This window comes from Balaenoptera physalus (genome assembly GCF_965194825.1).
Source record: "Balaenoptera physalus genome assembly, chromosome: 8".
NCBI lineage: Eukaryota > Metazoa > Chordata > Mammalia > Artiodactyla > Balaenopteridae > Balaenoptera > Balaenoptera physalus.
The window spans coordinates 118,215,530-118,335,953 of NC_138887.1; the positions used below are offsets into that span (position 1 = coordinate 118,215,530).

General features: G+C 42.2%; 4 protein-coding genes and 4 pseudogenes across 20 annotated transcripts; 4 read left to right on the forward strand and 4 right to left on the reverse strand.

The window, feature by feature from the left end:
• Positions 1-4,427: 4,427 nt before the first annotated feature.
• On the reverse strand, positions 4,428-14,234 carry LOC309666176 (GTPase IMAP family member 7 pseudogene; annotated as a pseudogene). 3 transcript variants are annotated; one of them, XR_014268477.1, is made up of 3 exons: positions 14,207-14,234; positions 12,392-12,543; positions 4,428-5,886 (listed from the first exon to the last, which is right to left on the reverse strand). The product of XR_014268477.1 is annotated as a GTPase IMAP family member 7 pseudogene (transcript). The 3 variants fall into 3 exon arrangements; XR_014268479.1 differs by lacking the exon at positions 14,207-14,234 and adding an exon at positions 11,317-11,576 and having other exon boundaries at positions 12,392-12,866; XR_014268478.1 differs by lacking the exon at positions 14,207-14,234 and having other exon boundaries at positions 12,392-12,866.
• On the forward strand, positions 13,725-15,311 carry LOC309666183 (large ribosomal subunit protein eL43 pseudogene; annotated as a pseudogene). Its single transcript has one exon. The product of its transcript is annotated as a large ribosomal subunit protein eL43 pseudogene (transcript).
• A 6,223-nt stretch (positions 15,312-21,534) lies between these two features.
• Positions 21,535-33,292, reverse strand: LOC309665832 (thymidylate synthase pseudogene; annotated as a pseudogene). The gene is made up of 2 exons: positions 33,229-33,292; positions 21,535-26,123 (listed from the first exon to the last, which is right to left on the reverse strand). The product of its transcript is annotated as a thymidylate synthase pseudogene (transcript).
• On the forward strand, positions 30,308-37,876 carry LOC309666175 (GTPase IMAP family member 1-like). Of its 4 annotated transcripts, none has more exons than XM_082473370.1 (3): positions 30,308-31,386; positions 35,535-35,583; positions 36,576-37,876. In XM_082473370.1, exons 2-3 carry the CDS (start codon positions 35,541-35,543, stop codon positions 37,457-37,459), a joined length of 927 nt encoding a protein of 308 aa, XP_082329496.1. In that variant the 5' UTR covers positions 30,308-31,386; positions 35,535-35,540; the 3' UTR covers positions 37,460-37,876. The 4 variants fall into 4 exon arrangements, with proteins under 4 accessions (XP_082329496.1, XP_082329493.1, XP_082329495.1 ...); XM_082473367.1 differs by having other exon boundaries at positions 30,308-31,333; positions 33,859-35,583; XM_082473369.1 differs by having other exon boundaries at positions 30,308-31,333.
• Positions 37,877-58,766: 20,890 nt separating this feature from the next.
• Positions 58,767-61,474, reverse strand: LOC309666182 (large ribosomal subunit protein eL43 pseudogene; annotated as a pseudogene). The gene has a single exon. The product of its transcript is annotated as a large ribosomal subunit protein eL43 pseudogene (transcript).
• Positions 61,307-69,512, forward strand: LOC309666177 (GTPase IMAP family member 7-like). The gene is made up of 3 exons (XM_082473371.1): positions 61,307-61,331; positions 62,995-63,146; positions 68,562-69,512. Exon 3 carries the CDS (start codon positions 68,603-68,605, stop codon positions 69,482-69,484), a length of 882 nt encoding a protein of 293 aa, XP_082329497.1. The 5' UTR covers positions 61,307-61,331; positions 62,995-63,146; positions 68,562-68,602; the 3' UTR covers positions 69,485-69,512.
• Positions 69,513-71,147: 1,635 nt separating this feature from the next.
• LOC309666167 (GTPase IMAP family member 4-like) lies at positions 71,148-94,221 on the forward strand. Of its 8 annotated transcripts, none has more exons than XM_082473349.1 (5): positions 75,045-75,059; positions 77,874-78,021; positions 88,776-88,874; positions 89,956-90,009; positions 92,477-94,221. In XM_082473349.1, the coding sequence occupies exons 4-5, from the start codon at positions 89,970-89,972 to the stop codon at positions 93,400-93,402; spliced, it is 966 nt and encodes a 321-aa protein (XP_082329475.1). In that variant the 5' UTR covers positions 75,045-75,059; positions 77,874-78,021; positions 88,776-88,874; positions 89,956-89,969; the 3' UTR covers positions 93,403-94,221. The 8 variants fall into 8 exon arrangements, with proteins under 8 accessions (XP_082329469.1, XP_082329475.1, XP_082329474.1 ...); XM_082473348.1 differs by lacking the exon at positions 75,045-75,059 and adding an exon at positions 76,455-77,063; XM_082473343.1 differs by lacking the exon at positions 77,874-78,021 and having other exon boundaries at positions 71,148-75,059.
• Positions 94,222-106,537: 12,316 nt separating this feature from the next.
• On the reverse strand, positions 106,538-112,171 carry LOC309666172 (GTPase IMAP family member 6-like). The gene is made up of 3 exons (XM_082473357.1): positions 111,828-112,171; positions 109,668-109,755; positions 106,538-107,288 (listed from the first exon to the last, which is right to left on the reverse strand). The coding sequence occupies exons 1-3, from the start codon at positions 111,987-111,989 to the stop codon at positions 106,543-106,545; spliced, it is 996 nt and encodes a 331-aa protein (XP_082329483.1). The 5' UTR covers positions 111,990-112,171; the 3' UTR covers positions 106,538-106,542.
• Positions 112,172-120,424: the final 8,253 nt, after the last annotated feature.

The following is a 120,424-nucleotide window of genomic DNA, read 5'->3' on the forward strand; positions in this document are numbered from 1 at the left end:
TGTATGTTCCTATGACCATTTTCTTAATTGTTTTGGGTTTGTTTTTGTAGGTCCTTTTCTTCTCTTGTGTTTCCCACTTAGAGAAGTTCCTTTAGCATTTGTTGTAGAGCTGGTTTGGTGGTGCTGAATTCTCATAGCTTTTGCTTGTCTGTAAAGCTTTTGATTTCTCCATCAAATCTAAATGAGATCCTTGCCGGGTAGAGTAATCTTGGTTGTAGGTTCTTCCCTTTCATCACTTTAAGTATATCATGCCACTCCCTTCTGGCTTGCAGAGTTTCTGCTGAGAAATCAGCTGTTAACCTTATGGGAGTTCCCTTGTATGTTATTTGTCGTTTTTCCCTTGCTGCTTTCAATAATTTTTCTTTGTCTTTAATTTTTGCCACTTTGATTACTATGTGTCTCGGCGTGTTTCTCCTTGGGTTTATTCTGTATGGGACTCGCTGTGCTTCCTGGACTTGGGTGGCTATTTCCTTTCCCATGTTAGGGAAGTTTTCGACTATAATCTCTTCAAATATTTTCTCTGGTCCTTTCTCTCTCTCTTCTCCTTCTGGGACCCCTATAATGCGAATGTTGTTGCGTTTAATGTTGTCCCAGAGGTCTCTTAGGCTGTCTTCATTTCTTTTCATTCTTTTTTCTTTAGTCTGTTCCGCAGCAGTGAATTCCACCATTCTGTCTTCCAGGTCACTTATCCGTTCTTCTGCCTCAGTTATTCTGCTATTGATTCCTTCTAGTGTAGTTTTCATTTCAGTTATTGTATTGGTCATCTCTGTTTGTTTGTTCTTTAATTCTTCTAGGTCTTTGTTAATCATTTCTTGCATCTTCTCAATCTTTGCCTCCATTCTTATTCCGAGGTCCTGGATCATCTTCACTATCATTATTCTGAATTCTTTCTCTGGAAGGTTGCCTATCTCCACTTCATTTAGTTGTTTTTCTGGGGTTTTTTCTTGTTCCTTCATCTGGTACATAGCCCTCTGCCTTTTCATCTTCTCTATCTTTCTGTAACTGTGGTTTTTGGTCCACAGGCTGCAGGATTGTAGTTTTTCTTGCTTCTGTTGTCTGCCCTCTGGTGGTTGAGGCTATCTAAGAGGCTTGATGGGAGGCTCTGGTGGTGGGTAGAGCTGACTGTTGCTGTGGCGGTCAGAGCTCAGTAAAACCTTAATCCACTTGATTGTTGATGGGTGGGGCTGGGTTCCCTCCCTGTTGCTCTGGTGGACAGAGCTCAGTAAAACTTTAATCCACTTGACTGTTGATGGGTGGGGCTGGGTTCCCTCCCTGTTGGTTGTTTTGCCTGAGGCAACCCAACACTGGAGCCTACCCGTGCTCTTTGGTGGGGTTAATGGCAGACTCTGGGAGGGCTCACGCCAAGGAGCACTTCCCAGAACCCCCGCTGCCAGTGTCCTTGTCCCCACGGTGAAACAGAGCCACCACCCGCCTCTGCAGGAGACCCTCCAACACTAGCAGGTAGGTCTGGTTCAGTCTCCCCCAGGGTCACTGCTCCTTCCCCTGGGTCCCGATGCACACATTACTTTGTGTGTGCCCTCCAAGAGTGGGGTCTCTGTTTCCCCCAGCCCTGTCAAAGTCCTGCAATCAATTCCCACTAGGCTTCAAAGTCTGATTCTCTAGGAATTCCTCCTCCCGTTGCCGGACCTCCAGGTTGGGAAGCCTGACGTGGGGCTCAGAACCTTCACTCCAGTGGGTGGACTTCTGTGGTATAAGTGTTCGCCAGTCTGTGAGTCACCCACCCAGCAGTTATGGGATTTGATTTTACTCTGATTGCGCCCCTCCTACCGTCTCACTGAGGCTTCTCCTCTGTCCTTGGACATGGGGTATCCTCCTTGGTGAAGTCCAGGGTCTTCCTGTCAATGATTGTCCAGCAGCCAGTTTTGATTCTGGTGCTCTCGCAAGAGGGAGTGAGAGCACGTCCTTCTACTCCGCCATCTTGGTTAATCCTCACAGAGATCCCCCTCTTCACCAGGGAGCCAATTACTCTCGAGATGAAGCCCAAGAATGTGCCAGTCCTGAAGCTTGTTGTCCTTATGATCTGAATGTCCTCTTTTAAAAAGCCCTTTCCTCTTGACCTCTTCAAACACCTACCGAATTAGTTGAAGAGCTAAACCTCACCTAACTGGTTTCTAGCTCCTTCCTTGGCAGGTCCTGCCCAGATCTTCTAGTGTATGAGTTTGGAATGTGGGGGTGTTGGCAATACTGAGGACTCAGCTGAAATTCACATTTATGTTCATATCCTGCCACATTCACCCCAGGCCTCTCACATAATCTTCAGTCCAGAATTTCAATGTAGGACGTTGACATGGGACCTGCCCTTTGACGTCTGCTACTCAGCTTGTCACAGACCTAATTGAGTGCTGTCACTCCTGAGTCTACCCCGATGATCTTATCTGCAGACCCTAACTTTCCTGTTTCTGAAGAGAAGCGTGATTAATCATTCCAGGCACCCACATGGACACATCCTATACACCCTTCATAGGAGATTTCGAGCCCTGAATTCTCCCTCAAGTCTTCTCCTATGAATCCTACTTTCATTCCCCAATTATGGGTCATGGCTCTCACATATTTCAACAATAGGAATAATGCACACAATAAATGCTGGAATTTCCAGAGACCTCAGAACTCAGAACCACCTTCAGAGAAAACTGGGATGTAAGGATTGTGAAGATAATCGAGCGGGAAAGAATTCCTTCGACGCGGGAGAAGATAATGTCGATGATTTTTATTTGATTTACTCATTTCTCCTCTGGGCATGACTTACCTTCCAAAGTGGAATATAAGTTGCACCTTCCATAGGCCCTAACATATGCCTAGATACACACAAGTTAATTGAATTCATAATGCTTCTGCAAGTTGCTGAGAGAAAATATCATTTAAATGGTCCTTAAATGAAAGGTGTCAGGACAGTGCATGAATAGTTCGCTCTCTAGAGACAATAGTGCACTGATGAATCACTCACAAGGAAGTACCTCTAAATGTAAGAATTGTGTTATCGGGAATAGCAGTTTGGACTAGCGGTGTTATGTCACAACATATATTGTGACTGTTTTCTCACAATGGGCTTTTCTTCCATGCTGTCTTTACTCTACTCGTGATATTTGTGACGACCCTTAGCATGAGCAGGTATTTGGGATCCTATTTTCTCCAGATTTGATCTCGAATCCCTGCCTCCCTAAATTTCACCAGTGCAGTAAATACTCTCAGTCACATTCACAGGCAAAGCAAAGGACAGCTGGAAAAATTCCAACAGTTTGAGTTTGGGTTATCTGCCATCATTATAAATGATATAAAGTCATCCCTCTAACTTTGAAGTTTTGCAATTATTTTAGCCGGACGGAACCTTTTATCTGCTCACTGCCAATGTCACAGTCCATGGGGGTAAACTTGTCCCAGAGATTTCAACAGTCAGGAGAGATTTTTCTGCTGGCAGAAAACACTAGAGCGAATTGAAAAACAACAACAACAACAACAAAAGTCAGGGAATGCTCTGAAAGAGAAAAAGAAGTAGGTATCATAAGATGTATCAATCAGGATTCCAGCAGAAAACAGATGGCTTAGTATAATGAAGTAGTTGGAGGAGAGCCTAGTGAAGGGGCTTCCTACAAGCTGTGGATACAGGGGTTGGAAATGACAAGGGAGAGGGCTAGGAACAGCGAGGAAATTACATCCTTACCCTAAGGGGTGAACAAAACCTGGAACCCAGAAGGAGAGCTGGGTAGAGAGCCTCCAGGGGAGGAGTTATGAGCTTCGGCTTAGGGTTGCAGCTAGTGGGAGATGCCCCTGCAGGGAGAGAGGCAGGAAAACAGATACCCTGACCTTGCTTTTCTACCGTCAGGAGCTCTCCTGCTTGGATTTCCCATTGGCAGGAACCAAGCAGAAGTCAGAGAGCAAGAGATCCCACTGATGTAGTCCATATAGATCAGCCTCCCAGGCAAAAACTAGAGTGAAAGAAGGGTGAACTGTGGATCTGCAGAGGCAAGAAAAATATTTGGCACAGAAGAGATTTCTAAGGTACAGCAGGGACATTTTAAGTTAGGATGGTACCTTTAAAAAAAAGAGAGAGAGAAAATAACAATAAGAGGATTTATCAACCTCCACATCTCCATGAACCACCGAGTAATGGTGCCAGAGAAGCCTGATGCTTCACTAACAAAGTACTCATAGATGTGGATTGAAATAAGACACATTATCAGTGGTGCTGACACTTAACGTATGCAGGGTTTCTTCTTTGAAGTTTCCTAAATTGACTCTTTGAACTCTCTGAAATAGATCATTGCCTGCTTATGTCAATTTCATAACCTCTTACATTCACTGGCATCGTGTAGAAGGACAGCGGGGAGCTGGGAGTCGTGGGGAATGTGCTGGGAAGATATTTCATTCTGGTTAGCTCTCACTGCATAACAAACCATCCCAAAACTTAGTGGTTTAAAACAACAACAATCATTTATTTTTCTCATGAATCTGCAATTTGGGCAGGACCCCGTGGGGATGGCTCACGTTTGCTCTTTGCAGCTTCATCAGTAGGCAACTGGAGAATGCACTTTGGTGTTGCCTCGCTTTCATGGCTGGCAAGCTGCTTTTGGCGGGCAGCTGAAATATCAGCCAGGGGAGTGGGCCAGTGACTTCAAGTCCTCTTCATGCGGGTGACTTGGGCTTCCTCACAACATGGTGGCCAAATTCCAAGGGCAAGCAGCCCGAGACAGCAAGGAGGCATTTTCCTTTTCTAACCTTGGAAGTCACATGGTGTTGCTTCAAACACCCAGAATTTATCGAAGCAGTCACAAAGTCCATCCGATTTCAAGGCAGGGGACATAGACCCATAACTCAATGGAAAGAGTAACAAGGTCAGATTGTAAGAAGAAGTCAGAAAGAAGATATGGTTTTAGCCCTCTTTGGAAAATGCAAACTACCATATTAACAAGTTATAGTAAATTGAGAAGTAAAAACACAATTTACACTAGTTCCAAAACATTTGCCATACTTTTGAAAGCATATTTCTAATCCCATTGAAAACAATTTGAAATAAATTCTCCTTGGCTTCTTCCCTTATGTTTTTCATTCGTTCATCATGCTTCTTCATTAGCAATTTTATTTGTTCCTCCTTTTCTTCCTGTGGTCTATGGGCATAGTCCTTGTGAAGTAGTTTAATTTCCTTTTCTAACTGATCAGCGTAGATTTTCTTCAAGACTTCCTCCCGCTTTCTCAGCTTTTCCTCCGTGTCCTTGTATATGGCGTCGGAAAAGTAAGCCCCCTGGTTGTTCTGCACCATCTTGTCTATCAGCTCCACCAGCTCCCGCACCTGAGCTTCCTTCTCAGCCTGGTCTGTACTCCTGTTACTGAAGGCGCAGCAGCGGTCTCCACACTCCTCGAGGATGCTTCGTAGCTTTACATCCGCACCCCGCACAAAGTCGCTTAGGCTGTGGTCCTCCAACTCCTCTTTGCGGGTGAACAAGATGATCATGTGCTTCATGGCTGCTTCCCCAAACACAGCCTTGATCAACGCCACGGTTTTCTGCTCTTCCTCCGTGTAGCGGCCCAGCTGCATGACCAAGATGATGGCGTGAGGGCCGGGGCAGGAGGCGAGGACACAGTGGCTGATTTCCATGCAGGTGGTGCTCAGGCTCTCCTTGGTGTCGAAGAGCCCTGGGGTGTCAACAACGAGAAGGTCTCTCCCCTCCCATTTCCGGGATGCTTTCTGACAAGTTTTGGTAACAGCCTGGGCAGCAAGCCTAGACTTGAATACGTTTCCCCCGAGGATGGTGTTTCCTGTGGCACTTTTCCCACTTCCGGTCTTCCCGACCAGCACGACCCTCAGAGCGTTGTCCTGGGCATCAGCCATGTTTATATCAAGAGGCCTTGGGGCTTAGGTACCCACAAGATCTTAAGAAAAGGAAGGAGAGGGAAAAAGGGTCAATTTGGGCAAGTGAGAACCATTCCCAACTCTCTTTTTTTTTCTTTCTCTTCCTCCCTGAAAATGTGTAATATTCTATTATGCATAAACAGCTCAATTGCTGTGGAAGAAATAACAAAGTACTTAAAGAGTATCCCCACAAGAGTCATGTCCAGATGATTTCACATGGAATTAATTGAAACCTTTGAAGATCTGATAATCTCTGTGCTACTTAAACAATTCCTGATCACATAAAAGGAGAGGAAAACGTTCAGTTCTTTCTATGAAGCAAGTGTAATGTTGATCCTAAAAGCTAACCACGATTTCACCAACAAATAAAGCGATACACATGTCTCATGTGTGAATATTGATTCAAAAATCCTAAATAAATTATTAGACACTAAAAAGCAATACACCTTGATTAAGTATTACTGTTTCAGAAATACTAGGGTGGTTCAACATGAGGAAATTGTTGTAACACATCCCATTAATAGGTTAAGAAGAAAAGGAACTAGGTGCAAAAAAGACATTTGGCCAAATTCAACACTGATTCATGTTCTTTTTTTTTTATAAATTTATTTATGTATGTATTTATTTTTGCCTGCATTGGGTCTTCCTTGCTGCACACAGGCGTTCTCTAGTTGCGGTGACCAGAGGCTATTTTTCATTGCGGTGTGCAGGCTTCTCATTGCAGTTGCTTCTCTTGTTGCAGAGCATGGGTTCTAGGCACTCAGGCTTCAGTAGTTGTGGCTCACGGGCTCTAGAGCGCAGGCTCAGTAGTTGTGGTGCATGGGCTTAGCTGCTCCACGACATGTGCGATCTTCCCATACCAGGGCTTGAACCCGTGTTCCCTGCATTGGCAGGCGGATTCTTAACCACTGTGCCACCAGGGAAGCCCAACACTGATTCATGTTTAAATCATAAAATTTAAATGAATAGATACTTCTTTAACATGATTTTACATAAATATATATTAAAATTTTTTTTCATCGCTTTTTTTTCATGCAACTAAAATAGTTGATTATGAAGTTCATTTGGATGAAGAAAACAGAAAATTAGCCTTGGCAATCAAGAAAAGAAAAATGAGGGAAGACTAGCTCTACCAGATAGTAGAACATTATAGTTCCTATAATGAAAGCAGTATGATGTTGGTGCACGAATAGAGAGAACAGTGAAACAAAAACAGAAGATTCAGGAGTAGACCAAACTGATCACACTATATTCATTTATATTCAATTCAATTATATCATGTTATATTTATATTCAATAAGGCAGCATCTCACATCAATGGGAAAAAAGATGGACTAATAAGCAACACTGAGATAACAATACAGAAAAAGATAAAACTGCATCCACTTCCTGATGCCATTCAAATTCCAAATAGATTAGAAATTTAAATGTAAAAAAAATCCATATGATAATAGAAGAAACATGGATAAATCTTTGTAACCTGGGGGTGGGGAAAATATTTCTAAGATTTGAAATTGAGTAAGGAAAAAGACTCCTAAATTTGATTACATAAAAATCAAAAAGATAATGTGAGGCAAACAAACAAATAAACAATCCATACACAAATTAAAACACAAATGTCAAACTAGGGGAAAATTCTTTTTTCCAACTTCTATAAAAGAGGGGCAAGGGGCAATTTTCCTTTTACACAAAGAATATCTATACAGATGGCCAACAACCACATGAAAAGATGCTCAGCATCACTAAACATTGAAGAAATGCAAATCAAAGCTACAATGATGTATCACCTCAGAGCAGTCAGAATGGCCATGATCAAAAAGTCTACAAACAATAAATGCTGGAGAAAATGTGGAGAGAAGGGGACCTTCCCACACTGCTGGTAGGAATGTAATTTGGTGCAGCCGCTATGGAGAACAGTATGGGGGATCCACAAAAAACTAAAAATAGAGTCACCAGAGGATCCAGCAATCCCACTCCTGGGCACATATCTGGACAAAACTCTGATTTGAAAAGATACATGCGCCCCTATGTTCTCAGCAGCACCATTTACAATAGCCAAGACATGGAAACAACCTAAATGTCCACTGACAGATGAATGGATAAAGAAGATGTGGTACATATATACAATGGAATATTACTCAGCCATAAATAAAATGAAATAATGCCATTTGCAGCTACATGGATGGGCCTAGAGATTATCATATTGAGAGAAGTAAGTCACACAAGGAAAGACAAATATCATATGGTATCACTTACATGTGGCATCTAAAAAAAATACAAATAAACTTATTTACAAAACAGAAACAGACTCACACACATAGAAAACAAACTTCTGATTACCAAAGGGGAAAGTGGAGGAAGAGGGATAAATTAGGAGTATGGGATTTATGGATACATACCACTATATATAAAATACAAAAGCAACAAGGATTTACTGTATAGCACAGGGAACTATATTCAATATCTTTAATAACCTATAATGCAAGAGAATCAGAAAAACAAAATATGTAACTGAATTACTTTGCTGTACACCTAAAACTAACACAGTATTGTAAATCAACTATACTTGAATTACAAAATTAAAAAATAAACAAAGAATATCTAAAAGTAGAGAAACAAAAGACCAGCAACTCGATAAAAAATGGAGAAAGATATAAATAAACAGTTCAAAGAAAAAAATGTAAATATCCTTTGAATATATAAAAAGAGATTAACATTCACTCGTAATAGAGAAAAATATATCAAAACATAGAAAAATTAAATTAATTATTTAATATTACACTAAGATACTATTTCTCACCTACAGGTTTGGCAAAAATCCAAAAGTTTGCTGGCATAATATATTGGTAAAAGGTGTAGGGGAAACAGGTGCTCTCCCACATGGCTAGTGCGAATGGAAAAGCAGTCTAAAACATCTAGAGGAGAAGTTAGCAATATCTTGCAAAAGTACATGTGCATTTACCCTTTGATTATCAACCTCAATTTTGCGATTTATCCCAAAGGTACACTGACAAAAATACAGAAACAAATTATGCAGAAGGCTGTTTACTGCACCGCTATTTGAAATAGCAGAAGACCAAAAACCTATCAAATGCCCATCAGTATGGGCCTGGTTGAATAAACTAAGGTATATTCACGCAGTGCAGTACTAGCCAACTGTAAAACGGAATGAGATATATCTTTATATCCAGGTATGGAGACATCTCCAGGATATATCATTAAGCAAAAAAAGCCAAGTGAAAAAAATAATGTAGAGTTTACTATCATTTCTCTAACAAGGAGGACTGGGGCCTACATATATAAAATGTAATATGTATATTTTTTCATTCATACGTAAAAACAATGGCAGGATAATCGGAAAAGAAAGCAGACAAAAAAGTTACGTATATGGGGATGGAAGAAACAGGGTGGAGGGAAGCTGGGGATAGAAGCTGGGAACTAGACTACTTTGGATATACTTAGATTTCATAGACTTGATCTTGAAAGCATATGTTATACAGCAAAAATTATATTTCAAAATACTAGTAAAAATCCAAAGCAAATGAAACAAACTAGCCAGATTGTATTTTGTGTGGTGGATAAACCACAAAAAAATTGGTCCTAGAGACTTGACAATGCAGTAATTTCTTTGTCCATCCCCAGTAGGATATAGTTAAGCACCACCCCCCCCAAAAAACCCTGCAAAAAATTGTTTTTGGGAATCCTATTCTTAGTTGTGTGTATGTGCGTGTGTGTGTTTCTATAGTTTTGAAATCCATTGAAAAGGCATAAAAACAATGATGAGCTCAGTAACAGTGAGGACCCTTCGTGCAGATTGTAACCTTCAAATGCCATTTCCCGCCAGAAATTCAGGGCTCTCAGGAGAAAGCATGGATTCCAGGTCTGCGCCAGGCAACGTACGAGTTGAGCATAGACCATCTTGTCATACTAGACAGCAAGGATGCTATGAAAAAAATTACTAGGATCGCATCAAAAGGACTTAAGAGCCAACTTGAAGATGATCCCCCACGGGACAAAGATGAGACAGTTTGAGCATCAATAAGAATAATGATCCCAAGGGATTGAAATATATCAAATAAGTTAAAATCTATGTGTTCATAGCAATGCCATCTTCTTAGAAGAAGTCAGTTGTTCGCTTTGGAGTATGTTAGGAGTATGTCATTCTGAACGTTGACAAAGGGAAAGAACGAAGCATTTATCTTGTCTTTCTTATATAACTGTGCCTCGTGGAAATGAAAGAATTGTTGAGGGGAAGTTTCTTTTTATAGGATTATTCCATCTAATAAATGAAGAAAGAATGATAGAATTAGAATATCATAATTTGTGACCCTTAAGGAAACGTACACTCAAGGTAATCATTAATATCTGAGACAACCAAACATTAAGTGCCTTCTGATTGACGTTAACAACTGCACCTGTGAAGTACTCCCACCAAAACACCAGCCAAGCTTTAATCTGACCAAGCTTCTCCCTAAACAGAGTGCACACAAAACACTGGAACTAGAAGAGCATGACAAGTGACATTTTGGGGTGTAATCAACAAAGTGTACACTTCCAATTCTGTTGGACAAAAGACTTCCCCTTTCTTAAAGAAATTTTACAGCAAGAAACAAGGAAGGTAGAAACCTATGTGTTAAGTTAAATTTAAGAGATATCAATGAATTGCAATTTATGGACCTCATTTGGGTGCAACTTCAAACAATTTTTAAAATTATGAGACAATCAGGGCAATGTGAATATAACTGGTAATTTTCTAGAAATTCTCATTGCTTTTTGAAGTCTGATTATGGTAATTTTTTAAAATGGTCTTTATCTTTCAGACATACATACTCAAATATTTACTGATAAAGTGACACAAGGTCTGACATTTGCTTCAAAGTAATCTGGGGTGGCTGGGGAGTGGTGAGTATATAAATGAAACAGGACTGGCATAAACTGATAATTGTTGAAGCTTGGTATAGGTACACGGAAGTTCCTTATATTATTCCCTTTATCTTTCAATAAGTTAAAAAAAATTCCACAATAAAAAAAATAACCTGGGTGTAGTGTAACCGCTACTGAATGTATACTGTATACCAAGCACACTAATAAATATGTTTTGTATATTACAGTCATCCCTCCATATCAATATGGAGGGGGGATTGATTCCAAGACCCCAACATGTTCCAAAATCTGCAGATGCTCAAATATCTCATGTAAAATGGCTAGTACAGTTGGCCCTCCATATCGGGTTTTCATATTGGCAGATTCAACCTACCTTGGATGGAAATTTCCATCCTGTTTGGTTCAATCTGCCAATGTACAACCAGGGATATGGAGAGTTGAATGGGCATTTATTGAAAAAAATCCACATATAAGTGGACCCGCACAATTCAAATCTGTGTTGTTCAATGATCAGTTGTCTCTCACTTACTCACAAAACTAACCTGCAAGGAAGCTAACTTTATTACCTGAGTTTTTTAAATGAGGAGACTGATGTGGCTCAAGAATTCTGAGACACTTGCCCAAGGTCATTGTGCTAATAGGTGTTGAACAGAGAGGGGTCCAATTCAAAGGCTGTCTGACTACCACGCTCACTCTTAAGCACTGCACACTAAGGCCTCTTCTTGTTCCTTCTCGGACCCGTCGTTCTGTAGTCTACATCAGGTCAGAGGCAGATGAGGGGAAGACAGTTCACACTCTTTCCCGAATGGTGAACTGGTTAGCAAGCCTATAATTAGGGAAGGCAAGGAGGGGGGTCTCACATACATGTTTTTTTTAGAATAGCTAATCCTCTCTGCATAGCACTTGCTCCGCAACTCATATGTCACCCTATTAGGGACACAGCTTCTCTCTGTGAAGTGTCGGAAAGAATTCAAAGTGAATTCTAGATTTCCTGTGTCATTAGTGACCTGGGTAATCCCTGGAGAGTCACCATGCTCTCAGGGGTTCTGATCCTCTTTCAGGAAAATCAACAAGGGCCTACTGTATAGCACAGGGAACTCTACTCAATATTCTGTAATAACCTATATGGGAAAAGAATCTGAAAAAGAATGGATATACGTATACGTATAACAGAATCACTGAGCTGTATACCTGAAAGTTACACAACATTGCAAATCAACTCTACTCCAATATAAAATAAAAATTAAACTAAAAACAAGAAACAGGGGTTTAGACTGGGTGGCCTCTGAATTGCCTTCCAGCTCTAAAGAGCTGCCTTGCGGACACTCATTTCCTATTAAGGGAAAACTCTGGGTTATCAAGTGGTACTCAATGTCCATCACAACAGCAACTAGACAGACGGTGCAGTTTTCAGCTACGGTTTGTCCTGTTGAATATGAGGTGTATGGACATTATGCTCATAAACGTCTTTCCTCCCCTCTCTCCCCTCCACCACCAGCACTCTGGCAGCATCCTCCTTCCTGCGTTGCCTGCACACCACCTGGTCCCCTCTCGGGCCACACTCCACCCCCGCGCGGACTCCCTGTATCCTACTGCCCCTCGCAGCTCTATCCTCTGGGGCCTCTTCTCAGCCAGGCTCACCTTTTGAAGGAGTTGATGAGTTGTCAAGTTTTCTCCAAAGAAGCTGTTTGAGCCCGTGCTTTTGCTTTAACTATGAGGGGAAAATGTTTGCACCCTCTGACACCTCTGAGCCAGGAAGCAGATTGGGTGGAGCCAGTGAAGGAACTGTTTGCCTTTAAAGAGACAGAAATATTGCCCCATAATTTGGTGGGTGCTTCAGCTTTGACAAGTTGAAAGCTTTTTCTCCGTGTGCCTGTTATCACACCAACATTGCCAAAGTTATACTTGTTGTTTGCGGTTATTGTGGTGGATCCAAAAGGCCCTTAGTAAATGACCTAAATCTTGCCCAGAAAGCCAGTCACAGTGTCTGATCATCATTCCTGGGTGCACTGGGAGACTGCAGGGCTCTTCGGGGAAGAAAGAAGTCAGACACGTGGCTTGGTGTATCCTAGGGATAGCGCCAGTCTATTGCTGGGTGGAGAGTAGAACTTGTAAGTGATGAACTTGAATATTCAGCTGAAGAGATTTCTAAGTACAGTGTGGAAGGTGCAGCCTGCTTTCTCCTTGCTGCTTATAGTAAAATGCAAGAGGAAAGAGACTGGAGTGATGCAGCTACAAGCCAAGGAACGCCGAGGATTGCCAGCAACCACCAGCAGCTGGGAAAACACAAGGGAGGATGCCCCCCTGGAGCCTTCAGAGAGCATGGCTTTGCCAGCATTTTGAGTGTGAACTCCCGGAACTCTGCAGCAATAAATGTCTCTGCTTTGAAGCTTCATAGTTTGTAATAATCTGTTAGAGCAGCTCTAGGAATCTAGTCTATCACCTTTCTCTTTTCCTCTACCTTTTCCCCTGCCTGCTTTCTGTTCCTCCTAACGGCCTAAAGACTCCCCTCCTGCATTACATGGTCTGAGCGGTGCAAATTGACTAGAATGTGCTCTTCCGCATTCCCTGCCCACACGTCTGGCCCAGGTGGACCATGAAAGTCTCAGTGATGAGAGAAGTTGTGGCTTTCTCAGGAGTTTAGCTTTGAAATTGTCTGGAGACTCTAGCTTTTGTCAACAATTTACACAACACTGTCAACTGAAAAAAGTGCACAACCGAAAAGTTGAGAATTCTCTTTTATTCAGCAGACTTTCTGAGGACTTGAGGCCCCGGAGGCAGCCCCTCAGCTAGCTCTGAGGGACCACTCCCAAGACATAAGAGAGGAGCCTGGTACTGGCATCTTTACAATCGACACGGCGCTTTTCTCCAGCACAATCCAGTGTCAGTCGATCGGCTTCACTCTGTGCGCGTGAGCGGACCCAAGTTTGCTTCAGTAATAGAAATCATCTGTCACGTAAATGCTATTAAAAATGCATTTGCCTAACTGTATTTTCTTTAATTTGCTTTTCTATATCAGTGAGAAGATTTTCAACGAAACTGAAATTTAAGAGTTCTGTGTTTTAGAACTTTAGGGTTTAATTTATCATGCCTTCAAAAGCTTGCCTACGGTAGGTACTCAATAAAGACCCTCTTTTAAGTGCACAGGTTAGACCAAGAGCAAATCTCTATTGTCACTGTTATTAGCCCCCGAATATTAGTTCTTAGTTTTCCTTTATGTTGTACAGTCCCAGGTAACACTATCAGTTTCCTTTAGTTGGTTTAATAAATATTTCCTGAGGGGCAGGTCCCTAAGCCCTGTCTTATAATGCCACACAAGGGAAGTGATCCCCTGTGAAACATGTCTATCCTACAATATAACTAAACAAAAGAGATGTAACCATCTTATATAAAGCCTATTTACATATACCAATTTTTATTAACTTTCATCTCAATGTTATCATTTTATACCTTTACCTTTAGTTTCCATTAGGAGCCAATCAACAGGTCTTCTCCTCTCTGGGCTCAGACCTAGGTGGTGGCGACATGGCTAAATGCACCAAGAAGGTCAGAATGGTGGGTAAATACGGGACCCATTATGGTGCCTCCCTCCGGAAAATGGTGAAGACAATTGAAATCAGCCAGCACGCCAAGTACTCTTGCTCCTTCTGCTCAAAATCGAGATGAAGAGACGAGCTGTGGGCATTTCGCACTGTGGTTCCCGCATGAAAACCGTAGCTGGTGGTGCCTGGACCTACGACACCACTTCTGCCGTCACAGTCAAGTCAGCCATCAGAAGACGGAAGGAATTGAAGGACCAGTAGAAGCGCCACCATTTGAAACATTGCTAGCCTACAATAAATGGGTTCATTTACGTAACAACAACAACAAAAACAAAAAACAAGGCTTGTTCTTACAAGGACTCCTAGAAGTTTTTTTTTCTTTTTATCCCCAACCATTTAATCTATTTTGTATAAAAGACTCTGGGTCCCCAGGGACTTCCCTGGTGGTGCAGTGGTTAAGAATCTGCCTGCCAACGCAGGGGCACAGGTTCGAGCCCCGGTCCGGGAAGATCCCACATGCCACGGAGCAACTAAGCCCCTGCGCCACAACTACTGCCCCGCGTGCGCCTAGGGCCCGCGCTCCGCAACAAGAGAAGCCGCCGCAATGAGAAGCCTGCGCACTGCAACGAAGAGTAGCCCCCGCTCACCACAACTAGAGAAAGCCCGCGCACAGCAATGAAGAACCAATGCAACCAAAAATTAATTAATTAAAAATAAAAAGACTCTGGGTCCCCAGAGAGGAGTTGAGCCAAGGGACCCAGGCCCTGTTGTCAATCTTTAAACTTGACTAACTGGCCTAACTGCTGCCTCAGGTAATCGTTGTTCAGGTATCTCAGTGTAAGTTTCCTTCTGCCCTTTATATAGAGAGATATAGTATAGATATACATATTTATTTATTTTAAACTGGGGTAAATAGAGTGGATTTGATTGGGGCCTTTTAATGTTGGGGACCAGTTGGGGGGGGTCCTTTTGGACCATCCAACCGTAGGTCATGTTCTATCAAAACCTTTTCCTTTAATCTTATTAACATTCATTTTACTTACCCATTTTTAAATACCAGTGATAGGGATAGAGTAGGATAGTTACACAGGTAGTTTTAGAAATGCCACTAGGGGATTTTAGATGGAGAAGGAACTTTAGGCAACTTTGGGAGACCACTCTAAGTTAATGATCACTCAGGAAAGCTATTGGAACATCATGAAACAAAGCAGGCTTGCTTAACAATAAAGCCATATATAAAAGCACAAGATATTCAAGGTCAGCAAGATACTGATCCTTAGGACCAAGTGGAACAGAGCAGAACGCAGAACCCTGAAGTGCCCCCACCCCAACCAGACTGTAGCCATGACATAAGCTGCTCCATCTTGAGCAGTACTGAATCTAGGACCAGCACAATTCCAGGAACTGCCCTCAAGAGAATGCGATTAACATTATTGCTCATAATAATCTATATCTTTGTGGGCAGACAAAGAATTGTAGCTTTTCTGCTCATATATGTAAACAGGCAACTAAAATTGTCAGCAAAGAGGTGCTACAGACCCATCATGTCAACATCTTCCACTCTGAGAAGATGGCACCCTATGTCAGCATGAAGTTATAGAAGATGAATCTTTGCCCCTAACCCCATAGAAATGGAGTGATCTTTAACAGTGGGGAATTGAAAGCAGCTCTTTTGCCGCTTTCTTGTTTGCCCATTTCTATTCCCCTCTAACCTTAAAATAACCTAATTATAGGAATGAGATCACTAGGCAATTTAACCTAACTCCTGACTTGAGCTCTCCTGAATGCACGCTGTGCCTCGTCTAACCTGTTGATCCTTTTCCTAGATTAAATGAAGAATGAAGAATTAAGTAGTTAAGGAATGACCAGCTCTCTGCCCCCAGTAGCCCCCTAGGCAATCCTGCAGGCAGATCACAGAGGCAAGATAATATCTAAAGAGAGAGCCAGCCAGCCTGCACACAATGGAGAAGGATGCAGAACCCAACTTCTTGCTTTGATGATTCACTGAGATTCTTGTCCCCCATTTTTCCCTTTAAAAACTGTCATGGCTGAGCAGAGTCTTCGGAATTGGTTTCTGGACATGAGTCCACCTTCTCTCCAGATTGCCAGTTTTTCTGATTAAAACACTTTTCCTTTCTACTGACACTTGCCTTTTACATTATTGGCTCCTGAGCGGCTAGCAGCTGAACCTGGGTTTGGTAACACAAGGACAGGAATATAAGGGAAAGGTGACATTCCAAAGCAGAAGACCCTCATTATACTGAAACCTGAGATGACTTAACATATTTGAGTATATGTTGTCACACTTCTGCTGATCTGAATAGCGCCATGACATTCCTAGTTTGATCGTATAGGGTCAAAAACACCCCTGCCCAACGTGAAAGAGGAGCTAATGATGTAAGCATGACATCTACTCAAAGAATGAGGAAGAAGGTGGTCTTCTCTCCCTCCTCACTTTTCCTTTGGTTATAAAAATGTAGCCCATTTAGTTCTCGGGGCAGAGCCCTCTTGCTTGCCCACTTGTATCCTTCACGAGGGTCCTATATTAATAAATTTAGTTCTTACCTGTCACATTGTTTCTTGCTGAATTCCTGCTGCACCGAGACATGAAGAACCTGAGCTTCATTAAGTCCTGAGATGAGTTGTGCAGTTTCAGTTGGAAGATTGTGGGTTCGAGTCCCAATTGAGGTGTGCGGTTTCACCAAGAAAACATCTGTTTATAATGAGAGCTTTCTAAAAATTTACCGATTTAGAAGTTTTTCCAGTTTCAAGGATCCATCATCTGGCCATTAATGAGATACAATATTAATAGTGATTCAGACCAATAAGATGCAAGAGGCTTCCCCACAAGAGGGTGCAAAGGATGCACCTAAAAAAGATCCAGAGGGTTTATTCCCCAAAATAGTCTAAGAAAGTACAGGCTGATGCAACAAAGGTTACGATGGAAAAAAAAAAAAACAACCCTGAAAGTTGACACAGGCAAAAGACTGCTCAGAATCCAAGTCTATTTGATTGGCTGCTAAATGTGCACCTATGGGTACCTTTTGGATGGCAGAGACCATAACAGGAAAGAGCCAGTTCTGACTCCATGTTGGATCTGTTTCTTTGCCTTTAGCCTTTGCTTTTCGTTGCTTTTGTGATTATAATCATACATAATGGGCTGCTTCAGGGAATCCTACCCACCTGTGAAGGGCTGCAAGACAGAAGAAATTATTACATCCCCTCCCCGAAGCTGGCCATTCCAGGAGATGTTTTGCAAGACTGACGGCCTTTTTTCTTTATTTCCTCCCCACCTCTCCCTCTCTATTCTGCCTTTTTATTTACTTCCCTCCCTGATTCTAGAAAAGAAGATGGCATCCAGACCCCGATAAGATGCTTATTTTGAGACACTAGCCTGCCGTCTTCTCAGTCTGCCGGCTTTCCGAATAAAGCCATATTCCTGGCCTCAACACCTCGTCTCAGATTTATTGGCCTGTCATGCAGCGAGCAGAGCGGGCTTGGACTCCGTAACAAGACCAAGTCTTCAACACACAGGTGCACACACCGAAACGCCCAAAGATCAGGTAGAACATTGACATTTCAAAGGCACAGGAAGAGAAGTGCCAGTCCCCCCTTGAAGGGCTTTTGTTTCTTTAAGGTCAGAATACTGAAAAGATGTTTTTATTAAGCCGGCTTTTCTAATTTAACTTCGTAGGCAATAAAAGAGCCCCATCTTAGCCATTTTAAGGGTGAGAGTTCCTTTAATTTCCAATTCAGTAGGTACTTATAAGTATGAGCTCTGTACATACATGAATCTGGCTGGAGTTTTAGTCGGAGGCTGGTTTTCTGATGCCCCTCATTTTTGTCTGAGAGAATCTATTTCCCATTTTAAAGTTGAGCTTGTTGGGGATAAAATTTACTAGTGTGCTTTTATCCTGACAAATTCTTGTGAAGATAGCCAATTTGAGGAAAGATGTCAGGTCAGCCTCTTACCTAACCATTCGTCCTAGACCACTCAGTATCCTTCCAACTGAGCAAATCCCAGTGTTTTTCAACCGGCTGCCCTAGTATCTTTCATCCAGAAGGGGTCACTCCCCAATATCTTTGAACTGGGGAGCCAGGTAAAGACACTACCAAATAAAACTCAAGATCATCAGTCAATAATTGGGAGATCTGAGAACCAGGAGAGACTCACGCAAATTCATCTGGACCTTCCGAGGAGGCAGATGGGCACAAGAGACCTCTGCTGGTACCAAGGCTGTGGTTCCTCGTAGAGTTCAGATGGAGAGAAATTTGCTCTGGGGCGCTTTGTGATTGGTTACCAAAACTGTCAACTGAAAAAAAAAAAGCACAACCTAAAAGCTGAGAATTCTGTTTTATTCGGTTGACTTTCTGAGCACTTCAAGCCCAGGAGGCAGCCTCTTGGCTGTGAGGGACTGCTCCTGTTGAGGATGGAGTAGGATAGTTACACAGGGAGTCTTAGAAATTCCGCTAGGGGATTAAGGATAGAGAGGGAACGTTGGGAGACAACTGTAAGTTAACTATCACTCAAGAAAGCAATGAGAACATCATGAAACAAAGCAGGCTTGCTTAACAATAAAGCCATAAATAAAAGCATGAGAGAGATATGCCCCAGGCCGTTAAGTGAAAAAATGAGGCCTGCATCCTGCTGGTCGACATCAGCAAGATAATGATCCTTAGGACATGCACCTCCGCACACACCAAGGACAGAAATATACGGGAAAGGTGACATTCCAAAGGGGAAGACCCTCACCATATTGAAATCTGAGATGATTTAACGTATTTGAGTATATGTTACCACCCTTCTGCTGATTTGAATAGCGCCGTGACAGTCCCAGTTGGACCATATACGGTCAAAAACTCCCCCACCTGGTGCGAAGGAGGAGCTAATGATGTAAGCCTGCCATCTACTCAAAGAATGAGGAGGAAGGTGGTCTTCTCCCCCTCCCCACTTATCCATTGATGAGAAAAATGTAGCCCATTTAGTTCTCGGGGCAGGCCCCTCTTGCCTGACCCTTGTATCCTTCACAAGCATCCTATACTAATAAATCCACTTCTTACTCATCACTTTGTCCCTCACCGAGTTATTTCTGTGCCAAGACATAAAGAACCTGAGCTTCATTAAGTTCTGAGATGAGTTGTGTGGTTTGACTCCCAACAGGTAAGAGAGTAGCCAGGATGTATAGGAATTATGCAAAAAAGAACAGGTAGTCAGAACTTGAAAAGATTACTGTTAACTCAAAAAAAAAAAAAAATCAAGACAACAAGTCAATGAATTTAGTGCTTTTCTCTATCTGGGAAGATGCAAGAGTCTGGGCTCATGGAAGTCATTCCTTTGATATGCACCTTAGCTGTCTAGGGCCAGTATCCTGCTCTCTGCCATCCTGAGTCCCCTCAGGGGACACGGTTGGGGGTCTGCAGTGGCTGGGGGCGTGGCAGCAGGCGGCCTGTTTGTCTCCATCCTGAGTTCCCTCAGGGCTCACCATGGGGGTGGGGAGGGCGGTGGTAGGGGCTGCTCGCCTGATGGCCGTGGCATCCTTTGTTTGCTGATATGGCAAGCAACATTTTTCATTCACAGCACCAAAATAAAAACCAAAAAACTGTTGTTTTTTTTTTAAAGAGAAGCTGAAGGAGTCAAGGCCTGGGAGTGCCATTTAAGGTCTCCTAAACTCTTAAGGGGAACAGGCTGACTGCCAAGCTATTTTGAGCTCAATGAGTTATAAGACCACCTGCCTTACATCATGTCCCAGTCCCACCACCAAGAGCCCAGCCCACACTTTTACAGAATACCAAATTCACACAAAAGAATCGTTTTATCTAAAAAAATAAGAAGAGGAGGACATTATCCTTTAAAATAAGACAAAGCAAGCTTTAATGCATTGAAAGGTGTGGAGGACTTCTCCCGAGGCTACACTGGCGGTGCAGGATTTCTGTCTCTGTCTGAGTGGCTTAGCGGCATTTCGCAGCCTCCTGTGAGCCCATGACACTTGTCTCGTTCCATGAGACTCAGTCGTACACTCTCATATTAGCATATGGGCACCAGGTCTCTCAGTTAACATACGAAATGCAGACAGTGAAAACGTAGGTGGGTCTTGATTCTGTCACTAGCAAGATCTATGGTTTGGGGGAGAAAAATATTACCCCTCTGAGCTCATTATCTTTACAGATGGGAAGATAAGGAAGTATTATTGAAGTCAGATGCCTATTGTGGAATCGTATCATACTCTAATATCTGGGCCTTGCCCAACGAGAACAAATCCCCAGACTCTCCCACTGGCACGAATCATGAACCCTGGCCTGCTTACCCACACTGCTTCTCAGATATCGGTTGGTTATAGTTATAAACTTCCAGCGGTGGCGCAGAAAACAGTGCTCCTAAAAGGGAGACCACCATGTGGGGGGGAACATTCCTGAGGCTCTTGGCTTCAGGGCTTTGGGGTGAGGGACCAATATGAGTACCGGCCCTCGCCTCCCAGTGTTCTTGAGTTCCGAGGTTCATCAGAGCAATGGATGGTTAAAGACAGTTACATATATCAGCTTTATTTACCGCTTGGCTCCAACAGCCAAAAAAGCAGTCAGCAAGGAAATGGGTTTTTCACCCACAGTTTTCTATTTCTCTCAGGAAACCCACAGTTCCCTTTCTTCTTTGCCTACCTAGATTTCTTAGTCCCACACCTCCAAAGCCCACAGTTTCTGCTTAGAAATCCCCTGGATTCTTAGCCATTCCATGATCCTAATGGTGGAAGAGCCCGATTAAGAGAACAAGAACTGGGAAAGAATTTAGAGGCTGCCATAGTCACCCGATAGCATTCAATAACTTGCTTTCTTTCTGCGGTTTGTAATTTGGTTTGCATAATTTCTGCTATGATTTTCCTTTCTTCCTTTTGGTTTCAATTTGACTGCTTTTGTTGCTTCACTTCAATCCTCTTGTAAAGACAATGTTCTTCAGTGCTTTCTTACTAATGATGGGTGCTATAAATAAAACTTTAACAAGGGGTAAAGGAACAACTGCAATGTACACCTCAGCATATCACAGCAGAAACTTCTTTTTGTTTCCCATAAACCCCTAGATTTTCAAGAAGTGGGCAAGAGGATGTTCTATTGTACATTCACTTGTGCAGAGAAAAACCCACATCCTGCCTCAGCTGCAGCCATTTCCTGCTTGCGCCTCCTCACTACTCTGTCTTATCCATCACTTGAAATTGTGGTCATAGCATAGGCTAGGAAGGCTAGGTTACGGGGTCCAGGTCCCCCTCTTGGTACCTGCTGAAGTGTTCAGAAGGGATGAGAGGAGAAAGGCTAGGCCAAGGAGAAATCTCACCATGCAAATTGCACTGAACTCTCCTTAGGATCCTTTTCAGACCCCTCCTCAGGCTGCCCTGGCCTGAGGATGAAGTGAAATGGTTTTCCTGTGAGTCTCCAAACCCACAGCAGGGCCTCATTGAAAGCAGGTCCAGCAGTCAGCACTTTTGACTTCAACATGAACGAAACAAAATAAGCTCTGCTCTAAACTGGAATAGGTGTGTATGGAGGTTGCTATCTTTCAAAATCCTGGCAATGAAGTTCTCAAAGCCTAAGTAGCTAATAAACAGCTGAGCAGCCTCATTGCTTTTGACTGTTGCTTATCATGAAAAAAATATAACTTGAAAATGGTACTTAAATGACTCATTTCTAAGCTTTGAGAGGCCGCACGTGACTATTTGGAAATATAAGGAGACACTAACATTTTTCTTATCCTCTGTCAGTATAACATGTTTGCCTTTAGTGGAAAACCAAGGATTCCAGATAAAATAGCAATCTGGAAGACAATGGCAGCTGCCACTTAGGACCCTGTTAGCTATATTTCATTCAACTACAATAAAGAACAACAAGAAGGGGAAACTAAACTCTACAAAACCCATGCACTCAGCAGGAAGGAAGAAGAGGGGAGCTAGCAACGTGGCCAAAGTTTAATTTAAACTAATGACAAGGTGTCCAACTCCAGAAAGCATTCTGGGAAGCCCTGCAAGCTTTTTACTGGTGAAAAACCATAACCAGTGGAAATTCTTTTTAAAGAAAGCAAAGTCTCTAGACGTTGTCCTAAGATCATATAACAAGTGAATAGACATTTATTTTAAAAAAGTCTACTGAATCTGAGTAAGAACAGTGAGAGTCGTGCTTGAGCCATGACCCACTTTTTCCATTCCCAACCCATCCTCTGCTCAGCTTGAAGGAAACTCCATTCTAGGCAGGGGTAGCCAAGACGATGGGGCCCCCTCTCCCCTCAGCTACCCAGCAAGAATATAGTACAGTACCAACAGGGCCAGGCTGGCCACATTTCCCATCCCCTCCAACACTGAGCTGCAGAGACTAAAGTTCTGGTGAGTGCAGCCAGCAGTACCCTATTGCTCCTCTATTCATAGGGCAGACACTCTACCCTAAGCATGACAGGCCACAACTGCCCACACTCCAGCTCCCTCTTAAGATAGAGGTTTCATGCTAGGAGAGGCAAGTTGAGAAGTCCAGAGGCTACCATCCCCTGCTCTGGGTTTGGAGCTGTGGCTCAAAGATTTTGTTCAGGATGAAAAGAAGTTCATAATAACAGAAAACTCTAAAGCCCTCCCCAAAGGAAGCAATTATTTGAAATAGAGTGTAGGAAGTTCAAGTAAAAGGGTAGTTTTGAAAACGATAAAGATTTTAATGGTAAGCAATTTAAAGGAGACTGGTAACACTGTGAGAGTCATAAGAGAAACCATAGGCCAACATTTTTACCAGCAAGAACCAGAAAAATAGACAGGTAAGAAGAGTCCTTCTAGGGCCAGAGAAAACCTGAAAAACTGGCCATGAAAACTACCCCTGCAAAGGAAACCAAATTTAATTAGACCAGACTGTGGAGCAATTTATGCTCATGAACCTCGTCAAAAACTAGAGTGCAATCAAATGGCAGTTAGTAAGCCTAACAGCTGGGTGTAATACCAACAGAGACACACAGATTAGCAAAGAGATTAGGGAAACAGACATTCAGAGAGAGCACTGCCAAAACTTTTCATCCCAGGTGACTGTGTGAATGCCAAAGTCTGTACCCTCTGAGGAGCAACATCAGAGATTCCACACTGCAGGGGAAATAGTCTTCACCAGAAGAGTCTAGCTGAGTCACTAAACAAATAGGGAACAACAGCAAATCAAGCCCCAGAAAAGCAGGAGGTGAATCAATATCCAGAGTTGCTACACTATATTACCTAAAATGCCCAGTTTTTTAACAAAAACTACAAGACATACAAAGAAACAGAAAAGTATGATCCATGTACTGGAAAAAGTCAGGCAACAAGAATTGCCTGTGAGAGGGCCCAGATGTTCGATTTGAAGACAGAGCTTCAAAGCAGCAATTATACATATATTTAAAGAGCTGAAGGAATCACACTTACAGAAATAAAGGAAGCTATGATGACAATATCTCATCAAATAGAGAATGTCAATAAAGAGAAATTATTTTTTATAAAAGAACAAAATAGAAATTCTGAAGTTCAAAAGTAGGACTGAAATTTTAAAATTTACCACAAGGGCTTAATGACAGATTTGAACTGACAGTAGAAAGAATCGATGAATTTGAAAATATAACAATTATAAACATATGAACTTAGCAACTGAACCCTGAAACACATGAAGCAGAAAATGACAGCAATCAAGGCAAAATAGACTATTCAACAGTAATAGCTGTAGAGTCCAATACCTGACTAAGAATAATGCATAGATCAACTAATCAGAAAGTCAAGAAAGAAATAGAAGATATGGCCAACACTATAAATCAACTAGATCTAACACAAGATACTCCACCCAGCCACAGCAGAACACACATTCTTTTCAAGTGCACAAGGAATATTCTCCTAAATAGATCATTTACAAGGCCATAAAACAAGCCTCAATAAATTTAAGAGGCTTTAAATCATACATAGTGTTTTCTCCAACCAAAATGGAGTAAAATTAGAAATCAATAAAAAAATTGAGAAATTCAGTAATATGTGGATATTAAACAACACTATCTTAAATAACCAATGAGGCAAAGAAAAAATCAAATGGGACATTATAAATACTTTGAGATGAATGAAAATGAAGAGACAACATAGCAAAATTTACAGAGCTAAAACAATGCTTAGAGGAAATTTTATAGTTGGAAATACCTACATTAAACAAAGAAGATCTCAAAACAATAATCTAATATTTCATAATAAAGCAGTAAGAAATTAAGAACAAACTAAATGTAAAGCAGCCAGAAGAGGGATATAATAAAAGTTAGAGTGGAAATTAATGAACTAGAGAATATAAAAACAATATAAAACAATATAGAAAATCAACAAAACCAAAACTTGATTCTTTTTTTTTTTTTTTTTTATAAAACAAATATAACTTTATATGTTCATAACCACACTAGGCATTATCATGACTGGTGGTGTTATCCAGCTTGCTCTAATTTGGGGCAATAGTTATACATAATTCTTGAAATTCACTGATCATTTTCATAAAAACATTATGAAGTTTGAATTAAGAGTATATAAATTTTCTCTTTCCTGTCTTTATTCACAATCTCTACATTTACATACATCCTCAGTGAGTTACCCTAACTCCAGGTCTTTTTATTACTAAGAGAACCAGCACAGTTCTATTTGCCAGTGGCAACATCCTTAAAAGTTAATGAATAACTGATTGATAGATCACCAACAGGTTTTGACCTAGTTCCTTCTCCTTTAGAGCAAAATGAACTTTCACCTAGGTGTAAATATCCTTCAAACAACTCCTTCAAAAGCACTCTAAACAGCCATTTCCATTTTAATAGTCGGGTGAGGATTGTAGCCTTCAATCTGAAAGTCTTCAGCCTTGAAGTCATCAATTTTCTCAACTTTTCGAAGGATTCTGAGCTTGGGGAAAGGCCTTGGTTCTCACTGAAGCTGAATTTTCAGCGGCTCAATGTGATTCAGGTAAATGTGTGCATCTCCCAAAGTGTGTACAAAGTCACCTGGCTTCAGGCCCGTGATGTGTGCGATCATGTAGCAGGGCGTAGCTGGCGATGTTGAAGGGCACACCCAGGCCCATGTCTCCTGACCTCTGGTACAGCTGGCAGGGCAGCTCACCGTTCACCACGTAGAACTGGCAAAGGGCGTGGCACGGGGGTAGGGCCATGAGAGGGAGATCTTTTGGATTCCAAGCACACAGGATGATTCTTCTGTCGTCAGGGTTGGTTTTGATTGTGTCAATCACTTTTTGCAGTTGATCTACTCCTTGATCTGAATTATCTGAATCCATATCTTTGTATTCGGCCCCAAAATGCCTCCACTGAAAGCCATAAACTGGGCCTAAATCCCCTTCTGCTCTGGTGGAGAATCCCAGGCTGTCCAAGAAGTCTCGGGACCCATTGGCATCCCAGATTTTCACTCCCTTGGAAGACAGCTCCTTAGCGTTTGTGGATCCCTTGATAAACCACAGCAACTCCTCCAAAACACGCTTGCAGAAAACACGTTTGGTTGTCAGCAGAGGAAATTCATCTCTCAGGCTGTAGCGCGCCTGCATGCCGAACACCGACAGGGTGCCGGTGCCCGTGCGGTCATCCTTCCGAAAGCCGCAGCGGAGGATGTGCTCGATCTGCCCCAAGTACTGCAGCTCCCCGTGCGGCGGCGGCGGCCGCGACTCGGCGCCCTGCTCCTGCGCGGCGGGCGGCGACGTCAGGCGCGGCAGCTCGGAGCCGGCGGCGGGCGTAGCGCGGCAACGGGCGCGGCAGCTGGGACGGGACTTCAGCTGGCACAGGACTCCAAAACTTGCTTCTTTGAAAAGATCAACAAATTGACAAATCTCTAGGTAGTCTGGCCAAAAAAATATGGAGGAAAATTAAATTACTAACATCCTGAATGAAAGAGGAAACACTGGTACTGAGCTTACAGAAATAAAACAATTACAAGGAAATATTATGAACAATTTTATGCCCCCCAGATTAGGTAACTTAGATAAATGGACAAATTCATAAGCTATCACAACTGAATCAAGAAGAAATAGAAAGCCTGAATAGACCTATAACACATAAAGAGATTCAATTACTAATAAAAAATATTACTACAAAAAACAAACAAACAGGGCTTCCCTGGTGGCGCAGTGGTTGAGAATCTGCCTGCCAATGCAGGGGACACGGGTTCGAGCCCTGGTCTGGGAAGATCCCACATGCCGCGGAGCAACTGAGCCCGTGAGCCACAACTACTGAGCCTGCATGTCTGGAGCCTGTGCTCCACAACAAGAGAGGCCGCGACAGTGAGAGGCCCGTGCACCGCAATGAAGAGTGGCCCCCGCTCGCCGCAACTAGAGAAAGCCGTCGCACAGAAACGAAGACCCAACACAGCCAAAAAGTAAATAAGTAAGTAAGTAAGTAAATAAATAAATAAATAAATTTAAAACAAACAAACAAAACACCCAGGCCCAAATGGCTTTACTGATTAACTCTACCAAACATCTAGGAAGAATTAATACCAATTCTTCACAATCTCTTCCAAAAAAATAGAAGAGGACGAACACTTCTCAACTCACTCCATGATGCCAGTATTATACTGATATCAAACCGGAAAAAGACATCACAGTAAAAGAAACTATATACCAATATGTCTTATGAATATAGATGCAAAAATCCCAACAAAATACAAGCAAAGAGAATCCAGCAATATATAAAAACGCGTGTACACCATGAACAAGTGGAATTTATCCCAGAAATTCAATATTGGTTTAAGATCAATTAATGTAGTAAGCCATATCAATAGTATAAGGAAAAAATGATCATTTCAGTAGATTTAGAAAAAGCATTTGAGAAAATTGAACACAGGTTCATAGTAAAAGCACTCAACAAACTATGAAGAGAAAGAAAATTCGACAACCTTGTAAAAGACATCTGTGAAAATTCTACAGCTAGTACCGTACTTAATAATGGGACACTGAAAGCTTTCCTGCTAAGATTAGATATAAGACAAGGATATCTGCTCTTGTCACTTCATTTCAACTTGGTACCAGAGGTTCTAACTAGAGCAATTAGGTAAGAAAAGACACTGTTCAAAAACGAGGTGAAGAGGGATGCAAAGATGGTTCAACATCCACAAATCAATCAATGTGACACACCACATTAACAAAATGGAGAATAAAAACCATATGATTGGAACAGGATAGAAAGCCCAGGGATAAACCCACGCACATATGGTCACCTTATCTTTGATAAAGGAGGCAAGAATATACAGTGGAGAAAAGACAGCCTCTTCAATAAGTGGTGCTGGGAAAACTGGACAGGTACATGTAAAAGTATGAAATTAGAACACTCCCTAACACCATACACAAAAAATAAACTCAAAATGGATTAAAGACCTAAATGTAAGGCCAGACACTATAAAACTCTTAGAGGAAAACATAGGCAGAACACTCTATGACATAAATCACAGAAAGATCCTTTTTGACCCACCTCCTAGAGAAATGGAAATAAAAACAAAAATAAACAAATGGGACCTAATGAAACTTAAAAGCTTTTGCACAGCAAAGGAAACCATAAACAAAACCAAAAAACAACCCTCAGAATGGGAGAAAATATTTGCAAATGAAGCAACTGAAAAAGGATTAACCTCCAAAATTTACAAGCAGCTCATGCAGCTCAATGTCAAAAAAACAAACAACCCAATCCAAAAATGGGCAGAAGACCTAAATAAACATTTCTCCAAAGAAGATATACAGATTGCCAACAAACACATGAAAGAATGCTCAACATCACTAATCATTAGAGAAATGCAAATCAAAACTACAATGAGATATCATCTCACACCGGTCAGAATGGCCATCATCAAAAAATCTAGAAACAATAAATGCTGGAGAGGGTGTGGAGAAAAGGGAACCCTCTTGCACTGTTGGTGGGAATGTAAATTGATACAGCCACTATGGAGAACAGTATGGAGGTTCCTTAAAAAACTAAAAATAGAACTACCATACGACCCAGCAATCCCACTACTGGGCATATACCCTGAGAAAACCATAATTCAAAAAGAGTCATGTACCAAAATGTTCATTGCAGCTCTATTTACAATAGCCAGGACATGGAAGCAACCTAGTGCCCATCAACAGATGAATGGATAAAGAAGATGTGGCACATATATACAATGGAATATTACTCAGTCATAAAAAGAAACGAAATTGAGTTATTTGTAGTGAGGTGGAGGGACCTAGAGTTGGTCATACAGAGTGAAGTAAGTCAGAAAGAGAAAAACAAATACAGTATGCTAACACATATATATGGAATCTAAGAAAAAAAAAAAAAAGGTCATGAAGAACCTAGGGGCAAGACGGGAATAAAGACACAGACCTACTAGAGAATGGACTTGAGGATATGGGGAGGGGGAAGGGTAAGCTGTGACAAAGTGAGAGAGTGGCATGGACATATATACACTACCAAACGTAAAATAGATAGCTAGTGGGAAGCAGCCGCATAGCATAGGGAGATCAGCTAGGTGCTTTGTGACCACCTAGAGGGGTGGGATAGGGAGGGTGGGAGGGAGGGAGACGCAAGAGGGAAGAGATATGGGGACATATGTATATGTATAACTGATTCACTTTGTTATAAAGCAGAAACTAACACACCATTGTAAAGCAATTATACTCCAATAAAGATGTTTAAAAAAAAAACCCAAAAAAACCCCCATATGATCATCTCAATAGATACAGAAAAAGCATTTGACAAAATTCAACATCTTTTCATGATAAAATCTCTCAGCAAACTGGATACAAAGGTAACAAACCTCTAATAATAAAGGTCATATACAATAAGCCCAGAGCTATCATAATCAACAGTGAAAAGCTAGAAGCTTTTCCTATAAGATCAGGAAAAATACAAGAATGCCCACTCTCACCACATCTATTCAATATGGTACTGGAAGTCCCCTGCAGAGCAATTAGGCAAGAGAAAGAAATAAAAGACATCTACATCAGAAAGGAAGAAGTAAAATTGTCTCTATTTTCAGATGACATGATCTTATATATAGAAAATTTTAAAGACTCCACTCAAAAAATGTGATAAGTAATAGGCAAATTCAATGAAGTTGTGGGATACAAAATCATATACAAAAATCAGTTGCATTTCTAAACACTAATCATGATTTATCAGAAAGATAAATTAAGAAAATAATCCCATTTACAATAGCATCAGAAAGAATAAAACACCTAGGAATAAATTTAAGAAAGGAGGTCAAAGACCTGTACATGAAAATTATGACACTGATAAAAGAAATTAAAAGACACAAATAAATGAAAATGTATTCCATGCTCATGGATTGAAAGAATTAATATTGTTAAAATGTCCATACTACCCAAAGGTATCTACAGATTCAATGCAGTTCCTATCAAAATTCCAATGGTGTTTTTCAGAAACAGAAAAATCAATCCTAAAATTTGTATGGAAACACAAAATATTTCAAATAGCCCAAGCAGTCAGAGAATGACAAATACTGTATGATATCACTTTTTTATGTGGAATTTTAAAAAGCCAAATTCATAGAAATTGAGAGTAGAATCGTGATTACCAGGGGCTGGGAAATGGGAGAAATGGGGAGATGTTGGTCAAAGAGTACAAACTTCCACGTAGAAGATGAGTAGGTCTGGGGATCCAATGCACAGCACAGTGATTATAGTATAATTCTGTATTATCTACTTGAGAATTGCTAAGCGAGTAGATCTTAAATGTTCTCACCACCAAAAAGAAATGGTAATTATGTGTTGTGATGCAGGTGTTAGCTAATGTTATCGCAGTAATCATTTTGAAATATAAAAGTGTATCAAATCAATACATCATGCACTTTAAACACATACAATGTTATATGTCAATTATATCTCAATAAAGCTGGAGGATATGGGCAGGGGGCAGAGTTGGGGGGAGACCAGGTGGAGTTCAGTGGGAGTTGGGTTCTTCACTAAAGAGCTGGCAAGAATGGATGAACATCAGACCCCAGCCCATTAGCCCTTGGTTCTGGGTGTACTCTGATGATTTTGCAAATATGTTCCTATAAAAGGGTTTCATCTTCAAGAAATTCATGGAAAAGACTCTGACAAGTACAGGTTTCTGGTAACTGACTGTACTGCTGAACTGAATGAATAAGCATTTTCAGAACTCTGATGAAAAACTGATGAACTCATAAAAGTGCTAACAAAAGATCAAGATGAAAAAAAACAATTAATTACATGGGACTGAGTGAACTGATGAGGATGAGTATAATTTTTGTGACTTTCTGTCTGAAATTAAAAAAAAAAAATCCCACAAGGACTCAGAGGCAAAGAATATACAAATCAATTTTCACTGCAAAGTAAAGGAGCTGTTACAGTGGAGGATTACTGGACTGAATGTCAATATTATGACATAGTATGAGTGTGTTTCATGTTTGGTAATTGCAATCATTGTTGCTTTTGTTGTGGTCATCCATGTACAATGCTTGGTGTCAGTCTATTTATCTCTTGTAAAAATAAAATACAGTGTGTGTGTGTGAAAAAAAAAAATGCCTAAAAACAAAAGACAACTGGAGATAAGATTGTTGGTCAAAGGTCAGAAACAAAACGAGGCTTCAGAAACCTAAAATGCTCTTCCCCACTGAGGTTATAGACCCTGCCAGGGACAAGATGCTGGTGTCACAGGAACCTCTGGAAAACAGTACCATAGCCCAAAGCAGGGGGTGGGATTCGCAGTGACAACATTGCATACCCACCACCTCACTGGCCAATGTTTCTGTCTCTTTAAGTCATCACCACTGGGCCCTCCCTCCCTGAGCTTCCTGAGCTCTGAGGTCTGAGAGGCACAGAGACTTCCTCCATGTGTGGGGAGGAAACGGCCCACTGCACCCACAGTCCAAGGGCAGGTTGGTAGGTCAGGAGCTTCTTGGAGCCAGCGTTAGAGCCTGTGACCAGTTCTGCAGGAACGGTGAGCACAAGGGAAAAGGAGCCAGCCCGGAAGAGGACCTGTGGGGATCAGAAAGAGCTCTGCCTGGGCGAAGCTGGCTGAGTGAGCGGCTGCATTCTAGTGAGTACGAGAAAGGAGAGCAGGCTCTAGAGACGGTAACTCCACGTGCCGAGGTTTGTAAGGATGCTCTGAGTGTCAAATACAGTAAGTTCAGAAGAACCGCTAAGCATCTTCTCCCGCTCTGGAGTGCACACACTCTTCTTTGGGGCTAAATTCTCTCTCCTTCCCTACTCCCTTATTAACAAATAAGAAAGGTATTTGCTAGGACTACTGCAGAAGGCAATGAACACTCCCCAAATGCATATGCAGCAAATGCAAAAGATACTCCTGGGGACATATAAGGGAAGCCAACCTCAGAACAAGTTACAAAGTGAAAATTCTGTATATATCTGAGCTGACCCCTCCTAAAAACCTCCACTCTCCTTAGCACTATCCACAACAGTGCAAGCGACAGCTAAGGTTATGAACTTGGTCCTCACCCCTTGCTCTACATGATCACTTGAACATCTGCTACCCACCCCAAACTCGGCTCTGTGGACTGCTCCGGTGTCAATTAAGGGAGTTTGTTGATTTCTAGACACAAAATAACGAATCACATTATGTGATTTACCCCTGGGGTAAACTTTACAGAAAGCTTTGGGCGGGGTGTAACGGGAGGCAGCGGCAGAAGAGTTACTGCAGAAACACCGACAGCTTTGGCTTGAGTTCTAGGCAAACCTGCCATCTGAGTCCTTTGGCCAGAGACAGGTTATTCAGCCAACCTCTCCCTTTGCTTTTGCTTCGTTGTTGGTGTCAGTAAGGGGAGAACACAGTTACCTGTAGGAACCAGGTGGGCGACATGAAGAGGTAGAATTTGAAATGGACGTTGAAGCAGAGGACAGGACTCCGGCAGAAATGTGTGGTGGGATGAATGGTCCTAGGAATGAACGCACGAGGTGGGTTGGCAAAGGCCCTGAAATCTGCTGTCTGTGGAGGGGCTGACTGGGGAGGGGATTAGGTGGAAATGAGGCTGGAGTAGACGGAGGAGAGACTGTGCTCTCGTGTTCAGGCGCTCGTGTGATCAGGCAAACTTGACCACAGAATGTTTAATTGTATTAAATAATGTTTGAGTGGGTATTTTACTTCAAAAAGCCTCAGGTTTGAGGGCAAGGACACCAGGAGTTAGAGGGGAGTATCCCCGTCTCTCCAGCACACAGATCATATTTAGACTTATTTATTTACTTATTTTTTACTGAAGTATAACTGGCTTACAATATTATATTACTTTCGGTATACAACATAGTGATTCTACATTTTTATAGATTATGCTCCATATACAGTTAATATAAAATATTAATTAACTATATTCCCTGTGCTGTGCGTTACAGTGGTGTATCTTAGTTATTTCATACCTAGTAGTTTGTACCTCTTAATCCCCTTCCCCATCTTGCCCCTTCCCCCGCCCCTCTCCCCACTGGTAACCACTAGTTTATTCTCTGTATTAGTGAGTCTGTTTCTGTTTTGTTACATTCGTCTGTTTGCTTTATTTTTAAAATTCCACATATAAGTGGAAACATACAGCATTTGTCTTTCTCTGTCTGACTTATTTCACTAAGCATAATACCCTCCAGGTCCATCTGTGTTGTTGCAGATGGAAAGATTTCATTCTTTTTTATCCTTTTTTTATGAGTAATATTCCATTATATCTATCTATCTATCTGTATATATATGACATCTTCTTCATCCATCTGTTGATGGACCCTTAGGTTGCTTCCATATCTTGGTTATTATGAATAATGCTGCTATGAACATTGGCGTGCACACATCTTTTCGAATTAGTGTTTTCATTTTCTTTGGGTATATACCCAGGAATGAATTGCTGGATCATATGGTAGTTCTATTTTTAATTTTTTGAGGAACCTTCATACTGTTTTCCACCGTGGCTGTACCAATGGACATTCCTGCTATCAGTGTACCAGGGTCCCCTTTCTCCACATCCTCGTCATCACCGGTTGTTTCTTGTTTTCTGGTGGCAGCCATTCTGACGGGGTGCTCCGTGCTTCCTGTACCTGGATATCTGTTTCCCTTTTCAGGTTAGGAAAGTTTTCAATTACAATTTCACCAAATACATTTTCTACCCCTTTCTCTCTCTTCTCTTTCTGGGACCTCTATCATGTGAATGTTAGCACACTTGACTTTGTCCCAGAGGTCCCATAAACTAGCCTCATTTTTGTAAATGTGTTTTTGTTTTTGCTGTACTGATTGGATGATTTCCACTAGTCTGTCTTATGTGCTCTTCTACGTCGCCTAATCGGCTCTTAATTCCTTCTAGCAAAGTTTTCATTTCAGTTATCGTATTCTTCAGCTCTGACTGGTTTTTGTATTTTCTAATTCTCTGCTGAAGTTCCCACTGTGTTCATCTGTTGTTTACCCAAGTTCAGTTAGCATTTTTATTACTATTGCTTTGGACTCTTTAGCAGGTAAATTATTATCTCTGTTTCATTAGGGTTTTTTTTCCTGGGGTTTTATCTTGTTCTTTCATTTAAAACATATCCCTTTGTTTTCTCATGTTGTTTGACTTTCTCTGTTTGTCTCTATGAAATTAGGTGAAACGGTTACCTGTCCAGGTCTCAAAGGCATGTCCTTGTGGGGAGCTACCCTTTGCAGTGTGCCTGTCACCAGTGGCTTTGGTGGGAGAGCTGGACGTGAAGTGAGCGGGGACTGCTTCTCCTCCCACAGTGTGCTGGCGGCCACCGCCTTGGTGGGAAGCAAGGCTGGAGCCAGAGGGCTAGAGCCAGAGCCAGGTGCCAGACAGGGCTTCTCCTCGGCTCAGGGCTAGTTGTTAGCCTATTGTGGGAGGAGTCAAGGACCAAGGGGCTGGGCAGGAGTCCTAAGGGAGTTGGGCTTCCCCCAGATGTGATGACAGTCTTCACCTTGGTTGGGGGCATGGCCAGGGCCTGAGAGCTTGGGGCTGCACTTCTGAGCTGCTTCTACTTTTTCCGCAGTGTGTACCCCTTGGTTAGAGGCAGGATAGAGAGCCAGAGGGGTTGGAGCCGCACTCCGGAGCCCTCTCTGCTCCTTCCCGGGTGCACACATGCCCACTGGCAATGGCGGCCTCGGCCTTTGTTGGGGGCAGTGCTGGAGCAGTAGGGGCTTGAATGGGAGCCTGGAGAGGGCTGGGAGGTGCTCTGGGGCAGTCCCGGCAGGCTGGCCGGAGCACCAGGCAGTCTTCAGTGTACTGCCTCTGCACTGGGGCTGCGAGCAAGCATGTCTGTGCTCGTCAAGACCAGAGTCTCAGTGTCTTACAGCCCTCCAGCGAGCCCTACTGATTTTCAAACCAGCTAAGGGGGCTCACCTACCCAGTGTCAAGCCCAGGCCTGCAGTGCCTAATATGTGGCTCAAACCCCCCACTCCCCAGGGAGGATCCCCAAGCCTGGGATAGCCCCCTCCACTGCCAGGTCCCCACTAGGGATTCAGGTCCCAACTAGATTGCTTCTCCTCCCCCTGTACCAGACTCCATGTGGTTCTTTCTTTACAGCCTTGATCGTAGAAGAGCCATTTTGCTAGTCTTCAGGTCATTCTCAGGGAGAGTTTCTCTATACATAGTTGTAGCTTGGATGTGTTCATGGGGGCAGGTGAGCTCAGGGTCTCCTTCCTCCACCTTCTGGATCCCACCTCCTAGACATAATAGGACGAGCCAAATCTTTTGGTTTTCTGAGCACAGAGTCAGGAGCTTTCCAGAGCAGCTTGGGAAAGATGTCTGTTTTCTGATTTCCAAAAACAAAATTCCAATTTTCTTCTTGTTTCCCAGGCCAACAACCCTAAGGTAGGTCCTAAGTCAGTGAGCAAACTTTCTTGTTCTCAGGGTTTTCCAAAGCCCCCCACCCCACCCCCAGCTGCTGAATCTCCAGGGAAAACTTATTTTCTACAACTTACGTCACTGACATAGAATTACCTGGGAAAATGAACATCAAAAGCTTACTCATTGACATAGAATAAGTGTTGTCATCTCCCTTCCACTCTGTGCATTTCGAGGCCCTGAAAAGACAGCACAAGCTCACCAAGTGTTCTCACAGTATCGTCCCAACCACAGACCAAGCTCTTCCACTGTCTTCCCTAAATTCTGATGCTCAGAGAGGGCAGGAACTATGACATTTTAACTGTGGTGTCACCAGCATTTTGAACTTTGCCTGACACATAGTAGGTAGTTTTACCTATGAATGAATGAATGAATGAGTGAACGAATGAAAGACTAAATAAATTGTGTTGGGGACACTTTCAGGGAATCATGAGAGGACAGAAGACAGCAAGAGATGAAGAAAATGCCTATGGTAAGAACATGCCTCACAACGCGTGTTTGCCCCCAGGTATGAGCTCCGGGTAGTAAGGGGGACGGGCTATCTCAACACTGAACAGGGAGAAGCCCCAGAGGTTTCTCGATGCTGGGATGAAACAGCAAAGAGCCCTGGGACTGGCATTTGACCTAGATCTCTGCCCCTGACCTGCTGTGAGATATTGAGTTCTTTGACTAACCTGCACCTCCATCCCCAAGGTAAAATGAATAAACCTCCTCTGATCGCCACAGAAGGGGATGTAGAGGGAATCCAACTGTGCACTAGAGGGAACGTGCTCCACCAGGTAGAAGGTGTTAGGGAGCAAGGGTGGAGGGTTAACCAGGTATCTTACTAGGCAGCAGGTTTAAGAGAGAGGAGAGGAAGAGGAGGGCAAGAGGGAGGGAAGAAGAGATGGTCTCATCTTATCCTCCCAGCAGCCCTATGAGGACAGCGCTACATTATTGATCCCATTTGTGCAGAAGAGGTTTAGCACTTAGGTTAAGCAGCTTCCCAGGGTTACAAGGCTGGCAGGGGTTGGGCTGTGATTCACACCCAGGCTGTGGGACACCAGGCAGCCCTCACGGCCAGGCCCACGGCCCCTCCTGCCTATCTTCAGTGGCAGCGTATCTGGGAATGTATGGCAGAGGCCACTGAAGCTGTCAAATAGGGAGCAGCTCTGCGCAGTGTGCATGACAGGTCATGTCACACGAAGTAATGGCCTGTATTATACAGGGGTGTCCTCTACAGAAACGTTCACCAGGTGCTGGAGCACCTACAGGTGCACGGGTGACGTCAAAGAGGGAAGAAATAGACGGGTAGAGATCCCCCCGGAGCTCACAAATCTCCGACCAGGGCACTCAGTAAAGGTTTGGTCCGACAAGCAAAAGTCGAAGCACTCTGTTCTCCTTTGTCCAAAGGCGTCCAGGGGACCCGGGCACCAGGATAGGTGCTTTCAGGTTCGGGAGCTTACACATCATTGGTGCTCACAGGTGCAGAAGCCGACGAGTCTGCCCTGCAGGAGCCCAGGCTGCGGCTCCTCCTGGCTGGGAGGTCAGGGACTGGGAAGAGCGCCACGGGAAACAGCATCCTGGGCCAGAAGCGCTTCCTCTCCAGGCTCGGGGCGACGTCGGTGACCCGGACCTGCGCCGCGGGCAGCTGCAGGTGGGCCAAGTGGGTGGTGGAAATCATTGACACCCCGGACCTGTTCAGCTCCGAAGTCTCCCAGACAGACCCGGGCTGCACGGAGAGAGGCCGCTGCTACCTGCTCTCGGCGCCGGGGCCCCACGCCCTGCTCCTGGTGACCCAGCTGGGCCGCTTCACGGCCCAGGACCAGCAGGCCTGGAGGGGGGTGAAGGCGCTGTTCGGGGACGGCATCGTGACGCGCACCATCGTGGTCTTCACCCGCGAGGAGGACCTGGCCGGGGGCTCGCTGCAGCATTACGTGCGCGACACCGGGAACCGCGCGCTCAGGGAGCTGGTGGCCGAGTGCGGGGACCGATTCTGCGCCTTCGACAACCGAGCCGCCAGCGGGAAGCGAGAGGCGCAGGTGATGGCGCTGATGGGGCTGGTGGAGGAGCTGGTGAGGGACCACGGCGGCGCCGCCTACACCAACGACGTGTACAGCCTGGCGCAGGCCCTGGGCGGCGCGGACCCCGCGGAGAGGCTGCGCAGGGTGGCGGAGCGAGTGGCCGTCTGCGCGCAGAGGCGGCGGGAGCGCTGGCCACTGGCCTGGCTGTGGCGGTGGCCCAAGGCGCCGGGGACCTGGTGTAAGCTGGGCGTGTGCACCCTGCTGGGCGCCCTGGTCCTGCTATACATGCAGATCTCCAGGCACCAGCCTGACGCCTTTGGTGAGATCAGTCCTGACAGACTGTAAATAACACTTTGACCCGTCCACTGATAATTACCTTCATCCTTGGTGCTCTGCACCTTCAGTGCCCACATCTCTCCTTTCCTCCCTCACCTCGCCTATTCTACCAATTTCAGAGTCCTGCCAGGTCCCATCTCCCACCTGAAACCTTCCTATGAGCTCCCCCTTTCCCAAAGCCAAACAACCACAGTTAGTTTTGCCTATTTTCTACTGACCTCAGACTGCCTTTGACTCTCTCCTGTCATTGAACTGTCTTCACCCCTGAAAGCAGATGAGGAGCCTTTGCCCTCTCACCCCCTGGACTCCCGGCAGGACCAAGGTTAGAACCACCACAGAGCAGAGTCTGAGTACATACTCATTTGCTTGAATTGAACTGAATGAAAGAAATAAATGTACTGGACAATCACATTGTGCTAAATGAAATCAATATTTGTAGATGTTTGTTCATCTGCCTTTTTATATGCCCACTGAGCAAAGATCCAACTCTCTCATTCCTGACGCCACGTACAAAAACCTTGCACCCACACACACTCAGGTGTGTGATCGTAAGGAGAGAAGACATTGGTGCACGCCTGCCCCTCTGTACCTCAGCAGCTTGAATGCAGATGCTTGTGCAAGTGCAAGGAGACTATCACTGGAGACTTGATTCCCTAGGGGCCATTGAGGTCCTGCAGAAAGTCTCCTTCCAAGGACGAGTTTTCTCCCTGGCTTACACACTCACAGGGTAAGCAAGGATATGATTTTTCAATTCAGAGATAAATTAAAAATTTTAAGCAGTTTGGTGATTTTTCTTTTATATGAATCTCAAAATAAAAGGCAAACAGGTCTTTGTGGGCTGAGAACTGGTGACATGATGGTGGGGTAGAGAGTCATCTCTGTCCCATGAGTATCTGGCAGAATCAGCTCTCTGGTGCAGGTAAGTGAGACAGGTTAGCCTGTGTGGTCAGTCCTAACTGTGCCTCCTTCTCTCTTCACCCACACTTGCTTTGTCCCCGACACCACCGTCTTCACACACCAACACAAGCTCATCTCTGATACAGCTATGAAATTCCAGATCTCTCCCCTACAGTATCCTCTGCCCATTGCCTTCACAGCCAGAGATTCTCAGGTTACTGATGACCTCAGATCACTAAAGAGACATGTAAAAAGGGAAAATAATCTGCAACAGCTGAGCACATCCTGGAAAGCGGGGCCCACAACCTCTACATGGACACCATTGCAAACGTTAACAGGAACACCAGTGCCAAATGCTGAGGCTTGAAATTTCCTCAGCCAGAAAGGTCATTTTGGTTTAAGGGGTTGTGTGCAGATCTCAGCAGAGGTCCTGATAGAGGATCTTGATTTTGGTCTTGTTCACTTTTCAATATACTCTTGGAATGAATAAACAGAGAAAAATCCTGCCATTGTCACTCCACTGAGAAAAGGGATGGTCACTGGTGAAAATGAATGTGGAAAAAGAATGACAATAGAATGACAAAGTGCCCAGTGTGAGCAACGGAAAGTTTCAATCCATGACCCAAATAATGAGAAACATTTGATTCTTGCTCTTGCTTTGGGGAAGAATGAAGCCCAGGGAGTTCCTAAGTGACTGTGATTGAGTTGATGGGCATATGGGGAGGAACATGCCAGGGATCCCAGAGGGCAGGCAATCGCCTAGTTCAACCCACACCCCGCTAAGGCTGTCAGTCAGTACACACAGGGGAAGAGAGTGTATCTGCAGGCAGTGTGTTGCGGGCTGTCTGTATATATGCAGGATATACACAAAAGGATAAAGAATGCCATGAAGAATATCTGAAACAGATTAATGGATAAAAACACCATATAGTGCTGGGAAAACTGGATATTCACAAGCAAACTAATGAATTTTGATCCTTATCTTGCACAATATAAAACTATTAACTCAAAATGGATCAAAGACCTAAATGTAAGAGTTAAAACTATAAAACTCTTAAACCCAAGTGTAAATCTCCATGACCATGGATTAGGCAATAGTTTCTAATATATGACACCAAAAGCACCAAAGAAAAACAGATAAATTACATTTAATCAAAATTTAGAACATTTTCTCCATCAGAGAACACTATCAAAAAAGTGAAAAGACAACCCACGGAATGGGAGAAAATATTTGCCAACATATATCTGATAAAGATTTAATATCCAGAATATATAATATAATATATATAACGAACTCTTACAATTCCATAATAAAAAGACAACCCAATTTTTAAATTGGCAAAAGATTTGAAAACAAATTTCACACAAATGGCCAATTAACACATGAAAAGATGATGAACATCATGAGTCATTAGGGAAATATAAATCAAAACCAAATAAGATACCACTTCATACGCACTGGGATGATTATAATTTTTTTAAAAAGAAAAAATAACAAATACCGATGAGTATGTGGATAAATTTAACCCTTATACACTGCTGGTGAGCATGTAAAATGGCACAGCTGCTGTGGAAAACAGTTTGGCACTTCCTCAAAAAGTTAAACATAGATTACCATATGATACAGTAATTCCACTTCCTAGGTATATATCCAAGAAGATTGACAACACATGTTCATACAAAAAATTCTACATAACTGGTAAAGCAGCATTGTTCATAATAGTCAAAAAAAAAGTGGAAACAACCCAAATGTACATAAAAAGGAATGGAGTGCAGTTACATGCTACAATGTGAATGAGCCTTGAAAGCATTATGCTAAGTGAAAGAAGCCAGGAAAAAGATCACATAAAGATATGATAATATTTAGATGAAATGTCCAGAAACGAGAGTGGGCTCATGAGAGTGTCCTTAAGAGGGTTTTAGTTTTAGTTCCTTGTACTCTATTAATATTTATATTCAGCTTCACTTTTTAAGCCTTTCTCCCCTCTTATGGCTTGAATTGGGGGCAAAAAGATGTTGAAACCCTAACCCTACGAATCTTACCTTATTTGGAAATAAGATCTTTGTAGATTTGATTGTTAAGGTAAGGCCATTAGGATGAGCCTTAATCCATACAACTGGTATCCTTATTGGAAGAGGGAAATTGGACATGCATCGGGAAGACAGTCATGTGAAAACAGAGGCAGAGGTTGGAGTAATGCTGCCTGGGGTCACTAGAAGCTAGAAGAGGCAATGAAGGATCTTCCTCTACAGCCTTCAAAAGGAGCATGGCCCTGCCAACACCTTTATTTTGGACTTCTGGCCTCCAGAACAGTGAGAGAATAAATTTCCGTTAATTATAAGCCACTTCGTTTGTGGTATTTTATTACAGCAGTCCTGGGAAACGAATAGGTCTTCCATGTTGTGATTCTCTCTAGTTAGCCTTGGTCAACACACAATAATTACATGTTGCTGCCATTCAGGGAGATGAAATGTCAGATCTTACATAGGTGTGGGGAAGCAGAGCAGTGAAGGGGAATGCAGGCTGCGCTCACGTCAGTTTCCTCCAAGGATGGCATGGTGGTAGCAGTAATGACCTAGGGAGGACGTTGATCCTGGAGGTCAGCTGCTGACCAAAACCAAATCAAGCTGAGGTTCACTGTAGAGCTGAGTGACATTCAAGCGAAGGGTGATTATGAAGTAGCTGATATGCAAGGACAAACTCAGAAACACCAGGAGACTTTTATTCCCTAAACCTAAATACATAGTTGGATAGGGAGTGAGGTGCCTAGATCCTGCTATTCTTTAGACAAGGGAGACAGAAGTGGCAGACTCTTGAGAGGCACATCATGCTCTGCCTCCAGACTTTTCATCAGAAATCATGGAGGTCAGAAGGAAGGGACACAATATTTTTCAAGTGTTGAAAAAAAAAGTGCTGTCAACCCAGAATTCTATAGCCAGAGAAAATATCCTTCAAGAATGAAAGGACAATCAAGGCATTCTCAGATGAAGGAATGTTACTTAAGGGAATTTGCCTCCAGCATATCTACTCTAAAAGAATGACCAACAGGAGTTCTGAAACAGAAAGGAAAGAATAAAAGTACCAGGAAGGAAGAAAGTAGCAAAAATATGGGTAAGTAGACTGTCCTTCTCCTCTTGAGTTTTCTAAATTATGTTCAATGGTTGAAGAAAATATTATAACACTGACTTATGCGGTTCTAAATTTATGTAGAGGAAATAAATTTTAGAAAATTATATTGTAAACAGGGGAGGTTAAAGGGATGTAAGGGGAAGTAAAATCTGTATATTTCTCTCCAACTGGTAAAATAATAATACTGGTGGATGGTGATAAGTTATATACACATATTACAATCCCTAAAACAGCCATTTTAAAAGTTATACAGAAAGGTAAATTTTAAAAACACTATCTATAAATCAAAATAGAATACTAAAAATTGAGTAACCCACAGGAATGTAACAGGGGTAATAGAGAAATGAAAAACAGAACAAAGGAAAAAAAACAAAGTAAAATGGCAGACTTATGCCCTAACACCTCAATAATTATATTAAGTGTAAGAGCTCTAAATACACCAATTAAAAGCAGAGATTGGCAGAGTATATTAAAATACATGATCCAACTGCTTACAAGAAAATCATTTCAAATATTATGGTAGAAACAGGTTGAAAATAAAAGGATGGAAAAAGGTAAATCCTGCAAATATTAATCATGCAGAGGAAAGAAGAAATGGCTAAATTAATATCAAATAAAATAGAATTTAGATCAAAGAAAATTACTAGATACAGAGAGACATTATATAGTGATTAAAAAATGTCAATCCACCAAGAAGACAAAGCAATCCTAAATGTGTACTCCCAAAAAATAGAGATGCAAAATTTGTGAAGCAGAAACTGACAGAACTGAAAGGAGAAACAGACAAATCCAGAATTACCGTTAGAGACTTCCCACTCCTCTCTCTCTCAACAATTGATAGAACAACTACATAGAAAATGAGCAAGGATATAGAAGAGTTCAATGACACCATCAATCAACAGGATCGAACGGATATTTAGAGAACACTCTACTGCACTCTTTTCAAGTGCACATGGAACGTGCACCAAGATAGACCATATTCTGCGCTATAAAACAAAACCCAGCAAACTTAAAACCACTGTGGTTCTCTGACCACAGTGGAATCAAGCTAGAAAACGATAACAGTAGTGTCTTCTTCACTGCCCTATCAGCAGCATCATGACTCCCTAAAGGATCATCAGAACCTGAGAAAAGACCTTGCTGATGGCCCTACAACATCAAACTCTAAGTCTGAAAAGGGACTTTTCTGGGCTTGGAAAACACTCATGACACTGTCAGTGAAGGATGGGAAAGTAAGGGGTAAATGGCCATTTCCCCCCCTCCTTTTTTTTTTTAAAGTAAGCAGTACCTTATTTTAATTAATTAATTAATTTATTTATTTATAGCTGTGTTGGGTCTTCGTTTCTGTGCGAGGGCTTTCTCTAGTTGTGGCAAGCAGGGGCCACTCTTCATCGCGGTGCGCGGGCCTCTCACTATCACGGCCTCTCTTGTTGCGGAGCACAGGCTCCAGATGCGCAGGCTCAGTAGTTGTGGCTCACGGGTCTAGTTGTTCCGTGGCATGTGGGATCCTCCCAGACCAGTGCTCGAACCCGTGTCCCCTGCATTGGCAGGCAGATTCTCAACCCCTGCGCCACCAGGGAAGCCCCTCCCCTTTTTTCTACCTGTTGCTGAAGCCAATCTCCTTTGCTGTTGAAGAGAAGAGAGGAACTGCTAGAGCTAATTAATGAATATGGTAAAGTTTCAGGATACAAAATTAATGCACAGAAATCTCTTGCATTCCTATACACTAATGATGAAAAATCTGAAAGAGAAATTATGGAAACACTCCCATTTACCATTGCAACAAAAAGAATAAAATACCTAGGAATAAACCTACCTAGGGAGACAAAAGACCTGTATGCAGAAAACTATAAGACACTGATGAAAGAAATTAAAGATGATACCAACAGATGGAGAGATATACCATGTTCTTGGATTGGAAGAATCAACATTGTGAAAATGAGTATACTACCCAAAGCAATCTACAAATTCAATGCAATCCCTATCAAATTACCAATGGCATTTTTTACGGAGCTAGAACAAATCATCTTAAAATTTGTATGGAGACACAAAAGACCCCGAATAGCCAAAGCAGTCTTGAGACAAAAAAATGGAGCTGGAGGAATCAGACTCCCTGACTTCAGACTATACTACAAAGCTACAGTAATCAAGACAATATGGTACTGGCACAAAAACAGAAACATAGATCAATGGAACAAGATAGAAAGCCCAGAGATTAACCCACGCACCTATGGTCAACTAATCTATGACAAAGGAGGCAAAGATATACAATGGAGAAAAGACAGCCTCTTCAATAAGTGGTGCTGGGAAAACTGGGCAGCTACATGTAAAAGAATGAAATTAGAATACTCCCTAACACCATACACAAAAATAAACTCAAAATGGATTAGAGACCTAAATATAAGACTGGACACTATAAAACTCTTAGAGGAAAACATAGGAAGAACACTCTTTGACATAAATCACAGCAAGATGTTTTTTGATCCACCTCCTAGAGTAATGGAAATAAAAACAAAAATAAACAAGTGGGACCTAATGAAACTTCAAAGCTTTTGCACAGCAAAGGAAACCATAAACAAGACGAAAAGACAACCCTCAGAATGGGAGAAAATATTTGCAAACGAATCAACGGACAAAGGATTAATCTCCAAAATATATAAACAGCTCATTCAGCTCAATATCAAAGAAACAAACACCCCAATCCAAAAATGGGCAGAAGACCTAAATAGACATTTCTCCAAAGAAGACATACAGACGGCCACGAAGCACATGAAAAGATGCTCAACATCACTAATTATTAGAGAAATGCAAATCAAAACTACAATGAGGTATCACCTCACTCCTGTTAGAATGGGCATCATCAGAAAATCTACAAACAACAAATGCTGGAGAGGGTGTGGAGAAAAGGGAACCCTCTTGCACTGTTGGTGGGAATGTAAATTGATACAGCCACTATGGAGAACAATATGGAGGTTCCTTAAACAACTAAAAATAGAATTACCATATGACCCAGCAATCCCACTACTGGGCATATACCCAGAGAAAACCGTAATTCAAAAAGACACATGCACCCGAATGTTCATTGCAGCACTATTTACAATAGCCAGGTCATGGAAGCAACCTAAATGCCCATCAACAGACGAATGGATAAAGAAGCTGTGGTACATATATACAATGGAATATTACTCAGCCATAAAAAGGAACGAAATTGAGTCATTTGTTGAGACGTGGATGGATCTAGAGACTGTCATACAGAGTGAAGTAAGTCAGAAAGAGAAAAACAAATACTGTATATTAATGCATGTATGTGGAACCTAGAAAAATGGTACAGATGAGCCAGTTTGCAGGGCAGAAGTTGAGACACAGATGTAGAGAATGGACATATGGACACCAAGGGGGGAAAACTGCGGTGAGGTGGGGATGGTGGTGTGCTGAATTGGGCGATTGGGATTGGCATGTATACACTGATGTGTATAAAATCGATGCCTAATAAGAACCTGCAGTATAAAAAAGCAAACTAAACAACTAATACTAAACTTTCATTGGGTTATTTGTATGGAAATATGTTAATATAAATGTTTCAGACATTACATGAAATTTCTAAAAATCTTATATGTTCTGGTATAATGTTATAAGTAACAATCCTAGTTATTACTTTAAAATGTATATCTCAGAAATAACTAATTTTCTTGTCAACTGCATTATTATGAACTTTCATCAAATCTTTTACCGTGGTCATTTTTAAGTCTTTTGTCATTTACAGACAGTTCTGGGTGTACTCTGATGATTTTGCAAATATGTTCCTATAAAAGGGTTTCATCTTCAAGAAATTCATGGAAAAGACTCTGACAAGTACAGGTTTCTGGTAACTGACTGTACTGCTGAACTGAATGAATAAGCATTTTCAGAACTCTGATGAAAAACTGATGAACTCATAAAAGTGCTAACAAAAGATCAAGATGAAAAAAAACAATTAATTACATGGGACTGAGTGAACTGATGAGGATGAGTATAATTTTTGTGACTTTCTGTCTGAATTTAAAAAAAAAAAAAATCCCACAAGGACTCAGAGGCAAAGAATATACAAATCAATTTTCACTGCAAAGTAAAGGAGCTGTTACAGTGGAGGATTACTGGACTGAATGTCAATATTAGGACATAGTATGAGTGTGTTTCATGTTTGGTAATTGCAATCATTGTTGCTTTTGTTGTGGTCATCCATGTACAATGCTTGGTGTCAGTCTATCTCTTGTAAAAATAAAATACAGTGTGTGTGTGTGAAAAAAAAAAAAAAAAAAAGAGAAGAGAGGATAAGATTTTCTCTACCCTACATCTGTCTCCTGGCCCCACCACTCACCGATTCCTTTTCTACTTTGAGTGCAGGTGACTTTGATCAAGAATGAGCAAAATCAGTCTCTACTCACCAGCCTCTGCCCACCACTTACAGCATAGCTAACCCTATGGGCATCATCATCTGCAACTAATGTTGGTGAAAATTCTGAGAGCAGCTGCCTGGTCGGAGGTACACATCTAGGCTATGCCAAGAATCGGCTTCACAGAACACTGCAAACACCACGGGTCATATTTCTGAGGCACCGTGAACAGCATCCACCTCTGTCTTCTCATAGTGATCTCAGGGGATGTGGCTTTACTTTCAGGCAGAAGAGAGAAACCTATCTTTTTTTGAAAAAAGAGGAAACTGAGGCCCAGAAATCTTAGATGGCATATACCAAGCCACCCGCTGTGCAGGATCTGGAACCATAATCTAAGTGTTTGAATTCATCATCCTTCTGTTCCTTCATGCACCTCTTCAACCCCACCCCACCCGCTGAAAGATAATATTATGGGAAATGGGGAAACGAAACCACAAGTCAGAGTTTCATGGGAAGAAATCTGAATTATGAAACACAATTTCTCTTCCCTTGTCTGTGCTCAATCTTAAGGAAAAAAAGGAAATAATAAACATTATTGATAAAGGAGTGTTGAAATCTCAAACTCTAACTGTGGATTTGTCTATTTTTCCATTTATTTCTGTCAGTTTTTACTTCTTGAATTTTGAAGTTCTCTGGAGTTTTTTGAAGCTCAGTTACTTATGAGGAACATCACGCTCAGCATTATTGTGTCTTGTTGATGAATTAACCTATTTACCATGATGAAGGGTACGCCTTTATCCCTGATACAGAATGGTATTGTTCTGAAGCCACGTTGTCTGATATTATAGCCACTGTAGGTTTCATGTGCTTAATCTATGCATGATATATCTTTTTCAACCCTCTACTTTAACCTATCTGTGTCTTTATATTTAGGGTTGGATTTCCTTTAGACAGCATGCAGGTAGGACTTGTTTTTTTATCCCAACTATCATATACTTGAAGAATTCAGATAATTTATAACTGATATGATTATTGATATGGTTGTGTTTAAATTCATCATCTTGCTATTTGTTCCTATTTGTCCCATCTATTGCTTCTTTTCTGGTGAATTTTTAAATTTTCATTTTTTTTCCCGCTATTGCTTTATTAACTATACCTCATTTTATTTACTTAATGGTTGCTCCACAATTTATAATAATGCACCTTTAACTTCTCACATCCTAACTTCAGAGAATGTTATATCACTATCACTTCACATATACTGGAAGTTCTTTTTTTTTAATTAGTTTTTATTGGAGTATAGTTGCTTTACAATGTTGTGTTAGTTACTGCTGTACAGCAAAGTGAATCAGCTATACGTATACATGTATCTCCTCTTTTTTTAGGCTTCCTTCCCATTTAGGTCAACACAGAGCATTGAGTAGAGTTCCCTGTGTTATGCAGTAGATTCTCATCAGTTACCTATTTTATACACATTAGTGTATATATGTCAATCCCAATCTCCCGGTTCATCCCACCTCCCTTTCCCCCTGGTATCCATGTCTGTTCTTTACATCTGTGTCTCTATTTCTGATTTGCAGATAAGTTCATCTGTATCATTTTTCTAGATTCCACATATAAGTGATATTATATGATATTTGTTTTTCTTTCTGACTTACTTCAGTCTGTATGACAGTCTCTAGGTCTCTACACCTCTCTGCAAGTGTCATAATTTTGCTCCTTTTAATGGCTGAGTAATATTCTATAGTATATATGTACCAAATCCTCTTTATCCATTCATCTTTGATGGACATTTAGGTTGCTTCCATGTCCTGACTATTGTAAATAGTGCTGCAATGAACATTGGGGTGCATGTATCTTTTTGAATTATGGTTTTCTCTGAGAATATGCCCAGGAGTGGGATTGCTGGGTCATATGGTAGATCTATATTTAGTTTTTTAAGGAAACTCCATACTGTTCTCCATAGTGGCTGTATCAATTTACATTCCCACCAACAGTGTAAGAGGGTTCCCTTTTCTCCACACCCTCTCCAGCATTTATTGTTTATAGATTTTTAAAACAAATTTATTTATTTTATATATTTATTTTTGGCTCTGTTGGGTCTTCATTGCTGCACATGGGCTTTCTCTAGTTGCAGCAAGTGGGGTGTTAGGGAGTGTTCTAATTTCATTCTTTCACATGTAGCTGTCCAGTTTTCCCAGCACCACTTATTGAAGAGACTGTCTTTTCTCTGTTGTATATTCCTGCCTCCTTTTTCATAGATTAGTTGACCATAGGTGTGTGGGTTTATCCCTGGGCTTTCTATCCTGTTCCATTGATCTATATTTCTTTTTTTGTGCCAGTACCATACTGTCTTGATTACTGTAGCTTTGTAGTATAATCTGAAGTCAGGGAGCCTGACTCCTCCAGCTCTGTTTTTCTTTCTCAAGATTGTGTTGGCTATTTGGGGTCTTTTGTGTTTCCATACAAACTGTAAACGTTTTTTGTTCTAATTCTGTGAAAAATGCCCTTGGTAATTTGATAGGGATTGCATTGAATCTGTAGATTGCTTTGGGTAGTATAGTCATTTTCACAATATCGATTCTTCCAATCCAAGAACATGGTATATCTCTCCATCTGTTTGTGTCATCTTTGATTTCTTTCATCAGTATCTTATAGTTTTCTGAGTACAGGACTTTTGCCTCATTAGTACAGGTCTTTGCCTATTCTTAGGTATTTTATTCTTTTTGTTGCAATGGTAAATGGGATTGTATCTTTCATTTGTTTTTCTGATATTTTGCTGTTAGTGTATAGGAATGCAAGAGATTTCTGTGTATTAATTTTGTATCCTGCAACTTTACCAAATTCATTGATTAGCTCTAGTAGTTTGCTGGTGCCATCTTTAAGATTTTCTATGTATAGTATCATGTCATCAGCAAACAGTGACAGTTTTATTTCTTTTCCAATTCATATTCCGTTTATTTCTTTTTCTTCTCTGATTGCTGTGGCTAGGACTTCAAAAACTATGTTGAATAAAAGTGGTGAGGGTGGGCATCCTTGTCTTGTTCCTGATCTTAGAGGAAATGCTTTCAGTTTTTCACCATTGAGAAAGATGTTTGCTGTGGGTTTGTCATATATGGCCTTTATTATGTTGAGGTAGGTTCCCTGTATGCCCACTTTCTGGAGAGTTTTTGTCATAAATGGATGTTGAATTTTGTCAAAAGCTTCTTCTGCATCTATTGAGACGATCATATGGTTTTTATTCTTTAATTTGTTAATATGGTGTATCACATTGATTGATTTGCATAAATTGAAGGATCCTTGTATCCCTGAAATAATTCCCACTTGATCATGGTGTATGATCCTTTTAATTTGTTGTTGGATTTGGTTTGCTAGTATTTTGTTGAGGATTTTTGTGTCAAGGTTCATCAGTGATATTGGCCTGTATTTTTCTTTTTTTGTGATATCTTTGTCTGCTTTTGGTATCAGGGTGATGGTGGCCTTGTAGAATGAGCTTGGGAGTGTTCCTCCCTCAGCAATTTTTTGGAAGTGTTTGAGAAAGCTAGGTGTTAGCTCTTCTCTAAATGTTTGATAGAATTCTGTGAAGCCATCTGGTCCTGGACTTTTGTTTGCTGGAAGATTTTTAATCACAGTTTCAATTTCATTACTTGTGATTGGTCTGTTCATATTTTCTATTTCCTGCTGGTTCAGTCTTGGAAGGTTGTACCTTTCTAAGCATTTGTCCATTTCTTCCAGGTTGTCCATTTTATTGGCATAGGTTGCTTGTAGTAGTCTCTTATGATCCTTTGTATTTCTGCGGTGTCAGTTGTAACCTCTCCTTTTTCATTTCTAATTTTATTGATTTGAGTCCTCTCCCTTTTTTTCTTGATGAGTCTGACTAAAGGTTTATCAATTTTGTTTATCTTCTCAAAGAACCAGCTTTTAGTTTCATTGATCTTTGTTATTCTTTTCTTCATTTCAATTTCATTTATTTCTGCTCTGATCTGTATGATTTCTTTCCTTCTACCAACTTTGGGGTTTGTTTGTTCTTTCTCTAGTTGCTTTATGTGTAAGGTTAGGTTGTATATGTGAGGTTTTTCTTGTTTCTTGAGGTGGGATTGTATTGCTATAAACTTCCCTCTTAGACTGATTTTGCTGCATCCCACAGGTTTTGGGTTGTCGTGTTTTCATTGTCATTTGTTTCCAGGTATTTTTTGATTTCCTCTTTTATTTCTTCAGTGATCTCTTGGTTATTTAGTAGCATATTGTTTAGCCTCCATGTGTTTTTGTTTTTTACATTTTTTTTTCTGTAACTGATTTCTAGTATCATAGCATTGTGGTCAGAAAAGATGCTTCATATGATTTCAATTTTCTTAAATTTACTGAGGCTTGATTTGTGACCCAAGATGTGATCTATCCTGGAGAATCTTCTGTGTGCACTTGAGAAGAAAGTGTATTCTGCTGCTTTTGGATGGAATGTCCTATAAATATCAGTTAAGTCTATATGGTCTAATGTGTCATTTAAGGCTTGTGTTTCCTTATTAATTTTCTGTCTGGATGATCTGTCCATTAGTGTAAGTGAGGTGTTAAAGTCCCCCACTATTATTTTGTTACTGTTTATTTCCCCTTTTATACCTGTTAGTATTTGCCTTATGTATTGAGATGTTCCTATGTTGGGTGCATAAATATTTATAATTGTTATATCTTCTTCTTGGATTGATCCCTTGATCATTGTGTAGTGTCCTTCCTTGTCTCCTGTAACAGTCTTTATTTCAAAGTCTATTTTATCTGATATGAGTATTACTACTCCAGCTTTCTTTTGATTTCCATTTGCATGGAATATCTTTTTCCACCCCCTCACTTTCAGTCTGTATGTGTCCCTAGGTCTGATGTCGTTCTCTTGTAGACAGCATATATAAGGGTCTTGTTTTTGTATCCGTTCAGCCAGTCTGTGTCTTTTGGTTGGAGCATTTAATCCATTCACAGTTAAGGTAATTATCAATATGTGTGTTCCTATTACCATGTTTTTAATTGTTTTGTGTTTGTTTTCGTAGATCCTTTTCTTCTCTTGTGTTTCCCACTTAGAGACGTTCCTTTAGCATTTGTTGTAAAGCTGGTTTGGTGGTGCTGAATTCTCTTAGCTTTTGCTTGTCTGTAAAGCTTTTGATTTCTGTGTCAAGTCTGAATGATATCCTTGCTGTGTAGGATAATCTTGGTTGTAGGTTTTCCCCCTTTCATCACTTTAAGTATATCATGCCACTCTCTTCTGGCCTGCAGAGTTTCTGCTGAAAAATCAGCTAATAACCATACAGGGATTCCCTTGTGTGTTTATTTTGCTTTTCCCTTGCTGCTGTTAATATTTTTACTTTGAATTTAATTTTTGTTAGTTTCATTAATATATGTCTTGGCATGTTTCTCCTTGGGTTTATCCTGTATAGGACTCTGCGCTTCCTGGAGTTGGGTGGCTATTTCCTTTCCCATGTTAGGGAAGTTTTCAACTATAATCTCTTCAAATATTTTCTCAGACCCTTTCTCTTTCTCTTCTTCTTTTGGGACCACTATAATTCAAATGTTCATGTGTTTAATGTTGTCCCAGAGGTCTCTGAGACTGTCCTCATTTCTTTTCATTCTTTTTTCTCTGTTCTGCTCCTTGGCAGTTATTTCCACCATTCTATCTTCCAGCTCACTTATTCGTTCTTATGCTTCAGTTATTCGGCTATTGATTCCTTCTAGGGTATTTTTCATTTCAGTTACTGAGCTGTTCATCACTGTTTGTTTGTTCTTTAGTTCTTCTACATCCTTGTTGAAGATTTCTTGTATTTTCTCACTCCATGCCTCCATCCTATTTCCGAGATTTTGGATCATCTTTACTACCATTACTCTGAATTCTTCTTCAGGTAGATAGCCTATTTTCTCTTCATTTATTTTGTCCTGTAGGTTTTTCCCTTGCTCCTTCGTCTGTAACATATTTCTCTGTCATCTCATTTTTGTTGATGGCTGGGGCTGTGTTCCTGTCTTGCTGCTTGTTTGGCCTGAGCCATCCAGCACTGGAGTTTGCAGGCAGTTGGATGGAGCCAGCTCTTGGTGCCCAGATGAGGACCTCTGGGAGAGCTCACACTGATTAATATTCCCTGGGGATTGAAGTTACCTGGTAGTCCAGCAGCTTGGACTTGGTGCTCCCACCACAGGGACTCAGGCCAGAACCCCAGCCTGGGAACCAAGACCCCAAAAGCCACGTGGCAACGCAAAAAAGACAAATACAACAACAGACAAAGAAAGCCCAAGGCAAGTAATAAAAACAGAACCAAACATACAAAAATAAAACAAAACAAAAAAACACACACTCACAAAAGTAAACAGAAGAATAAAACCCAAGACAAATAACAAAAACAAATCCAAGCCAAAAAAAAAACAAGCGAACAACAGCAACAAAAGAACAAGGAAAGCAAAAAAACAAGACACCCAAATAAACAACAGAGCCCAAGACCAAAACAAGTAATAAAAACAAAACTAACCTAAACAAAAAACAAAAAATAAAATCAAAGAAAATGAACTAAAAGAAAAGCTAAGAAAATAAAAGACAAACAAGGCTTCCCTGGTGGTGCAGTGGTTAAGAATCCACCTGCCAATGCGGGGGACACAGGTTCAAGCCCTGGTCTGGGAAGATCCCACACGCGGCAGAGCAACTAAGCCCGTGCACCACAACTACTGAGCCTGCACTCTAGAGCCCGCGTGCCACAACTACTGAAGCCTGTGTACCTAGAGCCCATGCTCCGCAACAAAGAGAAGCCACCGCCATGAGAAGCCCGTGCACCACAACAAAGAGTAGCCCCCGCTCACTGCAACTAGAGAAAGCCTGAATGCAGCAACGAAGACCCAACACAGCCAAAAATAAATAAATTAAATAAATAAATTTATAAAAAAAGAAAAGACAAACACACAAAAATTACACAAACAAAAACAAAAATAAAACAAAGAATTGAACAAGAAGATAAAAACAAAACAACACAAAAATATCAAAAGAACAAACCAACAACAACAAAAACAAACAAAAAAGAGCAGAATAATAACAAAGAATAAAAAATAAAATAAAATTAGAAAAATAAAAAATATATTAGAAAAAATAAAAATGAAAATGAAACAACAAAACAACAGAAAAAATAAAAATGAAAATAAAATAAATGAAATAAATAAATAAATAAAATAAAAATTAAAGTTCCCTGGTGTCTCTTCTATCAGTGTCCTTGCCCCCATGGTGAGCTACATCTAACCCCTGCCTCCCCAGGATGCCCTCCAAGTGCTCTAGGTAGGACTCTGAACCCACTCTGTCAGCCCCACCTCTGCATGTGTTCCTTTTACCAGTGTCTGCTCCTGAAGCTGGCCCAGAGCACACATGCCCACGCAGGCCAGCTGGGGCACAGGCTTCCACAGGTTTGTCCCAAGAGACTGGAGCAGCCAGAGGAGGCTTTGTCAGGGGTGGCATGGGGGCTGCCAGGACCCGTGAGGGCATGGGTTTTGTAGAGTTTAGTTTCCCCTTCTTGTTGTTCTTTATTGTAGTTGAATGAAATATAGCTAACAGGGTCCTAAGTGGCAGCTGCCATTGTCTTCCAGATTGCTATTTTATCTGGAATCCTTGGTTTTCCACTAAAGGCAAACATGTTATACTGACAGAGGATAAGAAAAATGTTAGTGTCTCCTTATATTTCCAAATAGTCACGTGCGGCCTCTCAAAGCTTAGAAATGAGTCATTTAAGTACCATTTTCAAGTTATATTTTTTTCATGATAAGCAACAGTCAAAAGCAATGAGGCTACTCAGCTGTTTATTAGCTACTTAGGCTTTGAGAACTTCATTGCCAGGATTTTGAAAGATAGCAACCTCCATAAACACCTATTCCAGTTTAGAGCAGAGCTTATTTTGTTTCGTTCATGTTGAAGTCAAAAGTGCTGACTGCTGGACCTGCTTTCAATGAGGCCCTGCTGTGGGTTTGGAGACTCACAGGAAAACCATTTCACTTCATCCTCAGGCCAGGGCAGCCTGAGGAGGGGTCTGAAAAGGATCCTAAGGAGAGTTCAGTGCAATTTGCATGGTGAGATTTCTCCTTGGCCTAGCCTTTCTCCTCTCATCCCTTCTGAACACTTCAGCAGGTACCAAGAGGGGGACCTGGACCCCGTAACCTAGCCTTTCTAGCCTGTGCTATGACCACAATTTCAAGTGATGGATAAGACAGAGTAGTGAGGAGGCGCAAGCAGGAAATGGCTGCAGCTGAGGCAGGATGTGGGTTTTTCTCTGCACAAGTGAATGTACAATAGAACATCCTCTTGCCCACTTCTTGAAAATCTAGGGGTTTATGGGAAACAAAAAGAAGTTTCTGCTGTGATATGCTGAGGTGTACATTGCAGTTGTTCCTTTACCCCTTGTTAAAGTTTTATTTATAGCACCCATCATTAGTAAGAAAGCACTGAAGAACATTGTCTTTACAAGAGGATTGAAGTGAAGCAACAAAAGCAGTCAAATTGAAACCAAAAGGAAGAAATGAAAATCATAGCAGAGATTATGCAAACCAAATTACAAACCGCAGAAAGAAAGCAAGTTATTGAATGCTATCGGGTGACTATGGCAGCCTGTAAATTCTTTCCCAGTTCTTGTTCTCTTAATCAGCCTCTTCCACCATTAGGATCATGGAATGGCTAAGAATCCAGGGGATTTCTAAGCAGACATTGTGGGCTTTGGAGGTGTGGGACTAAGAAATCTAGGTAGGCAAAGGAGAAAGGGAACTGTGGGTTTCCTGAGAGAAATAGAAAACTGTGGGTGAAAAACCCATTTCCTTGCTGACTGCTTTTTTGGCTGTTGGAGCCAAGCGGTAAACAAAGCTGATATATGTAACTGTCTGTAACCACCCATTGCGCTGATGACCCTCAGAACTCAAGAACACTGGGAGGCGAGGGCCGGTACTAATATTGGTCCCTCACCCCAAAGCCCTGAAGCCAAGAGCCTCAGGAATGTTCCCCCCCACATGGTGGTCTCCCTTTTAGGAGCACTGTTTTCTGCGCCACTGCTGGAAGTTTATAACTATAACCAACCGATATCTGAGAAGCAGTGTGGGTAAGCAGGCCAGGGTTCATGATTCGTGCCAGTGGGAGAGTCTGGGGATTTGTTCTCGTTGGGCAAGGCCCAGATATTAGAGTATGATACGATTCCACAATAGGCATCTGACTTCAATAATACTTCCTTATCTTCCCATCTGTAAAGATAATGAGCTCAGAGGGGTAATATTTTTCTCCCCCAAACCATAGATCTTGCTAGTGACAGAATCAAGACCCACCTACGTTTTCACTGTCTGCATTTCGTATGTTAACTGAGAGACCTGGTGCCCATATGCTAATATGAGAGTGTACGACTGAGTCTCATGGAACGAGACAAGTGTCATGGGCTCACAGGAGGCTGCTAAATGCCGCTAAGCCACTCAGACAGAGACAGAAATCCTGCACCGCCAGGGAAGCCTCGGGAGAAGTCCTCCACACCTTTCAATGCATTAAAGCTTGCTTTGTCTTATTTTAAAGGATAATGTCCTCCTCTTCTTATTTTTTTAGATAAAACGATTCTTTTGTGTGAATTTGGTATTCTGTAAAAGTGTGGGCTGGGCTCTTGGTGGTGGGACTGGGACATGATGTAAGGCAGGTGGTCTTATAACTCACTGAGCTCATAATAGCCTGGCAGTCAGCCTGTTCCCCTTAAGAGTTTAGGAGACCTTAAATGGCACTCCCAGGCCTTGATTCCTTCAGCTTCTCTTTAAAAAAAAAAAACAACAGTTTTTTGGTTTTTATTTTGGTGTTGTGAATGAAAAATGTTGCTTGCCATATCAGCAAACAAAGGATGCCACGGCCATCAGGCGAGCAGCCCCTACCACCGCCCTCCCCACCCCCATGGTGAGCCCTGAGGGAACTCAGGATGGAGACAAACAGGCCGCCTGCTGCCACGCCCCCAGCCACTGCAGACCCCCAACCGTGTGCCCTGAGGGGATTCAGGATGGCAGACAGCAGGATACTGGCCCTAGACAGCTAAGGTGCATATCAAAGGAATGACTTCCATGAGCCCAGACTCTTGCATCTTCCCAGATAGAGAAAAGCACTAAATTCATTGACTTGTTGTCTTGATTTTTTTTTTTTTTTGAGTTAACAGTAATCTTTTCAAGTTCTGACTACCTGTTCTTTTTTGCAAAATTCCTATACATCCTGGCTCCTCTCTTACCTGTTGGGAGTCAAACCACACAACTCATCTCAGAACTTGATGAAGCTCAGGTTCTTTATGTCTTGGCACAGAAATAATTCAGTGAGGGACAAAGTGATGGGTGAGAAGTGGATTTATTAGTATAGGATGCTTGTGAAGGATACAAGGGTCAGGCAAGAGGGGCCTGCCCTGAGAACTAAATGGGCTACATTTTTCTCATCAATGGATAAGTGGGGAGGGGGAGAAGACCACCTTCCTCCTCATTCTTTGAGTAGATGGCAGGCTTACATCATTAGCTCCTCCTTCGCACCAGGTGGGGGAGTTTTTGACCCTATATGGTCCAACTGGGACTGTCACGGCACTATTCAAATCAGCAGAAGGGTGGTAACATATACTCAAATATGTTAAATCATCTCAGATTTCAATATGGTGAGGGTCTTCCCCTTTGGAATGTCACCTTTCCCGTATATTTCTGTCCTTGGTGTGTGCGGAGGTGCATGTCCTAAGGATCATTATCTTGCTGATGTCGACCAGCAGGATGCAGGCCTCATTTTTTCACTTAATGGCTTGGGGCATATCTCTCTCATGCTTTTATTTATGGCTTTATTGTTAAGCAAGCCTGCTTTGTTTCATGATGTTCTCATTGCTTTCTTGAGTGATAGTTAACTTACAGTTGTCTCCCAACGTTCCCTCTCTATCCTTAATCCCCTAGCGGAATTTCTAAGACTCCCTGTGTAACTCCATCCTCCTACTCCATCCTCAACAGGAGCAGTCCCTCACAGCCAAGAGGCTGCCTCCTGGGCTTGAAGTGCTCAGAAAGTCAACCGAATAAAACAGAATTCTCAGCTTTTAGGTTGTGCTTCTTTTTTTCAGTTGACAGTTTTGGTAACCAATCGCAAAGCGCCCCAGAGCAAATTTCTCTCCATCTGAACTCTACGAGGAACCACAGCCTTGGTACCAGCAGAGGTCTCTTGTGCCCATCTGCCTCCTCGGAAGGTCCGGATGAATTTGCGTGAGTCTCTCCTGGTTCTCGGATCTCCCAATTATTGACTGATGATCTTGAGTTTTATTTGGTAGTGTCTTTACCTGGCTCCCCAGTTCAAAGATATTGGGGAGTGACCCCTTCTGGATGAAAGATACTAGGGCAGCCGGTTGAAAAACACTGGGATTTGCTCAGTTGGAAGGATACTGAGTGGTCTAGGACGAATGGTTAGGTAAGAGGCTGACCTGACATCTTTCCTCAAATTGGCTATCTTCACAAGAATTTGTCAGGATAAAAGCACACTAGTAAATTTTATCCCCAACAAGCTCAACTTTAAAATGGGAAATAGATTCTCTCAGACAAAAATGAGGGGCATCAGAAAACCAGCCTCCGACTAAAACTCCAGCCAGATTCATGTATGTACAGAGCTCATACTTATAAGTACCTACTGAATTGGAAATTAAAGGAACTCTCACCCTTAAAATGGCTAAGATGGGGCTCTTTTATTGCCTACGAAGTTAAATTAGAAAAGCCGGCTTAATAAAAACATCTTTTCAGTATTCTGACCTTAAAGAAACAAAAGCCCTTCAAGGGGGGACTGGCACTTCTCTTCCTGTGCCTTTGAAATGTCAATGTTCTACCTGATCTTTGGGCGTTTCGGTGTGTGCACCTGTGTGTTGAAGACTTGGTCTTGTTACGGAGTCCAAGCCCGCTCTGCTCGCTGCATGACAGGCCAATAAATCTGAGACGAGGTGTTGAGGCCAGGAATATGGCTTTATTCGGAAAGCCGGCAGACTGAGAAGACGGCAGGCTAGTGTCTCAAAATAAGCATCTTATCGGGGTCTGGATGCCATCTTCTTTTCTAGAATCAGGGAGGGAAGTAAATAAAAAGGCAGAATAGAGAGGGAGAGGTGGGGAGGAAATAAAGAAAAAAGGCCGTCAGTCTTGCAAAACATCTCCTGGAATGGCCAGCTTCGGGGAGGGGATGTATTAATTTCTTCTGTCTTGCAGCCCTTCGCAGGTGGGTAGGATTCCCTGAAGCAGCCCATTATGTATGATTATAATCACAAAAGCAACGAAAAGCAAAGGCTAAAGGCAAAGAAACAGATCCAACATGGAGTCAGAACTGGCTCTTTCCTGTTATGGTCTCTGCCATCCAAAAGGTACCCATAGGTGCACATTTAGCAGCCAATCAAATAGACTTGGATTCTGAGCAGTCTTTTGCCTGTGTCAACTTTCAGGGTTGTTTTTTTTTTTTCCCATCGTAACCTTTGTTGCATCAGCCTGTACTTTCTTAGACTATTTTGGGGAATAAACCCTCTGAATCTTTTTTAGGTGCATCCTTTGCACCCTCTTGTGGGGAAGCCTCTTGCATCTTATTGGTCTGAATCACTATTAATATTGTATCTCATTAATGGCCAGATGATGGATCCTTGAAACTGGAAAAACTTCTAAATCGGTAAATTTTTAGAAAGCTCTCATTATAAACAGATGTTTTCTTGGTGAAACCGCACACCTCAATTGGGACTCGAACCCACAATCTTCCAACTGAAACTGCACAACTCATCTCAGGACTTAATGAAGCTCAGGTTCTTCATGTCTCGGTGCAGCAGGAATTCAGCAAGAAACAATGTGACAGGTAAGAACTAAATTTATTAATATAGGACCCTCGTGAAGGATACAAGTGGGCAAGCAAGAGGGCTCTGCCCTGAGAACTAAATGGGCTACATTTTTATAACCAAAGGAAAAGTGAGGAGGGAGAGAAGACCACCTTCTTCCTCATTCTTTGAGTAGATGTCATGCTTACATCATTAGCTCCTCTTTCACGTTGGGCGGGGGTGTTTTTGACCCCATACGATCAAACTAGGAATGTCATGGCGCTATTCAGATCAGCAGAAGTGTGGTAACATATACTCAAATATGTTAAGTCATCTCAGGTTTCAGTATAATGAGGGTCTTCTGCTTTGGAATGTCACCTTTCCCTTATATTCCTGTCCTTGTGTTACCAAACCCAGGTTCAGCTGCTAGCCGCTCAGGAGCCAATAATGTAAAAGGCAAGTGTCAGTAGAAAGGAAAAGTGTTTTAATCAGAAAAACTGGCAGTCTGGAGAGAAGGTGGACTCATGTCCAGAAACCAATTCCGAAGACTCTGCTCAGCCATGACAGTTTTTAAAGGGAAAAATGGGAGACAAGAATCTCAGTGAATCATCAAAGCAAGAAGTTGGGTTCTGCATCCTTCTCCATTGTGTGCAGGCTGGCTGGCTCTCTCTTTAGATATTATCTTGCCTCTGTGATCTGCCTGCAGGATTGCCTAGGGGGCTACTGGGGGCAGAGAGCTGGTCATTCCTTAACTACTTAATTCTTCATTCTTCATTTAATCTAGGAAAAGGATCAACAGGTTAGACGAGGCACAGCGTGCATTCAGGAGAGCTCAAGTCAGGAGTTAGGTTAAATTGCCTAGTGATCTCATTCCTATAATTAGGTTATTTTAAGGTTAGAGGGGAATAGAAATGGGCAAACAAGAAAGCGGCAAAAGAGCTGCTTTCAATTCCCCACTGTTAAAGATCACTCCATTTCTATGGGGTTAGGGGCAAAGATTCATCTTCTATAACTTCATGCTGACATAGGGTGCCATCTTCTCAGAGTGGAAGATGTTGACATGATGGGTCTGTAGCACCTCTTTGCTGACAATTTTAGTTGCCTGTTTACATATATGAGCAGAAAAGCTACAATTCTTTGTCTGCCCACAAAGATATAGATTATTATGAGCAATAATGTTAATCGCATTCTCTTGAGGGCAGTTCCTGGAATTGTGCTGGTCCTAGATTCAGTACTGCTCAAGATGGAGCAGCTTATGTCATGGCTACAGTCTGGTTGGGGGTGGGGGCACTTCAGGGTTCTGCGTTCTGCTCTGTTCCACTTGGTCCTAAGGATCAGTATCTTGCTGACCTTGAATATCTTGTGCTTTTATATATGGCTTTATTGTTAAGCAAGCCTGCTTTGTTTCATGATGTTCCAATAGCTTTCCTGAGTGATCATTAACTTAGAGTGGTCTCCCAAAGTTGCCTAAAGTTCCCTCTCCATCTAAAATCCCCTAGTGGCATTTCTAAAACTACCTGTGTAACTATCCTACTCTATCCCTATCACTGGTATTTAAAAATGGGTAAATAAAATGAATGTTAATAAGATTAAAGGAAAAGGTTTTGATAGAACATGACCTACGGTTGGATGGTCCAAAAGGACCCCCCCCAACTGGTCCCCAACATTAAAAGGCCCCAATCAAATCCACTCTATTTACCCCAGTTTAAAATAAATAAATATGTATATCTATACTATATCTCTCTATATAAAGGGCAGAAGGAAACTTACACTGAGATACCTGAACAACGATTACCTGAGGCAGCAGTTAGGCCAGTTAGTCAAGTTTAAAGATTGACAACAGGGCCTGGGTCCCTTGGCTCAACTCCTCTCTGGGGACCCAGAGTCTTTTTATTTTTAATTAATTAATTTTTGGTTGCATTGGTTCTTCATTGCTGTGCGCGGGCTTTCTCTAGTTGTGGTGAGCGGGGGCTACTCTTCGTTGCAGTGCGCAGGCTTCTCATTGCGGCGGCTTCTCTTGTTGCGGAGCGCGGGCCCTAGGCGCACGCGGGGCAGTAGTTGTGGCGCAGGGGCTTAGTTGCTCCGTGGCATGTGGGATCTTCCCGGACCGGGGCTCGAACCTGTGCCCCTGCGTTGGCAGGCAGATTCTTAACCACTGCACCACCAGGGAAGTCCCTGGGGACCCAGAGTCTTTTATACAAAATAGATTAAATGGTTGGGGATAAAAAGAAAAAAAAACTTCTAGGAGTCCTTGTAAGAACAAGCCTTGTTTTTTGTTTTTGTTGTTGTTGTTACGTAAATGAACCCATTTATTGTAGGCTAGCAATGTTTCAAATGGTGGCGCTTCTACTGGTCCTTCAATTCCTTCCGTCTTCTGATGGCTGACTTGACTGTGACGGCAGAAGTGGTGTCGTAGGTCCAGGCACCACCAGCTACGGTTTTCATGCGGGAACCACAGTGCGAAATGCCCACAGCTCGTCTCTTCATCTCGATTTTGAGCAGAAGGAGCAAGAGTACTTGGCGTGCTGGCTGATTTCAATTGTCTTCACCATTTTCCGGAGGGAGGCACCATAATGGGTCCCGTATTTACCCACCATTCTGACCTTCTTGGTGCATTTAGCCATGTCGCCACCACCTAGGTCTGAGCCCAGAGAGGAGAAGACCTGTTGATTGGCTCCTAATGGAAACTAAAGGTAAAGGTATAAAATGATAACATTGAGATGAAAGTTAATAAAAATTGGTATATGTAAATAGGCTTTATATAAGATGGTTACATCTCTTTTGTTTAGTTATATTGTAGGATAGACATGTTTCACAGGGGATCACTTCCCTTGTGTGGCATTATAAGACAGGGCTTAGGGACCGGCCCCTCAGGAAATATTTATTAAACCAACTAAAGGAAACTGATAGTGTTACCTGGGACTGTACAACATAAAGGAAAACTAAGAACTAATATTCGGGGGCTAATAACAGTGACAATAGAGATTTGCTCTTGGTCTAACCTGTGCACTTAAAAGAGGGTCTTTATTGAGTACCTACCGTAGGCAAGCTTTTGAAGGCATGATAAATTAAACCCTAAAGTTCTAAAACACAGAACTCTTAAATTTCAGTTTCGTTGAAAATCTTCTCACTGATATAGAAAAGCAAATTAAAGAAAATACAGTTAGGCAAATGCATTTTTAATAGCATTTACGTGACAGATGATTTCTATTACTGAAGCAAACTTGGGTCCGCTCACCCGCACAGAGTGAAGCCGATCGACTGACACTGGATTGTGCTGGAGAAAAGCGCCGTGTCGATTGTAAAGATGCCAGTACCAGGCTCCTCTCTTATGTCTTGGGAGTGGTCCCTCAGAGCTAGCTGAGGGGCTGCCTCCGGGGCCTCAAGTCCTCAGAAAGTCTGCTGAATAAAAGAGAATTCTCAACTTTTCGGTTGTGCACTTTTTTCAGTTGACAGTGTTGTGTAAATTGTTGACAAAAGCTAGAGTCTCCAGACAATTTCAAAGCTAAACTCCTGAGAAAGCCACAACTTCTCTCATCACTGAGACTTTCATGGTCCACCTGGGCCAGACGTGTGGGCAGGGAATGCGGAAGAGCACATTCTAGTCAATTTGCACCGCTCAGACCATGTAATGCAGGAGAGGAGTCTTTAGGCCGTTAGGAGGAACAGAAAGCAGGCAGGGGAAAAGGTAGAGGAAAAGAGAAAGGTGATAGACTAGATTCCTAGAGCTGCTCTAACAGATTATTACAAACTATGAAGCTTCAAAGCAGAGACATTTATTGCTGCAGAGTTCCGGGAGTTCACACTCAAAATGCTGGCAAAGCCATGCTCTCTGAAGGCTCCAGGGGGGCATCCTCCCTTGTGTTTTCCCAGCTGCTGGTGGTTGCTGGCAATCCTCGGCGTTCCTTGGCTTGTAGCTGCATCACTCCAGTCTCTTTCCTCTTGCATTTTACTATAAGCAGCAAGGAGAAAGCAGACTGCACCTTCCACACTGTACTTAGAAATCTCTTCAGCTAAATATTCAAGTTCATCACTTACAAGTTCTACTCTCCACCCAGCAATAGACTGGCGCTATCCCTAGGATACACCAAGCCACGTGTCTGACTTCTTTCTTCCCCGAAGAGCCCTGCAGTCTCCCAGTGCACCCAGGAATGATGATCAGACACTGTGACTGGCTTTCTGGGCAAGATTTAGGTCATTTACTAAGGGCCTTTTGGATCCACCACAATAACCACAAACAACAAGTATAACTTTGGCAATGTTGGTGTGATAACAGGCACACGGAGAAAAAGCTTTCAACTTGTCAAAGCTGAAGCACCCACCAAATTATGGGGCAATATTTCTGTCTCTTTAAAGGCAAACAGTTCCTTCACTGGCTCCACCCAATCTGCTTCCTGGCTCAGAGGTGTCAGAGGGTGCAAACATTTTCCCCTCATAGTTAAAGCAAAAGCACGGGCTCAAACAGCTTCTTTGGAGAAAACTTGACAACTCATCAACTCCTTCAAAAGGTGAGCCTGGCTGAGAAGAGGGCCCAGAGGATAGAGCTGCGAGGGGCAGTAGGATACAGGGAGTCCGCGCGGGGGTGGACTGTGGCCCGAGAAGGGACCAGGTGGTGTGCAGGCAACGCAGGAAGGAGGATGCTGCCAGAGTGCTGGTGGTGGAGGGGAGAGAGGGGAGGAAAGACGTTTATGAGCATAATGTCCATACACCTCATATTCAACAGGACAAACCTTAGCTGAAAACTGCACCGTCTGTCTAGTTGCTGTTGTGATGGACATTGAGTACCACTTGATAACCCAGAGTTTTCCCTTAATAGGAAATGAGTGTCCGCAAGGCAGCTCTTTAGAGCTGGAAGGCAATTCAGAGGCCACCCAGTCTAAACCCCTGTTTCTTGTTTTTAGTTTAATTTTTATTTTATATTGGAGTAGAGTTGATTTGCAATGTTGTGTAACTTTCAGGTATACAGCTCAGTGATTCTGTTATACGTATACGTATATCCATTCTTTTTCAGATTCTTTTCCCATATAGGTTATTACAGAATATTGAGTACCCCAGATTTCTCTGAAGCAAATGTCAGACCTTGTGTCACTTTATCAGTAAATATTTGAGTATGTATGTCTGAAAGATAAAGACCATTTTAAAAAATTACCATAATCAGACTTCAAAAAGCAATGAGAATTTCTAGAAAATTACCAGTTATATTCACATTGCCCTGATTGTCTCATAATTTTAAAAATTGTTTGAAGTTGCGCCCAAATGAGGTCCATAAATTGCAATTCATTGATATCTCTTAAATTTAACTTAACACATAGGTTTCTACCTTCCTTGTTTCTTGCTGTAAAATTTCTTTAAGAAAGGGGAAGTCTTTTGTCCAACAGAATTGGAAGTGTACACTTTGTTGATTACACCCCAAAATGTCACTTGTCATGCTCTTCTAGTTCCAGTGTTTTGTGTGCATTCTGTTTAGGGAGAAGCTTGGTCAGATTAAAGCTTGGCTGGTGTTTTGGTGGGAGTACTTCACAGGTGCAGTTGTTAACGTCAATCAGAAGGCACTTAATGTTTGGTTGTCTCAGATATTAATGATTACCTTGAGTGTACGTTTCCTTAAGGGTCACAAATTATGATATTCTAATTCTATCATTCTTTCTTCATTTATTAGATGGAATAATCCTATAAAAAGAAACTTCCCCTCAACAATTCTTTCATTTCCACGAAGCACAGTTATATAAGAAAGACAAGATAAATGCTTTGTTCTTTCCCTTTGTCAACGTTCAGAATGACATACTCCTAACATACTCCAAAGCGAACAACTGACTTCTTCTAAGAAGATGGCATTGCTATGAACACATAGATTTTAACTTATTTGATATATTTCAATCCCTTGGGATCATTATTCTTATTGATGCTCAAACTGTCTCATCTTTGTCCCGTGGGGGGTCGTCTTCAAGTTGGCTCTTAAGTCCTTTTGATGCGATCCTAGTAATTTTTTTCATAGCATCCTTGCTGTCTAGTATGACAAGACGGTCTATGCTCAACTCGTACGTTGCCTGGCGCAGACCTGGAATCCATGCTTTCTCCTCAGAGCCCTGAATTTCTGGCGGGAAATGGCATTTGAAGGTTACAATCTGCACGAAGGGTCCTCACTGTTACTGAGCTCATCATTGTTTTTATGCCTTTTCAATGGATTTCAAAACTATAGAAACACACACACGCACATACACACAACTAAGAATAGGATTCCCAAAAACAATTTTTTGCAGGTTTTTTTGGGGGGGGTGGTGGCGCTTAACTATATCCTACTGGGGATGGACAAAGAAATTACTGCATTGTCAAGTCTCTAGGACCAATTTTTTTGTGGTTCATCCACCACACAAAATACAATCTGGCTAGTTTGTTTCATTTGCTTTGGATTTTTACTAGTATTTTGAAATATAATTTTTGCTGTATAATATATGCTTTCAAGATCAAATCTATGAAATCTAAGTATATCCAAAGTAGTCTAGTTCCCAGCTTCTATCCCCAGCTTCCCTCCACCCTGTTTCTTCCATCCCCATATAAGTAACTTTTTTGTCTGCTTTCTTTTCCGATTATCCTGCCATTATTTTTACGTATGAATGAAAAAATATACATATTACATTTTATATATGTAGGCCCCAGTCCTCCTTGTTAGAGAAATGATAGTAAACTCTACATTATTTTTTTCACTTGGCTTTTTTTGCTTAATGATATATCCTGGAGATGTCTCCATACCTGGATATAAAGATATATCTCATTCCGTTTTACAGTTGGCTAGTACTGCACTGCGTGAATATACCTTAGTTTATTCAACCAGGCCCATACTGATGGGCATTTGATAGGTTTTTGGTCTTCTGCTATTTCAAATAGCGGTGCAGTAAACAGCCTTCTGCATAATTTGTTTCTGTATTTTTGTCAGTGTACCTTTGGGATAAATCGCAAAATTGAGGTTGATAATCAAAGGGTAAATGCACATGTACTTTTGCAAGATATTGCTAACTTCTCCTCTAGATGTTTTAGACTGCTTTTCCATTCGCACTAGCCATGTGGGAGAGCACCTGTTTCCCCTACACCTTTTACCAATATATTATGCCAGCAAACTTTTGGATTTTTGCCAAACCTGTAGGTGAGAAATAGTATCTTAGTGTAATATTAAATAATTAATTTAATTTTTCTATGTTTTGATATATTTTTCTCTATTACGAGTGAATGTTAATCTCTTTTTATATATTCAAAGGATATTTACATTTTTTTCTTTGAACTGTTTATTTATATCTTTCTCCATTTTTTATCGAGTTGCTGGTCTTTTGTTTCTCTACTTTTAGATATTCTTTGTTTATTTTTTAATTTTGTAATTCAAGTATAGTTGATTTACAATACTGTGTTAGTTTTAGGTGTACAGCAAAGTAATTCAGTTACATATTTTGTTTTTCTGATTCTCTTGCATTATAGGTTATTAAAGATATTGAATATAGTTCCCTGTGCTATACAGTAAATCCTTGTTGCTTTTGTATTTTATATATAGTGGTATGTATCCATAAATCCCATACTCCTAATTTATCCCTCTTCCTCCACTTTCCCCTTTGGTAATCAGAAGTTTGTTTTCTATGTGTGTGAGTCTGTTTCTGTTTTGTAAATAAGTTTATTTGTATTTTTTTTAGATGCCACATGTAAGTGATACCATATGATATTTGTCTTTCCTTGTGTGACTTACTTCTCTCAATATGATAATCTCTAGGCCCATCCATGTAGCTGCAAATGGCATTATTTCATTTTATTTATGGCTGAGTAATATTCCATTGTATATATGTACCACATCTTCTTTATCCATTCATCTGTCAGTGGACATTTAGGTTGTTTCCATGTCTTGGCTATTGTAAATGGTGCTGCTGAGAACATAGGGGCGCATGTATCTTTTCAAATCAGAGTTTTGTCCAGATATGTGCCCAGGAGTGGGATTGCTGGATCCTCTGGTGACTCTATTTTTAGTTTTTTGTGGATCCCCCATACTGTTCTCCATAGCGGCTGCACCAAATTACATTCCTACCAGCAGTGTGGGAAGGTCCCCTTCTCTCCACATTTTCTCCAGCATTTATTGTTTGTAGACTTTTTGATCATGGCCATTCTGACTGCTCTGAGGTGATACATCATTGTAGCTTTGATTTGCATTTCTTCAATGTTTAGTGATGCTGAGCATCTTTTCATGTGGTTGTTGGCCATCTGTATAGATATTCTTTGTGTAAAAGGAAAATTGCCCCTTGCCCCTCTTTTATAGAAGTTGGAAAAAAGAATTTTCCCCTAGTTTGACATTTGTGTTTTAATTTGTGTATGGATTGTTTATTTGTTTGTTTGCCTCACATTATCTTTTTGATTTTTATGTAATCAAATTTAGGAGTCTTTTTCCTTACTCAATTTCAAATCTTAGAAATATTTTCCCCACCCCCAGGTTACAAAGATTTATCCATGTTTCTTCTATTATCATATGGATTTTTTTTACATTTAAATTTCTAATCTATTTGGAATTTGAATGGCATCAGGAAGTGGATGCAGTTTTATCTTTTTCTGTATTGTTATCTCAGTGTTGCTTATTAGTCCATCTTTTTTCCCATTGATGTGAGATGCTGCCTTATTGAATATAAATATAACATGATATAATTGAATTGAATATAAATGAATATAGTGTGATCAGTTTGGTCTACTCCTGAATCTTCTGTTTTTGTTTCACTGTTCTCTCTATTCGTGCACCAACATCATACTGCTTTCATTATAGGAACTATAACGTTCTACTATCTGGTAGAGCTAGTCTTCCCTCATTTTTCTTTTCTTGATTGCCAAGGCTAATTTTCTGTTTTCTTCATCCAAATGAACTTCATAATCAACTATTTTAGTTGCATGAAAAAAAAGCGATGAAAAAAAATTTTAATATATATTTATGTAAAATCATGTTAAAGACGTATCTATTCATTTAAATTTTATGATTTAAACATGAATCAGTGTTGGGCTTCCCTGGTGGCACAGTGGTTAAGAATCCGCCTGCCAATGCAGGGAACACGGGTTCAAGCCCTGGTATGGGAAGATCCCACATGTCGTGGAGCAGCTAAGCCCATGCACCACAACTACTGAGCCTGCGCTCTAGAGCCCGTGAGCCACAACTACTGAAGCCTGAGTGCCTAGAACCCATGCTCTGCAACAAGAGAAGCAACTGCAATGAGAAGCCTGCACACCGCAATGAAAAATAGCCTCTGGTCACCGCAACTAGAGAACGCCTGTGTGCAGCAAGGAAGACCCAATGCAGCCAAAAATAAATACATACATAAATAAATTTATAAAAAAAAAAGAACATGAATCAGTGTTGAATTTGGCCAAATGTCTTTTTTGCACCTAGTTCCTTTTCTTCTTAACCTATTAATGGGATGTGTTACAACAATTTCCTCATGTTGAACCACCCTAGTATTTCTGAAACAGTAATACTTAATCAAGGTGTATTGCTTTTTAGTGTCTAATAATTTATTTAGGATTTTTGAATCAATACTCACACATGACACATGTGTAGCGCTTTATTTATTGGTGAAATCGTGGTTAGCTTTTAGGATCAACATTACACTTGCTTCATAGAAAGAGCTGAACGTTTTCCTCTCCTTTTATGTGATCAGGAATTGTTTAAGTAGCACAGAGATTATCAGATCTTCAAAGGTTTCAATTAATTCCATGTGAAATCATCTGGACATGACTCTTTTGTGGGGATACTCTTTAAGTACTTTGTTATTTCTTCCACAGCAATTGAGCTGTTTATGCATAATAGAATATTACACATTTTCAGGGAGGAAGAGAAAGAAAAAAAAAGAGAGTTGGGAATGGTTCTCACTTGCCCAAATTGACCCTTTTTCCCTCTCCTTCCTTTTCTTAAGATCTTGTGGGTACCTAAGCCCCAAGGCCTCTTGATATAAACATGGCTGATGCCCAGGACAACGCTCTGAGGGTCGTGCTGGTCGGGAAGACCGGAAGTGGGAAAAGTGCCACAGGAAACACCATCCTCGGGGGAAACGTATTCAAGTCTAGGCTTGCTGCCCAGGCTGTTACCAAAACTTGTCAGAAAGCATCCCGGAAATGGGAGGGGAGAGACCTTCTCGTTGTTGACACCCCAGGGCTCTTCGACACCAAGGAGAGCCTGAGCACCACCTGCATGGAAATCAGCCACTGTGTCCTCGCCTCCTGCCCCGGCCCTCACGCCATCGTCTTGGTCATGCAGCTGGGCCGCTACACGGAGGAAGAGCAGAAAACCGTGGCGTTGATCAAGGCTGTGTTTGGGGAAGCAGCCATGAAGCACATGATCATCTTGTTCACCCGCAAAGAGGAGTTGGAGGACCACAGCCTAAGCGACTTTGTGCGGGGTGCGGATGTAAAGCTACGAAGCATCCTCGAGGAGTGTGGAGACCGCTGCTGCGCCTTCAGTAACAGGAGTACAGACCAGGCTGAGAAGGAAGCTCAGGTGCGGGAGCTGGTGGAGCTGATAGACAAGATGGTGCAGAACAACCAGGGGGCTTACTTTTCCGACGCCATATACAAGGACACGGAGGAAAAGCTGAGAAAGCGGGAGGAAGTCTTGAAGAAAATCTACGCTGATCAGTTAGAAAAGGAAATTAAACTACTTCACAAGGACTATGCCCATAGACCACAGGAAGAAAAGGAGGAACAAATAAAATTGCTAATGAAGAAGCATGATGAACGAATGAAAAACATAAGGGAAGAAGCCAAGGAGAATTTATTTCAAATTGTTTTCAATGGGATTAGAAATATGCTTTCAAAAGTATGGCAAATGTTTTGGAACTAGTGTAAATTGTGTTTTTACTTCTCAATTTACTATAACTCGTTAATATGGTAGTTTGCATTTTCCAAAGAGGGCTAAAACCATATCTTCTTTCTGACTTCTTCTTACAATCTGACCTTGTTACTCTTTCCATTGAGTTATGGGTCTATGTCCCCTGCCTTGAAATCGGATGGACTTTGTGACTGCTTCAATAAATTCTGGGTGTTTGAAGCAACACCATGTGACTTCCAAGGTTAGAAAAGGAAAATGCCTCCTTGCTGTCTCGGGCTGCTTGCCCTTGGAATTTGGCCACCATGTTGTGAGGAAGCCCAAGTCACCCGCATGAAGAGGACTTGAAGTCACTGGCCCACTCCCCTGGCTGATATTTCAGCTGCCCGCCAAAAGCAGCTTGCCAGCCATGAAAGCGAGGCAACACCAAAGTGCATTCTCCAGTTGCCTACTGATGAAGCTGCAAAGAGCAAACGTGAGCCATCCCCACGGTGTCCTGCCCAAATTGCAGATTCATGAGAAAAATAAATGATTGTTGTTGTTTTAAACCACTAAGTTTTGGGATGGTTTGTTATGCAGTGAGAGCTAACCAGAATGAAATATCTTCCCAGCACATTCCCCAAGACTCCCGGCTCCCCACTGTCCTTCTACACGATGCCAGTGAATGTAAGAGGTTATGAAATTGACATAAGCAGGCAATGATCTATTTCAGAGAGTTCAAAGAGTCAATTTAGGAAACTTCAAATAAGAAACCCTGCATACGTTAAGTGTCAGCACCACTGATAATGTGTCTTATTTCAATCCACATCTATGAGTACTTTGTTAGTGAAGCATCAGGCTTCTCTGGCACCATTACTCGGTGGTTCATGGAGATGTGGAGGTTGATAAATCCTCTTACTGTTTTTTTCTCTCTCTCTTTTTTTTAAAGGTACCATCCTAACTTAAAATGTCCCTGCTGTACCTTAGAAATCTCTTCTGTGCCAAATATTTTTCTTGCCTCTGCAGATCCACAGTTCACCCTTCTTTCACTCTAGTTTTTGCCTGGGAGGCTGATCTATATGGACTACATCAGTGGGATCTCTTGCTCTCTGACTTCTGCTTGGTTCCTGCCAATGGGAAATCCAAGCAGGAGAGCTCTTGACGGTAGAAAAGCAAGGTCAGGGTATCTGTTTTCCTGCCTCTCTCCCTGCAGGGGCATCTCCCACTAGCTGCAACCCTAAGCCGAAGCTCATAACTCCTCCCCTGGAGGCTCTCTACCCAGCTCTCCTTCTGGGTTCCAGGTTTTGTTCACCCCTTAGGGTAAGGATGTAATTTCCTCGCTGTTCCTAGCCCTCTCCCTTGTCATTTCCAACCCCTGTATCCACAGCTTGTAGGAAGCCCCTTCACTAGGCTCTCCTCCAACTACTTCATTATACTAAGCCATCTGTTTTCTGCTGGAATCCTGATTGATACATCTTATGATACCTACTTCTTTTTCTCTTTCAGAGCATTCCCTGACTTTTGTTGTTGTTGTTGTTGTTTTTCAATTCGCTCTAGTGTTTTCTGCCAGCAGAAAAATCTCTCCTGACTGTTGAAATCTCTGGGACAAGTTTACCCCCATGGACTGTGACATTGGCAGTGAGCAGATAAAAGGTTCCGTCCGGCTAAAATAATTGCAAAACTTCAAAGTTTAGAGGGATGACTTTATATCATTTATAATGATGGCAGATAACCCAAACTCAAACTGTTGGAATTTTTCCAGCTGTCCTTTGCTTTGCCTGTGAATGTGACTGAGAGTATTCACTGCACTGGTGAAATTTAGGGAGGCAGGGATTCGAGATCAAATCTGGAGAAAATAGGATCCCAAATACCTGCTCATGCTAAGGGTCGTCACAAATATCACGAGTAGAGTAAAGACAGCATGGAAGAAAAGCCCATTGTGAGAAAACATTCACAATATATGTTGTGACATAACACCGCTAGTCCAAACTGCTATTCCCGATAACACAATTCTTACATTTAGAGGTACTTCCTTGTGAGTGATTCATCAGTGCACTATTGTCTCTAGAGAGCGAACTATTCATGCACTGTCCTGACACCTTTCATTTAAGGACCATTTAAATGATATTTTCTCTCAGCAACTTGCAGAAGCATTATGAATTCAATTAACTTGTGTGTATCTAGGCATATGTTAGGGCCTATGGAAGGTGCAACTTATATTCCACTTTGGAAGGTAAGTCATGCCCAGAGGAGAAATGAGTAAATCAAATAAAAATCATCGACATTATCTTCTCCCGCGTCGAAGGAATTCTTTCCCTCTCGATTATCTTCACGATCCTTACATCCCAGTTTTCTCTGAAGGTGGTTCTGAGTTCTGAGGTCTCTGGAAATTCCAGCATTTATTGTGTGCATTATTCCTATTGTTGAAATATGTGAGAGCCATGACCCATAATTGGGGAATGAAAGTAGGATTCATAGGAGAAGACTTGAGGGAGAATTCAGGGCTTGAAATCTCCTATGAAGGGTGTATAGGATGTGTCCATGTGGGTGCCTGGAATGATTAATCATGCTTCTCTTCAGAAACAGGAAAGTTAGGGTCTGCAGATAAGATCATCGGGGTAGACTCAGGAGTGACAGCACTCAATTAGGTCTGTGACAAGCTGAGTAGCAGACGTCAAAGGGCAGGTCCAATGTCTACGTCCTACATTGAAATTCTGGACTGAAGGTTATGTGAGAGGCCTGGGGTGAATGTGGCAGGATATGAACATAAATGTGAATTTCAGCTGAGTCCTCAGTATTGCCAACACCCCCACATTCCAAACTCATACACTAGAAGATCTGGGCAGGACCTGCCAAGGAAGGAGCTAGAAACCAGTTAGGTGAGGTTTAGCTCTTCAACTAATTCGGTAGGTGTTTGAAGTGGTCAAGAGGAAAGGGCTTTTTAAAAGAGGACATTCAGATCATAAGGACAAAAAGCTTCAGGACTGGCAAATTCTTGGGCTTCATCTCGAGAGTAATTGGCTCCCTGGTGAAGAGGGGGATCTCTGTGTAACCATGTGGTTTAATAAGGGAGGCTCCACGGGGGCTCCACTTGTGTGCCCTGCCCAATAGGACGACGGTTCCCTCTCACCTCACAGCAAGTAAGGCGGCCCCTTGGGCTTTGATGCTGCCAGAGGACATGAGTGGTGTATGGTGAGCGATTCCTGGGAGGACATGACCTGTGTCCTCTGGAGTTTAGCTTTGGAGCTGGGTGCTCCTGTGGGAAATATAATACGAAAGGACGTTGCTATGCGCCAGGGGGTAAAGACTGAGGAGGCTGATTGGAAGCAGCCAGAACTGTCACTGACTGTGCGGCAAAAGTATGCGCTCCCCATAAACCAAACGCGGGCCACACAGGAGGGAGCCAGCCGAAGCCAGCTTGAAGGGGACTTGCCCGGAAGCCCACCAGGGATCGCAACTGTGCCCGGAACTGGAGTCGAAGTGACCAGCTGGAGGGGAGACAGTGGCCATCAGCTGGACTTGTAATTGCAGATTTCCAGGGAGACTCTCTGAACAGTCATTAATGGGACCCCGTGAGGAAAAGAGCCACGAAGTGCGCCTCCATCCCCCAAAGCCAGATTACACCTGACTTGTCTTCAATGGTTTTTCCTCTTCTCCTCCAACCCACGAGGAGTCACAACCAAGACGAGTGACGGGAGGAGGAGGAGGCGAAGGGCAGGGTGGGGAGAGATGGAAGAAGCCCTGTGCACACTGCTGGTCCTTCGGCGGAAGCAGGCACAAGCCAGGGGAAGGAGAGGCTTTACCCTGCAATGAAATTCCGAGTTTGATTATTGGGTTGGATGTTGTAATTACACAAATGGGACTCACAGAGACTGGAGAGGGTTTGCGCTTAGGGCAGAAGCTATCCAAGATTTCCTTCATGAGGCACTAATGGGCCCAGTTTGATGGACCAGTAGGAGACAAGAATAAATGTCTTCCTTCTTTGCCCTCCCTTCTTTGTGAAGCCTGTCTTATTTAATCACAGGCTTAGCCATAGATCACCTTCTTTGCTATGGAGGAGATCACTCTAGAGAAGAACGCCAAGATCTTGCCAACCCTCTTCCTGTAAGAGTGGCGCTGCGTGCTTCCCGTGAGTGGTGTAGCAGGAGTCCAGGGAAGCGCTCTGCTCATGCAGATTATGGGAAGAAATTTGACATGACCACATTCCCAGAGGGGTATTTATGTGTACATCCCACAGAGTCAAAAGATTCAAAGGGGTGGAGTAGGGCCTGCAACATCTGAAGGGGGGGAAGTGTCCCTAAGAGCCCTGAGCCTTATTTTCTCACGGTCAATCAGAGCGGAGCCTCGACCAGCTAAAAGTCTGTGCCATGGAGTCTCCCCGTCCTTGTGGCCAAGGAGAGGACAGGCAGTAAAGCTCACTGCTATGAATAGGAGACTGTCACAGCAAGTTAATGGTATGACTGTGGCCAAAGTTCTGACCATTCTTAGAGATCACAACTTGACCTATGGAGAATGGATTTACTTTGTGCCAGATTCTCAATCTGGTGAACAGGGTCAATGACCAAACTTGAAAGCATGCTTCTGTTTGAAAAGAAAAGGAAGCTACAAATCAGAGACTTGTTTTCCACTGTGGCTTTTAAGTTCAAAGATGACTCCAGCAGAAGGGGTTCCAGAGATGTTGAGAAATGAGCGCCAAGGTCAAAGAAGGCATGTTTGAGACACAGCAATCATTTGTAAAGTGCTGCGTATATAATCCACGAACAACCAAAAGTTCATTGGAATGGTAATTTGTTGACTATAGAGGCAAAATTGCATCCTTTCTGGAAGGTATACAGACATAGAAGCCCTTGATAAGTTCACCCAGCAAGTCTTGAATGGTAGCCAACAAAGCCTGTCCTTACTGAACGCTGACATTTCTCTAAAGAGAAAAGCTGCCCTCCAAACTAGAATGGCCTTGGACATGATCCCTGCCTGGCAAGGAAGCACCCGTGCCATTGTCCAAACAGAATGCAGTGTGTTCCTACTGCTGAGACTGTTCATGTGTCGTCTTTATTGAGTCACATGAGGGCACAAGTGAACACCCTGAGGGATCTGACCCCTCTACCTGGGGACCTAGTAAATCAGTGGCTCGGATCATAGGGTTCTTGGTAGAAAAAGTTGGTCATTGATTTCGGGAATCATTGTCTTAACCTGCGTTTTCTCTTGCATGTGACTGTATTGTTGCTGTGACATCTGCCACCAGTGCAGCCAGGGAGCTACCAAAGGAGCCACCTCCGCGCTAGCGAAAGCCCTTGCTGACCACCAGGGCGCGGTGCGCGAGACGAGAGCCTGTGAGATCGCGAGAGAGGGTCACGGGGCTTGAGAGTTGGACCTAAGAACTGGACCCACGCAGTTGGGGGCTCCCCACCTACTCCGCTGTCCTTGGAATGTGCATTCTGCCTGGCCTCCCCACTCCCAGAAGCCTCCGCAAGGATACAGCCTTGAGTAGAAATTGACACTATCTGGATGCTATACGGGACCGAACCCACTGAAGGCCTCTGGATAAAGGTTGACGATTCTGGCAGACACGGGTGGAAAGCTATTCTCCTCGTGGCCGCTCAGGACAAGCTTTGTAAGTTCCTTGCTTATTAAACCTGCCAGCTGCCCACCCGGAGTGGTCTGCCTCACCGTCGGGTTTCAGATGACACCTGGGAAGATCCCGAGGACGTTGCAAACCAACTTATATTTTTAAACATCAGTCTCATCTATATTTATAAACAAATATAAAAAATGGAATACCCAAGGCAATTGTTCTCAAAGTTCTTTCTTCTTGTTAAAAAGCGTCTCAATTATCTAAAACTCTTCCTATGTTGGGTTGCATTCTCTAGGATTTGCAATCAACAAGTTGCCATGTTGCGGGATAGGACTTTGTAGGTATTCCCTTTCCACACTGTTGAAGTTTAGCCTGCCTTCTCACTCTTGGTCCTCTTTACCACGCTCCCTGATTTTTTTTTCTTACGTAAGTGAACGTCTCCTATAATTATTCTATAATTCACACACTATTCCTTTTTTGTTTCTTTTCTGTCCCTTCAAGGAACACTGAAAGATCCGGAGGGCAAGGATCTTTACCTGCTATCATTTGCTAATATACCCAATTGCCTAAAACAGTGCTTGGCATATAATAGGCTCGCAAGAAACACTGAATGAAAATTCTATTTTATTCGATATTTTGTTCTTGTTTGTTTAGAATTGGATTGCTGTATTTGCCTCTACTTCTGCTTTCAACCTATCTCAAGTTTCATGTTTTAGATTTGGATTTCCTTTGCAATCCACTCCAAACAATACTTATTTTTTATCGGAAATCTTTGGTGTACTTATCATAGTTGTAATTTATGATCTATTTGGATGCATTTGTATTATTTTATTTTTTGCTTTCTACTTGTCCAACCAGTTTCATAGTTTGTTTTTCTTTCTTCTTTGTGCCTTAATTTGGATTATTTGGTTCTTCTTTTCACATTCTATTTTTTTTTCTACTCAGTTGGAAATTATATACACTCTTCCTAATTTTCTTAGTGGCCACAGCACATATTCCTTTTTCAAAATTTTTAAATTTTTTATACCATTTTTAAAGGTTACATGCCATTTACAGTTAATACAAAATATTGGCTATATTCCTCATACAACACATATTCTTAACAAAGTCTAAAGGGAATCTATATTTTAATCTTCCTCTTATACAACAAATTACTATAGAACATTTAAACTCCATTCCCACCTTCCACCCCATCTATGCATTATTGTTGTGTATTTTTATTTTCTTATTTTTTTCCTTTTTAAGCCCTGGAAGTTATTACCATTATCTTCTCTCCCTTTCTTTGTCTTTCCTTCCTTCTTTCTTCCTTTCTATTTTTTCTTTCCTTCTTTCTTTCTTTTGTTCTTTCTTTCCTTCTTTCTTTCTCTCCTTCCTTCCTTCCTTCTTCCTTTCTTTTCTTTCTTCCTTTCTTTTCTTTCTTTCCCTTTCTTTCTTTCTTTCTTTCTTTCTTTCTTTCCTTATTCTTTCTTTCTTTTCAACCTCTGATTTACTATCTGTGATTACTTTCCTCTTGCCTCAAGTACATTCTTTACAAATTCTCTTAGTGAGGTTGTGCTGGTAGCAAAAACTCTCAGTCTTTTTGTCAATGTGGTTTTGAGAAGCAGACTTTAAATTCTCCAGGGCTGGTGAAATATCCTCAGGGTGACAGCTAGCTGCTGTACTCCACTTGCCCACCTTCACTTAGTTCCGTGTCTGAGAAAGGTTATCTTCTTGCCTGCTCACCTACGCTTTTAAGAAAATGTATGTAATATTTTTCAGTATTTTTAGTTGATTTCAGTGGGAGGATTAATAATCTAGATATCTGAAAGAGAAGTTTATTTTTATGTTTGGTTAGTCTTTTCCTGGTTTTGTTTCCTGCGTGTATGGCTCCCGTTGGGGTTATTTTTGCTGTTTATCTTTGTCTCTTTCATCTGTCTTTCATATTGCAGTTTTTCGTCAAACAGCAGCTCTCCCTGACTGCCTTTTCGTAGTTTGGAATAAATCATTAGAAAACCTGGAAGTTCCACGTCTGAGTGAGGGTGCCGACTGCAGGCTTCACCTGAGGTGACCGCAGGACAGGCTGTTATGTAGAGGGAACCCAAAATGCCAGAATGCAGAGGTTTTTCTCTGGAGATGCTCTAATCTTTAGGGGAGATTCCTTCAATTACCCACTCGGGAAGAGAGACCTTGAAGTGTGAGGTTCCGAATGAGGGGGAAGTGAGGAGATGACTGGATCATGTGTCTCATACTCACTTCTTCCACGAATCCCCTGCTTTCAGCCCTACAGCCGCATCCCCTTGGAGCTGAAATTTCTGAAGCCCACCTCCCCGAGGTGCTCTGTCATCATCCGCGGCCACCTCAGCCACAGCCTCTCTGGGGCCATGTTGGCTGTGGATGTCTGCTCCAATGCACCCTTCCGGAAATCTGTTGAAACCTCTTGTCTCTGATACTTATACTCCTAATTGTCTATGGCACCCTGGTTTTTATTAGGGTTTGCAGAAAGAGAACGTCTGTGGTCTATAATTGATGTCAGTCCATTTTCCAGAATGGTTGGCATATGGCCGGTTTGCTATCTGGGCACTGAAATCCCTGATTTCCCGTTAAATAGAAGTAAAATGTAATGAGAGAGAATGTGTGATATTTACATATTTATATTTACACAGAATTACTTGTGACCATTTACAACTTGGAAATAGAGAAATTCTAATACAAATTTCAAGTTGCTATTACTTCAAAACAGGCAATGATAAAAAATTGACTTGTTAAGTTTTCTATATAAAGTTTAGGCTTTTAAAGCACCACTGTCAGGATTCTAAAAGGCATAGAAAAGCAGAACAACCTGCGTCCACTGATTGCACTGGTTCTTTTTCTCAGCTCAAGACCGAGCCGTGAGGGTCCTTAATCAGGCCTCCTCTCCAGGTCTGAGTCCATTGTGAGAGCATCACGCCACGTAGAGGAGGAGAAGTGGACCTTGCATCCTAACCTTTCTGTCCTGTGAAGCGACCACAGCTATGTGTGACAGGTAAGACCAAAGGTGAAGGTGATGAGGCAGGAAAGGGTTGTGGCTGAGGCAGGGAGGAAGTGCTGTGCACAGATGAATTTGTAACAGCCTTTCCTGTTATTGTGAGAAGATTCTGAGAAATGGGTGAACCACAGACTTCCCTGGGTTGTGCTGTGATGTGTGTGAAAATCATCCCCTGGTCTCTTTACCATAGAATTTCTAGTAAAGTGGTACAGATATTTTACATGCGTAAGAAGGGAGTGCATGGGTTGAAAAAGGGCGTCAAATTATGAAGCAAAATGAGGAAATGCATAAAAGAGCAGAAACTGTTGAAAATAAAACTGCAAAGCCTTAGAGGTTTTGAGCTTCAGGAGGTGCAAAAATAGGTTCCAACTCTGCATGGGAAGAGAACCAAATTCATAGTGTTAAAGGGCCTGGAGACAAGGTAGTGTGACAACTTGGGGCCAGTTTTACAATCAGTCTACCACAACTGGCTCTCCTACTCGCATCCAATTTTACCTAAATGGCAGGAGTTTTCAGCTTTATTGAATTTTAAGTTGCATAAAATAAAATTCATGCATTTTTTTCAGTAGATTCAATAATCAATTAAACAGTATTTCTAAGCTTAGTATTGACTTATATATGTGAGCTTACATATGAGCCTGTAATGAGCTTATATATGTATATACATGTTGCAACGAGTATTCATTTAATTAATTTATTTATTTACTTATTGACTTATTTATTTATTTTTACCTTTTGATCCCTTTCACCCATTTCTCCCACTTCTACCCTCAGCCCCCGCCTCTCGCAACCACCATGCTGTTCTCTGTATCTATGAGCCTGGCTTTTGTTTTGTCTAGATTCCACATATAACTGAGTTTGTACAGTATTTGTCTTTCTGTCTGATTAATTTCACTTAGCATAATGCCCTGAGATCTATCCATGTTGTCACAAATGGCGTGATTTCCTTCTTTCTTATGGCTGAATACTATTTGTGTGTGTGTGTGTATCTCCTTTATCCTTCCATCCATCAGTGGACACCTAGGTTGTCTCCATATCTTGACTATTGTAAATAATGCTGCAATGAACATGGGGTGCAGATATCTCTATTAGTTAGTATTTTTATTTTCTTTGGATAAATACCCAGATGTGAGATGGCTGGATCATATGAAGTTCTATTTTTAATTTTTTTGAGGAAACTCCGTTCGGTTTTCCACAGTGGCTGCACCAATTTATATTCCTACCGACATGCATGAGGTTCCCTTTTCTCCACATCCTCACAACACTTGTTATTTCTTGGCTTTTTGATGTAGTCATTCCTAACAGGTGTGAGTTCATATCTCATTGTGTTTTCTTTTAATTGAAGTATAGTTAGTGGACACTATTATATAAGTTACAGGTGTACAATATAGTGATTCCCAATATGTAACGGTTATACTCCATTTATAGTTATTATAAAATATTGGCTACAGTCCCTGTTTTGTACAATATATCCTTGTAGCTCATTTTATACCTACTAGTTTGTACCTTTTAGTCCCCTACCTCTATATTGCCCCTCTCCCTTCCCTCTCCCCACTGGTAACCACTAGTTTGTTCTCTGTATCTGTGAGTCTGCTTCTTTTTTGTTCTATTCACTAGTTTGTTGTATTTTTTAGAGTCCACATATAAGTGATATTACACAGTATTTGTCTTTCTCTCTCTGACTTATTTCACTTGCATAATACCCTCCAAGTCCATCCATGTTCTTGCAAATGGCAAATTTTCTTTCTTTGTATGGCTCAGTACTATTGCATTGTGTATATATATATATACCACATTTTCTTAATCAATTCATCTGTCGATGGACACTTAGATAGCTTTCATGTCTCGACAATTGTAGATAATGCTGCCATGAACATCGGGGTGCATGCATCTTTTCGAATTAGTGTTTTTGTTTTTGTTTTGTTTTTTCAGCTATATACCCAGGAGTGGAATTGTGGGGTCACATGGTACTTCTATTTTTAGTGTTGAGGAGCCTCCATACTGTTTTCCACAATGGCTGCACCGAGTTACATTGCCACCAGCAGTGCAGGAAGGGTCCCTTTTCGCCACATCTTCACCAACTTTTGTAATTTGTGTTCTTTTTGATGACAGCCATTCTGACAGATATGAGGTGATATCTCATTGTGGTTTTGATTCGCATTTCCCTGATGATTAACGATGTTGAGCATCTTCTCATGTGCCTGTTGGCTATCTGTTTGTCTGCTTTGGGAAACTGTGTATTCAGGTCTTCTGCCTATTTTTAAATCAAGTTGTTTGTTTTTGATGTTGAGTTGTATGAGCTGCTTCTATATTTTGAATATTAACCCCTTATGTGTCATATCATTTGCAAATATTTTCTCCCATTCTCTAGGTTGTGTTTTTGTTTTGTTGATGGTTTCCTTTGCTGTGCAAAAGCTTTGAAGTTTAATTAGGTCCCATCTGCTTATTTTTGCTTTTATACTATTTCCTCTGCTTTAGGAGACAGATGCAAGAAAAATATAGCTGCGATTTCTGTCAAGAGTGTTCTGCTTATGTCTTCCTCTAGGGGTTATATGGTATCCAGTCTTACATTTAGGTCTTTAACCCAATTTGAGTTTCTTTTTGGATATGGTGTTAGAAAATGTCCTAATGTCACTCTTTTACATGTAGCTGTTTAAGTTTCCTAGCACCACTTATTGAAGAGAACGTCTTTTCCCCATTGTATATTCTTGCCTCCTTTGACCATATGTGCATGGGTTTATTTCTGGGCTCTCTGTTCTGCTTCATTAATCTATGTGTCTGTTTTAGTGCCAGTACCATATTGTTTTCATTACTGTAGCTTTTTAAATAGTATAGTTTGAAGTCAAGGAGTGTAATTCCTCCAGAACTGTCCGTCTTTCTCAAGATTGTTTTGGCTGGACTTCCCTGGTGGCGCAGTGGTTAAGAATCCGCCTGCCAAGGCAGGGGACATGGGGCGTAGACCCCGCTCGCTGCAACTAGAGAAAGCCCGCACACAGCAACAAAGACCCAACGCAGCCAAAAATAAATAAAGAGAAATAAATAAAGGAATTTTTAAAAAAGATTGTTTTCACTTCTCTGGGTGTTTTGTGTTTCCATACAGATTTTAAAATTATTTGTTCTAGTTCTGTAAAAAATGCCGTTGACATTTTGATAGGGATTGCATTGAATCTGTAGATTGCCTTGGGTAGTATGGTCATTTTAACAATCTTAATTCTTCCAATCCAAGAACACAGTATTATCTTTCATTCTGTGTGCGTCATCTTTAATTTCTTTCATCAGTGTCTTATAGTTTTCAGAGTACAGGTATTTTCCCTCCTTAGGTAGATTTATTCCTAGGTATTTCATTCTTTTTGATGCAACGGTAAATGGGATTGTGTTCTCAATTTCTCTCTTTTTTTTTTTAAACATCTTTATTGAAGTAAATTGCCTTACAATGGTGTGTTAGCTTCTGCTTTATAACAAAGTGAATCAGTTATACATATACTGAATTTCTCTTTTTGATAGTTCATTGTTAGTGTATAGAAATGCAACAGATTTCTGTGTATTAATTTTGTATCCTGCAATTTTACTGAATTCACTGATGAGCTCTAATAGTTTTCTGGTGGCGTCTTTAAGATTTTCTATGTATGGTATCATGTCATCTTCAAACAGTGACAGTTTTACTTCTTCCTGTCTGATTTGGATTCCTTTTATTTCTTTTTCTTCTCTGATTCCTGTGGCTAGGACTTCCAAAATTATGTTGAATAAAAGTGGTGAAGGTGGGCATCTTTGTCTTGTTCCTGATCATAGAGGAAAGGCTTTCAGCTTTTCACTGTTGAGTATGATGTTAGCTGTGGGTTTGTCATATATGGCCTTTATTATGTTGAAGTATGTTCCCTCTATGTCCACTTCCTGGAGAGTTTTTATTACGAATGGATGTTGAATTTTATTGAAAGCTTTTTCTGCATCTATTGAAATGATCATATGATTTGTATTCTTCCGTTTGTTAATGTGGTATATCACACTGATTGATTTGCAGATGTTGAAAAATTCTCGCATCCTTGGATAAATCCCACTTGATCATGGTGTATGATCCTTTTAATGTATTGTTAGATTTGGTTTGCTAATATTTTGTTGAGGATTTTTGCATCTATTTTCATCAGTGATATTGGCCTGTAGTTTTCTGTTTTGTGATATCTTTGTCTGGTTTTGGTATCAGAGTGATGCTGGCCTCATAGAATGAGTTTGGGGGTGTTCCTCCCTCTGCAGTTTTTTGAAACAGTTGAAAAGGAGAGCTGATAACTCTTTCATAAACGTTTGGTAGAATTCACTTGTGAAGCTGTCTGGTCCTGGACTTTTGTTTGTTGGGAGTCGTTTAATAACTCATTCAGTTCCATTACTAGTTATTGGTCTGTTCATATTTTCTATTTCTTCCTGGTTCAGTCTTTGGAGATTGTACCTTTCTAGGAATTTTTCCATTTCTTGTCTGTTGTTCATTTTATTGGCATATATTGTTGTTCATAGTAGTCTCTTATAATCCTTCGTAATCTTTTGTATTTCTGCGGTGTCTGTTGTAACTTCTCCTTTTTCATTTCTAATTTTATTGATTGAGTCCCCTCCCTCTTTTTCTTGATGAGTCCGGCTAAAGGTTTATAAATTTTGTTTATCTTCTCAAAGACCAGGTTTTAGTTTCATTGATCTTTGCTACTGTTTTCTTTCTTTCTGTTTCATTTATTTCTGCTCTGATCTTTATGATTTCCTTCCTTCTACTAACTTTGGGTTTTGTTTGTTCTTCTTTCTGTAGTTCCTTTAGGTGTAAGGTTAGATTGTTTATTTGATATTTTTCTTGTTTCTTGAAGTAGGACTGTATTGCTAGAAACTTCCCTCTTAGAACTGTTTTTGCTGAATCCCATAGGTTTTGGATTGTCATGTTTGCATTGTCATTTGTCTCTAGGTATTTTTTCATTTCCTCTTTGTTTTCTTCAGTGATCCCTTGGTTATTTAGTAGCATACTGTTTAGTCTCCATGTGTTTGGAGACTTTTACGTTTCTTTTTTTCCTGTAATTTATTTCTACTTTCATAGTGTTGTGGTCGGAAAAGATGCTTGACACAATTTCAGTTTTCTTAAATTTACTGAGACTTCATATGTGACCCAAGATGTGATCTATCCTGGAGAAGTTTCCATGTGCACTTGAGAAGAGAGTGTAATCTGCTGTTTTCGGATGGAATGTCCTAGAAATGTCAATTAAATCTATCTGGTCTATTTTGTCATTTAAAGCTTGTGTTTCCTTATTAATTTTCTGTTTGGGTCATCTGTCCATTGGTGTAAGTGGGGTGTTAAAGTCCCCCACTATTATTGTGTTACTGTCAATTATCTCTTTTATAGCTGTTAGCATTTGCCTTATGTATTGAGGTGCTCGTATATTGGGTGCATACATATTTGTAATTGTTATATCTTCTTGGATTGATGCCTTGATCATTGTGTAGTGTCCTTCCTTGTCTCTTGTAACATACTTTATTTCAAAGTCTATTTTATCTGATATGAGTATTGCTACTCCAGCTTTCTTTTGATTTCCATTCGCATGGAGTATCTTTCTCCATCCCCTCACTTTCTGTCTGTATGTGTCCCTAGGTCTGAAGTGGGTCTCTTGTAGACAGCATATATAGGGGTCTTGTTTTGTATCCATTTATCCAGTCTGTGTCTTTTGGTTGGAGCATTTAATCCATTCACATTTAAGGTAATTATCAATACGTATGTTCCTATTACCATTTTCTTAATTGTTTTTGGTTTGTTTTTGTAGGTCCTTTTCTTCTCTTGTGTTTCCCACTTAGAGAAGTTCCTTTAGCATTTGCTGTAGAGCTGCTTTGGTGGTGCTGAATTCTCTTAGCTTTTGCTTGTCTGTAAACTTTCTGATTTCTCCTTCAAATCTGAATGAGATCCTCGCTGGGTAGAGTATTCTTGGTTGTAGTTTCTTCCCATTCATCACTTTAAATATATGGTGGCACTCCTTTCTGGCTTGCAGAGTTTCTGCTGAGAAATCAGCTGTTAACCTTATGGGAGTTCCCTTGTATGTTATATGTCATTTTTCCCTTGTTGCTTTTAATAATTTTTCTTTGTCTTTAATTTTTGTCAGTTTGGTGACTATGTGTATCTGCATGTTTCTCCTTGTGTTCATCCTGCCTGGGACTCTCTGTGCTTCCTGGATTTGGCTGGCTATTTCCTTTCCCAGGTTACGGAACTTTTCCATTATAATCTCTTCAAATGTGTTCTCGGATCCTTTCTCTGTGTCTTCTCCTTCTGGGGCCCCAGTAATGCGAATGTTGGCACATTTAATATTATTCCAGAGGTCTCTTAGGCCGTCTTCATTTCTTTTCTTTCTTTTTTCTTTATTTTGTTCTGCAGCAATGATTTCCACCATTTTATCTTCCAGGTCATTTATCCGTTGTGCCTCATTTATTCTGCTATTGATTCCTTCTAGTGTATTTTTCATTTCAGTTATTGTATTATTCATCTCTGTTTGTTTGTTCTTTAGTTCTTGTAAGTCTTTGTTAAACATTTCTTGCATCTTCTCAATCCTTGCCTCCATTCTTTTTCTGAGGTCCTTGATCATCTTCACTATCATTATTCTGAATTCTTTTTCTGGAAAGTTGCCAATCTCCACTTCATTTAATTGTTTTTCTGGGGTTTTATCTTGTTCCTTCATCTGGGACATAGTCCTCTGCCTTTTCATTTTATCTGTCTTTCTGTGATTGTGGTTTTCGTTCCCAGGCTGCAGGATTATAGTTCTTCTTGCTTCTGTTGTCTGGCCTTTGGTGGATGAGGCTATCTAAGAGGCTTGTGCAAGCTTCCTGATGGGAGGGACTCCATCCCCTCACTTTCAGCTGGTGTGTGTCCTTTGATCTGACATGAGTCTCTTGTAGACAGTATATATATGGGTCTTGTTTTTGTATCCATTCAGCCACTCTGTGTCTTTTGATGGGAGCATTGAGTCCATTTACGTTTAAGGTAATTATTGATATGTATGTTCTGATTGCCATTTGGTTAATTGTTTGTGGGTTGTTTTTGTAGGTGTTTTTATAAATTTCTTTTTCTTTTGTCTCTTCTCTTGTGATTTGATTACTATCTTCAGTGTTATGTTTGGATTCCTTTTTCTTTTTTCTCTTTTCCTTTTTCCTTGTGTGTGTGTGTGTGTGTGTTTGTGTGTGTGTGTGTCTGTGTATCTATAATAGATATTTGGTTTGTGGTTGCCATGAGGTGTATATATATATGATTGTTTTAAGTTGCTGATCTCTTAATTTCAAATGCATTTTTAAATCCCTGCTTTTGTACTCTCCTCCTCTCATTACCGTTTTTGATATCATATTTTACATCTAATTGCTTTGTGTGTCCCTTAAGTGCTTATTGTGGATATAAATTATTTTACTGCTCTTCTCTTTTAACCTTCCTACTAGCTTTGTACGTAGATGATTTCTCACCTTTATGTTTGCCTTTACCAATGAGCTTTTTCTGTTTTGTAATTTTCTGGTTTCCACTGGTGGCTTTTTCTTGTTCTCCTAGAGAAGTTCCTTTAACATTTGTTATAAAGCTGGTTTGGTGGTGCTGAACTCTTTTACCTTTTACTTGTCTGTAAAGCTTTTGATCTCTCCATGAAATCTGAACGAGAGCCTTGCTGGGTAGAGTATTCTTTGTAGGTTTTTCTGGCCCAGTTGGCTGCCAGGCCCTGGCTTGTGCTCTGGCTGCTGGCCTGCTGCTGGGTGGGGCTGGGATTCGGTGCAGCTGGCTGTGGGACCTGTGGTGTTCCAGGGCTGGTGCTGGCCCACTGGTGGGTGGGTCCAGGTTTGGGGTGGCTGCCTGCAGGGTCCAGAGTGTGCAGGGCTGGTGCCAGTTTCCTGGTGAGTGGCATTGAGTGCTCTCATGGCTGGCTGTTTGGCTTGGGAGGCTCTGGGACTGGTGCCAATTGGCTGGTGAGCAGGTAAGCCCCTGGCAGGAATAGGCTAGAGGGAAGTCTCCAAGAATGGAGAAGACTCCATTCTATGACAGGTGTCCTGGTCATACAATGAACTCCCCAAAACAGCTGCTGCCAGAGTCTATGTCACTAGGCGGGTCCTCCTTGCCTCCTGCCTCTCTGGGAGGCTCTCCAGGATCAGCCAGTGAGTCTGCCCCAGGCTCCTTTCAAATCACTGCTTTTATGCTGGGTCTCAGAGCATGGAGATTTTGTCCGTGCCCTTTAAAAATGGGGTCTCTGTTTCCCAGAGCCTTCTTGCTCTCCCATGTGCAAGCCCCTCTGGCCATAAAAGTCAGATATTTTGGTGGCTTGTCTTTCTGGTGCAGGATCCCCCAGGCTGGGGAGCCTGAAGTGGGGCCCAGACCCCTTGCTCCTTGGGGAGAACCTTTGTAATTGCAATTATCTTCCCATTTATGTGTCACCTACTTAGTGGTGTGGGCCTTGACTATACCCCTTCCTATCTGTCTTGTGGTTCCTTCTTTATATCTATAGTTGTGGGGAATCTTTTCTAGTAGTTGTCAGGTCATAATTGCTTTCTAAATAGCTGTAATTTTGGTGTGCCCATAGGAAGAGGTGAGCCCAGGGTTTTCCTACTCCACCATCTTGGCCACACTCTGAGCGGCAATTCCCTGGTTTTGACCCAGTAGTTTTTTCTCAAACTTCACGGCATGACCCACATTTCGTCCCTCCCAATAGAGTCTTTGCGTGGTCTGATATGGTAGCAACTATGCAGATGTGACTATTTAACTTTAAATTAATCAAAATGGAATAAAATTAAAAATTCAGTTCTTCAATCACACTCATCACATTTCATGAGCTCAGTAGCCCTTGTGGCTCAGGGCTACCATACTGAACCACACAAAACAATCTCATCATTGCAGAAAGTTCTGGCACTGCTAGGTGATAAGGTGGGCAGGTCTCTTCCATAAGCATGTTTGGACAGCTCCTCCCCTCACTTCCTCTCTCCTCTTCCTTCTTGATAGCTTAGTGTCGCCTCCTGCTTTAGCATTGCTTTCAAAGTTAGAGAAAGGAGCAGGACCCAGATTTTTTTTAGGTAAGGGAATAGGGGTGTCTGTGGGAGTGGGAAGAGAGGGAGGGAAATGTGTGATTTGGTGGAGGGGGGACTTCTCTTCTGGATCTATATCTTAAAACTCCCTGCAAACGTGCTCTCAGAATATATTTCTCATTGGTTCCTGTTTCCTGTCTTTGCTGATTTTAGGCAGTATTCTGTTTTGAAGGTTCAGCCCTACAAATTGATAACTCTTTCAGCAGTCACTGCTCAGAGGATACTTGTAGGAATAAATGATTGTTTTCCCCATTGATAGAATTTATAAGTGAAGTTGAAGCTTTCAGGGTTTGTGTTGGCTGAACAGAATTAGAATTAGAATTAGAAGACAGAATTAGCTGTGTGGGGAGCTGGTGGTGAAAAGAGCACTAGGAGATGTAAGAGGCGCAGGTCAGCAGCCCCGTGTCACAAAGCCAGCACGCAGTCAGGATCAGAGACTCTGTTACCCAGTTAACGATCTGCTCAGAGCTGCCCCTTTGAACCTGCCTCCTCAGGAACAGTCCCGTCGTGGGCTTCACCCAGAGATGGGGAAGGGGAACTTTTAGGAGATAGGAGGAGGGAGATGCCAACCCATGTTACTGTCTACAGTTCAGGAGAAGCTGGGGATCAATGGATGCTTCTTTCTTAGGCAGTAGGAGGAGAACTCAGCCATCCAGTGTCAGTATGGAGAGAAGTTCAGTCCTCTGGTTTTACATCAGAATTAGGAGAAAGAGAACAGCATTAAAGAATGCTGAAGAGAAAGTCCACAGACTGAATGGAAACACCGTTCTTAAGAATGGTGTTTAAGAAACACCCCAAACCTTTTATTTTCCTGTTTCTGGTATCTTACTCCTTCTCCTAAAATCAATCACCAAAATCATCTTTGTGACCAACGCTGATTTTTAAAACTTCTGTGATTTCTCCTCCCAGTTTACAAGAAGCTGTTTTCTACTCCTTATTCCTAATCCACTTTCAAAAGAAGTGCCTGTCTTTCTAACAGTGTTTGAAATTTGTATTTGTTGGCTTCCTATCAGATACCCTTTCTTTAACAACTAGCATTTCAGCCTGTCCTACTTAAAATCTGATCTGCTAAGAGTTCTTCAAATGGCTTTCTCCATTGCCCAACGTTAGTAGGTAGCAATGAAAGAAAACCTTTAAAACGTATTACCGTGTTTCAAGGATGCTAGGTGTTGTTAATAAGGAAAGGATAGGGGACTTCCCTGGTGGCACAGTGGTTAAGAATCTTCCTGCCAATGCAGGGGACACAGGTTCAATCCCTGGTCCGAGAAGATCCCACAGGCCATGGGGCAACTAAACCCGTGTGCCACCACTACAAAGCCTGAGCTCTAGAGCCCATGAGCCACAACTACTGAGCCCACGTGCCACAACTACTGAAGCACACGTGCCTAGAGCCTGTGCTCTGCAACAAGCGAAGCCCCTGCAATGAGAAGCCCGCACACTGCAGTGAAGAGTAGCCCCCACTCGCCGCAACTAGAGAAAGCCCGCGCACAGCAATGAAGACCCAATGCAGCCAAAAATTAAATTAATTAATTTAAAAAAAAATAAGGAAATGATCATCTTTTTCACAAGACAGATTGGGCTGGACATAAAGCTCAATCAGAGAGGAGGCAAGAATCAGGGAGATTTTTTAAAATCAATTCATTTATTTAATAAATATTTATTGAGATCCATGCTTTGTCCAATATTGTGCTTGTCCCTAGGGAATAACGGGGCACACAAGACACAGACGGTTCACCATCACAAAGCTTACAGTCTACGAGGAGACAGTAAAAAAATCAGACGCACAACTTCCTATTGTGGTACGTATTCTATAGAAACCCTTCGAGTGTGGCTAGCACAAACTCCACACCAGAGCTAACTTGTTGGTTGGTGATGGGGGTGGAGAAGCCCTCTCTGGAGAAATAACAGAATACTGAAGCCTCAGGGCTGAGAAGAAATGAGTTGGGCATTGGAAGGGTGTGGGAGTGCTCCAGGGAGGGGGAAATATTCCCCAAGGGTCTAGGAGCTGGAGGGAGCTTAGAGGATTCAGGGGACATTGAGGAGGCCAGTATGGTTCAAGCCTTTTGAAAGAGAGAGAGAGAGTAATTGAGCATGGAGGGCCTTTTGGACCATTCCAAGGGTTTTCAACTATTTGAACAATAAAAAGCAAAAGGAATCCATTAAAGAATTTAAACAAGGGAAAAAAGTCAAATTTCAGTTTTAAAAAGGCATCTGATTATTGAGTGGAGAAGGGATTGAAGATGCAATATCAGTTGGGAGCCTATTACATTGCAATCAAATGACAGTGGGTTGGATGAACATGGAGATGGGGAGAAATGGAGAATTTTGCATTTTTTGGAAGTAAAATCAATAGGATTTGGTGACAGACTGATGAGCAAGTGAGGAAAGAAGCGCTGTGGAGGACCCCAAGATTCTGCGTGAGCCATTTGGTGGTGCCCTTTACTGAAATGGGGACCAGGGGGGGATGGAGGTCAAGGGTTCCATTTTGTCTGAGTTCTGTGTGAGATGCCCATAAAATTGCCAACTGGAGAAGTTGAATGGGAATTAAAAGTTTGGACCTCTGAGAAGGGTCTAGGCTGCAGGCTACATATAAATGGCATTCAAAGCAATCATTCACTGAATAGAGTGGGGCAGGGCACCCAGAACCAGTACCAAGGAAGACCCTGAAGCACTTACATTTGTGTAAAGAAAAATGAACAATCCGAAAATGAGACTGAAAACAGAGAATGGAGAAGTATTGGGAAATAGAGGAAGAGAAACTGAGTAGCAAGCAAGTTTATGAAAAAAAAAGAAACTGTTGGTTACATGAGGATAACATTTCCAGTTTCCAGTTACTCTCCACTTCCCTGAAATGACATAGTTATTTTTCTTTATTTCCAGGAATTCAAAGTACAATGGCGGCCCATTACCCCAGCAACTCCAGGACCAGCCACGGTGAGAAGCTGCTCGGGGCTAGGCAGGCCAGGCTTGGGGGAGGAGGGCCGGGGCTCTCCTGTCCTGTCAGTCAGTCCCCATCTGCGCAAGAGCAAAACATTTTCAACCACATTTCTTATTTTCCCTTCATTTACTCTGCTGTCTCATTTCTCTCGACCCTCTACGGCTTCTCCTTGTGATGTAGCTTAACAGCTAAGAGGAAGAGAGTTAGAATCTCCTGATTGATACGGGCTTGATGAGGTTTCTTGTGTGCTACTTCCTACAGCGTGGACACACCAGAACAGCGGGTTGTAGCCTCCCTGGTTGTTTCTCTGCCCCTCTCTTCAGCCCAAGAGAGGATTGGGAAGGAGGAACATGGGCATAATTAATTCCTCATTCAGGTCCCTAATTTCCCTGTTGCTGGTGGCCTCACTATAACCAACAAATTCAACAGACTGATCACTCCGTTCCTCACATAACCCTCCCTCTACTCCCTTATCCATAGAAATTGATTATATCGTTCGAGCTTTTGCTGGTTTAGCAAACCACCACACAATTTAGGAGCCTAAAACAACAACCGTTTAGTTGGCTCTTGGTTTTGTGGGTTAGTTGGGCAGTCTTTGGGTCTGGATCAACTTGGCTAATCTCAGCCAGACTCACTCATGCATGTGTGGTAGGCTGGTGGTTCAGGATGCAACTGGATAATCTCGGCTAGCCTCATAGACATGTCTGGCAGTCAGCAAGCTCTTGGGCAGACCAGGGGGACAGGGATAACCGGCCCTTGTGTCTCTCATCCAGTAGGCTAGTCCAGGGCAGTTGTAAGGTTCCGAAAAGCAGAAAGAGAAGGCAAACTACAATAAGTCAGCACTTCTGGAGTCTCTGCTTGATCATGTTTTCACAACCTTACTGTCCAAAGCAAGTCACATGGCCCAGTCAGATTCAAGGGTTGGAGAAACGGACTCAGCATCTTGATGAGAGTAGCTGCAAATCCACATTCCCAAGAGGCATGAGTACAGAGAGGGAATAATTCATGGCTGTGTTTGCCATCTATCATAGATTGCCATCCATTTGCTGTCAACACTGGCCAATTTTTGCAGTGTTGGCACTGGCCTTTGGTGCCTTTTTATCTCGCCAGCCATGATTTTCCTACTCCCTGTCTCTAAGGTCAACCAATGCCCTCAGAATATCCTATAGTTGGCATCTTCCTTTGTGATGCTAACTAAATAATAGTCTGAACTCCCATCCACATTTTTCCTTAGGTAATCTTAGCCATCCTGTATCCAGTGTTCTCAGCTTCGGGAAATTTACTTCTTTCACCCCAGGATTCTGGTTATCAAATGTGAGAAACTCTGCCTTAGGGATCCAGAGATGAGCAAAAGCTTCACCATAAAGTGTGTGCGAGATGGGGATGAACTACAGATTTTGTGGAAGCCAGAGTGGGAGGTTCTGCAATTTCCCTCTTCTGTTTGATTGCTATTTTTAAAAGATTATTCCACTTTACAGAATAGACTGAAAGGGCCAAAGCGGAAGTAGAGAGACCAGTTAGGAGACTACTGAAGCATGGATGGGGATATAACTTGGGCTAGTATGATGATCTTCAAAATAGAGAGAAGCGAACAGATTTGGAGCCAAGAGAACCAGCTGATGGGTTGGATATAGAAAGAAGGGGAGAGAGAGGAGTCAAGGGTGACGCCTAGATTTTTAGCCTGAGAAACTAAAACATCAACCGTTTAGTTGGCTCTTGGTTTTGGGGATGATAGCCCTGAAAACTAATTGGGGTTTGTAACAGTGTCTATGAGGTTGTAAGTGGGATAATGTATGCATTGTCTCAAAGCAGAAATAGGTAGTTATAACACAGGATTCCTCATGCAGGAATCAGTCTTACATTCAAGGGCCGGCTGGCAGGGTCTGTCTTCTCGGGACAACAGCCTCTCAAACGTGATTGCCAGTTGTCTTCCCACCGGTCCCGGGTCTATGCCTAACAAACCGGGCAGACTTTGACCTTATAGGTACATTAAAGAGATACGCAGAGACTCGCTGAATACAAACACAGGAAGAGAGCTATTAGATGATTTGGTTTGTAACTTAAGGTTTCAGTTGCTGTGCTCTGCTGCTCTGATATTAACTTTGAACTTTCCTGGGAAGTAAAATATGCAACGTCAATTTTGTGTTACTTCCTATGTTATCTTATGAGGACCAGCTACCAGTAGCAGCTCAGAGTTCTCTTCTTAAGCATTTTGTTTCCTCCTCTGTGGGCTACTTACCTACGCAAGGTCACAGTAAGAAGCGCAAGGGGATGCTGAAAATTACCTGGGTGGTCCTCAAATACTGCAAGAGGAGCACGAGCCCAGAGGGCTCTCTAGAGACATCCCTTGAGTGCAGAGGACCCTAGCAGGCAACAGAGCAAGGCACCGGCGGGCGGGGGACTTGCAGGGGAGACAGTTGACGTTCCTTCTAACGCTACGACTTTTATTTCCTGTTGTGCCAGGGCTTGGAAACCAAGAGCCCAGAGAGTCACAACTGAGACTCGTCTTAGTGGGTAAGACTGGGGCAGGAAAAAGTGCAACAGGAAACAGCATCCTCGGAAAGAAAATGTTTCCTTCTGGCTTTTCCGCAGTATCCATCACCAGGTCCTGTAAGAAAGGAAACAGCACCTGGAAGGGGAGGGAAGTTGTCGTGGTGGATACACCTGGCATCTTTGACACAGAGGTACAGGATGCTGACACTAGCAAGGAGATTGCTCGCTGCATGGCCCTGACCTCGCCAGGGCCTCATGCTCTGCTCCTCGTCATCCCGCTGGGCCGTTACACGCCGGAAGACCACAGAGCCACGGAAAAGATCCTGAAAATGTTTGGAGAGAGAGCTAGGAGACACATGATCCTCTTATTCACCCGGAAAGATGACTTGGAAGGCATCGATTTCCGTGACTACTTAAAGGAAGCTCCAAAAGGCATTCAAGAGCTGATGGGCATGTTTGGAGACCGCTACTGTGTGTTCAACAACAGGGCGGCAGGAGCTGTGCAGGAGGACCAGAGGGAGCAGCTGCTGGTCCTGGTCCAGCGCGTGGTCGCAGAGTGCAAAGGCAGATGCTTCACGAACAACATGTACCAAAAGGCTGAGGAGGAGATTCAGAAACAAATCCGAGTGATGCAAGAAAATTACAGAGCAGAGCTAGAGAGACAGAAAGCGCAGATAAGACAGGAGTATGAAGAGAAAATCAGAATGCTGGAGGATGAACTAGAACAGCAAAAGCAAGTGATGCACATGAGGAGGGAATTGGCAGAAAGGGAGGCTCTCTGTGCTACAAGGCAGCAAAATGCCAGAGACGAAGTTGAGAATCAGAGCGGGATAGTTGAATTCATCTTAGGCTTGTTGAAGATCGTTTCCTTTGTTTTCTCTCTGTTTGAGGATTAGACATTAAGATTAAACTTCAGGAAAATGTGTCTATACTTCCTGCATATGTTCAGCTGGCCCTGCCCCATATAAGTCAGAGCATTCTCATCTTTCTGTCTCTCAGACTCTCAGGACTCAGGAGAGTAAAGTTCACTGTTGGCAATTGGTATATGTTTGATTGATTTAACAGGGGAGGGACAAGTTCTCAATCTGTGAAACTCCAAAGCACAATGTATTGATGCTCCCTAACTGGTGAATTCTTTCTCAGAGACACAGAGAGAAGGAATGCAGGAGACCAAAGAAGATGACCCCAAGCTTTCTCTGTTTATCCCTAGTAAATGTTTCTCCTCTAGATTCTTTCTAGATTGGTAGGTAATCTCCCCCTGTGGCTTCCTCTCACTTATTTTACCCTCAGGACCACAGTGCTCATCTTAACCTTATAGTTTATGAGAAAGATCAATTCTTTGCATTAGTTAAGCTTATAGATGGAGATGTTTATAGAATTCTTTGTAGATGATTGGAAATTTGTTTACTTACAATTTTACGGAGGACTCAAATTGTTCCTTATCTTCTGCCCACTGACGAACAAAGAGTTGTCTGGAAGACAGATCTTTCAGAACTCAACTACGTGAAATGCGAGAAAGAGTGAAAGATAGAAATTCAACAGATAAGAGAACAATGTTTGGTATATTCAGAGGTATCTGTAGAAACTCTTTGACCAACACCAACCAATTTGCTGAATAACAAGTTCTCTCCTTTTCTTGTGAAACTAACTGCTATCCCACCCAATTGAATTGTTTGCTTATTGTCATTGTAATAAAACTGTTCTGTTCTCTCATATTTGTACAAAATGGAATCTGTTTTTTTTTGTTTTTGCTTTTGTTTTTTGGAAAATACTACCACTACTTCTTCTAAGAGCACAGGGATGAATTATAGTCTTTTGTAAAAGTTCAAGATGATTTTGGAGGTAGTCTTGGTCTACCCTCTAGACTTCTCCCCTTCTCCTTTTCCCTGGAAGGTTTGAGCCACATTCTCAACACCTCTGACAGTCAAAGACTACATTGCCCTTGGATTCATTCATTATGTGTTGACAGAAATTACACGTGACCTACGTTTCTGAGACCTTTGTGGCTTTCCTGCTGCAACAATTCTTTTTAATACATGGATAAAAATAGCTAAGTCCCTATCCCTTTTATACTATTCTACTGAGTACTCTTCACCTAATAATTTCTAGCCTTCCCCAAAGCACTTTTCCATGTTCTACCAACGTGTTCTGGTGGTCATATGTGACCTACGCCAACTCTCCTTGTTCTGTCACCTTAAAATCGTCTTCTCCATGCCCTAACCCATTTTGCTCAAACTAGGGCATATGTCTCTCCATGATTTCCCCCAAACACAAAGGAGTTTAGACTGTACATTTAATAAAAGTTAACAAAGGCTCAAGGATATGAGAAGCCCCGTGCAAAGAAGCACATGACTCCTTTAGAGGTAGTCACTCTGAGTAGAGAGATTTGGTTTCACTCTGCAGAAGGTGGGCGATCTCTGTCTCTACTGTTTTCATCATTGGCGATATGAATTTAACGTGCTATTGTATTACAATCTTCTATTAACAAATATTTAACCAAAGAACCATATACACCTCCCAAGAAAAAGTAAATACAGAATTAATACAAAGAAAATTCTAACGCCAGTGGTTATTTTCTGTGTAAATGCATTCAATTATTCTTACCCTTGCCTCCGGGTTAATGCTGTAGATGAGACAAAGAAAATGGTTTTGCTCTTGAGTAGCAGTTAGGAAATGAGAAGCCCATGTGACATATCCTGAGAGCAGTTGTGCCTCTTTGCCTCCCAGGGCAGAAGGCAGACAGATTAATGATACTATGCATTGTGATTAATACAATAGAAGAATGAAGCATGTTCTCTTCTCTCACAACTTTTGGGAGTTCATACCTATTCATCTATTTATTATCATTCATTGGTTGTTTGTACTTGGTGGCAGGTTTTATAGGAGACACTGAGAATCTAGAGATGAGTAAAACAAAGTCCCTTTTGAGACTGGCTTCATTCACTTAGCATAATGATTTTGAGAATCATTCAAGTTGTGTGTACCCAGAGCTTGTTCTCCTTTATTGCTGACAAGTATTCCATCTTATGGATGTACCACAGTGTATCACCTCTCCTTGACTTATTCTTAGGTCCCTCATTGATTGCTCTTGTCAAATTGCATTTGCTAAAACCTCCACTATAATGTTGATTGGTAGTGGGTGGGTATGCTTGCTTTCTTCCTGGATATGCCTTCAGTGTTTCCCAATTAGGTAAGTGAGATAGCTGCTGAAACTACAGGAGTACGTGTATTTGTGTGTGTGCGTGTGCGTGCATGTGTGTGTGTAATCATGTTAAGCAAGTATCCCCCAATCACTATTTTCTTGAGGGTTTTTATCATGAATGGCTGTTGAATTTCATTGAAGGCTTTTAAAAAATCATCCATGAGAATTTTCATGGTGAATGATATGAATAGATTTCCCAATATTGAACCAATTTTTCATTTCTGTTTTCTATCCCTCTTGGCCATGATGTATCACATTCTTAATGTGGTGTTGGCACCTATTTGCTAATATTTTATTTAGTATTTTTGTGTTGAAGTCACAAGAGATATTGCTCTACAGTTTTATCTTTTTGTACCATCATTATCAGACTTAAGTATCAATGTTATATTTGTTTTCAAAAAGCAATTAGGAAATTTCTCTTCATTTTCGATGCTCTGCAACAACTTAAAGAGCACTGAAACTATCTGGACTTTGAAGGTTTGCAAGAATTTCCATGCAAAACAATCTGTCCCTGGTGCTTACTTTGTGGTGTGGTTCCTTAATAGCTTTCTCTAATTCTTCCATGTACATTGGTCTGTTTATTTTCTCTTTCTAAGGACTTCCCTTGTGGTCCAGTGGTTGAGATTTCACCTTCCAATGCAAAGGGTGCAGGTTTGATCCCTGGTTGAGGAGCAAAGATCCCACATGCCTTGGGGCCAAAAAACCAAAACATAAAGCAAAAGCAATATTGTAACAAATTCAGTAAAGACTTTTAAAATGGTCCACATCAAAAAACCTTTTAAAAATATTTTAAAAAATAAATTTTGTCTCTCTAATGGAGATAAGTTTGGTAATCTCCATTGCCCTAGGAAATTATCCATTTCTTCTAGGTTTTCAAATTTATTTGCAAAAAGGTTTTAAATTTTAAACTTGTCTTCAATTTCAATGGTTGTTCCTCTTGTCAATTTGGAAGTTTTATTTGTGCCCTTTCCTCTTTTTCTCCTGAACAAGTTAATGAGTAGTTTGTTAATTTTAAATTTTTTCAATAAACCAAGATTTTGATTTATTAATTAGGTGTATTTTCTTCTCCACTACATTAATTTTTGTCTTTCATACTTGTACTTTCTTTTGGTTTACCTTATTGTACTTTTTCTAGTTTTTTGGAAGTGAGAATTTAATTCATTTTCTTCTTTTTTTTGTTGAAGAAGGTTTTGGTGCAATGCTTTTAACTCTGATCACTTCTTTCAGTGAAGCCTATAGCTTCTGACATTTAGTATTTTCATTAGTATGATCTGTAAGAAATTCTAAAGCCTCAGTTTGTATTTTTCTTCTCAACAAGAGTTGTTTCATACAAGGTGTTTCCATTTCCCGATGGAAGGACTTTTTTCCAAATGTAATTTCTGGTTTTATCTCATCGTGATCAGAAAGTGTTGTTTTTAATATTTCTACTTCATGGAACTCACTGAGGTTTGCTAACATATATTAATATATGATCAATATTTGTGAATGTTCCATGTGCATTTGAAAAAGGGTGTATTCTCCGTTATTACGCAAAAAGAATGTATTTTCTATAAATCCAAGAGAGCTACTTTCTTCATTATGTTTATTCTTCTGTTTACTTATTTTTTGTCTACTTGATTTGTCTTTTCTGACAAGTTTATATTAAAGTCGTATTATTAGGGCCTGTTAATCCATATCGCCTTGCATTTTCTGTAGTTTTTGCTTCATATACACAATGGCTATGTTATGTAGTGCCTACATTTTCCTAAGCATTATATCTCTGATATAGGATTTGTGAGAAAAGATAATGAGATATGGAAATTATAACTCTATTTTTAATTCCTCTTGAGATAATAGTTGCCTTTGCAGAAAAAATGCTTTGAACAAGCTTGTGGAAATGAGTCCTCTGAGAATATAAGTCAGTCGCTTCTTGTGGAACAATTTGAAATTCACTGGAAACAGTCTACGAGGCAAAATTAAACATATACTACGTTTAGGACACAAATAGAAAATGTACATGTTTAATTTGTCTATAATTTTATACTCTTTCCTAGATCCCATCCATTACTTCTAGGGAAAATATATAACTAAATGTTGACTCTTGTCTAAAAAGCAGTCCAATCGGATCTGCTAAAGAGCCACTTTAGACGGTGTTCAGTCTCCATTTAGGTGACTTAGAGACTCCCTGCAACCATCGTATTTCTTTCCTTCAGTGGGGGATGGGTTTATTCCATGACATTGTGATCTGCGGAGAAAGATGGGGTCTCCAAGTCTCAGTCCCTGTCTCCTCTACTTGTTGGGTGACATCCCATGTCTATCAAGCCTCTGAAGCCCTGCTGGTCCCCAACAAGAAAGTCCACAAGCTGGTGTAAAGTCACCCAGTGAATTAATTTCTCACTCCAGGCAGTGCCCTTTGAGGGTCTCCTGGCTGACTTCACCACAGCCCCTGATGGTCTAAAATCTCTGTGGCTGGTCCGACAGTGACGCTCATTCAGCCCTGGAATATAAGCTGGAGGGTATGTCTGGTTGCATGGAAGAGAACTTCACCAAAGTAGCTTAACAAAGGGTTCAGTTGTGATACAACAAGGAGTTTATGGCTGGTAAGTCCAGAGCCCATGGAACTACCCAAAGAACTTGATTTTTTTCTCCACTATTACTTGCAAGTAACTTTTGTCCTCAAAGTGGTAAGACGGCTGCTTCACCTTCAGCCTCATGTCTGAATTGCAGGTGGAAAGAACACAGACACAAGAAGGAAGACAGAATGGCACTTGTATTACAAAAGCAAAGGCAACCCAGAAATGTCCACAGGGCTTCTGCTACTACCTCTTGGTCATATGGTTACCCCAGCTGCAAGAAACACTGTGCAATTCAGTATCTCACATGGGTACGTCGCAGTTATAAGCAAAATTGTAGTTTTGTTAGTGAACAGGAGGGGCAAAATGCTAGTAAGCAGACGACTAGCAGCACGTGCCAGATGCAGCTGGGGCGAGTTTGCTCTACACCTGGCTCTAGAGCGACCTCACTCCCACCCCCATGGTGAATTCCTTTGCCAATTCCCAACCACACTTTCCTATAATCCTAAACTCTTGTTCATTCTACACACAAACCAAGGAAAGGACAAGAAAGTACAACCTCAGAACTTGAGTCTGGTTCCAAAAGGACAGAGGTTTGTAACATACTAAATATCCTGCAGATAAACTTTGGATAAATTATGAAGAATTAAATGCTAGAAAGTACTGGGGAGCAGCCAAACCAGATAGAAACGGAAAGTGTTTCCATCCTTGAGACGAGGACCACATAGGGTGACGTCCATGTTTAAAAGGCTTTTCTCAGAGGGTGTTCCCCAGATCCTAGCTCAAGAAGCGACCAGAAGTTAACTAGCCAATATACTTCTTGTTTCCTGAACTTGGAGACACAACAGTGAGGACACGTGTCTGACTGCTTGATTCCTCTGCCTTCCTGCTTCCTTCCCCTGTAAGAAGCGGAGCTGTCCTCATCTCTTACCAGCCGGACTTCTACCGTGTAACGTGCTATCACTTAGTGCCTGAACCTTTTTATGCAAATTGGAGGCATGATAGAATATAGACCATCCATTCTAGAGAAAACACCCAGGTTGACAAGGTGGTCGTCTTTCAACAAAACTGTATTAATATTTTCTAAAATATTAAAATCTGATTATTCAGGTTTTTTCTGTATTTTGTGGAGCATTAGCATGCATCAGAGTTGCCTGGAAGACTTGTTAACGTACAAAGTTTCTGAGTCAGTAGACCTGAGAATCTGCATTCCTAACAAGTTCCCTGGCATTGCCGATCCCGCTGGTCCAGGACTATACTTTGAGAGTGATTACACTGGAGCAAATATCCTGTGCTTGAAAAACAAAGGGAAAGTCACTTCAATGATGTTCAAGGCATTTCCCCTGCTCCAAATGTTACCAGCTAGAACCAGGGAGCCAGAGACCCTTCTCCCCTCCAGGATTCTGCAGGAAAACTATCCACACAAAGAACTGAATCAAAGAAAACTAAGCACCGTGGTGTTGCCAGAATCCTAGGACTCCCTAGTAACGATGAAGTGGAGACCAGAGCAGGGACGAAAAACCAAAGTTAGGAGTCTTCCTTCTTTTCCCTGAAATGGAAGAGAGCTAGTTTCACATAATGGGGCCACCTGACAACCAAAGAGTCATAGTCTGAGAAGGTGAAACCCAAAAAGTAAGACTCCTCTGGACCACCAGAAAGAGGACATTTTTGGTCTGCTTATAGGATGAAACAAGGAACCAAAAGTGTTGGTCATATCTGATCACAGCAGGTCAAAAGGGAGAGAGGGCCATTTGTTTCCTGTTTTTGAAAAGTAAAACTCATAGCAGGAAGTGGTCTAATGGGTCTAATGGCTCTCCTAACATTTTAACATCCCCAAACAGATCAATCCCTCTGCCTTTCGTGAGAGGGAGGTCATTTATGAAGTGTCACTCCGGAGTTTCTCCCTCCTGGGTTCTGGAGGGACTAGCACTTCCTCTTTCCAAGCTAGAGGGAGGGCAGTCGACTTGATGTAATAATGCCCACTGCTGCCTGTGGGACCCTCCCCCTGAGTTTCAAAATCGCTAGGAAAGACGCCAAAGCGCATAAAATGCTTAGTATACGTGGTTATTGTGGAAACCAGCTAAAGAAGTGAATTCTGAGTCTTCATGAAATTGGGTCAAATAGAGAACAGTGGTACACGACTGAGAAAGTACAGGGACGCATAAAGAAGTGAGCTCAGGAAATTCCCAGAAAGAACAAGAAAGATTCTGGACTCTCCATGCTGTGGAAATGTAGCTTGAGCCAAGTTTCACCAACTCTCCAAGGGGGAGGGGGAAAAAATATTTAGTGAGGGCCTCATGTGTGCCAGCAAGTTGGTACACAGGAGTGAACAGGAAGAGTCAGCTGCCACCCACTACTGAGGCAGTACATGTTGAAATGAAAATTCAAGATAATATTTTAATACTTGTCCCAGGCATACCAAGCATCAAATAGGTGTAACTCCTATTTGATGTCGTGGATGAGATAGGAAAGTTTTCCATAAAGTCAGATATAAGGTGAATCCTTCCATCTGAATTATTCAGCTGTGCTGAATGCTGTAAACGTGGCACCATTGATTCTTCCTGGGTTCTCTGCATCTCAGGGAAGGAGCCTGGGCCAACATTCCTTATCACCCCTTTCCCTACAGGTCCGGGTCAGAGTCTGCCAATGAGAAGCACTCCCACAAGATTTGGAATTTGCTGGAGAAGGAGTACCATGGCAACCATTGCAAATAGACTATGGGGAGACAGCGGTGTGTTTCATAGCTCATGGCTGCTGAAAATCACCCAGTTCAGCACACCACCTCGCTCCCCAGGCCTGGGCAAGCCTTTCATTCCTTGGATTCAATGTTCATCCAACTTTTAGCATTGACACATATACACTACCAAATGTAAAATAGATAGCTAGTGGGAAGCTGCTGATTAGCACAGGGAGATCAGCTCGGTGCTTTGTGACAACCGAGAGGGGTGGAATAGGGAGGGTGGGAAGGAATCTCAAGAGGGTGGGGATATGGGGATATATGTACACATGTAGCTGATTCACCTTGTTGTACAGCAGAAACTAACCCAACATTGTAAAACAGTTATACTCCAATAAAGATGAAAAAAAGAAAAAGAAAAAGAAAGATATGGATGAAAGCCATACACTCACCAATCTAATGTATCTAAAGGCAACTTAAATTTTTTTTTTTTTTTTACCATTTTAGAAGGAAAAACAGAGTTCATCCTACTTTTAATACCTAGATTGGCTTCAGTTTTCCTAATCGAATACTCTGCATACGTGGAGAGAGATGAAATGTTACTGGAAACAGTCGAGGCAAAATAAAGGCAGGATCCAGAAGCAGAGAAGAGCATGGTCCAGGAATTCTGGGGCACAGGGTACGAGCGTGAGACTGGAGATTATTGCATGTGCTTCCATCATGAGGAATTTGTGCCAAGTATCTATTAAAATTCTCCTCTGAAAGGTTTGAAAGATTTAAAAATATCTATACCCCTAATTTGATTTTTTTTTTTTTTTTTTTGTCCTGAGTTTACATCTTTTCCTAGACGTGGGACGACTTTAAGACATACTCAAAGTATCATTCGGATCATGTCTTAAGTCACACTTCTCATATGGCTCTAAAAAAAGAGACTTGCAATTTTTCAAACCTTAAATCAATTCATCTTTATTATTATTTTAAAAGTCTTGCCTTCTCTGGGTAATTGTTTGGAGCCTTGATGGAAGGTCTTTCGTGTTTTGCATACTTTAGAATTTTTAGTGTTTTCTTTAAAAATTTGCAATAACACTTTCCATAACCAAAGTAATAAGTTTTTTTCACCATCTCTCCAATTAAAAGTGTTTTTCTTTTTCATGCAGTAATCCAAACTGTTTTATACCTGGCCCAAGTTACAAGCTCAGAGCCTATTAAAAGTTCTCTAGAGTTTTTTTGTTGGACATTTAATTCTGGCTTCAGTTACTAGTTTTGTCAAGTCTGTTTTTGATGGTTGAGAGGAAACATTTTATCAAATCCTGTATGTGTTTGCTGAAAAGGTCTCTAACAGCTTTTTTTTTTTTTTTTTTTTTTGGTTTTGCTACACTGCAGCAAATTGCAATTGCCATTGTGAATGTTATAACACATCTTCCAGTCTCTTTTTCTCTCTCCTGTTCCAGTTTTACTACCTGCTTAGTCATCTCCATTCATTCTGCATCAATATCATGCCTTCATTTTAAAGTTTAAATATTGTCCATATTTCTTTTTAAATTAAAAGATTTAACTTAACCCTATTATAAATAAAATAATAAACCGTATTTAAATTTAATGACCAACTACAATGTAGATAGGTATCACTATAACTCATGCTGTCTACACAAAGTATTCAAATAAAAGTATTACATCACTGCATAAGGAAGATTATTCAAAGGGAATCAATCTTCTGACATTGACTAGATCAATGATGTACATATGTTCTCATACTAGAAACAATAAATGCGGCCAAAATTTACATTGCAATACAGCAATAATATGTGCTACAACAGTTAGAGTGAAGTGTATTTCTACCCAAACAACAAAGCTGTGTTTCATGGCAAAATATTTTACAGTGCTTCAGTGTTTAAATTAAAACAAATTATCATGAAATAAAAGTTAAAATTCAATTTCTCAGGTACACCAGCTACATTTGAAGGGCTCAATAACCACGTATGGCTGGTGGCTACCATATTGGATATTGCAATTTCTAGAAAAATACTCAAATATTTGGAAATTAAACACATACTGTTAAATAATCCATGAGTGAAAAAAGCTATCACAAAGAATATGCAAAATATTATAAACCGAGTGATAGTGAAAACAGAATACACAAAAATGTGTGAGATGTAGATAAACATGTGTAGAGGGAAATTTTATAGCTTTCTATCCTTATGTTAGAAAAGAAGAATTTTTCATAGTTTCCAGGATATTGTCGATAGTATGTTGTAGGGACTCTGGATATTATTGTGCTCATCTGAAGAGTGCTGTGTCTGCTCTAGCAGGCACTTAAATTACTGGCACATCCCTTTGAACCTGGGAAGGCTTGGCTGTCGACGTCATTAGCAAGGGGCTATTCCAATTTTGCTCTTTTAGGGCAAGTTCCTTAGTCCTGATGTGATTTTACTCCCGTTGGTATTTCAGTGGAATACTTGGTGGACCGGAATCTCAAATTTTGTCTTTGCTGCTGAGGGCAACTGCTGAAATCACTAACTAGCTCTTTCAGCCTTCCAAAAAGTTTCCCCTGGACCCTTTAGAGACGGCCGTCCATGGGTCAGGCAAAGATCTGAAGGGAGTTCATACGAAGACTTTCTAACGTTCCCACCCAACCCCCTGTGTGCCTCCTTTGGGCAGTTCTCCATCAACTTCTACCCTCTCTGGCTGCCCCCAAACTCAGTCCTCTTCCTCTCAGGTCACTGTGAATTTCTGCTTGAGCGATACCCCTGGGTCAGCAGGATGCGAAAGTGCTCTCGGGGGAAAGCCACATAAAAGTGGTAGCTGCATGGCCCCTTATGGTAAGTGTCAAGTTCCTTATAGTGTCTCCCTGTCTTTGGTCACTTCTCAGTATCTTCTAACAGTTGTTTAGAAATTCTCTTATTTTGAATTTTCTACATCGTGTATGAATGTCCTTACGGGAGGATTGGGAGCTGGAAACCTTCCCTGGGATTTTTAGCTGCTGCTTTGATCCCCCCAAGGAGAAAGCAGCCTATGCGCTCACTGGGCACTTCGGATTCTCCAGATCTGTGTTTTTCAGGCTTTGCTCCAGTGTAGAGATATTTTTTGAGAATCATGAATTCCAAAGTTCACTATTTTCACAGCCTTGGCCAAGACAACCCTCTCTGCTCCCCCGCCCCCTCCCTCACCCACACCACTTCTTTCCTATTGGTACACAGACCATGGAGTTTCCAGAACATACCGACACATGCTTTCCCCGTTCTCTGATGCTGAGGGAGTGATGGCATGAAGCAACATCTATCCCTCCTTCTGAAAAGTCGTGGGAGGTATTTTCCCTGATTTTTAGTAATAAAGGAGAGAAAACCCCGTATTCGATATAATTTTAAACAATTCCTTTAGAATTTTTAATGAATGACATGTTTTGAGTGACGCGCCATTTAGAGTCACTGGATGGGTGTCATTTGGTCAAGTGCTTGTTTTTTCCATTATGAAATCAATCAAGCCAGCAGAGTTCAAACAAAAGTAACTAAATTAAAGAAATTTATCTTCTTCTCCTAAAGGAAATGCAAATGATTTTAGCTTTGACTTCAATAGTTCTGAAGTCATGAGTCTATTCACTTAGAAACAAGATGGCCTTAATTCACTTACCCTGGGGGCATTTACCAATTCTCCCAATTTTTTAATGTTTTAGGTTTTTAATGTAACTTAAAGATTTTCTTTTAACATTGTGTAAATTTAAGGTGTGCAGGGTGTTACTTTGGTACATTTATATATTGTAGCATGACTGCTGTTGTAACAATATTCATCACATCATGTACTTAGAGTACCATGTTACTGTCTACATTCATTATACTGGACCTTAGATCTTTATGGCTTATTTAGTGCTTGTTACACGTTTGTACCCTTAAATACCACCAGTCTTATCCCCTGTGCCCCTACCTCCTGGTAACCACCGTTCTACTCTTTCTTTAAACAGGTTTGACATTTTAGATTCCACATATAAGTGATATATATTACACAGTACTTGTCTTTCTCTGACTTATCTTACTTCCAATCCTCCCAAATTTAATACATAAAAGTAAGACAATTCCAACTGGAATCCCAACAAGATTCTTTTATGAAAATTAAACACAGCGATTTTAATTTTCACACAGAAGAATAAATGCCTGAAAATAACAAAGGAAATACAAAAATGGAGACTGGGGAGGAAATCGGTGTGTCACATATAATCAAAGCCACTCTAATCAAATCCATGTTTTATTCATGCAGGAGTAGAAAAGTCAGAAGAACAGAATCGAAAATCCTGACAGAGATCTTAGGGAATATGAAAATTTAACATATGATAAATGTTGCATTCCAGTTCAGCGGGACACGGATCACCTACTTAATAAATGGTCTGGCACAAAGGCTATCTTAAGCATACACCAAAATAAGTCTCTGTTCTGCCTCGAGACACTTGTCTGAATCTTTTAGCAAAAGAAATGCTTAAGCTTTCTTAGGAGTCCGCTGTGCCTGGAGAAGATGACAGCCGCGTGTTGCAGGGCTCTCCCCATCAGCCCGGCAGGCTGCTCCCTAGGACGTTTTACATCATTCACCTGCTTCCTTTCTTTGCAGCTTCCCTTTCTTCTCTGCCTCCCCCCATTCTATGCACCAAAATACCTTGCTGGGGACCCACCTACACACCAAGACACACCCCAACCACACTTTCTCCCCACTCTCAAGGGAGAAGGGAAGCGGCTGCAGGTGAAGCAGAGGCGGGGCTGAACATCGCCTCTGTCCTCTACGGCCGGACGGCAGGCATCACGAGGGGCAGCAACAGGTGTGTGACCTCCCTAGTCCGAGTCTGCCTCAGGGAAGTGCTCCTCTCTGCCCAGGCCCGCTCGGCACCTCCGGGGGCCTCCACGTCCTGCAGCCAGGTCTAGGCTCCACTTCCTGACCAGACCTGCCCCCTGGATACCCCTGCCCCGCTGTGCCCATCATCCCACCAAGAGGTTCCCACGGGGCTCCTTGGCTGGATTGGGTGGCCTCTTTCAAGAGTGACTAAAAGGGCTGCGCCTTCTCCCCCTCCCGCTTCTACTTGGCTTTCTACTCCCCAGCCCAGTGTCTGCCCTGCCCCACACGGCACAGGGCCTCAAAAGTCATCGTGCCTGCCCCCTTAGCGGGCAAGGACACAGCCCAAGAGATGCAGAGGCACCTGGTCGACATCCCACACTCATCTGCTACACCGACGTTTAAGCGGCGACTCCAGTGGCCAGGATGCTGTGGGAGTTACACGGACGAATGAGGCTCGGGCCTGCCCGCAGGAAGCTGTGCTTCTATCGGTGTTCTACTGCAGACTCGGAACGCCAAGGAGACGTGAGGATGGAGGGGCACGGAGGAGGGAGGGCCCGCGGGTTCTGGAAGGTGTGATGAAGGACCTGGCAACTCAGGAGCCCGCGCACCGCTCGCCGCCCCAGACCCTGCCCTGGACACTGGGAGGGGCGGTGACCTGTGGGACGGAGAGAGCCAGCGAGGGGCTGGAAGCCAGACTCCGGGGCCGAGGGAGGCCGGCAGGAAGCAGCCGTGGCTGCGTGAGATGCAGCGCGAGTCAGGTGGGCGGCCTCTCCCGGCGCTGGCGTGAGTGCGCTCAGATGCCTTCGGGACGCGCCGCAGTCCCTGCCGGCTCGGCTCCTCGCTGAGCCCTTCCCTGGCCCTGGGGGCCCCGGCCCTCCCGCCCTCGCTGGCGCAGAACGTGCCGCTGGGGGGGGCGGTAAGCCTGGCGGCTGTAGTAACGGCCTTCGTGCTCCCACAGGACGCCTTCGATGTGTCGCATGAGCTCCTGCAGCTGCGCCTCCTGCTCCGGCCCCTGCGCCTTGTTGTTGAAGCCGCAGTGTCGCCGCTCGCAGAGGACGTCCAGCTTGGCGAGCTCCCGGTTGTCGGTGTCTCGCAGGTACTCCTCCAGCGAGCCGCCGTCCAGGTCCTCCTTGCGCGTGAACACCAGGATGGTGCGGGCCAGGATGGCGGCCCCGAAGAGCTCCTGGAGGCGCCCGACCGCCTCCCGATCCTCCTCGGTGAAGCGGCCCAGCGGCGTCACCAGGAGCACCGCGTGCGGCCCCGGCGACGAGAAGGCGATGGCTTCGCAGCCGCCCCGAGCGCGCCCTGGCGGCGCCGCCCCCGGGGACAGGAGGCCGGGGGTGTCGATGACCTCGAGCTCCTTCCCCGCCCACGCTCGGCGCCCCCGCTGGAAGGCCTTGGTCACGGGCCTAGCGCTGACCTTGGACTCGAACGCTCTCCGGCCGAGGATGCTGTTTCCTGTTGCGCTTTTCCCGCTTCCGGGTTTTCCCACCAGGATGAGCCTCAGCCTCTGCGGGGTCCCTTCATCCTCCCGCAGCCCTGGAAGCATCCAGAGAGGGTGGGGGGCCGGGGTTAGAGCCCATCACCCACTTCAGGCTCACCAGGGGCAGAATGATCGGTGGGGTGGGGGTGGGGGTGGGGGTGGGGGCGCCAGGAGAAGGAAAGACCGGCGTCAGCATCTGAGACGTGCCCTAGGCTCGCGTTCTTTCCTTCCCTCTCTCTTTTTGTAACTTTTAGAAAAAAATTATGGTAGAATATACATAACAGGAAATTTACCATTTTAACCATTTTTAGGTGTAGCATTAAGTACCTTCATATGGTTGTGCAATCATCACCACTGTGCAGCTCAAGAATTTTCCATCTTCCCAGACTGAAACCTGTCCCCGTTAAACGCTAACGCCCCGTTCCTCCCTCCCCCTAACGCCTGATAACCACTATTCTTTCTGTCTCTATGGGTTTGACTATTCTAGGGACCTCATGTAAGTGGAATCAGGCAATATTTGCCCTATTGTGTCTGGCTTATTTCACTCAGCATAATGTTTTCAAGGTTCATCGACGTTGTAGCTTGTGTCAGAATTTCCCTCCTTTTTAAGGCTGAATAATATTCCACTATAGGTGTAGACTACATTGTGTTTATTCATATATATATATATATATATATATATATATATATATATATATACACACATAGACTTTGGGGTTGTTTCCACCTTTTTGCTATTGTGAATAATGCTGCTATGAACCTTAGCGCACATATGTTCAATATCTGTTTCAATTCTTTGGGCTATATTCCCAGAAGTGGAATTGCTGGATCATATGGTAGAAAGCTACATTTTATGTTTAGGTTTTGAAACTTCTTCTCAGGGTCACCTATGTGGGAATCATCCCGTCATGAATTGGGACCCTGAGCTTCCTCGAGTACCTCTGATTGGAGACCCTTCTCAGGAAGAGTGGTGAAATTGAAAGCACACAGCCTCTGTGTCGGTCCTCTCCCTGACGGGATTGACCACGTCACATTACCTTTAGTTTTCCCAGCGAGGAGTGTTGTGAGGGTGGGTTGTTTTCAGCCCGACCCCCAGCTCCACAGCACAGCTGCACCCTGGGGTCACAATCTTAAGCTACGTCCTTGGAGCTGGGGCTGTACATTCTCACCCAGCAGAACGTCAGAGCCATCAGCTGAGAGAAGCTGTGTCATGCCAATCTAATACTTGGAAACCCAATGTCCAGATTTTTTAGAAATGACCGGAGCTGGAGGGCAGGAAGGCAATTCCCTTCTCCTGGCCTTGCAGGTCCCAGGAGCCAGAGCACATAGAGAAGAGCCAAACCCCAGCCGGTTTCCAAGTCTGCTCCACATTGAAGACATCGATGTGTCTCAGTGACAGAGCTCCGGCCTCCTGAAAGTAGGATTGGCACCACCTTCTTCCAAATGTCCCAGCAACGCGTTTCTGCTGCCTTTCTCCCTTGGCTGGCTGACCCACTGACCAGTTCTGACTGGATGATATTGGCTCCCTCCAGCTTCCCTCAGGTGGCTTGAAAGGAATTTGAGTGGATGGGTGGGAGTTTCACAGAAGCAGGGAGGGTGCAGTGTTCATCTCCACCCTCCAATGCAAAGCTGGAGGGAGACAAGGGTCTCCCGTCTGGGCAAACCTGGAGGCGCCCACGCCATTCGACTTTAAAGCCAGATTTTTAAAGTAATGCTTAATCTCGATTGCTGCAAAAAAAGGGGAAATCAGGTGTCGGCACTTGTATTGTAATTTTCCTATGCAGCTTATTAATATGGCTTTCTCTCAATGGCTCAGGTCACTGAAGTTCATATAGTAAAAAAAATCAGTCGTGTTGAAATGCATGATGAATCACAAATCAATTCTTCTGGCCAGGAAAGTGGATGGATTTCCCGCATTCCTATATTCCTAAATTCTGTTCCCTCAGGCTAGATGGCGAAGTTGAGCCCATGAAAGTTAAGCCCCTGACCCTGATGCAACAGCTTTTGTGGGGAGGGAGCCCCTTGGGAAGACGGAGCCCGGTCCTGGGGGCACCTGAGTGCATCCTGCTTGTTCACTAGTACTTTGCGGCCCTCGTGACCCTGAGAGCTCTCACACTTGAGCCAGCAAGATGCCCACACGGAGGCCTGGGGCGAGTCATTTTTCACACCCACTCAGCACATCCTTCCTGAGACTCAGTGAAGGGGCAGTTGGTGCTGTCCCTCACCCCTTCGGCCCACTGCGCCCATCAGGGACCTTTCCCTCCTATCTGGCCAGGTTGAAGAGAGGCCCAACCCAAACGCCCTTCGATGGCCGCCGGGTGGGCAAATCTCTGACAGGTGGAACTCCTGCTGCCTCTCCCAGCGTACCCCCTGCACCTCACAGGTCCCCCGACCATGTCTCTCTCAAGTTTAGGTCTGCTGGAAAGATGTTTTACCTCCTGACCCATCTTGTGTAGGATCCTGAAACAGGCCTTCCTCGCGATTCTCTGGGAAAATGAGTTCATCATATTCTTCTTCCTCCGACTAGAAAAAAATAATCATATGTCTTACTGATTTTTCCACCGAGTTTTAAGAGGCACCTGACTTTTGCCTTTCTCTTGCCGAAAGGAAGTTGTTTGCATTGGTTTGGGGGGGAGAGAAGGAGTGGGGGGGGGGAGTCTAAGATACCCTCTACATCCTTTAGGGCCCCTGTTTCCTCCTTTCTCCCCCTGCACTGTGGTCTCCATTTTGGGGTGATTCTGTGATGGAGAGAAAAGATCAGGGATGCATCCTGACAGATACTGCCCTGGGAGCAGTGGCCAGTGTGCCCGGGGGACGTGAGCAGGCAGTTGCTGGAGGGGCTGGTGAGGGGCTCTTGGGGCCAGAATGATCTGTGGGAAGAGCGTGGCAGCAAGGGCCGCAGAGGCCAAGAGCTGGGCGGTGAGGAGGACGGCGGACTCGGACAGGCTCCCTCTCCACCTGGGGCCCCGTCCCGGTCCTGCTGGGGGCCCGGGGGCCTCGGCGCTCCTCCCCAGGCCAGCAACTAGGTGGTCGCACTGCCTGGGCCTCAGCGTCCCTGGAGGTGTGAATGCTGGGCCACAACTACATGTTCGTGACATCTCTTCCCTGTAGAAGATTCCAACACATTTTTTGACCTTCTGTAGAGCGATTCCTAGTCCTCTTTGCGAAGGAGGGCCGTGTCACCCACCCAGGAACTCCCGTCATCCTGAGGAGAGAGCAGCGTATCCTGCCTTCCATCCGTGCCACCCTGCAGACCAACACGGTTCCCTGTTTCAGGAGCCCATCGTGTTGTATCTGCTTGGTACTCTCTGTGGGATGGGGAGGGAACCGTGTGGCCCCATGACTTTTTCTGGAATGTGTAGGCCACTCAGAGACAATCACAGTCAGATGGCACTCTCCAGATGGAGGCTCTGAGTTGAAGGGGATGGTAGCCCCGGGGGATTGTCCATAGACACAGCTTTCCCGTCACCACAGCATCCCCGGGGGGCTAAGGCTCTCTGCTCACCTGGCCCACCACCTCAGTCCTCGCCAGACCCCAGGGGCTGGCCGGGGAACTGCGGGGCTGTGGCCGCAGGACTGGGGGTTCAGTGATGTCAGCTCTAACGTGCCAGCTGAGAGCGGACCCAGCCCCGGAGGTTTGGTGACCTTCCGGGGAGAGTGACCAGGCCAGGTGAGCATGTTCGCCCAGGCCTGTTCAGCCGCGTTCTCGTGAGGACGCAGGCTTCTACCACTCAAGGGGCCCGGGCTTTGCAAAGTGGAGATCCCTCAATCTCTTTGTCCTTGGTGCTCTTACATCATTGGTAGAGACGGAGGCAGCACTTCACCCAGGAAACCTCCTTCCTCCTCTAGAGAGAAGGGTGGTGAGAAGAAGATACAGGCTGGGCCGGGACCAGGGCAGGTGGGTGAGGCAGACCCTGCGCTCCACCCTCGCGCCCAGACAGCGCGTCTGCCCGGCCCCTGGCCGCCTCAGCCTACACCCTGCCCGACAGGGCATCACACGTGTGCCACGTGCCACAGGGTTTGTCTCCAACACGGAGCAGATACGTCACCTTTGTGAGATTTCTCAGGAAAACAGTGAAACTCACAGAAGCGTCTTGCCCAGGAGCAAGCAGTGAGTTCCAGGCAGAGCACAAAGGGTTCAAGGTCCTCCTGACTTCTTAGCCCCGGCTCCTCTTGTTGTACCTCAGACACGCGTGCACACACACACACACACACACACACTACTTACACACATACACTCACAAAAGTACGAACACACACAAACATAGCACACACATACCTACACAACACACACATGAACATATATATTCACAAACACAGCACACAAGCACATACATACACAAACATGAACATGAGACACACACAGCACTCACACACATATACTCACAAATGTGTAAACATACCTACAACACACACACACACATAACACACACAGAAAACCCGCATACACTCACCTACACCCAAAGAGACATACACAACACACACATACACACACACACTACCCACACCATCCCCACTACACACTCTCAAACACGACACACACACAAACACAAATACACATCACACACAGACAGTGTCCACACACTCGGACTTACCGCCCCGCTGCCCCCTGGGCAGAAGGAATGGCCGTGTCCTGTGTCTCCCGGGGTCGCGGGCACTCGTGTATTCTTTGTTTCCCCTTTTAGAGCTGCCACATTGCAGGCTGAATGGAGAAGGTAAAAGAAAGTGTCCCAGGCATATGAATAGATAGAGAACATAGCTTATAGTTTTTCAGCAAAATGTGATCTGAAAGCTCAGCTCAAGAACTGCCCTTGAAAGCGCAGCCGTGAGCTGTGAGCTGAGGGAAGAGGAAGTGGTAGGAACAACAAGGCCAGGCCCTCCCGACTCAGAAAACTCTGCCGCTGCCCTTCCTCTGCAGCCGTGATAACAGCCACAGGAAAAACAACAGCCACAGGAAAAACAAGAACACGCGTATTGTTATTATTTTTATTCTGAACTAGCACAGCTAGAACCCAGAGGCCTAAAGCAAAGCAGCAGATCTCTCAGAAAATGTTGCTCCGGGGGAATTACTTTTTACTGATTTCCTCCCTTTTCTGAGAATTCCCCACTTCCTGCAGGCATCCTCTGCCTTCCGGGTCGTGGCGGATATTCACTGTCTCTCTTCCTCCCCCAGGCTCCTCCTTCAGCCCTTCACTGGCTGTCCAGGGCCTCCAGCTTGCTGACCCTACATCTTGGGACTCATCAGCTCCATAATCCCGTGGACCACAGGAGCCACACGAGCCAATTCTTTATAATAAGTCTCTCTACATGCGTGTGTGTACACACACACACACACACACACACACACACATTCTGTGTCTGAAAATTCCAAAATCTGTGTCACATCTGAGTCTGGTTCTAATGTTTGCTTTGTGTGTTTTCTCCTGCCTTTCAGCACGCGCTGTAATGTTGTTGAAAGCCAGACATGATATGTCAGATATTAGGAACTGAGGTGAATAGGCCTATGGTGTGAGATTTGATGTTGATCTGGCTACGAGCTGTGTTTAATGTTTGTTGTAGCTGTAGGTGCTAGAGGCTTCAGTTTCCTCTAGTGCCCTTGTTTTGTCTCCCCCATTGTCTGTGGGTTTCCCTAAAACCACTTCCTAAATAGAGCTTGTGCCTTGCTGTTCTCTCAGCTTTCATTCACTGTTTTCATACTGGAGTCCTGCTGATGTGGGGTAGGGAGTGAAGGAGGGGAAGCATCCTGTTGGGATTGAATCTTGCTCTTACAGTGGGTCTGTGTTCCTGGGCTGTGAGCATCACAATTTTTTTTTTTTAAGCTTTTCCTCCTCTTCTCCCCCTTTAGGTGATTCAGGCCAAGGATGGTCCCTTCCCACCTTTCCCACTTCATTTTATCACAGGATTTTTCTTTCCTTCTATGCTCTGGCCGTGAAGAACTTTTTCTAGTTACCTGAATACTTCATTCCCACCTTTCTTTCCTGGAACTACTGTAAAGAGCTGGAACCAAAAGCTTTCTCAGGGAGTGTATTCTATTGACAAAAAGATTTTGATAAAGATTTTGGAGGTTTAATGGTGGTTTGGAGGATTAAAATGTTCACTAACACTATTTTAAACTTTTTTCTAGCATATATACTGAAACCATTAAAGACAAAGAAGCTGTATGTATAAAAAGTGTAAAAGTGGATGTGAAATTATTATTTATAGATGCTATGATTATATATGTGGGAAGAATCAAGAGAATAAACTGATAAACTACTATAAACAATAGGAGAATTTAGTAAATTGATGGATGCAGAATTAAATAAAAACCATAAAAACTGTCTAACATACAAACAAGAGCCAATTAGGTATAACTTATGACTTTTAAAACAACAACAAAAAAATTAAAAGCCTGAGAATAAACTTTAAAATTGTGTAAAAAAATCTAATAAAGAAAACTTTGAGAAACTTCTGAGGGTGTGAAGCAAACAGAAATCTCCCACATTTAGTGAAAATGTATATTAGTAGAACCACTTTGGAAAACTCTGTGGAGTATCTCGGAAACCTGAATATCACGTACACGTAGTCAACCTTCACCATTCTACCCCAAGGTGCATATGCAACAGTAATGTGTGTGTGTGCCAACAAAAGGTAATGTCTACAATATTTATAGCAGGATACATAGAATAGCAAAAACTGGAAACAGTGTAAATGCCCTCAACGCAAAAAAGAAAGAAAGAAAGGAATATGGTAACTACGTGAGGTGGTGTATATGTTAATTAGTTTGATTGTGGTGACTGTTTCACAATGTATATATCAAATCATCAACTTGTATACCTTCAATACATATAATTATAATTTGTCAATTTGTCATACTATATGATCCAGCAATTCTACTTCTGGGCATTGATCCAAAAAGTTGAAATCAGGATCTTGAAGCAATATTAGCACTTCCATGTTCATTGCAGCACTCTTCCCAATAGCCAAGATGTGGAAACAACCTGAATGTCCATCAACAGATGAGTGCGTAAAAAAATGTGGTATCTACCTACAGTGGAATATTATTCAGCCTTAGAAAAGAGGAAAATCATATGCCATATGAGACACTATGGATGAAATGTGAGGACATTATGCTAAGTGGAGTGAGCCAGTCACAGAAAGACAAATACTGTATGATTCCATGTATATACAAAATAGTCAAAGTCATAGACTCAGTGAGTGGAACGGTGGTTGCCAGAGGCTGGGGGATGGGTAATGTATTGCACACTTACAATTTTGTTAGGAGTGGCTGACCTTGTCTTAATAGTGCACTCTCTCAGACTCACAGACTTAGAGAACAAACTTATGGTTACCGGGGGGAGGGGTGGGGGGAAAGGGATATTCAGGGAGTTTGGGATCAACATGTCCACACTGCTGTATTTAAAATGGATAACCAACAAGGACCTACTGTATAGCACAGGGAACTCTGCTCAATGTTCTGTGGCGGCCTAGATGGGAGGGAAGTTAGGGGGAGAATGGATACATGTATATAGACGGCTGAGTCCCTTTACTGTGCACCTGCAACTATCACAACATTGTTAATCGGCTATACTCCAATATAAAATAAAAAGTTAAAAAAAATAGTGCACTTTTTAGTCAGTGGCTGTTGTGATAGTTTTACCTGGAAACCTGTCATGTTCCTTTAATAGGTAGTTAGTGTCCCCAAGGCAGACCTTCAGACCTGGAAGGCAATTTACAGACCATTCCATTAAATCTACTCTAACTCCCTTTACTCACTGAAAAAGAATCAAATTCCAGAGAACTGGTGACTCTCCAAAAGATTCAAATTCCAGAGAACTGGTGGCTCTCCAGGGCTCGTAGAGGTGGACAAGGAAAGATTAGAACCTTGCCCACTGAACTCTCATCTGGATTCATCCCACACTTCACAAGAAGGAGGCTGTGTCCCTCCAGGTGCAAGGTATGGGGTGCAGGAGGGGGTGCTATAGGGAGAGGATTAGCTACTCGGAAGAAAGAATATAACCTGTAAATCCAGCTGAATCTCTAAGTTGCAATGTGTCTCTCAGTCACTCAGTTATGTTTCTTTCCCGGGTTTTCCTATATTTCAATGCACTTTGTAGCACTACCTTTTTATTGAGTGGCTGCCATGCTCTAGGCAACATAAGAGATCTTTATAGAGATTTCTATCCTACGAAAGCCTCATGGCAAGCCTGCAAGATTGGTTTTATTGTCCCTTTTCATAGCAGAGGGAACTGAACCTCAGGGAGCTGAAGGAATTTTCTAGAAGTGGTGGGTCTGGACTCACAGTGTAAGTTGGTTCTTTTCTGAAGCACATGCCTTTTTCACTTCGCAGCCTTTCTTTCACCTGGAGGTCCTCTAGGTCTTCCGAGAACCACTGGAGAAACATTTTTTAATGTTTTTTTTTTTTCCCCTGACTATGAATCCCACCTTTGGCTTCCCAAGATGGAAGAGAGAAAAACGATCTGTGAAATGTGAACCCTCCTCCTTGCCTTCCCTAATGACAGGCTTGCTAACAGGTCACCATTTGGGAAAGAGTGTGGACTATTTTCCCCTGATCCGCCTCTGACCTGATGTAAAGTATAGAACGATGGGTCCGAGAAGGAACAAGAAGAGGCCGTAGTGTGCAGTGGTTAAGAGTGAGCACGGTAGTCAGACAGTCTTTGACTCAAATCCTTGTTCAGCCCAGTACCTTTTAGCACCATGACCTTGGGCAAGTTTCTCAGTACTTTTGAACCACAGTTTCCTTACCTATAACATTAGAATAATAATACTACCTTCACCCTAGAGTATTTATAAGGAGTAAATATTCCTATGAAACATGCATATCAGAGTGTCTGGAATATAGTATATACTCAGTAGTGGTTGCAAAGGCATACATACATCTTAAACCTTTTGCTATAGAACATTTCAGACATTTACAGAAGAATAGTATAATAAACACCCATATATCCATCACCAAGCTTTGACAAATATCAATTCCTGACCATTCATGTTTCCTGTATATCCCAACCTACTTCCCATCCCAACCTTGGATTATTTTGAAGCAAATACTAGACATTGTATCATTTTACCTATAAATATTTTAGTATGCATATCTGAAACAGAAAGATGATTTTTAAAAAACATAACCACAGTATCAAAGGTACTATAAATCTTTAATTTTATCAAATATCCTCTCATTAGAGTTTAGATTTCAAGGATTATCTCATAATTTATTTACAGTTTAGTTTGTTTGAATCAGGATGAAAAAAAAAAAAGGTCCTATAAGATGATCCCAGGTCATTTCATGCCTTTCCTGCCTCACACTTTGAATCAGTCATTTCTCCAAGAATCCCTGGTTTCTTTGAGTAGAAACTGGTCCTGAAGACTATAATCTGGTTGGTCTAAGTAGCCCATCACAGGCATTCTTCATTTCTGTTACATTGCTTTTGATCTCAAGCATTTACTTTTGATTCTTTCTTTGGATTTCCATGTCTCTGCTTACATGGCTCACCTGTTCTTACATTAGAGCCCGCGCATATTCATCTTAGTTGTTTTAAATTCCTGGTTTAATAATACCAAGATTCCTGTGTGGACAAAACAATCTTGCCTGCCTTTTCAGTAAACATGAATGTTTCCCACCATCAAGCCATCAGCATTGCAGCCCCCTGACAGTGGGCCCTGAGGGGAATTCAGAATAGAGGAAAGCAGGATACTGGCCCTAGATAGCTAAGATGCATATCAAAGGAATGGTTTCACTGAGCCCAGACTCTTGCATCTTCCCAGACATAGAATGGCACTACATCATTAACTTGAGATGTCTGGTTTTTGTGTGACTAGCAGTAACCTTTTGATGTTTGACTACATATTTGTTTTGTTTTGTTTTCAACAGAAACTCCTATATCTCCTGGCTCCTCCACTACCTCTTTGGAACAGTTTCTCAGAACTATCTGACAGGCTGTCTCCCGAGCTATAGTCCTCAGTAATTCCTCAAATGAAACAGAGTTCTCAACTTTTAGGTTGTGCATTTTTGTTCGGTCGACACCTACCATGTCTGGTTCTGATGCTTGCTCTGTCTCTTCAAATTATGTTTTTTGCTCTTTAGTACGCCTTGTAATTTTTCTTGTTAGCTGGACATGAACAAGAACTGCTGTAAAGAAGCCTTTAGTAATGGCGTGATGGGGTGGGGGAGGAGAAGTATTCTATAGTCCTATGATTGTATCTCAGTTCTAGTGAGCCTTTGCCTCTGGACTGTGAACCTCACCAGTGTTTTTCAGTTTTTTTTTCCCCACTTCGGTGGGACAGTAGGGTTCCTGTGGTCTGGAGGTGGGTATTTCCCTTTTCCTACATGAAAGGCTTAGCGCTGACTGTAGTTGTAGATTTTTCTTCCTCCAGGTTAGTTACGCTCCGATAAAACCCCTGCAGGTTAGGCTCTGGTTAACTGGTTTCCCCTGAGGGCAGGCCTTGTTGAGGAGAAAAAGATGCTCTGCTCTATTTTAAGATGGTTCCTTTGCCCCTCCCCCTGCAGGAAGCAACAGGGGATTTTTTTTCCCCGATATTTACTGTGAGAACCTGGTGGAGCAATTAGAAGTGAAACTCACAAAAGTGTGGAGACGCCCCCAGTGACTGGGTCCCCCTGGAGCTTTAACTCCACGCTGACCATCGAGCAATCCGTCAATCACAGCAGGGCTCCCTGCCCAGCACTGCTGCCCGTGGCGAGTCTCTGCTCTGCAAAGCCAGGACTCCCTGCATTTGCCTGTCTGTTCTCCAGTCTTGGGGGCAGCACTTTGCCCTGTGTCCTCAAAGTGATCTCTTAAGGATTTAAGAAGAGTTGCTTTTTCACTCTGTTCAGCTTATCACTTATTCTTAGGATGGAGTAGTGACTTCCAAGCTCCTGACATGTAACTGGAATCTGGAAGTCAAATTTATCAAATGGATTCCATATTGCAGCTGTATTTTGTTGTTGTTGTTGTTTTAAACTACAAAGAATTAACTTATTTTCCTGGTAATTGTGAAATCGCTGAGTAAACATAATAAGGAACCAAATATATTAGTCCAGTGACAAAGCTTGAAGTGAAAAGAGAAAATTGTTACAAATTAACCTGTACTTGGAGTCCTAAGGCCTTATTACTCCCTTCTAATGCAATACATTAAAAATAATTCTAAGTTGCACTCAATATATTGGATATGCAGGTACAATTCTTATCATTTTTGATAATGATTTAATTTGCCTTAGTAAATTATTTCTAGCTGATAAATATGAGCAGAGGCAAAATGCTTTATACTGATCTGTTTAGAATATTTTATTATTACATTAATCATTGAAAAAACTGATTGCTATGAACGTGTTTGCAGAGCAGATATGCATCTGTATTTTGTGTTCAATTTAGAAAAGTTTTCCTCACTCTCAGGTTTTGAAAGAATTTGTCTGTTTTCTTCTAATAGTTCATAGTTTAATATTTTAGCAAATATCTGATGCATTTGGAATACCTCCTGGGTTGGTATGAGGAATGAATCCAATTTTAACTTTTTCAAATGATTATTCAGTTATTTCAATACTGCTCTCCCCTGATATGGGATGTTGCCTTTATCATACACTAAATTTCCTTATGCAAATGAGTGTTTCTCTAGATTTTCTGATTTTCCCACTGGTCTTTCTATTCATGCACCAATACTCTAAGGGGCTTTACAATACTGTGTACTATCTGGCCTTCCCTGTTGTTCTTTTTCTAATTCTCATTCCTATAATTACTTTTTCTTCTCTTTGCATTGACTGATTTCTCAAATACCACGGGAAAGTGAGTTGAAGATGGTTTTAGTTTTAGTGAGAAAGAATTTCCCCATTAAGTAAGTTGCTGGCTTTCAGGATGAGTAGAGAAATAGATAAGAAAATATGTGTCAATTCATATTTTACAGAATGTTTTTACTGAGAATGGCTATTGGTGAGTTATGTTAATAATTTTCCTCTTAATGAACATCCCCCCTCTCTCTAGTTTTCTAGAGTAAATCCCACTTGGTTATACTGTAACCCTTTTTAAAATGCTTCAGATTCGTTTTTGCTAATATTTTATTAGGATTTTATATTGATATTCATAAATGTGATTCATCTGTAGTTTTCTGGTAGAATCTTTGTCAGATTTGCAGCTCTAAGTTACATTTACTTCTTAGAAAGAATTTGAAGGTTTACCTTATTTCCCTATATTCTGGGATAATTTAAGTAAAATTGGGATTCTCTGATCGCTGCAGGTTTAATAGAATTCTCCTGTGAAGCCATCTGGGACTGATGATGTTTTGTGGGGAGCACTTCGACTGCTTTCTCTGTCCATTCTTCCATGATCACTGGTCTACTTCAACTTTATGTCTCTAATGGAGTCAATATTTATAAGCTCTATTTACCTACAATAGATGTACGTAATTTAAAATTTAGACATTAGCCAATCTATTTTCTCAGCCGATGCAGGATTATCGTCTAAAATATCAAGCCAGATAACCATCAACCCACTTGAAACACTGTATGTTACTATAGATCATAAGGGACCCATTATTGGTTCTAAATATTAGAGTATTTTTAGAATAAGAACATCAAATTTATCTTCCTTTCTCTGTGCAGTGTAAGAAAATCAGATTAATTTAGCTCTGTGTGGCATACACAAATTTCAGGACAGTTTTCACATGTCTCACCAAACGGTTGTTTTCCTTCCGTGTTGAGAGTCCCTGTAGTGGGACTGTTTTGCTGGCTCCGCCATCCACACTTTCTTTCTGTTTGTGTCCAGATCGTTAGTGCTTTTTTTTTTTTTTAAATATTTATTTATTTATTTGTTTTATTTTGGGCTGCGTCAGGCCTTCGTTGTGGCACGAGGGATCTTCGCTGCGGCGTGCGGGCTTCTCTCTAGTTGTGGAGAGCACATGGGATCAGTAGTTGTGGCACGCAGGCTTAGTTGCCCCTCGGCATGTGGGATCTTAGTTCCCAGACCAGGGATCGAACCCGTGTCCCCTGCATTGGAAGGCGGATTCTTAACAACTGGACAACCAGGGCAGTCCCTGTTAGTGCTCTTTAATGAGCATTCTTGCATAGGATAAGTTGCTAACTGCTTCCACCCGGATTCCTCAGATTCGATCTTAAACAAACTTGGACCTGTTCTACAACAAACTGTATATTATTTTGTTAAATGGAGAAAAGCAGTTTAAAAACAACCCTGATTTTAACATGGCAAAC

What these genes read in the sequence shown, in the direction of transcription:
- LOC309666175 (XM_082473370.1), top strand. Translation starts at nt 35,541, where the DNA reads ATGAGAGGACAGAAGACAGCAAGAGATGAAGAAAATGCCTATG. An exon ending in AGATGAAGAAAATGCCTATG is followed by an intron (nt 35,584 to 36,575) that starts GTAAGAACATGC and finishes TGGTGCTCACAG; the next exon opens with GTGCAGAAGCCGACGAGTCT.
- LOC309666172 (XM_082473357.1), bottom strand. Translation starts at nt 111,989, where the DNA reads ATGTTCTCTATCTATTCATATGCCTGGGACACTTTCTTTTACCTTCTC. An exon ending in GCCCAGGGGGCAGCGGGGCG is followed by an intron (nt 109,756 to 111,827) that starts GTAAGTCCGAGT and finishes ATTTTTTTCTAG; the next exon opens with TCGGAGGAAGAAGAATATGA. An exon ending in TACACAAGATGGGTCAGGAG is followed by an intron (nt 107,289 to 109,667) that starts GTAAAACATCTT and finishes GGATGCTTCCAG; the next exon opens with GGCTGCGGGAGGATGAAGGG.
- LOC309666177 (XM_082473371.1), top strand. Translation starts at nt 68,603, where the DNA reads ATGGCTGATGCCCAGGACAACGCTCTGAGGGTCGTGCTGGTCGGGAAG.
- LOC309666167 (XM_082473342.1), top strand. Translation starts at nt 88,580, where the DNA reads ATGCAGCCAAAAATTAAATTAATTAATTTAAAAAAAAATAAGGAAATG. An exon ending in ACGCACAACTTCCTATTGTG is followed by an intron (nt 88,875 to 89,955) that starts GTACGTATTCTA and finishes CTTTATTTCCAG; the next exon opens with GAATTCAAAGTACAATGGCG. An exon ending in CAACTCCAGGACCAGCCACG is followed by an intron (nt 90,010 to 92,476) that starts GTGAGAAGCTGC and finishes CTGTTGTGCCAG; the next exon opens with GGCTTGGAAACCAAGAGCCC.